At 34.2% G+C, this 134,868-nt stretch overlaps 1 protein-coding gene across 1 annotated transcript; it reads left to right on the top strand.

The window, feature by feature from the left end:
* Positions 1-17,181: 17,181 nt before the first annotated feature.
* Positions 17,182-91,425, top strand: LOC133325235 (breast cancer anti-estrogen resistance protein 1). Its single transcript, XM_061534016.1, has 5 exons — positions 17,182-17,256; positions 62,967-63,110; positions 67,618-67,986; positions 89,425-90,134; positions 90,285-91,425. The coding sequence occupies exons 1-5, from the start codon at positions 17,182-17,184 to the stop codon at positions 91,423-91,425; spliced, it is 2,439 nt and encodes an 812-aa protein (XP_061390000.1).
* The last annotated feature ends 43,443 nt before the right edge of the window (positions 91,426-134,868 follow it).

Below are 134,868 nucleotides of genomic sequence, written 5' to 3'. Positions count from 1 at the left end.
AAAGTGTTAAATAAAATGTAAAACATGTTATCGATGCGGGGCGGCATGCCCATTAGGTAAATAATAACAAACAAAGTAAAACAACAACAGCCAAACTGAAACATGTAACATTTTCACACATAAATTTGTGTTATTCGAAGATACCACCTTAGTTAGTGCGACATGTCAGTCCATAGGGGTACCACCACATCGACCAACCCACGGCAATAAAAAAAACAGATATTTAAGTTTTCAGGAATTAAATATTGTCTTTGTTTTTCTGAATAATACAAATAATATGATTTTTCAGTCGGTTTTTTTTTGTTTATATGAGGGATGTTAATAGGGGAAACAATGTATCGAAATTCATATAAAAATATTGTTTTGCTTTTTATTAATTCTGATGCTTTCGTTTGTGTATTGGATAAAAAGTTTTTTCTCAAGCGAGCATAAAAATTGGTACAATGGAAAACACAATTTTTTTTAAGTTCAGCCTCCACTTTTTTTTTAAAGTCCATCAGCAAGGAAAGTAGTAAAGTCGGACTGGGCCGACAAAAATATATATGGGAGATATATCTTAACCTGACCGATTTTTTCGAAACTTGACACACATCATTCAAGACTCAATTCTGTACCCTATGCAAAATTTCTTGCAAATCGAATGATATATAGGGACACCATTTACATAAAATCGGACGAAAAAATATATGAGAGCTATATCTAAATCTGGACCGATTTTTACAAAATTTGTCAGACATCATTCTGTGCTCAATTCAGTACGTTATGCCAAACTTCCTGCAAATCGAAAGATATATAGGGACTTCGGTGCAGTGCCAAATTTCGTGTAAATCGAAAGATATATAGTGACTTCGGTGGATTATTTTCATAAACTCGGTCGAAATTATATACGGGAGCTATATCTTAATCCGAACCGATTTTCACGAAACTTAGCACACATCATTCCAGCACGAATTCAGTCCAAATTACTTGCAAATCGAAAGATATATGTGGTGCACCATTTACATGAAATCGCACGAAACTATATATGGTAGCTATGTCTATATGTCGGTCGAAACTATATATGGGTGCTATATCTAAATCTGAACCGATTTTCACGAAAATTGGCAGACATCATTCTAGACCCTATTCATTACCCTGTGCCAAATTTCGTGCAAATCGAAGGATATATGGTGTCTTTGGTGCACTATTTACCTAAATCGGACGAAAATATGGGAGCTTTATCTAAATCTGAACCGATTTTTCCCAATTTCAATAGGGTTCGTCCTTGGGCCAAATAAATGAGCTCTGCCATATTTCATACAATTCGAATCAAAAATGCGGAAAATTAAAAATCTACTCCTACGATTTGATTTTTAAAAAAATACCTTTAAAAATCCACGCCTTTGTTAAGAACTCGAAAAAATATTTTTAAAGTAGTGATCGGAGCGCTATAGTCGGACGGGGCCGACCATACGATACCCTACACAACTACCACGGAATTCTAACGTTCTGCGGATTTTTATTCCGAGCCCGGGCAATATTTCGTAATAGTTGCACCCTCTTGCCCGATTAATTACTTGTCCAGATTCCCTTCACCGTGGGCTGTGTTGTGATGTTCGGCTTTCAATTGTGGCCTATAGATCGAATCAAAAAAAAAAAAAAAAAAAAACACAAACACAAACACAACAAAATTAAGTTTTCTGTCCACTTCATCCCAAAATTAGTATCTGATCATCAACGAAAATTATAGGCGTTGTCCTTGACCATAACTGGAACCTCATGCAAAATTTAAAAGCGATCAGCGCTATATTTCCGCCCTCCAGTGTGGTAATAGGTTACTAAATAATGTCTGAATATGCAAACACCTGTACAGCTTTAAATGTAATCCCCACATCCCAGAACATACGACAATATAATTGGTATCAATTTAAAGGTCTAGCACTCTTCTTGGATGTACTATCAACATCTCGGGTATATGTCCTTCAGGATTAAATATATACGCAATAGAATACAAATTTTGTAATTTTTCACACAAATGTCAGGGTCCATTTGACCCGCTAAATATTGACCAATCTTTATCAAAACAGGCATGCTTATTCTTTAGCCCAACCCCGTTCTCCATGTAAAATTTCGCCTCTGGAGCGGCCAGTAAAACCGACAAAAATTAAGTATGTGGTCCATTACATCCCCTAAATATTAACCGATCTTTACCAAAAACAACAGGGATCTTCATTGGCCAGAACCCATTGTACATGCAAAATTTCGTGAAGATTGGTCCATAACTGTGGCCTGTATCGTGTTTACAATTTGTAATGGACAGACGAACGGACGGGCACACATGTCTAGATCGACTCAGCTAGTCGAGATATGACGATCGGTATACTTAAAGGTGGATTTAGGACCAATATTTCGCGGCGTTACGAACTATTGGGGCTGCACAAAACTATAATACCCTGACAACATAGTTGTGTAGGGTACAATAATGTCCGGACAATATAGTTGTGTAGGGTATAAAAATCCAAGCCTATTTTTGAACTTGAAAAAATATTTTTAATGGAGCTGGGAAAATGTGTCTAAAAATTCCTCGACTATTTTTGGAGCTAGAAAACATGTTTTTAAAAAATCCTATACACTATGCGATCATGGAAAACTATTTTGTTAATAATCCACAGGTACCCTCACAGATGACCAGATGCATTTTCGTTTCATGAAAATCCCAACTCTTATGTTACCTTTTGTTTTTCCATTGCGGAACAATTAAATTTTCCTCACTGTTTGGTCGTAATTACAAATCCCAAACAAGTCAATTTTCCAATTTGTTCAAAAAACTAATGGCGGTTTTGATATGCTTTCAATAACATTTGATTAGGAATGAAAAAATTCAAGTCATTCAGGAAGCTCTCACCTCGGATTCCTCACGATGTGTGCAAATTGGTGAACTGGTGATGGCAGGCGCCAACACATGACGCCGCCGCTGCCTTTAAACAAATAATCACTGAGATTGAACAACAGTTTTGCAACATTGTAGCGCTCCCCACGCCTCTCCTCAAAAAAAAAGGAGAGACCGGTCCCATATTTCTATTTAGAGTTCAAAGTTGGTTGTTGGGGATGAATTGTTGTTTTTTTTTTGTTATCCCCCATTCCATTATTGATTTATTCTTTGGCAAGAAACTGATGCTGGTCACGTGACTTTGCAAATTTTTCTAAAAAAAAACATAACAACTGCTACTGTTTACCAGTTTTATGGTTGGTGTGGGTGTTGTTCGATTTTTGTTCTCCTTGTGAAATCAAGGGGAACACTACTTTGGGCTACTGCATTCCATGTGTTCCATTCCATGTTATCCACCATGATTTTTAGGACGGTGGTGTGGTGCAAACACTGATGAGTTTTTTTTTTCAAATGAGGGTGCAATTCCATACTGGCAGCAGGGGTTTTCCTTTGTTAACGAAACCCAAGGGGGTCAACTTGTTAGGAAATGACAACTGTATTTGAACATGGACCAAAAAGAAGAAAAAATTAATGGTAATTGGAATTTGTGTGTGAGTGCTCGCTCACTCAGTGCGTGCGTTAAGCGTGAGCTTCCACAGCAACAAATCAAGCGCGTAAGAAAACTAATTTACATAAAAATACAATTATTTGCATTTAGACCAAATCAAATGCAACAACGAAGACGACAATTAAAGAACTAGGGGGCAGAACGTCAAATAAATTTGTAATGAAATCCCATTTGCCTTCGCTTTATTGAAAAAAAGGCGGGCGGAGGACGGTGGTCTTTATGACATCGTTTTAATTTAACGGAACTTTACGAGATAATAAAAACAGATCGGAAACATGAGCTCGTGGGATTAATGTAAAGTCTTGCGGAAACATGATTAGAATTAGAAATAATTTTTTGTTCAGTGACTATCAACAAGCGGGGTTTCATTAAAATTATTTTTTGAACATCTTTAAGAATATTATTTGTGTGTATTTTTGTACCCTACACAACTATGTTGTCAGGGTATTACAGCTTTGTGCAGCCCGAAGACTTTGTAACACCACGAAATATTGGTCCTAGACCCACCTTTAAGTATACCGATCATCATATCTCGACTAGCTGAGTCGATCTAGACATGAGTGTCCGTCCGTCCGTCTGTCCATTATAATTTGTAAACGCGATAAAGGCCGCAGTTATGGACCAATCTTCACGAAATTTTGCATGTAGGATGGGTTCTGGCCAATGAAGACCCTTATTGTTTTTGGAAAAGATCGGTTAATATTGAGGGGATGAAATGGACCAAATACTTAATTTTTGTCTGATTTTCTGGTCGCTCTAGAGGCCGCAATTATGGCCCAAACACCCCGAATTTCTACATGGAGAAGGGAATTGGGCCGAAGAATAAGCATGCCTGTTTTGATAAAGATGTGGGAGTTACATTTAAATATTTACATGTGCTTACGTACACAGATATTATTTAGTAACATATTACCAAACTAGAGGCGGAAATACAGCGCGGGTCGCTTTGAAATTTTCCATGAGGATCCAGGTATGGTCAAGGATAACGCCTATAGTTTTCGGTGATGATCAGATAATAATATTGGGATGAAAACTTAATTTTTTGTGTTTTTTCTACTCAATATATAGGCCACAATTGAAATTCGAACATCATAACACAACCCACGGTGAAAGGAATCTGGACAAGTAATTAGAAGGGATTTACTGAATATTAGTAAAATTTGTTGACCTCTAGTCGGTCAAGAGGGTGCAAATATAGCGAAATATGTCCATGCTCAGAATATATAACCACAGAAAGTTAGATTTTCGTGGAAGTTGTGTAGGGTATCATATGGTCGAACCCGTCCGACTATACTGCTCCGCTCACTGGTTTAAAAATGTTTTATCAAGCAAAAAGTGTGTGCCTATTTTTATACCCTTCAGCACACTGCGGCACAGGGTATTATTTCTTTGTGTATATGTTTGTAACAGGGAAAAAGGAAACGAGATAGACCCATGGTTCCTTTTGAGAATATGCATAGGATAACTTTCTGAGTCTGAGTCCGTCTGTCCGTCCGTGTGTTGATGTTAAAATGTAAGCAAAGTACAGGTCGCATTTATCATCCGATTTGGATGAAATTAGGCGCAGCTCATTTATTTGGCCCAAGGACGAACCCTATTCAAATTTGGAAAATTCGCCCGATTTAAAGTAAATGGTGCACAGCATAATGAATTAGGTCTAGAATGATGTGTGTTAAGTTTTGTCAAAATCGGTTCAGATTTAGATATAGCTTCCATATATATTTTCGGCCGATTTAATGTAAATGGTGCACTAAAGTCCCTATATATCTTTCGATTTGCACGAAATTTGGCATAGCGTAATGAATTAGGTCTAGAATGATGTGTGTTAAGTTTCCTTAAAATCGGTTTAGATTTAGATATAGCTCCCATATATATTTTCGGCCGATTAAATGTAAATGGTGCACTAAAGTCCCTATATATCTTTCGATTTGCACGAAATTTGCCATATCGTAATGAATTAGTCCTGAAATGATATGCGCTAAGCTTCGTGAAAATCGATAAATCAGATTTAGATATAGCTCCCATATATAGTTTCCTCCGATTGTATGTAAATGGTCCCTATATATCTTTCGATTTTCACGAAATTTGGCATGGGGTACTGAATTAGGTCCAGAATGATGTGTGCTAAGTTTCGTGAGAATCGGTTTATATTTAGATATAGCTCCGATATATAGCTTCGTCTGATTTTATGTAAATAGGGCACCAAAGTTCCATATATATTTCGATATGCACGTAATTTGGCATATGGTACTGAATTATGTCCAGAATGACGTGTGTTAAGTTTCAAGAAAATCGGTTCAGATTTAGATATAGCTCCCATATATATTTTCGTCCGATTTAATGTAAATGGTGCACCAAAGTCCCTATATATCCTTCGATTTGCACGAAATTTGGCACAGCGTAATGAATTAGGTCTAGAATGATGTGTGTTAGGTTTCCTGAAAATCGCTTTAGATTTAGATATAGCATCCATATATATTTTCGTCCGATTTAAGGTAAATGGCGCACCAAAGTTCTTATATATCTTTCGTTCAATTTCATGTCAATGTTCTTTCGAAAAGTCTGTTAGGTGACTTTGTAGAGTATACCCAAAGTTGTGAAGGGTTATATGATACCCTGCGGCCCAGTCCGACTTTACTACTTTCCTTATTGGGTTTAAAATATATTTTTTTTCGCAAAATATTCATAGGCTTGGATTAAAAAAAAATAATGGACTATTTATATTTTTTTCGACGACAATTCATAGGCATGGATTTTTTAAAATTATTTTTCAACGACTATTTAGAGGACAATATAAAAAAATCTTAAAAAAAAAATTCAAGGTCTTTTCGTAGTCCTAGATTTTTTGAAAATATGTTTCTATTAAAAATATTAAAAAATCCATTCAAAAAATAGTTATCAAGGTCTTTTCATAGTCGTGGATTTTTTTAAATATTTTTATTTTTATTTTTTATCTTATTCAAAAACTATTCATAGGTTTGGATTTTTTTAATTATTTTTTATGGACTATAAATAAAAATTTTCTATTACTATTACTAACATTTATTCGATTTTTCCCCATACGAATTGTTTACTAATAAAAACATATTTTTTTGTTCCAGGTATGTTTTGTTAAATACTCTACAACATCAGATAAGTACATATTTTATAAATAATCATTATCTCTAAAATTTATAAAATGTTTGCTTCAAATTATGATGACAATACCAATGAAACAAAATTGGCCTATAAATTTTATATTCAGCTACTGACATAATTTTTTTTTTCAACTTCGATAATAAACACACACCTACATTTTTTTGAATTTTGCAAAGGTAAACCAAAATTCGAAATGCCTATAACGTTTTAAAATAAATTATTTAAACAAAAACACAGGTGTGAATTTTGATAATTTAAAAATTTTTGAAAGGGCGTTATGTCTACTCGGTTTTGGCATAGAGCGCCATAATCAAGTCCATCTAAAATTGGTTATAAAAATATGCCATAAATATATCTATAATGGAATTACGAATTTGATTTCATTCACAAAAACTAAAAATCCATTAATCCATGATTTTTAAAAATTCAAAAAAATCACACCTACATTTTTTGTGTGTGTGTGAAACGGAAATGCTCAACCAAATTTTTGTTAAAGATAAAAAGAAAAAAGTAATCAAACAAGAATCGATTTAAATAAGTGAGATTTTCTTATGACAGTTTCGTAGGTAAGGGAACCTCGGCTTTTTGTTCTACGAATAGAAAAAAACATGTCGAAGGGTTTTCATAGAATTAAGTGATCATCATCATCGTCGTCATCTTAACAAGGCAACCACCACCTTCTTCTCGACCGAGATGTGATGATGATTGAATGATTGGCTGATGGCTGGTTGGTTGATTGGGATATTGGTTACCGGGAAAGGTAAGGGTGTGTAGGTTGTTCGAACATCAGCAGCAAAACACATATTTTCCATGATATTCAACCAATATTGACTTAACATGTCAATGTCAAAAGTCAAACTTGCATAACCAAAAATAGTAGGAACAAAAATGAATGAGGAAGATAAATGAAGAAAATTGTTCAATGAAAAAACCAGTAAGGAATGTAGTAAAGCCGGACGGGGCCGACTATATGATACCCTTCACCACTTTAGGTATATTCAACAGATGACTCTGAACAGACGTCTTTAAAGACCAGTAAAATGAAATTGGATCCGTATGCATGTTATTTTGCAACCTATACTAAAATTTCAAGACAAAGACAAAATTCAATCAATTTAAAGCAAATATCAATCGGACACCTGTTGATTATTTGGATAAATATATCATAAACCTCAGGAGTTAGGTGCACCATTTACTTAAAATCGGACGAAAATATATATAAAAGCAATATCGAAATCTAAACCGATTTCACCGAAACTTGTCACAGGTTAAATTATACTAATTTCAGTATGTTTTGTGCATACCGGCCACATTTCGAGTTCTTGGTGCATCATTTACTTAAATCGGGAGAAAATATATATGGTAGCTCTATCCAAATTTGAACCGCATGCTAGGTTTTATTAACTTCAGTATGTTGTGCAAAATGTTGTGTCAATCGGACTAACGTTGGGCCTTTGGTGTGCCATTTAATGAAAATCGCACGAAACTTTAAACTCGTATAGAAGCTATATCTAAATCGGAACCGATTTCTACAACATTTTTGCAAACGATAAGTCATATATTTCAGTACGTTGTGCACAATTTTGTAGCAAACGGACTAACTTTGGGTCTTCTGTGCACCCTTTAATTAAAATCGGACGAAACTATATCTAGGAGCTATATCGAAATCTCAACCGATTTCAACGAGACTCGCCACAGATTAATTTATATTAACTACAGTTCATTGTACCAAATTGTGTGGCAATCGGACAAACTTTGGGTCTTTAGTGCACAATTTACATAAAATCGGAAGAAAATATATTTAGGAGCTACATTAAATCCGTAGAAAAAATATACGGGAGTTATGTCTATATCTGAACCAATTTTCACGAAACTTAACACACATCATTCTAGACTTTATTAAGTACGCTATGCTAAATTTCGTGCAAATGGAAAGACATATGTGGGCTTTGGTTCACCATTTACGTCAAATCGGACCAAAATATATATGGGAGCTATATATAAATCTGGACCGATTTTCAGAAATCTTAAAACCCATCATTCTAGTCCCAATCTATTACACTATGCCAAATTTCGTACATTTCGAATGGTTGACTTTGGTGCACCATTTACCTTAAATCGGACGAAAATATATATGGGAGCTATACCCAAGTCTAAACCGATTTTCAAGAAACTTGTCACACATCATTCTAGACGTAATAAAATACGCTATGACAAATTTCGTGCAAATCGAAAGATATATAGGGACTTTGGTATATCTTTTACATTAAATCGGACGAAAATATATGTATAGGAGATATATCCAAATCTGAACCGATTTTCAGGAAATTTGTCACACATCATTCTAGACCTAATTCACTACGCTATGTCAAATTTCGTGCAAATCGAAACATATATATAGGGACTTTGATGCACCATTTACCTTAAATCGGACAAAAATATATATGGGAGCTATATCCAAATCTAAACCGATTTGCAAGAATCTTGTCACACATCATTCTAGACATATTTCATTACGCTATGTCAAATTTCGTACAAATCGAAATAAATATAGGGACTTTGGTACACCATTTACCTTAAATCGGACGAAAATATATATGGGAGCTATATCTAAATCTGAACCGATTTTCCCGAAACTCACCTCTCATCATTCTAGACTCAATTCAGTACGCTATGCCAAATTTCGAGCAAATCGAAAGATATATAGGGACTTTGGTGCACCATTTACATTAAATCGGGCTAAAATATATATGGGCTATATGCAAATCTGAACCGATTTTCAGGAAACTTAACACACACCATTCTAAATTTAAATTATTAGCCTGTACCAAATTTCATGAAAATCGAATGATATATAGGGAGCGTTTACATTAAATCGGACGAAAATATATATGGGAGCTATATCTAAATCGGAACCGATTTTCACGAAACTTAACACACATCACTATAGACTTAATTTAGTACGCTATGCCAAATTTCGTACAAATCGAAAGATATATAGGGACTTTGGTACACCATTTACATTTAATAGGACGGAAATATATATGGGAGCTATATCTAAATCTGAACCGATTTTCATGAACCTTGTCACACATCATTCTAGACCTAATTCATTACGCTATGCCAAATTTCATGCATATCGAATGATATATAGGTACCGTTTACATTGAATTGGACGAAGATATATATGGGAGCTATATCTAAATCTGAACCGATTTTTCCAAATTTCAATAGGGTTCGTCCTTTGGCCAAATAAGTGACCTATGCCAAATTTCATCCAATTCGAGCATAAATGCGACCTGTACTTTGTTTACAATTTAACATGGACAGGCAGACGGACGGACGGTCGGACATGCATAAATCTACGTAGAAAGTGATTCTATGCATATTCTCATATATGTGTCTATATCGTTTCCTTTAGCCTGTTACAAACACATGCACAAAGACATAATACCCTGTACCACAGTTTGGTGAAGGGTATAAAAATGTTTTATCCTATGATCGATAAAATTATACCCTACAGAATAATTAGTATTATGTTTTAAAAATATTCCACCTTGGCTTTGTATAACCATTAAACAGAGGCGTGGCGTATTTTTTCAAACTTTAATCATAGGCGAGAATTTTTAAAACATATATTTTCAACCACTAACTATTCATAGCTTGGATTTTTATACCCTACCCAAAAGTTTGCAACGAAATATTGGTCCTAGACCCACCTTTAAGTATACCGATCGTTATATCTCGACTAGCGGAGTCGACCTAGACATGTGTGTCCGTCCGTCCGTTCGTGTAAGATGGGTTCTGGCCAATGAAGAAGGACTGTACAGAATATTAGTAATACTGGGAAAATATGTCAGTGTAAGGAAGAGGTGCTGTTGACCTCTAATCGGCAACAGGGTGTATATATCACGAAATATTGCCCAGGCTTGGAATACACATCCACAGAATGTTACAGTTCCGTAGGGTTTCGTATGGTGGGCCCATCCGATTATACTGCTCCGCTCACTGGTTTAAAAATATTTTTTCAAACTCTAACCATTCATAGGCGTGGATTTTTTAAAAAAAAATATTTTTTCAACCTATAACCATTCATAGGCGTGGATTTTTTAAAAAAAAATTTTTCAACCTCTAACCATTCATAGGCGTGGATTTAAAAAAAAAAAATTTCAACCACTAACCATTCATAGGCGTGGATTTTTAAAAAAAAATTATTTTTTCAGCCTATAACCATTCATAGGCGTGGATTTTTTAAAAAAATATTTTTTCAGCCTCTAACCATTCATAGGCGTGGATTTTTTAAAAAAATATTTTTTCAGCCTCTAACCATTCATAGGCGTGGATTTTTTAAAAAAATATTTTTTCAGCCTCCAACTGAAGTTCTTGGCCTTAAATACCTGCTATAGGGTATATTTACAAAGAAGAATTAGCTGTATGAAAAAAATCAACCAAAAATTATTTAGAAAAAAATATAACAAGCCTTTTTGGGAAGAATGGACTGGGAAATGCATGAATGGATGAACGAATTGGTAGTGAAGGGTTTAACGAAGAAAGCCAACAATCAAATAAAGGAGTGGCTGGCTTGTTAAAGAGTATTAGCAGTAATGTAACAAAAACACACACACACAACAATAACAACAAAACTTCTTTATTCATGCATTGACTCCATTCAACTTCTTATTTTCGGTTAAAAAAAACTTCCTTTTATTTAATTTCTTTGGACTGTTTTGAGAGGTTATTTTGAGGTTTCCTCCCAGCCCGTCAGACAGCCAGCGACTGAGTCAAAGGCGTTTTGAAATGTGCCATATCAAATGTCAAAATCAATTTTTGGAGGGATTTTGTTTCTGGTTGACTTATTTAACTTTTATGATTTCTGTTGTTCGCTTGTTAAGCCAACAAAATGTTAACCTGGATTTTCGAAGAGTCTTCCCAGGGAACCTGTTGACAGGGCAAATTGCTACCGGTTGAATGTATTTTAATTTTTGTTCGTTTTTTTTTTTTTTTTTTTTGGTGCAGAATTAACTGTCCCCAGTTGGAATTCAATTTTTTTTGGTTTCAGGAATTTGTTTTGCTTCCAAATATGATTCACTTGAATGAATCTGCCATGACACACTCACACACACAGTGACAATTTCCACCTGTTAAGTCCAATTCTGAGGTGATATCGTCAAATGTAAATATGAAATCACTTCAACCAAACACCTATCCAAAGACAGTTGGTGAGGCATTCGGATGATGATAAACTATGTAAATATGTACAAAGAAATATGAATTGGAGCCTATAATTGTAAATATGTCGTCGTCTGAAATGCTAAATATGGGGCAAATTATAACGAAAGGAAGGAAAACGACGCAGTTAGAATATTTCCATGGAATGGCATTGTTGTGCCACAGATTAAATGATAATTAGGAAGAAATGTGGGGTGGATAGAACACAGGATTACAAAATGTAGTCGAACGAAAATAAAGGTGTGTATAGCTTCCAGGAATATTTTTTGAAAAAAATGACACACATCATAAAAACGAAAAATACTTCAAAGGCAGGGAAATTTTGTATTGAAAGAGTATTTTTGAGCTTGCATGTGCAGAACTATAAGCATTTTAAGCTATTTTTAATATTTTGTAAAGGGTCATATACAAGTGTGGATATTCATCACTAATTGTGGATTTTTTATACCCTACAAAACTATGTTGTCAGGGTATTATAGCTTTGTGCAGCCCCAAGTGTTTGTAACGCCGCGAAATATCGTCATATCTCGACTAGCTGAGTTGATCTGTGTCCGTCCGTCTGTCCATTACAATGTAAACACGATACAGGCCACAGTTATGGACCAATCTTCACGAAATTTTGCATGTATGATGGGTCAATGAAGCTGGATGGGTCAATGAAGCCCCCTATTCTTTTTGGTGATGATCAGATAATAATTTTGGGATGAAATGTACCAAATACTTAATTTTGTCGGTTTTTCTGTTGTCATTATTTAGAGGGTCAAATTGTACAATACAAAATTTATATTCTATAGAGTATAGATTAACCCCTGAAGGACATAGACCAGAGAAGTTGATAGTATATCCTAAAGGAGCGGTTGACCTTTAAATTGATACCAATCATATTGTCGTATGTACTCGTATGTGGGAGTTACACTTAAATAATTACAGGGGCTTACGTATTTATATATTATTTAGCACAACACTAGAGGGCGGAAAAATAGCGCAGTTAGCTTTGAAATTTTCCTTGAGGATCCAGGTATGGTCAAGGACAACTCCTATAATTTTCGGTAATGATCAGATTATAATATTGGGATGGACCGAAAACTTATTTTTTGTGTTTTTTTTTCGAGTCAATCTATAGGCCACAATTGAAAGCCGAACATCACAACGCAACACCCGGTGAAGGGAATCTGGACAAGTAATTAGAAGAGCTGAACTGAGGGTGCAAGTATCGCGAAATATTGCCTAAGAATGAAGTACCACAGAAAATTCGATTTTCGTGGAAGTTGTGTAAGGTATCATATGGTCGGCCCCGTTCGACTATACTGCTCCACTCACTGGTTTAAAAATATTTCTCAAGTCGAACCCAAGGCGAACGATTATTCATAGACGTGAATTTTAAAAATATTTTTGGAAAGACTATTCTCTAGACTTTGGGTTTTAAACCCTTCACCATACTGTGGTACGGGGTATTATGTCTTTGTGCATATGTTTGTAACAGACAAAAGGAAACGAGATAGACACATGGTTCCTTTTGAGAATATACATAGAATCACTTTTTGAGTCGATTTGTGAATCTCCGTCTGTCCGTCCGTCCATGTTAAATTGTAAACAAAATACAGGTCGCATTTATAATCCGAATTGGATGAAATTTAGCAGATCTCATTCATTTGGCCCAAGGACGAACCCTATTGAAATTGGGAAAAATCGGTTCAGATTTAGATATAGCTCTCATATATAGTTTCGAAATTTGGCTCAACGTACTGAATTAAGCCTAGAATGATGTGTGTAAAATTTCATGAAAATCGGTTCAGATTTAGATATAACTCCCATATATATTTTCGTCCGATTTAATATAAGTGGTGCACAAAGTCTCTATATATCTTTCGATTTGCACGAAATTTGGCATAGCGTACTGAATTGAAACTAGAATAATGTGTGTAAAATTTCTTGAAAACCGGTTCAGATTTAGATATGGCCCCCATATATATTTTCGACCGATTTAATGTAAATAATTCACCAGAGCCCCTATATATATTTCGATTTGCGCGAAATTTGACACAGCGTACTGAAATGAGACTAGAATGATGTGTGTAAATTTTCTTGAAAATCGGTCCTGATTTAGATATAGCTCCCATATATATTTTCGTCCGATTTTATGTAAGTGGTGTACCAAAGTCTCTAAATATCTTTCGATTTGGACGAAATTTGGCATATCGTATTGAATTATGTCTAGAATGATGTGTGTAAATTTTCTTGAAAATCGATTCATATTGAGATATATCTCCCATATATATGTTCGACCGATTTAATGTAAATAGTGTACCAAAGACCCTATATACCTTTCGACTTGTACGAAATTTGGCATAGCGTACTGAATTAGATCTAGAATGATGTGTGCTAAGTTTCGTGAAAATCTGTGCAGATTTAGATGTAGCTCCCATATATATTTTGGTCCGATTTTAAGTAAATAGTGCCCCAAAGGTCCTATATTTGCTTCGATTTGCACGAAAATTGGGAAAGCGTTTTGAATAAAGTCTATCACGATGTGTGTTAAATTTCGTGTTAAATTTTGTGAAAATCGGTTCGTCCGATTTTATGTAAATGGTGCACCAAAGTCCCTATATATCTTTCGATTTGCATGAAACTTGGCATAGCGTACTGAATTGAGTCTAGAGCGATGTGTGCTAAATTTCGTAGAAATAGGTTCAGATTTTGATATTGCACGAAAGTCCCTTAATATACTTTGATTTGTACGAAATTTGACATAGCGTACTGAATTAAGCCAAGAATGATGTGTGGTAGGTTTCGTGAAAATCGGTTCAGATTTCGATATACCTCCCACATAAACCCATATATATTCGTCCAAGTTTACATAAATGCTGGACCAAACTCCTAATACTTGTCCGTTTAACACGAAATTTCGCACAACGTCTCAAATTGCGACTTGAATGACGTTATTGTGTTTTGTTAAAATTGGTGTAGATGCAACCATAGCTTCTATATGTGTGTTTCGAACGGGTGTTTGATTGAAATTAAATTTTTAACAGTGCGGCGTACCGAATAGCGTGTATCAATTTTGCTATAAATCGTTTTCTATAAATTTGTCCCATGCCCGAATGAAATAAAATTTATCATAGTTTGCAGAAAGACATGAGTATTTTCCTTCGAGGGAACATTGACATACAATTGTAAGGATACATATATACAATATACCCATAGTGTTAAAGGGTATCTTATAGTCGACCAAGTTCGACTTTACTACTTTCCTTACTGGTTTGATTTAATTTTGTTTTAATTTTTTTTTCATTTTCCAACATCATGTTTATACAAAAAATAAAATATAGTTTTTTTGATATCTTATTTAAAAAAAATAATTTAAAAAATCCCCTAAGAAAATTGTCTGCTGGCATTTCGAATGCCAACGATATGGTATTTCCAATAGTAAAATTTTCCACAGCCTTTAGGAAAAAATATATAGATTTATATTTGTGTCACATTCAGTGTCCCTTTATTGCTGATGCCTTAACAAGAAAAATTTTCCCATCCCCAAAGAAAAGGATTAATTTGACAAAAGTGCACCGAAATCCCTTTTTCACGTCATTTTTAAGTCGTAACAAAAATAATAAAAAAAATCCCTAAATACGGAAATTTCTTGTCAAGGATGGAGAATTAAAAAAAAAATAGTCGTACAAGAAAAAAACAACTGCCTCATCATAATTTACCTGTTGAGATTTTTATCTTGAACATTGTCGTGTTTTGCTGGCCATTAGATAAGATTCACAATTTCCGGAAATTCCATATGAGAATTTTTTTTTTTCAAGTAACATATGTTGTGAGGGGCCCCTCAGCAAGAAGGTTGGCTATTCCATTCGTTTTTGTTTTTGTCGGGCATCATGTTGCAGCAACATGTCAGGTAGATAAAATTATCTCAACATGCGAAGTGAGTATCTCAACAACATGAGGTTGCTAAACAACCACCACACACAAAATGTATCTGCTGGTGGCGGGAATTTAGTACCACGAGATACTTGCTGGCTTACGGTTTGTTGTGCGGACGACGTTTGTTACGAAAATTACAATAAAAAACACACACAAAAATGAAAATTACGAGTTAACGAAGTGTAAAAAGAAAATAGAAAATTACGTTAAGAAGCTACTAACCGTTACGAATAAAGTTGTGAATTGAAAAAAATATTTTTTTTAAAAAAAGTTGTATTTTGGAAAAATTACCTAAATTTTGAACAAAACCTCCCTATCATCAATAATCATTTAAAGGCCTTATCTCAAGAATTATAAAAAAGAGTGTTGGAAAATAGCACAAAAAAATTAGTGCAAAAAAAAGTTAAAATAAATACAATAACAACAAATAGCCAAGTTAAGAGATACAAACGCGTTCTGTCCGTCGTTTGGCCATATTCACGTACTAACTACCGATCTCTACCTAGTTTTTTGGCCATATTTTGAAGTGAAGTTAAGTCTGCGGTTTAAGCCCGGTTCTGTTGTTTACGTCCCTGCCTGTGTGTGTGTGCGATTGTTTTTTTTTTTTTGCTGTTTACCGAAAATTTTGTTTTGTTAAATTTTTGGCAATTTTTTGAGAAACCTTTCTTACCTTGTTTCGGATTGGGTTGTTGACTACAACCACAACAACAACTACAATAGCAACAATACCAACGTCGCAGTTGATGATGATTGCGGTGATATTTGCCTGATGATCGTTCAATCTTTGCCTGCTGTGCTGTATTTCAATATTCTGCCAGTTTGTCTTTTTTTGTTTTCGAAACTTGATTTTTGTGTTAAATGCGAATTTGTTTTTTCGGAAACCCAAAAAAGAAAAGACAATAAAAGTGCAAAGAAAAAAGTCCATAGCAAACATGATTGAAATAAAAATAACGTGATAGTGCCTTTTATTTATTTCAATGGAATACATTTTGAAAAATTGAAACAAGATTTTGAAAAAAAACGAAGAAACAAATTTTGAAACCAGTGAAATCAACATTGTAAGTTCCATTCGAGTTCCTTTATTTATATTGTCCTGGATTAAATATATTTAAAGAGAGCTCGAATCAAAACAAAAATTGCATCCAGAAATTTAAGAAGTTTGATTTTCTTCCAATCAACCGTGAAAATGTTAAACATGTTAACCAAAAAAATAAAATAAAAAAACACAAGAAATTTGAAACCCCATTTGCAAACAAGTGTTTTCTAAAATTTATATTCTAAGAAAACAAAATTTGAAACATTTTTGAAGTGCTATTTTGTACCCCATCATCGAACACACACAATCAAACGCAAAATGTTGGATAAATCAAGCGGTTACTGTTCATTGGATTACGATGTACCGGTCACAAGACCCACCAAAATTAATAAGGTTTGTGGATGTTTTTTTTTAATTTTTTTGGTATGACTAATATTCGAATTCGTAGAAATTAATTTGAAAACAAAAATAGCCGTAATAGAAATATTTAAAGGTAACAAAAATATTTCAAGGTATTTTGGAAACGGAAATATCTGAAATGAATATAAAAAAAAAAAAAAAAAAAAAAAAAAAAAAATGGGATTAATGGGAATATTATTCTTAAATTACTCTAAACTTAAAAAAAAAACCAAAATATTTACTATTATGGAGTCGATACCCTAAAAACTACCACGAACTCTAACTTTCTGAGGATGTTTATTCCGAGTCTGAGTAATATTTACCCCCTCTTGTCCGATTAGAGGCCAAAAACACCTCTTCCTTACTTTTTTTCGAATATTCAGTCTAGTCCTTATAATTACTTGTCCAGATTACCTTCACGGTGGGTTGTGTTGTGATTTTCGGATTATACTCTACTCGAAAACATACAAAAATTATGTTTTCGGTCCATTTCATCGCAAAATTTTAATCTGATCATCACTGAAAATTGTAGGCGTTGTTCTTGACCATAACTGGAACTTCATGAAATATTCCAAAGTCGTCAGCGCGATATTTCACCCTCTAATGTGGTAATGGGTTACTAAATAATATCTGAATACGTAAGCACCTGTAAATATTTGACTGTAACTCCCACATCTGAGTAGATACATCACTATATTTGGTATCAATTTAAAGGCCAACCACTCCTCTTGGATATGCTATCAACTCCTGGGGTCTACATCCTCCAGGAGTAAATATATATGCCATAGAATAAAAATTTTGTCATTTTTCACACAAAAGTCAGGGTCCATTTGACCCGCTAAATATTGACCGATCTTTATCAAAACATGCATGCTTATTCTCTGGCCCGATCCCCTTCTTCATGCAAAAATTCGCGGTGTTTGGGCCATAATTGCGGCCTCTGGAGCGACCAGAAAAACCGAAAAAAATAATGTTTTTGGTCCATTTCATCCCCTAAATATTAACCGATCTTTTCCAAAAACAATAGGGGTCTTCATTGGCCAGAACCCTTCCTACATGCAGAATTTCGTGAAGATTGGTCCATAACTGTGGCCTGTATCGTGTTTACAAATTATAATGGACAGACGGACGGACGGACGGACGGACACACATGTTGATCGACTCAGCTAGTCGAGATATGACGATCGGTATACTTAAAGGTGGGTCTAGGACCAATATTTCGCGGCGTTACAAACATTTGGGGCTGCACAAAGCTATAATACCCTGACAACATAGTTGTGTAGGGTATAAATATTGTTCTGGAGTCGATCTTAAAAAAAATAGGGCATTGATATTTCCTATGAACCTAATTTTAACTTTGTTTCTTTGGCATATTAAAACCAGTGAGCTGAGCAGTATAGTCGGACGGGGCCGACCATGTGATACCCTACACAACTTCTACGGAAATCTAACTTTGTGTGGTTCAATATTCTGGGGCAATATTTGCATTCTCTTGACCTTCACCGTGGGTTGTGTTATGATGATCGTCTTATAATTGATCGACTCGAAATAAACACAATAAATTAAGTTTTCGGTCCAATTCATCCCAAAATTATTTTCTGATCTTCACCGAAAATTATAGGCGTTGTCCTTGACCATAGCTGAATCCTCATGGAAAATTTCAAAGCGATCTTCCGCCCTCTGGTGTGGTAATGGGTTACTAACTTATATCTGAATACGTAAGGTATTTAAGTGTAACTCTCGCATCCGAGTACATACGACCATATAATTGGTATCAATTTAAAGGTCAACCACTAATCTTGGATATGCTATCAACATCTCGGGTCTTTGTTCTTCAGGGGTAAATATATACGCCATAGAATATTTTTTTTTAATTTCTCACACAAAAGTCAGGGTCCATTTGACCCGCTAAATATTGACCGATCTTTATCAAAGCAGACATGCTTATTCTCTGGCCCGATCCCCTTCTATATGTAACAATTCGCGGTGTTTGGGCCTCTGGAACGACCAGAAAACCCGCCAAAAATAAACTTTTTGGTCCATTTCATCCCCTAAATATTAACCGATATTTTCCAAAGGCAATAGGGGTCTTCATTGGCAAGAACCAATCCTACATGCAAAATTTCGTGATGATTGGTACATAACTGTGGCCTGTATCGTGTTTACAATTTATAATGGACAGACGGACGGACACACATGTCTAGATCGACTCAGCTAGTCGAGATATGACGATCGGTATACTTAAAGGTGGGTCTAGGGCCAATATTTTGGGGCTGCACAAAGCTATAGTACCCTTACAACATAGATGTGTAGGGTATAAAAAATGCAAACCATTGTTAAAATCTACCCTGCCGAATATTCTATACTCTCCGCCAAGTGAAGTGCCAACTCGAAATGTGAAAATTACAGCCACTTCGAGGGGGTGAAAATTATATTAATTTTGTATATTTTGGAAATGTCGAAAGTGGTCGAGGAACATTTTAGGGATACCGAACATTGGGGGGTAATTTTAAAGGGTGGCTATACGTAAAGATGGATCTATATTGTAAATTTTTGGTAGGAAGATTTCCCACCTAATGAGATTCCAAAATACCATCGGTCAATTTGTTTGAGAAACATTTCTGAAATCCTAAAAATACCGAATATTCCGGGTATCGTAAAATTGCCGGGCTACACGGAAACTTGGGTCAATATTAATAATTTTTAAAGTTTTTTTTTTAAGTTTTATGCTTTTTTGGGGGCGAAGGATCATTCATGTAAATGTTTTTATTAATTTCCCTTTCGAGATGATCGAAGTTGCAGGTTCATTGCTCATCTCGAAAGATAAATTAATAAAAACATTAATAATTTTTGTTAGAGAGATTTTTAGCCCCAAGAGAGCCGAAAATATGACACAACATCCATTGTGGTTGAAAAATATATATAGACGTCCTGAAATATCGAAATTCGGGATCTCAAAAAGTTAACCAAAATTTAACATTTTTGGTAGAGTGACTTAGGTTTAGATTATGGCCATATATATATTTTCGTCCGATTTTATGTAATTGCTACAAAAAAGGTCCAATGCATGTCCTATTAACACAAAATTTTGCCCTACAACGATATATATTAAATATTATTTAAATCGGTTCGGATTTAGTTATAGCTCTCATATATATTTTGCATCTGATTTTACTTAAAAGGTAAAAAATATCCGAAATTTGTCCGATTTAGGTTTAGATAAAGCTCCCACATGTATATATTTCCGATTGATTTCATGTAAATGGTGCACCGAAGACCCTAAGTTTGTTCGATTCACTTTTTTTAGCACTTAGACCCTTATCTATTGGCAAAAACCAAACTCGTTACTATTCCAAACAAAAGTGTTCTAATGGTTATTTTTTTCTTTGCCCTGTCTTATCGGAAATGGCTTTGCCATTTATAACCCTCAAAATCAACAATTGATGTGAGTCACAGTGGTAGTGGTGTCTGTGTCAGGCTATGAGTATTTGTTTGTTATATACATATTTATGTATATATAATAATACAATATTAGCAAAAAGGCATTATCAGCAAATCTTATCTATATGCGGGTTATGAAAAAAATTACAAAAAAATAAAACAGAGCAAAATGGAATATTAAAAAAAGGGCCATAAAAATGTGCTTTTAAATATAAAAAAATATTTCATTAAATAAAACTTTAATATATTTTTTATTTTTCATTATAAAAAAACAGAAATTAAAAAATCATTGCCATTTTTTTATTTCGTTTGGAAAGTGTCATTGGCTTTTAAACTTTCCTCTTCAGCGGTCAAAAATCAGTTCATCTTGAATTACCATTCATTGAGATCAATTACTTTAAAAATCCCTTTCAATTTCATGAGAGTACCTACCTACCGAACGACCGACCGACCTGTGTATGTGTGTTCATCATCCATTCTGGCGGAGGTTTGCTGACAAGATTAATCAACATCTTAGAAATTTGAATAAAGATCAGGCCACCACATCATCAGTATTATAATCATCGATGTGCCAGCCCCTGGCTAGGCAGCCAGCCAACCAACCAGCCAGGCGTTTAGTCAGCCTGACCATAAAGTTTAATGTAACGACTAATGGTGTGTAATTGAGGAATTGTTCGCCAATTCAAATAACATAGCTCTATACTCGAACAGCAAACCAAACAACAACGCCAATAACAATAATGGCCAGTGTATGGATAGGCCAAACTGATCTGCATATGGCAATGCATGATGCTCTCAAACTGTCAGCATGCCTGAGCATCATCGCATCAGCGTCTCTGGGCCAAACACACACACACGCACAATTGAAGTAGTACCAGACCAGCCAGACCTTTATTGGCGGAAAATAGAAAGACAAGAATCACTTCATTTTATGGTATCAGAAAAAAGCAAAAAAAAAAAACACTTAAACGGTCGAATGGCCAACCATTCGTTCATTCACTTGCTGACTCGCTCATAGCCATCATCATTGTGGTCATCATTTTCATCACACTGCATCTGCATTAAGTTTTGCAAAGAAGATCCGACATTTGCTGGCGATATTATTTTACCTATCTCAGTCCAAATGGTGGTCCGGACTTAACATCTCAGCATTGTTGACCATTTCGTTTTCCATTTCAGGTGAATAGATGCAAGGAAAATCTAGCCAATATAAGGAAATCATATGTGTGTGAGTGTTGTGTGTGTGTGCAACGTCACTCAAACGTAGAGTTAGCCTGTCATCACTCATTTATCCGACATATAGTTCTATTGCAATGTGAAGACAGGAGAACATGAGAAGAAAACAAAATCATATAATCTTTTCGAACCGTTTATTAGACATATGTAAAATTTTCAAATCTGAATACACAGTGGTCGGCATTTGTATGTTGTATGCTGAACACTACACAACGCTACAGCGTATTATATCTATGGGCAGTTATATGTAGCACTTAGAAGGAAACAAGATATACCGATAGTACACAAGGGTGCAGGTTTTTGCCTTTGATTATATCTTTCGATGGGCAGTCGTATGTAACAGATATACCGATAGTTTGGTTGGAGGATATACCAAAAATCACTTTCTGAGAAGTTCATGCAGGTCCACCCGTCAGTCTGTCAGAATATTTATTTGATCTATTGACATTGGTGGAAATCGGTTCAGAATTAGATATAGCTCCAATATATATTTTGACCGATTTCATGTAAATGCTGCACCAAACACCCCATGATTGTTCGATGAAGACAAAATGTTGCCTAGCGAACCTAATTCGATCTAGATCGAAGTGTACTTCTTTTTGGGGAAATCGCTTGAGATTTAGATATAGCTCCTAAATATACATTTTCGTCCGATTTCATGTAAATCGTTAACCAAACGCCTTAGGTTTGTTCGATTTATACGAAATTTCGCATAATGTATCAAATTGCCTCATGATAGAAGAGTGTATAATTTAGTTTACATCGATTCAGATTTAGATATAGCTTTCATATGTAATTTCGTCCGATTTCATATAAATGAGGCTGTCAGATCATTTATTTGGCCTAAGGATGAACCCTATTGAAATTGGTGGAAATCGGTTCAGATTTAGATATAGCTCTCCTATATATTTTTGACCGATTTCATGTAAATGCTGCAACAAACACCCCATGATTGTTCGATGAAGACGAAATTTTGCATAATGAACCTAATTCGGCCTAGAGCGACGTATTTTTAACTGTTTGGAAATCGGTTCAAATTTAGAGATATCTCCCACATATATGTAATTTCGCCCGATTTCATGTTAATGCTGCACCAAAGACCTTAGGTTTGTCCAATTGACACGGAATTTTGCTTTGTGTTCTGAATAGGTTTTGGATTGATATGTTTTACTTTTTTTATTGAAGCCGGTACATATATAATTTCGTCTAAGTTTATGCAAATAGGTGATAGAAAATTAAAATCCCTTTTTTAGGCGATAGAAGCCATTAAATGCCTTTTCAGGCGATAAAAAATTAAAATGCCTTTTTTAGGCGATAGAAACCTTTAAAGGTCTTAAAATGCCTTTTTTATTCGATAGAAGCCTTTAAAGGCCTTCAAGTGTCTTTTTTAGGCGATAGAATCCCTTAAAGGCCTTTAAATGCGTTTTTTAGGCAATAGAAGCCTTTAAAGGTCTTAAAATGCCTTTTTAGGCGAGAGAATCCCTTAAAGGCCTTTAAAAGCGTTTTTAGGCGATAGAAGCCTTTAAAGGCCTTAAAATTCCTTATTTAGGTTATAGAAGCTTTTAAAGGTCTTAAAATGCCTTTTTAGGCGATAGAATCCTTTAAAGGCCTTAAAATGTCTTTTTTAGGCGATAGAAGCCTTTAAAGGCCTTAAAATGCCTTTTTTAGGCGATAGAAGCCTTTAAAGGTCTTAAAATGCCTTTTTTGGCGAGAGAATCCCTTAAAGGCCTTTAAATGCGTTTTTTAGGCGATAGAATCCCTTAAAGGCCTTTAAATGCGTTTTTAGGCGATAGAATCCTTTAATGGCCTTAAAATGCCTTTTTAGGCTATAGAAGCCTTTAAAAGTATTAAAATGCATGTTTTAGGCGATAGAATCCTTTAAAGCCCTTTAAATTCGTTTTTAGGCGATAAAAGCCTTTAAAGGCCTTAAAATGCCTTTTTAGATCACAGAAAATTAAAATGCCTTTTTTAGGCGAAAGAAAAACCAAAAAAAGAAAATGTCAGATTGGAACGAAATTGTGTATAGCGTACCAAAATGAGCATAGAATGAGCTATAATATATACTTATTTTTAAATGGATTCAGATTTTGATATAGTTCCCATTATCATGTGAATGGTGCACCAAACAATCAGCGTTTGTTCCATGGACACAAAATTTTGCTAGTCGAAGTCCAATAAAGATGCCACTTATCACTTTGGTTTTTTTCCTTACCGGTTTTCGTCCTATTCTAAAATTATGTATCTAACGAAGTATATTTTGCTCTCTAAAAAAATCGATGAATATTTCTTTCTACGATATTTATCACCATATCAATACAACCTCATTTTTTTCTCTATGACTATTTTTCAAATATTTTAAAATACCATTAAAGGTTAACCTTTTTGTTTATGATTAGTAATCTCAAAAAGGATCATTCGGCATGTCTTTTTTCTGCTTTGTATCAACAAGAAAATATCCTAAAAAACTAAAACTAAATTCTTTCTTAGAATATCGGCAAACTCTTTAAGATAATGGTACATGGCACATCCCTATCGTAAAGTACAGCTCTTACAAAATTTAGAGATCTGAGTGATGATGACACGCATTATTTGTAGACAAATGGCAAGAAGCAGCAGCAACAACACAACAACAGCGAGAATGTAATATGACAATGATCTTTTAAAACCCAGATCCAATTACACGACTGTGTTTATTCGTCAAACACAATGTTGCCTCCTTTCCTTCTTCTTAGTGGTCTTCTACTGAAAAGTATCCATTTTGAGAAGAGTTAAATTGTAAGTGTGTCTGTGTGTGTGTGTTTGCAGACATTTAGACAGACAAATAGTTAGTTTGATTATTTGTCTTCTATTCTCTTTGGCATGGTGGATATGGCAAGACTGATACATCTGCTCCAATGTCATCGGCCAATCATAGTTTATGGTTGCTGTGTCTATGGGGCATGTAAGTGAGTAGATGTGTGTGTGTGCGTAATTGTATGATGATATAACTATAACATTTAGTTAGCCATCCATCATTCAACATCTTTTATACAACTCTTAAGATTTCAGGATATAAGGATTCATAATTGAATTTTAGTTGGTGTTCGAAGAAAACATATTTAAAAAATATGGACATTTTGTAAAAAAATATTTAAAAACCAGTGAGCGGAGCAGTATAGTCGGACGGAACCGACCATATGATACTCTACACAACTTCCACGAAAATCTAATTTTCTGTGGTTCTATATTCTGAGCTTGGGCAACATTTCGCGATATTTACACTCTCTTGACCGACTAGAGGTCCGCAAATATTACTAATATTTAGTACAGCCCTTCTAATTACTTTTCCAGATTCCCTTCACCGTGGGTTGTGTTGTGATGTTCGGTTTATAATTGTGGTCTATAGATCAACTTGAAAAAACCTTAAAAAAATTATGTTTTCGGTCCACTTCATCTCAAAATTATTATCTGACCATCACCGAAAATTATAGGCGTTGTCCTTGACCATAACTGGCACCTCATTGCAAATTTCAAAGCGATCAGGGCTATTTTTCGCCTTCTAGTGTGGTAATAATTCATATTAAATAATATCTGAAGACGTAAGCACCTGTAAATATTTAAGTGTAACCCCCACATCCGAGTACATACGGCAATATAATTGGTATCAATTTAAAGGTCGACCACTCCTCTTGGATATACTATCAACTACTCCGCTCTATGTCCTTCAGGAGAATACAAATTTTGTCATTTTCCACATAAAAGATTGGGTCCATTTGACCCGTTAAATATTGACCAATCTTTATCAAAAGAGGCATGCTTATTCTTTGGCCCAATCCCCTTCTCCATGCAAAAATTCGCGGTGTTTGGGCCATAATTACGGCCTCTTGAGTGACCAGAAAAAGCTACACAAATAAATTTTTGGCCCATTTCATCTCCTAAATATTAACCGATCTTTTCCAAAAATAATTGGCCACAACCCATCCTACATGCAAAATTACGTAAGGATTGGTCCATAACTGTGGTCTGTATCGTGTTTACAAATTATAAAGGACAGACGGACGGTCGGACACACATGTCTAGATCGACTCAGCCAGTCGAGATATGACAATCGGTATACTTAAAGGTGGGTCTAGGACCAATATTTCGCGTCGTTACAAACTCTTGGGGTTGCACAAAGCTATAATACCCTGACAACATAGTTGTGTAGGGTATAAAAACCAGTGAGCGGAGCTGTATAGTCGGACGGGCCCGCTAAATATTGACCGATTTTTTTCAAAACAGGCATGCTTATTCTTTGGCACGATCCCCTTCTCCATGTAAAAATTCGCGATGTTTGGACTATAATTGCGGCCTCTGGAGCGAGCAGAAAAACGCATAAAAATTAAGTATTTGGTTCATTTCATCCCCTCAATATTAACCGATCTTTACCAAAAACAATAGGGGTCTTTATTGAGCAGAACCCATCGTACATGCAAAATTACGTGAAGATTGGTCCATAACTGTGGCCTGTATCGTGTTTACAAATTATTATGGACAGACGGACGGACCGACACACATGTCAAGATCGACTCAGCTAGTCGAGATATGACGATCGGTATACTTGAAGGTGGGTCTAGGACCAATTTTTCGCGGAGTTACAAACGTTTGGGGCTGCACAAAGCTATAATACTCTGACAACATAGTTGTGTAGGGTATAAATATGCAATTGGAATAAAAAATATATATTTAAATATATTTTTAAATAGCCCACTCCTGTGTACGGCCCTTTAAGGAAAATAGAAAATACTCTTTGAAAAAACCAAATTTTTTTTTAATTTCTCCATAAATTTCAAAAAATATTTCTTACAATAAATATTGTCTCACTTCTTCAATATTATTACTTGTTGTTGTGGTTGTTTGCATTGGCATGCAAAATATGGACAAAAATATAGAGACAAATTGACAGAAGATTTATCAATCATTTAATATCGAATAAATTGTCCATTAAAACAGCAGAGCTGCATGAGATGGGGAAAAAATCCAGTTGAAACATGAAAATGTCAAGGCAATTTGAGAAGCAGGGAAATGCAGATTTTGCAAAAAAAAAGAAAATCAAAACCAGACAATTAATATCAATTACAGACTTCCTTCTCAACAATGTTGGGTAAATGGTTGGATCGGATGGTTGGTTGGCTGGTTGGATGTCTGAGTTGTTTGCTTGGCTTAGGAAGCTTTGGCTGGTAGATGGATGGATACATGCCATACTCTTAACAGCACATCAAAGGAAACACTTATGGTCATAAAATGGCATCACTTCTTGGATTACCGTCTGCTGAGATATCAGCTTGGCCCCCTTTTTGTCTTTCTTTCTGTCTTTGTCTACCTCATTTCACCGAGGAAGCAACAGCAGCAGCTACCACAAAAACCTCAAAAGCCAAAGACTAAAATGTCTTCAAATTTCAACAAACTACACAAAACAGAAGGCAATTAAAAGAGAAATACAATTTATGTAAAAAACTACCTCTCCCCACAAAACAAAAAACAACTACAGATTAAATTCCTAGGCAGTAGGTAAACTATTTTTTTGCTTCTCTTTTTTTTCTTTTTTCGTTCATTTGATAAGAAATGCATTACTAATTCGGAATGGTTTTTTTTTCTTGAAGCAATTCCATATCTTATCGCCAGTGTGGCACTTCAAATTTTGACGGCGGCCCTAATGTGTGTGTGTCTTTCGTTCTGCATGAGTGTGAGTGTGTGCTGGTTAGTATCTCACTCCTCTTGTGCTGTCAGGAATTTCGGATTAGAATCAGTGTGAGTGTGTGAGAGAGTGTGTGAGTACGTTCTGGAATGACAACAGATCCATAAACTAACAACTGTTCGCCAGAACTTCGAAATTGTCCAGACTGATTGGGCAATAAATCCATGTAATTTGATATTAATTCCACACATTTATTTGTTCGCTTTAATTTCGGAGATGATAAAAAGCAAGTTGCGCTCTCTGAATGCTGGTTGAGACAACAACAGCAACAACTACAACCATTAAAACAACATAGTTGGAATTTATGATTAATTTACTGGGAATTTTTTTTTTTGGGGAGCAATTGGTAATCTACTAAGAAGAACTACATGATATGCAAGCCTTTGTTTGTGGCAATGGAGTTACCCCCATGATTTGATTTGGAATGAAATGAAAAAAAAATTGAATGACATACATTTCCAAAAAACAAAAAAAAAAAATCAATGGAATTAAAAAAAAATATTTGTTCATGATCTAACTATTTTTTAAATTTTCAAAAAAAAAAATCAGGATCTGACCAATTTTTAAAAAATAATTATTTAAAGTAACCAAAATAGGCGTGGATTTTTTAAAAATATCTTTCAGCGTCCAACCAAAGGCGTGGATTTTTTATACCCTTCACCACACTGTGGTACAGGGTATTGTCTTTGTCCATATGTTTGTAACAGGCAAAAATAATCGAGATAGACCCATGGTTCCGTTTGAGAATATGCATAGTATCACTTTCTGATTCGTCGATTTATGCATGTCCGTCCGTCTGTCCGTCCGTCCATGTTAAATTGTAAACAAAGTGCAAGTCGCATTTATGATCCGATTTGGAAGAAATTTGGTACAGCTCATTTGTTTGGCCCAGGGACGAACCCTATTGAAATTGGTTCAGATCCCATATATATTTTCGTACGATTGATGGTAAATGCTGTACCAAAATCCATACATATCTTTCGATTTGCATAAAATTTGGCATAGCGTACTGAATTAGATCCAGAATGATATGTGCTAAGTTTCAAGAAAATCGGGTCAGATTTAGATATAGCTCCCACATATATTTTCGTCCGATTTAAGGTAAATGGGGCACCAAAGTCCATATACATCATTCGATTTGCCCGAAATTTGACATAGTGTACTAACTTGAGGCTAGAATAGGTCTAGAATAGGTCTAGAATGATGTGTGTCAAGTTTCGATAAAATCGGGCCAGATTTATGTATAGATCCCGTATATATTTTTGTCCGATTTAATGAAAATGGGGCACCAAAGCCCCTACATATCCTTCAATTTGCACGAAATTTTGCACAGCGTACTGAATTAAGTCTAGAATGATGTGTGCTAAGTTTCGAGAAAATCGGGTCAGATTTAGATATAGCTCCCATATATATTTTCGACCGATTGATGGTAAATGGGGTACCAAAATCCCTACGCATCTTTCGATTTGCACGAAATTTTGCAAGCGTATTGAATTAAGAGTAGAATGATGTGTCTTAAGTTTCGTGAAAATCGGTTCAGATTTAGATATAGCTCCCACATATATTTTCGTCCGATTTAATGTAAATGGTACACCAAAGTCCCTAAATATCTTTCGATTTGCACGAAAATTGGCATAGCGTACTGAATTGAGTCTAGAATGATGTGTGCAAAGTTTCGTGAAAATCGGTTCAGATTTAGATATAGCTCCCATATATATTTTCGTCCGATTTAAGGTAAATGGTGTACCAAAGTCCTTATTTATCTTTCGATTTGCACGAAATTTGGTACAGCGTACTTATTTAAGCCTAGAATGATGTGTGCTAGGTTTCGTGAAAATCGGTTCAGATTTAGATATAGCTCTCATATATATTTTCGTCCGATGAAAGGTAAATGGTGCACCAAAGTCCCTATTTATCTTTCGATTTGCACGAAATTTTGCACAGCGTATTCAGTTAAGAGTAGAATGGTGTGTGTTAAGTTTCGAGAAAATCGGTTCAGATTTAGATATAGCTCTCATATATATTTTCGTCCGATTAAAGGTAAATGGTGCACCAAAGTCCCTATTTATCTTTCGATTTGCACGAAATTTTGCACAGCGTATTCAGTTAAGAGTAGAATGGTGTGTGTTAAGTTTCGAGAAAATCGGTTCAGATTTAGATATAGCTTCCATATATATTTTCGTTCGATTTAATGTAAATGGTGCACCAAAGACCCTATATATTTTTCGAGTTGCACGAAATTTCGCATATCGTACTGAATTGAGTCTAGAATGATGTGTGCTAAGTTTTGTGAAGTTTCGTTCAGATTTAGATATAGCTCGCATATATATTTCCGTCGGATTTTAAATAAATGGTGCACCAAACTCCTAATATTTGTCCGATTAACGCGACATTTTGCACATCGTATCAAATTGAGATATGAATGAAGTTATTGGATTTTGTTGAAATTGGTGTAGATGCAGCCATAGCTTTCATATGTATTTCGAACGGGTGTCCGAATAGCGTATATCAATTTTGCTATAAATCGTTTTCCATAAATTTATCCCTTGGTACGCAGACGACTCTAAATCTGCCCGAAATGTTCCTTCAAGGGAACATTGATATACAATTGTATGGATACATATATACAATATACCAAAGTGGTGAAGGGTATCATATAGTCGACCCAGTTCGACTTTACTACTTTCCTTACTGGTTTTTTTTCTATTACATTTTAAATATGAAATTTAAAATTTAAACTCATCCCCATAAGAAATGTGATTTCATGCACTTTGCGGATATCATGACCACAATTAATTTTTAATTAAATCATATTCAATTATGACAATCCTCACATATGATGCATAAAATATTAAATAAAAATTGAGGATGGAGTGGGTTCAATGTTGGCGGATATGTTGGGGGGCGGTCATCGGATGGTAGTGCCATTTATCAGCAATAAATATTAATTAAACTACATTAAAAAGTATTTAGGTTTTCCGATTGAAATTGAATTAAATTTATGGATGATTGGCAGCAAAATGGCAGCAAAGATTTATTAGCTTCCAGCTATTTTGAGTTAATTATCAACTATTAAAGAATTATTTTAAAATTAATTAATAACAATAAATTGAACTGCTGTTAGGTCATAATATGCAGCTTATGGTCGGGAAATGAAATATTAAAAAAAATAATTTATTCTATTATTAAATTATATTCAGGAGAAGTATTATCAAAAAATTAAAATATTTTTTTTTTATATTCAGTAAAATTTTAAAAATTATTTTGTATATAGAAAAATTTAAATAATTTTTTTTAATATGTATATTTTTTATATTCAACAAAATTTCATAGATAAAAACTCATTTGAAGTATAACAAAAAATGATTCAAAATTGAATTTAATTTATGTTATTGTTTTCATTTTTCATTGCTTTGAAAACTAAACGCTTTAACACACAAATTCGTTACCCTCTTTGTTTTCCAAAATCCCATTGATATTCAATCGCATAACAAAAGCCAGTCATTTTAATTTCTCAGAATTGTTTTGTTTTTAATATTCAAATGCCATATTTTGTATAGTGAGTGTAGCTGACACACAAAATCATTTCAACAAATTAAAGCGTTCAATACCATTCAATTTAATTTTTTGTTGGCGGTTTTTTTTTTTTTGGCGCCTGCCACTGCCCACCCTTGTAAACTTGACGTGGTAACAAGGCTAGGTATTTCAAATAAACCGCAAACGTCCATTTAGAAAATATTTTTTTTTTTCATTTAATTACTCTAAATGGTTTTTTGTAATTTTTCTCAGAACCACTTGTCTATTAAGTTATTATTTTGCGACAGACGCCAATTTGATTCACAATGATTCGAGTGTGGTCATTTCATAGGGTACTTAGTTTTTTTTTTCAAAATACCATACAAATGTTTTATCATTTTAATAAATTTTTTCTGCGTTTATATGGCTTCATATAATTATTAAAAAAATTTCTATGCTGCAACAAAGTGTGGATTGTCACAGTAAGGAAAGTAATAAAGTCGGACGGGGCCGACTATATGATACCCTTCACCACTTTGGGTATTTTCAACAGATGGCATCCTAACAGACGTCGCATATTTGAAGTACCATTAACATGAAATTAAACATGTCATTCCGCTACCTATACAAAAAATAGAGTTGCTTCTTACAATGGGACAAAATTATGTAAATACATTTAAAGCAAAATATCGAAATCTAAAACGATTTCATCGAAACGTGTCACATGTTCGGCCACATTTTTAGTTCTTAATTTACTTATAAATCTAAATCTCGTGCAAATGGAAGTATATATGGACTTTGGTGCACCATTTATACAAAAACTGACAATATTATATATGGGAACTATATCTAAATCTGAGCCGAATTTTACGAAATTTAAAATACATCGTTCTAGACTTAATTCAGAACGCAATGTCAAATTTCGTGCAACTCAAAGGATATATAGGGACTTTGGTACACCATTTACCTTAAATCGGACGAAAATATATATGGGAGCTATATCTAAATCTGAACCGATATTCATGAAATTTAACACACATCGTTCTAGACTTAATTCAGTACGCAGTGCTAAATTTCGTGCAAATCGAAGGATATATAGCGACTTTGGTGCACAATGTACGTAAAATCGGACGAAAATATATATGGGAGCTATATTTAAATCTGAACCGATTTTCACGAAATTTAAAACATATCATTCTAGACCTTATTCATTACGCTGTGCCAAATTTCGTGCAAATCGAAAGATATATAGGGACTTTGGTACACCATTTACCTTAAATCGGACGAAGATATATATGGGAGCTACATCTAACTCTGAACCGATTTTCACGAAACTTTGCACACATCATTCTAGATTTAATTCAGTACTCTATGCCAAAATATGTGCAAATCGAAAAATATATAGGGACTTTGGTACACCATTTACCTTCAATCGGACGAAGATTTATATGGGAGCTATATCTAAATCTGAACCGATTTTCATGACACCTAACAAACATCATTCTAAACCTTATTCATTACGCTGTGCCAAATTTCGTGCAAATCGAAAAATATATAGGGACTTTGGTGCACCATTTACCTTAAATCGGACGAAAATATATATGGGAGCTATATCTAAATCTGAACCGATTTTTCCCAATTTCAATAGGGTTCGTGCTTGGGCCAAACAAATGAGCTGCGCCAAATTTCATCCAATTCGGATCATAAATGCGACCTGTACTTTGTTTAAAATTTAACATAACAGACGGACAGACGGACGGACATGCATAAATCGACTCAGAAAGTGATTCTATGCATATTCTCAAAAGGCACCATGGGTCTATCTCGATTATTTTGCCTGTTACAAACATATGCACAAAGACATAATACCCTGTACCACAGTGTTGTGAAGGGTATAAAAAAATAATGCAGCACCAAAGTGTGTGGTAGATCTTTCAAAAAATCAAGCAAAACCCAATGAGCGGAGCAGTATAGTCGGTCGCGGCCGACCATATGATACCCTACGCAACTTCCACGAAAATCTAACTCTCTGTGGTTCTATATTCTGAGCTTGGGCAATATTTCGCGATATTTATACAGTACAGATACCCTTCACCTTGGGTTGTGTTGTTATGTTCGGCTTTCAATTGAGGCCTATAGATCGACTCGAAAAAACACAAAAAAATAAGTTTTCGGTCCAATTCAACCCAAAATTTTTATCTGATTATTACCGAAAATTTTAGGCGTTGTCCTTGAACATAACTGGATCTGCATGGAAAATTGTAAAGCGATCAGCGGTATTTTTCCGCCCTCTAGTGTGGTAATGGGTTACTAAATAATATCTCAGAACGTAAGCACCCGTAAATATTTACGTGTAAGTCCCACATCCAAGTACATACGACAATATAATTGGTATCAATTTAAAGGCCAACCACTCCTCTTGGATATACTGTCAACTTCTAGGGTATATGCCCATCAGGAGAAAATATATACGTTATAGAATAAAATTTTTGTCATTTTTCACACAAAAGTCAGCGTCCATTTGGACCGCTAAATATTGACCGATCTTTATCAAAACAGGCATGCTTATTATTCGGCCCAATCCCCTTCTCCTTCTAAATATTATCCGATCTTTACCATTGGCCAAAACCCATCCTACATGCAAAATATCGTGAAGATTGGTCCATAACTGCGGCCTGTATCGCGTTTACAAATTATAATGGACAGACGGACGGACGGATACACATGTCTAGATCGACTCAGCTAGTCGAGATATGATGATCGGTATACTTAATGGTGGGTTTAGGACCACTACGCTATATAATACAATTTTTGTCATTTTTCACATAAAAGTCAGCGTCCATTTGGACCGCTAAATATTGACCGATCTTTATCAAAACAGGCATGCTTATTCTTCGGCCCAATCCCCTTCTCCTTCTCTCTTGGGATGATTGAGCCTCTGGAGCGACCAGAAAAATCAACAAAAAATAAGTATTTGGTCCATTTCATCACCTAAATTTTAACCGATCTTTATCAAAGCAATAAGGGTTTTCATTGGCCAAACCCCATACATGCAAAATTTCGTGAAGATTGTTCCATAACTGTGGCCTGTATCGTGTTTACAAATTATAATGGACAGACGGACGAATACACATATCTAAATCGACTTAGCTATCCGAGATATGGCGATCGGTATACTTAAAGGTGGGTCTAGGTCCAATATTTCGCGGCGTTACAAACTCTGGGGGGCTGCACAATGCTATAATACCCTGACAACATAGTTGTGTACAGTATAAAAAATATTTTTTTTTAACAAAGCGATAATTTTTTTGAAAATTTTATTATAATTTCCTTAAAGCCTTGATTTTCCCTTTTAAAAATAATTTTTATTTTCCCCAAAGCCTTGATTATTTTACACATTGTTTTTTTATTCCCATTAAAATACCCTGACCCCTAATTTATAAATTTTGAAAACTTTTGACAAAAAAATGTCTAATAGTGGTCATGTTTTCTTAATTATCAAAATCCCGCCCAAATCGAAATTTATTTGATTGGCAAGTCTGCCTCAATTTATCAATTCTCTCAAGGGAGAAACTGCCAATATAAAATTTCCTCCCCAAAAATGTTTACATAAAATTTGTGAAGAAAAAAAATGTGATTAATAATCATCCAAATGGATATGGACATTAAACTAAATGATTTAAAAATTTCATTAAAAACTCATTTCCACAAAAAAAAAAAACCAGTAACAAAAATTAAACGGGTTTCCGTATGAAGGCCAATTTTTTTTTTTTTTTTTTTTTTGATAATAATTTTTACCATTACATGATGACGAAAGATGATGGTTGGTTGGTCAGTTGCATTGAAGTAATTCCCTTTTTTTATTTCTTGGAATATTATAAATAATTTCCGTTTAATTTAAGCAGACGAATTTAAATTGACGTCACAAATCGGTTTTATGCTTTCTGTGTGTTAACACCAGCCAACAAGGGCAGTTCATACCTTTGGCCCCAGACGGTCATACGTTCATACACACTCATAAATTCCATAATCTTCAAAAAAAAGCACATCATAAATGAGATACGAAGATGCAAACCATGTGAAGCTGATGACTAATGCCTGGGGGCTCCTCTCTGGGGCTGATTGAATGGCTGGCAGCAATAAAAAAACACAATAACAGCAACAACCAAAAATATTTGTAAGGCCATCAAAAATAATGTAAAGCTTTTACACAGCCAACAACAACAACAACAAAAGAAAAAAAAAAACGTCACACATGATTTTCTTATTTCTACTCTGACGTTGTTGGTCTCCAACATGTGCTTGACAGAGACACGACTGGTCGGTTTAAAGCTGCTGGGATTTTGTTCGAAGTAAAATTAATTCACACAAGAAGAAGAGAGTTCCCCCACACACACGTACACACATACATTCATATGTAAAACAATAAAAATTAAAAAAAATGTTAGAAAGAAAAAGAATATTTATGATCGTAATGATCACAATGTTAAATGTGTGTTACAACAATTCCCTCTCCCCTCTTTGTCTACAAATTAAGTGTTGGCCTGATTTGATCAAAAGATATGCATTCTTTGATGAGAAGAAAATGAAATGAGGAGAAAATGACATGATCATTTTTGATATAATTTTTTTTTATCCATTCCCTTGAAAAGCCATTAAAATGATCAAATGGGGGGAAGGGGTCACGTTTGGATGTCTTCAACCCACATTTATCGCTTTTAATGACCCACAACTCAGATCTACAAGAAAATAATAAAAATGAAGGGAACATGAATTAAAAAAAAATATTTTTTGATGCTACACACAAGCGAGAATTTAAAAAAAAATATATTTTTTATGAAATGGGGTTTTTTTAATATTTTTAAATAAAAAAGTATGTTTTTTAGAAAATATTTTACTTTTACCCTTTACTTTTTTACATACAAGTGCATTTTTATTTACTGATGGATTACAACATACACTCTCACATCATATCCAAAGCATTTGATCTAAGGGCCAGATATTGATTTTTTTGTTGCTGTTTTTTTTTATATCAAACTGCATCCCTTTACGAAAACCTGGCTGTCTGTCTCTCTGCCCGCCTGCATACCTGAAATAAACTCACGTACACGACATAAAAAATAAGCTTATGAAAAACGAATATTGCCCAAGTGGAAAAAAATGCTATAAAAATGTTTTTTTTTTTCATTGGAAAATGAAGTGTTAAAAGCAAAACACGATACAGCTAAAAACGAAGAAAATTTAATTATAGGAAGAAAACAAAAAAACACAAAACTGCACACGACTACCAAGCAGCATGTTAGATAACCTTGAAAATGGCTATGTATGGATTTCCTTAACAAAGAAGTCTGTCTGCACGTTTTCCATTTTCATGTAAGCAAATAGACGAATAAAACAATGTTATGAGAAACGATTTTATAGACAAGGAAAATTGCATTAGGTAATATTGAGTTTTTTTTGAAAGTGTTAGGAAAAAAATCAAAATCATGGAGTATATGGTGTAAAAATTTTAGAAAATATAAATGTAATTAAAAACCAATTTAAGTGCACAATTTACATTAAATCGGACGAAAATATATATGGTAGATATATCTAAATCTTAACCGATTTTTACGAAACTTAGCACTCATCATTCTGGACCTAATTCAGTACCCTATGCCAAATTTCGTGCAAATCGAAAGATATATAGGGACTTCGGAGCCTCATTTACATAAAGTCGGACGAAAATATATATGGGACCTCTATTTAAATCTGAACCGATTTTCACGAAATTCAACACACATCGTTCCAGATCGATAGATATATAGGGACTTTGGGACAATATACATTAAATCGGACGAAAATATATATATGGGAGCTACATCTAAATCTGAACCGATTTTTACGAAATTCAACACACACCGTTCTAAACTTGATTCAGTACGCTGTGCCAAATTTCGCGCAAATCGAAAGATATAAAAGAACTTTAGTGCATCATTTACCTAAAATCGAACGAGCCATATCTAAATCTGAACCGATTTTCACGAAACTCACCACTCATCATTGTATATTCAATACAGTACGCTATTCCAAATTTCGTGCAAATCGAGGATATATAGGGACTTTGGTGCATCATTTACCAAAAACTCGGACGAAAATATATATGGGAGCTATATCTAAATCTGAACCGATTTTCACGAAATTTAACACACATAGTTCTAGACTTAATTCAGTACACTGTGCCCATTTACCTTAAATCGGAAGAAAATATATATCGGAGCTATATCTAAATCAGAAACGATATTCACGAAATTTAACACACATTGTTCTAGACTTAATTCAGTACGCTGTACCAAATTTCGTGCAAATCGAAAGATATATGGGACTTCGGAGGCCCATTTACCTTAAATCGGACGAGAAAATATATGGGAGCAATATCTAAATCTGAAGCGATTTTTACGAAACTCAGCACACATAATTCTAGATTTAATTCAGTACACTATGCAAAATTTCGTACAAATTGAAAGATATATAGGGACTTCCGTGGACCATTTACCTAAAATCTGACGAAAATATATATGGGAGCTATATCTTAATCTGAACCGATTTTCACGAAACTTAACACACATCATTCCAGAGTTAATTCAGTACGTTATGCCAAATTTCGGGCATATCGAAAGATATTTAGGGACTTTGGCGCACCATTTACCTTAAATCGGACGAAAATATATATGGGAACTATATTCAAATCTGAACCGATTTTCACGAAACTTAACAGACATCATTTTAGACTTAATTCAATTCACTATGTGAAATTTTGTGCAAATCGAAAGATATATAGGGACTTTGGCGCATCATTTACCTTAAATCGGACGAAAAAATATATGGGAGCTATATCTAAATCTGAACCGATTTGGCACAAGTCATTCTAGACTCTATTCAGTACGCTATGCAAAATTTCGCGCAAATAGAAAGATATAAAGGGACTTCCGTGCACCATTTACATAAAATCGGACGTAAATATATATGGGAGCTAAATCAGAACCGACGTTTACGAAATTTAACACACATCGTTCTAGACCTTATTCAGTAAGATATGCCAAATTGCGTGCAAATTGAGGGATATATAGGGACTTCCGTGCACCATTTACATAAAATCGGACGAAAATATATATCAAAGCTATATCTAAATCTGAATCGATTTTCACGAAACTTGGCACAAATCATTCCAGACTCAAATCAGTACACTACGCAAAATTTCGTGCAAATCGAAGTATATATAGGGACTTTGGTGCAACATTTACCTAAAATCGGGCAAAAACATATATGGGAGCTATATCTAAATCTGAACAGATTTTCACAAAATTTAGCACACGTCGTTCTAGACTTAATTCAGTAGGATGCGCCAAATTTCGTGAAAATCGAATGATATATAGGGACTTCCGTGCACCATTTACATAAAATCGGACGAAAATATATATGGGAGCTATATTCAAATCTGAACCGATTTTCACGAAATTTAAAGGACCTGTGACAAATTTCATCCATTTCGAATCAAAAATGCGGCCTGTACTTTGTTTACAGTTTAACATGGACAGACGGACGGACCGACAGACATGCATAAATCGACTCAGAAAGTGATTCTATGCATATTCTCAAAAGGAACCATGTGTCTATCCCAGTTCCTTTTGCCTGTTACAAACATATGCACAAATACATAATACCCCGTACCACAGTGTGGTGAAGGTTATAAAATTTTTGGTCTAAGTATAAAATATAAAATTTAAAAAAAAAATCCAGCCATATAAAATAATTTTTAAAAATTTACGCCTAATTTTTTTTATGCTCCTGGCAGGCGTGGATATTTATAAACACTTTTTTGAAATATTTTCTGTTGGGATAGATTTTTGATTTTTTTTTTTAATTCTGAGATCGGATTTAAAAAAAAACAATTAATTGCAGAATTGTTTTTTTTTTTAATCCGACCTCTGAACTTAAAAAAAAATAAATCTATCCCAACAGAAAATATTTCAAAAAAGTGTGCCAGGAAAAAATTAAAAAATCCACACAGTGTTTCATCTTCAATTATTAAAAAAAACATTTTTAAAAATTATAATATTACGCCTAATTTTTTTAAGCTTGTGGCAGGCGTGGATTTTTATAAACACATTTTTTAAATATTTTCTGTTGGGATAGTTTTTTGATTTTGTTTTTTTAATTCAGAGATCGGATTTAAAGAAAACAATTAATTGCACAATTGTTTTTTTTTAATCAGACCTCTGAACTTTAAAAAAAAAATTTCAAAAATCTATTCCAACAAAAAATATTTCAAAAAAGTGTTTATAAATATCCACGCCTGCCAGGAACTAAAAAAAAATTAAAAAATCCACACAGTGTTTGATCTTCAAAATATATTTGTTAAAAAATTAATTTTTTTATTTAAATATTTAAAAAAAAAACATTTTTAAAAATTATAATACTATATTTTTTAATCTATGGAAAAACAATATTTAAAAAAAATCCTGTCTTGTATTCAACAATTCAGAAAAAAGTATCTACTGTTTATACAAATCTGCACTCAACAGGAGTCTGAATAAAACTATTGGCAAAACATCTGTTTAGGGTTCTTCAATGTGTTTTATTTTCTCCGTTTTCCATAATATCCCCCATCAAAATGTTGATGACGTATGTTGTCGACGATGTTGTAAACAACGAATTTTGTTTTACGACATTATCATTGAAGATCATAATTTTAACGATTTTGTCGTTATCTGAATGACGCGTTTGATGTGTGAGTGTGAGTCTGTGTGTGTGCATTTTGCAATCGTTCCCCAAAATATAAACAAAAACCAATCAAAATGTAATCAAGGCGCTAGAAAATGAACAGCAATAACAATAATAATAATAACGACGACAACAACAACAACACAATAAAAAATGAAGAAAATTTATAAAGTCTGCCAGATTTAGAGTAGCCTTAAGTAAATTTCGAAAAGAAATAGATGAAGTACTTCAAAATGTTCGTTTCATAGTTTTAATGGTTAATAAACTTAACACATTTCAAATGTGCGGTGCACTTCGGCGGACTCCGTCCAATCAGATTAATGAACAACTTAGCTGGCCAGCCAACCTGCCTGCCTGCCAGCAATCAATAACATTTGCTGCTACATTTTCATGAACTTGTTAAAGAGCGAACCGAAGAGAAATCCCCTCGGCCAACCGGCCAACAGGTAGTTGTACTCGGGCCAGTAATTTCTGTTCAGTTCATTTCGCTCTGTGTTATCAATTTAAGTGCTGGCAAGTACTAAATATTATATCTGTGCTTGCACACGTACCTACTACACTATCTGTGATATACATATGTACATACCAATGTATCAATGTAGGTATGTAAAAACGTATCTAATGGAGCCAGTTTACGAGTTACGAGCTAAGATTATTACACTCGTCGGCAGCGGCGACTGACAGGGGCCAAGTACAACCAACACAACCGAGAGGCTACCTAAATGGCAATACTGAAATCTTTATAGTCCGTGGACATTCATTCGTTCGGTTAGTAGACGAGCCGATTAGACCGAACGACAGACAGACAGATAGTCATGAAATAAAATAAATGTTTACACAGTTTAACAATTTTAATGGACATTACAGTTGAAATGGATGAACAACAACAACAACAGCAACAAAAACAAAACGAAAAATAATAACATCAGGTCCAAATGTGGCAATATTTCAAATAACTAGGCTCTTAGTAAAACACATATAAATTATCTCTGGCAGGGTAGGGTACGGTAGCGAAGAAGGGGGTGAGGAAGGAAGTGAACATTTTCACACTTCAGTTGGACCCACAATTGTTGTTAACAGGTATTGTGTGTTTTTGTTGTTGTTTTTAGATTTACAACTATTAAAATGATGTAAGTGCTGAAAATGTCATATTCTGAGAAAAATTATCTAACTCCGAGAATAGCCAGAACAATTGCTAGATGGAGGAGGAGGATAGTGTAAAATGTAGAAAATATTTGTTTAATATTACACCTAATATTGTTATTCAATTAAAAAAATGAAAAACTCTAAAAATTATTGGTTCAAGTTTTTTTTTATAAATTCCTCTTTAAAGTATTACCCCAGCGAAAATTTATAAAAAAAAAATATTTTTTTCAAATTTTTAGAATAATTTCAGTACTTAATGTTTATACCCTTCACCACACTGTGGTACAGGGTATTATGTTTTGGTACATATGGTTGTATCATGCAATAGGAAACGAGATAGACACATGGTTCCTTTTGAGAATATGCATAGAATCACTTTATGAGTCGATGTATGTATGTCCGTCCGTCCGGCCGCCTGTTGGTGTTAAATTGTAAACAAAGTACAGGTCGCATTTATGATCCGGTTTAGATGAAATTTGGCACAGTTCACTCATTTGGCCCAACGACGAACCCTATTGAAATTGGGAAAAATCGGTTCAGATTTAGATATAGCTTCCATAGATATTTTTGTACCTTTATGTCTATCGTTTTACACGAAATTTGGCATAGCATACTTATTTGAGGCTAGAATTATGTGTGTTTAGTTTCATGAAAATCGGTTCAGATTTAGGTATAGCTCCCATATATATTTTCGTCCGATTTAACGTTAATGTTGTACCAAAGTCCCTATATATCGTTCGATTTGCACGAAATGTGGCACAGCGTAAAGTACTAGGTCTAGAATGATGTGTGTTAAATTTCCTGAAAATCGGTTCAGATTTAGATATAGCTCCCATATATATATTCGTCCGATTTAATGTAAATGGTGCACCAAAGTCAATCTATATCTTTCGATATGCACGATATTTGGCATAGCGTACTTAATTAAGTCTAGAATGATGTGTGCTGAGTTTCGCGAAAATCGCTTAAGATTTAGATATAGCTCCCATATATAGTTTCGTCCGATTTTAGGTAAATGGTGAATAAACGTCCCTATATATCTTTCGATTTGCACGAAATTTGGCAAAGCGTACTTAATTAAGTCCAGTATGATGTATGCTGAGTTTCGTGAAAATCGGCTCAGAATTAGATGTAGATCCTACATATATTTTCCTCCGATTTAATGTAAATGGTGCACCAAGTCAATATATGTCTTTCGATTTGCACGAAATTTGGCATAGAGTACTGTATTAGGTCTAGAATGATGTTTGTTAAATGTCCTGAAAATCGGTCCAGATTTTAATATAGCTCCCATATACATTTTCCTCCGATTTAATGTAAATGGTGCACCAAAGTCAATATATGTCTTTCGATTTGCACGAAATTTGGCACAGCGTAATGAATTAGGTCTAGAATGATGTGTGTTATGTTTCGCGAAAATCGGTTATGATTTAGATACAGCTCCCGTATATAGTTTCGTCCGATTTTAGGTAAATGATACACCAAAGTCCCTAAAAATCTTTGCTAAGTTTCATGGAAATCGGTTCTGATTTGGATATAGCTCCCAAATATATATATATTCGTCCGATTTAATGTAAATGGTGCACCAAAGCCCCTATATATCTTTCGATTTGCACGAAATTTTGCATGGGGTACTGAATTAAGTTTAGAATGATGTGTGTTAAGTTTCACGAAAATCGGTTCAGATTTAGATATAGCTCACATATATATTTTCGTCCGATTTAATGTAAATGGTATGCCAAAGCACCTATATATCTTTCGATTTGCACGAAATTTAGAATGGGGAACAAAAAAAGTCTAGGATGATGTGTGTTAAGTTACGTGAAAATCAGTTCAGCTCCAATTTAATGTAAATGGCGCACCAAAGTCAATATGTGCCTTCGATTTGCAAAATATTTTTTTTAGCGTACTGCATTCTAAGGTGTGCGTGGGAAATAGGTTTTTAATAAAATAGTTTTTCTTCTTCGATTTAATTTTTTAAAAAATATTTTTTGAAGTTTGTCCGATGGCCACACAAATTTTTTTAAGTTCTTCTAAGGCGTGGATTTTTTAAAAAAATATTTTTTTAAGTTCTTCTAAGGCGTGGATTTTTTAAAAAATATTTTTTTAAGTTCTTCTAAGGCGTGGATTTTTTAAAAAAAATATTTTTAGAGCATATTTCAAGGCGTGGATTTTTTTTAAAAAATATTTTTTTTAAATAATATTTATACAAGCGTGGATTTTTTTTAAAAATATTTTTTGAAGTTCTTCTAAGGCGTGAATTTTTTAAAAAATATTTTTTGAAGTTCTTCCAAGGCGTGGATTTTTAAAAAAATATTTTTTTAAGTTCTTCTAAGGCGTGGATTTTTAAAAAAAAATATTTTTTTTAAGTTCTTCTAAGGCGTGGATTTTTAAAAAAAAATATATTTTTTAAGTTCTTCTAAGGCGTGGATTTTTTAAAAAATATTTTTTTTAGTTTTCTAAGGCGTGGATTTTTTAAAAAAATATTTTTTGAAGTTCTTCTAAGGCGTGGATTTTTTAAAAAAATATTTTTGTAAGTTCTTCTAAGGCGTGGATTTTTTTAAAAAATATTTTTTTTACATTTAATTTCTTTTATACTCAGAAAAAAATATATATTTTTTTAATTTTCTAGTTATTTATTTTAATATTTTATTTTTGCTCCATTTTTATTAAATTCTCCTTCAAGTATAACCCAGCTAAATAAATAAACCCATATACGTAATTACTCATATGTATAAATGTGTATGGGTCTCCTCTGTTTGCATCTTATGTAAACCACTGAAATGAAAAAATAAAAAAAAAATAAAAATAAAAATGAAACATCAAAGCATAGCGCTAATGAGTTCAAAAAATTAACTTCGTTTATTTGAAGTTTCGTTTTTTGCAAACTTTTCAGAAATCAAAAAAAAAATCTGAAACCAAACACCAAACTGAAAATGGCCTCAAGAAACAAAAGAGTTTCATTAATAGCAGCCAATTCTGGCGAAACCAACAACTAATAATAAAAAAACTTTAAATGTGTTACAAATTTATTTACTTAAGCATTATTTTGTTTGTTTGCGGTATTGACTTAAATGCCAAAAAATAAGACATCATCATGGGAAACAATTGTTAATTGTCAGATTGCGTGGCCAGTTGCCAGTGCCACATGACAAATGTTAATTGAAAAAAAATCTATTTTTTGGCATTGTAGTTACCGTTTTAAATATTGACTTTGAGTTCCCAATAATCTCCATTTTAATAGTAAATCAATGTCATATTCAAGAGTGTGCTATTTGTACTCTTTCTTAAAAATAAGTAACAAAATGAAGAATGAAATATTGTCCATGCTTGAGAATGCTTATTTATACAGAAAATAGATAAATAAATTAGCTTACATAAATTATTTTTTTTATTTTTGTCGGATTTTATATGGACTATAAGGCAATTTGATTGAGAGCGTAACACCAAAGTCGGAACAGCAACAACAAAACTTCGAGCCATGTAGAACAAAATAAAAAAACACTTGGGTGGCGGTGTCTTTTTAAGTTGCAAGACCTTTTTGTTGTTGTTTTTTATTTTTGAGTTCATTGATGAACGTTGGACACACGGCCAGTGGATGTGGTATATATGAATTGATGGCAGGCTAGCCGGCTGGACAGGCAATACAATAGGCGACAATTGATATGTGTGCATTGTTAAACATAGAATTACCAATATTTTTAATATTTACTGGACATGCAACAACAACTAAATACTTGAATGTAACAAAAATGATTGGTTGCAATAATAAATTGAAAGTAGTGGCGTAGAAAAATGGGGAAATTCTCAATGTAAAACAATTCTTCAAGTGTTCATTGGATTTTTAAAAAAAATATTTTTTTGATATTCCAACAAGGCGTGGATTAAAAATTTGTTTTTTTTTTGATATTCCGACAAGGAGTGGATTTTTGTACCTTACACAACTATGTTGTCACGGTATTACAGCTTTGTGCAGCACAAGAGTTTGTAACGCCGCGAAATATTGGTCATAGACCCACCTTTAATATACCGATCGTCATATCTCGACTAGCTGAGTCGATCTAGACATTTGTGTCCTCCCGTCCGCCCGTCTGTCCATAGAATTTGTAAATACGATACAGGCCACAGTTATGGACCAATCTTCATGAAAATGTAGGATGGGTTCGGCCCAACGAAGACGTCTATTGGTTTTGGTAAAGATCGGTTAATATCTAGGAGATGAAATGGGCCAAATACTTAATTTTTGTCGGTTTTTCTGATCGCTTCAGAGGCCGAAATTATGGTCCACACATCTCGAAGGGGATTGGGCCAAAGAATATGCATGCCTGTTTGATGAAGATCGGTTAATATTTAGCGGGTCAAATGGACCCTGATTTTTTTGTGTGAAAAATTACAAAATTTGTATTCTATAGCGTATATATTTACTCCTGAAGGGCATAGAGCCGAGAAGTTGATAGTATATCCAAGAGGAGTTATATTTTCGTATGTTCTCGGATGTGGGAATTACACATAAATATTTAGAGGTGCTTACGTATTCAGATATTATTTAATAAACCATTACCGCACTAGAGGGCGGAAATATAGCTCTGATCGCTTTGATATGTTCCATGATGTTCCAGTTATGGTCAGGGACAACGCCTATAATTTTCGGTGATGATCAGATAATAAGTTTGGGATGAAGTGGACCGACAACTTGTTATTGTGTGTGTTTTTCTTTCGATTCGATATATAGGCTACAATTATAAGCAGAGTAATTAGAAGAGCTGTACTGAAAATTGGTAATATCTGATCGTGAAAAAATCGTTTAATTCTACGATGGCAAGTATCTTCCAAAAAGTGTTTAATTAATCTCCGCTTGTCAGAAATTAAAAAAATATATATATTTTTTAAAAATTCACTCGTGCCACAAACTTCAAAAACTATTTTTATACCCTTAACCACACTGTGGTACAGGGTATTATGTCTTTGTGCATATGTTTGTAACAGGCGAAAGGAAACGAGATAGACCCATAGTTCCTTTTGAGAATATGCATAGAATCATTTTCTGAGTCGATTTATGCATGCCCGCCCGTATGTCCGTCTGTAGATGTTAAATTGTAAACAAAGTACAGGTCGCAATTATGATCCGATTTGGATGAAATTTGATAGAAGTCATTTATTTGGCTCAAGGACGAGCCCTATTGAAATTGAAGAAAATCGGATAAGATTTATTTAGCTCCCGTACATAGTTTCGTCCGATTTTATGTAAAAGGTGCACCAAAGTACCTATATATATTTCGATTTGGACGAAATTTGACTTTGGGTACTAAAATAGGTCCAGAATGACGAGTGTTAAGTTTCGAGAAACTCGGTTCAGATTTAGGTGTAGCTATCATATATAGTTCCGTCCGATTTTACGAAAAATGGTGCACCAATGTCCCTATATATCTTTCGATTTGCACGAAATTTGGCATAGGGTGCTGAATTAGGTCCAGAATGATATTTGCTAAGTTTCGCGAAAATCGGTTAAAATTTAATATAGCTCCCATATATAGTTTTGTCCGATTTTATGAAAAATGGTGCACCAAAGTCCCTATGTATCTTTCGATTAGCCCGAAATTTGGTATAGGATACTGAATTAGGTCCAAAATGCTGTCTGCTAAGTTTCGTGAAAATCGGTTCAAATATAGATATAGCTCCCATATATATTTTCGTCCGATTTTTTGTAAAGGTGCACCAAAGTCCCTATATATCTTTTGATTTCCACGAAATTTGACATGGTGTACTGGATTGAGTCTAGAATGACATGTGTTAAGTTTCGTATTAATTGGGTCAGATTTAGATATAGATCCCATATATAGTTTCGTCCGATTTTATGTTAATGGAGCACTAAAGCCCCTACATTTCTTTCGATTGGCTCGAAATTTGGCACAGCGTACTGAATTGAGTCTAGAATTATATGTGTGTTAAGTTACGTGAAAATCGGTTCAGATTTAGATATAGCTCCAGGATATTGTATATATTAGCGCCTCTTGTATGTGCCCATAGTGGTGAAGGGAATCATATAGTCGGCGCCGTCCGACTTTTGAGCTTTCCTTACTGGTTTTAAATCCACGCTTGCCAAAATGTTCACAAAAACTTGTCTGAGATAAAAAAACTTCAAAAAATTGTATTATTCTTCTTAAGTTGGTCTTTGGCATTACGCCTCTGGCTGGCGTTTTTACCACAACAACAACAACAAAAAACTGCAACACTCCTGAGGCCTAGACAGTCTTCTGACGCGACGTGATGTGACATATTAATTGTTTTGTATGGCAGAAAAAAAATCGAATCAAATAAAAAGAAAAACACACACGAACAACAATAACCACACATTGCAAACTAAAGTTCCACTTAATGTTGTTGTTGTATATCAGTATGTTGTTGTTGTGGGGCAAAAAAAAAACAACAACAACGAAATTACACATTCAATATAATTACGCGTAAATGTTAAGGTAAATAATTACATTTAATTATAAGCCACGTTCGGACTACTGTATCGAACCGAGCGAATGTGTGAGGAGGTTACGGAACCGATACCGATGGCGGCAATACTAAAGCTAGAATAGAATACAAGAACAACAACGACAACAATATGAAGTGAAATAATAGTTTGAAAGGTAAATATGCAAGGAAAAACAAAACAAAAAATGTGGCCATAGTATAGAGTATTGAACTTTGTTGGTTTTGGAATTTGAGATCAAAGTTGGTGGTGGCAAGGTGGTCTAGAGAATAATTGTTAATTTTTCAAAGGGGGGATATTCATATACAATTAAATCGAGTGATGTAGAAAAGGGGATAAAAATAAAAAATTGAAAATAAAAAAAAAATATTTAAAAAATTGGTTATAAATTTCTTTCAAAAACATTTCTTACAATCAATTCGAAGATCTTTACAACCACTTTTTGTGCTATAGACACCTGATCCATCTAACATCACCATATTGGGCACACATATCTAAACATCTATCATCACACCTGTTATTTACGATTTTGCCATTGTTAACAAATATCAAATTGTAAATTTCCACAGGAAAAATTTTTTGTTCAGTTTTTTTTTTGCATCAGCCACTATTGTTTTTCTTCGTTACGCCCAACATTGTGCCCACATAAAGCATTCAGCTGTCACATTTTTTTCTGATTTTTTTATTTATTTATATTTTCAACAATTGTGATGACATTTCTATAGAAAAAAATGTTTATATGTATATGCCTTTGTGACATATACAGTGAGTGTAATAAGTATTTTGCCTCAATACAAATTTGACAAATTTCTAATATATACGCCTAAAGCCAGCATACTAAAGATGTAAAATGAATTATGTTTGATAGGATATATTTGTGAACATATATAGATCTTATTTCTGCAAGAACCCCTGCGAAAGACCTATTGGTCTAGAAGATATCGGCCAAAATCTATACCAACCCAAAAACGATTATCACAAAAAAGTATTTTGCTCTTTATTATTATTTTTGAAAAAATCATTATATAACATACGCTTCGTCTTTTTATAGTTACCATTCCGGGTAACCACATACTAAAAGCGATTTGGCGACGATTCCAATAAACAACGGCATTTTTTTGTGAATATTTTCTCACATTTACGTTCAATACATTCTCCAGCAATATTTCATTTAATATTTGGTAATTTCTCGTCCTAATCTCAAAATGAGAGTATTAAATATAGTCGTCGCGGCTTCAAAACATCCCAAATAAATTTAGAATAATAAAAAGGAGGTTTTGCAAAATATATCGCGAGGACAGGACCTTAAAAACTATTAAAACCAAAATTCGACAAACAAATTATGTAAAAAAAATATCGCGAAACCCCATTTTTCTGACTTTGAAAACTTTATGGTCCATTAATATTGATCTAGGAACCAATATATGCGATGAAAATAGCAATAAGGAGGTCAGATTCAAAGATATGAACGGTTTTGTGGCAATAGAAATACATCTTATTTCGAAAATAAATATATCGACCTGTTTATTCACTGCTGCATTTTATTCACAACTGATGGTGTTAAACGGATGTAAAATATTGAATGCGTCTTCGTCACCAGCTACCACATTTTTCAAAACACTATAGTATTTCACGAAGAATGACGTTTTCTCCCAAATTCATGTACTGTTTTGTAGTTTCTGTTGTTTTAGAACTGTTCATATCTTTGAATCTGACCTCCTTATTGCCATTTTCATCGCATATATTGTTTCCTAGATCAATATTAATGGACCATAAAGTTTTCAAAGTCAGAAAAATGGGATTTCGCGATATTTTTTAAAATAATTTGTTTGTCGGATATTGGTTTTAATAGTTTTTAAGGTCCTGTCCTCGCGATATATTTTGCAAAACCTCCTTTTTATTATTCTAAACTTATTTGGGATGTTTTGAAGCCGCGACGACTATATTTAATACTCTCATTTTGAGATTAGGACGAGAAATTACCAAATATTAAATGAAATATTGCTGGAGAATGTATTGAACGTAAATGTGAGAAAATATTCACGAAAAAAATGCCATTGTTTATTGGAATCGTCGCCAAATCGCTTTTAGTATGTGGTTACCCGCAATGGTAACTATAAAAAGACGGAGCGTATGTTATGTAATGATTTTTTCAAAAATAATAATAAAAAGCAAAATACTTTTTTGTGATAATCGTTTTTGGGTTGGTATAGATTTTGGCCGATATCTTCTAAACCAATAGGTCTTTCGCAGGGGTTCTTGCAGAAATAAGATCTATATATGTCCACAAACATATCCTATCATACATAATTCATTTTACATCTTTAGTATGCTGGCTTTAGGCGTATATATTGGAATTTTGTCAAATTTGTATTGAGGCAAAATACTTATTACACTCACTGTACGTTATTATACAATATAATTAAATTTTTCAACATGATATGGCTGGCATAAATTATTTACAATCCAATTGTAAATGGCAAAATAATTTGCATATGTCAAAAGAGAAAAAATAGTAACTCCTTTTTTGGGCAGCAAAACAAAGGAGGTGTAAATGATGAGCGTTTTATACACACATTCACACACTCACTCGATCACAGTGACCTTCAATATTCTCTCAATAATATTTACAATTTTTTTGAACTTTTGTAAATTAATGAAAAGCTTTAATTTTGACATTAATGTATTAAAAAAAATCGACGATTGGATGTGAGGCTGAAATGCAAAATGAACTAAGTAATAAAATTGAAAACAAAGTGTTTTTTTATAACTCTAAAAATGAGCATGGATTTTTTAGAAAAAAATGTAAAGTAATGACAAGGATTGGAGAGATTCAGAAATATTTTCGACCAGGCGTGGCTTTTTATAACCTTCGCCACTCTGCGGTACAGGGTATTATGTTTTTGTGCATATGTTTGTAACAGACAAAAGGACCCATAGACCCATGGTTCCTTTTGAGAATTTGCATAGAATCACTTTCTAAGCCGATTTATGCATGTCCGTCCGTCTGTCTGTCCATGTTAAAATGTAAACAAAGTACAGGTCACATTTATGATCCGAATTGGATGAAAATTGGCACAGGTCACTTATTTGGCCCAAGGACGAACCCTATTGAAATTGAGAAAAATCAGTTCAGATTTAGATATAGCTCCCATATATATTTTTGTCCGATTTAATGTAAATGGTATACCAAAGTCCCTATATATCTTTCGATTTCCACGAAATTTCGCATAGCGTAGTGAATAAAGCCTAGAATGATGTGTGCTAAGTTTCGTAAAAATCGGTTCAGATTTAGATATAGCTCTCACATATACATTTTCGACCGATTTAATGTAAATGGTGCACCAAAGTCCCTAAATATCTTTCGATTTGCACGAAATTTAGCATATCGCAATAAATTAGGTCTAGAATGATGTGTGTCAAGTTTTCCGAAAATCGGTCCACATTTAGGTATAGCTCCCATATACATTTTCGTCCGATTTAAGGTAACTGGTGCACCAAAGACCCTATATATCCTCCGATTTGCACGAAATTTGGTACAGCTTACGGAATTAAGTCTAGAACTATGTGTGTTAAATTTCCTGAAAATCGGTTCAGATTTAGATATAGCTCCCATATATAATTTCGTCCGATTTAAGATAAATTGTGCACCAAAGTCCCTCTATATCTTTCGATTTGCACGAAATTTGGCATAGTGTACTGAATTAGGTCTAGAATGATGTGTGCTAAGTTTCCAGAAAAACGGTTCAGATTTTGATATAGCTCCCATATATATATTTTCGTCCGATTTAAGGTAAAAGGTGAACCAAAGTCTCTAAATATCTTTCGATTTGCAGGAAAATAGGCACAGCGTACTGAATTAGGTCTAGAATGATGTGTGCTAAGTTTCCTGAAAATCGGTTGAGATTGTTATATAGCTCCCATATATATTTTTGTCCGATTTAAGGTAAATAGTGTATCAAAGTCCCTATATATCTTTCGATTTGTACGAAATTTGGCATAGTGTACTGAATTAATCCTAGAATGATGTGTGTCAAGTTTCGTGAAAATCGGTTCAGATTTAGATATAGCTCCCATATATATTTTCGTCCGATTTAATGTTAATGGTGCACCAAAGTCCCTATATATCATACGATTTGCACGAAATTTGGCATAGCGTAATGAATTAGGTCTAGAATGATGTTTGTCAAGTTTCGTGAAAATCGGTCCAGATTTAGATATAGCTCCCATATATACATTCGTCCGATTTAAGGTAAATGGTATACCAAAGTCCCTATATATCTTTCAGTTTGCACGAAATTTGACATGGCGTACTGAATTGAGTCTAGAATAGTGTGTCTTAAGTTTCGGGAAAATCGGTTCAGATTTAGATATAGCTCCCATATGCACCAAACTCCTAATGTCTGTCCGATTAACACGAAATTTTACACAACGTATCAAATTCAGACTTCAATGACGTTATTGGGTTTTGTTTGTATGTATTTCGAAATTTAAATTTAATTCTTAACAGTTAATTCTGCCCGAATGAAATTAAATGTATCGTAGGTTGCAGAAAGACTTTAGTATGTTCCTTTGAGGGAACATTGACATACAATTGTAAAAATACATATGTGCAATATACCCAAAGTGGTGAAGGGTATCATATAGTCGGTCCAGTCCGACTTTACTACTTTCCTTACTGGTTTCAAAATATTTTTGGATTTTATAAAAGATATTTTCTGAGGTATTAACCGGGCGTGGATTTGAGAAATAATATTTTTGAAAAATTTGTCAGGCTTGGAATTTGTAAAAAAAATTGTGTGAATTTTTTTAAATATTTTTTGCAAGATTTTTCAGGCGTGGATTTTTAAAAAAAAATATTTTTTGAAGTATTTGCCAGACACGGATTTTTAAAAAATATTTCAGAAGTATTTGTCAAGCGTAATTTAAAAATATTTTTTTAAAAATATTTTTGAAGTATTTGCCCGGTCAGGATTTATTAAAATATATTTTTGTCAAGCGTGGATTTTAAAATTTTTTAAGTATTTGTCAGGAGTGTATTTTTTAACTCCTGGACATTTGTAAAAGAAAATTTTTTGAAACTCCAACCATATTTGAACATTTTATAAATATTTTTTCAAGATTCCAATAAATTGCGTTATATAATTCCCATTACTCACTGTTATATAAATACGTAAAACAAATATATATATATATATAACTATTGTTACATTTACACATATCTTTCTCAGGTATTTAGCGGATCGTACGTGATTTGTAAATAAAACTGTGTATCTTAATGCAAATTCTGAGGTTCTGGTGTAATATGACTTCTTCTCTTGTCAGCAGTTCACAATGGAGGGAGGGAGGGAAATACCCCACCACATAGCTCCAATCACCTCGCCAAGAAAAAAATGTGGATCACAGATGAGTCGCACAGCAAAAAAAAAAATTATCACATACTCAGCACGTTTGTAAAATGAGGTGTTTTGTATTCTTGTGCTAAATAAAGAATAGAAAACGACAACAGCAGCTCTGACAATGTAATGATGGTGATCTGAATTTAAATTCAGAACAAAAAACCAACGAACGAAGATAAACAAATGATTAATGTGTTTGGTTTATTTTTCGAATAAAAATAAAAAAATAATTTTCCGTACAGAGTGATGATATATCCTAGGAAAGCCTTACAGGGTAATAGTTTACGGGAATTTTTAGAGAAAAAAATCTGCAATATCACTTCCAAGAGGAAAATAATTAGATAAAGTTCAAAAATGTTCCAGAAATTTATTTTTCTGTTTATAAATCATTTTTAATGTAGTGTTCCTTGTTAGTCGGTAAATTATCCTCCTAAATTCACATTTTCAATTGAAATTTTCACGATTAAAAAATTCGATTTGCCTGACTAACAGACGTTTAGCAAATTTCCTCTTCCCCCCCTCTGCATGTCATCCGTCGTAATTAATGTTTGCTGTTTAATGCTTCATTGGACATTCGATAATCGATGACTGTTTCAACTTCATCTTGCCTATGTTGCACACAACATCATACACATACTGACATACATCTCTTCAACAAATACACACATATTTATTTCTCTTTTAACGTAGTGCTAATTGAAAAAATAAAAACATCTACATACAAAAAAATCGAAGAAAAGACAAACAACAAGGAGAAAAAATTAAAAAAAAATAACAACTACAACAAATAAAAAGAAAAACCTTAGATGCTAATGAATGTCAGCAAAAGTAAAGAAGACGAGGAAGAGAAAAAAAAATCGTTTTCTGTCATATTGAAAGGTAATGGTGGTTCCTCCTTTTTTTCACAATACTTTTTTCTCCAAAGACTTGGAATGACTGACTATACGTATGTTTTTAGATGGATGTACAACCATCCATCCCACTTGACCATCATCGAAAATTGTTGTTGTTGTTACAAAGACACAATATTACATTGTCTGTCGATAAGACAGCCCATGTATCTGTCAGAGATGCAATTGTTGCTTTTACACAGGGGAAAAATAAGTCAACTCAACAAATATTTTGCAAAAAATCAAGCTTCTCCATGTGTGTTTTTTAATCCAAACTATATCAAAAATAAAAATATTAGAAAAAAATAAAACCAGTAAGGAAATTAGTAAAGTCGGACTGGGCCGGCTATCACCACTTTGGTTATATTGTACATAGGTTCCCTTACAATTGCATGTCAATGTTCCCTCGAAGGAACATACGCATATCTTTCTGCAACCTATGATAAATTTAATTTCATTCGGGCAGATTTAGATTCGTCTGCGTACCATGGGACCAATATATGGAAAACGATGTATAGCAAAATTGATACAGAATATTCGGTACGTCGCACTGTTAAAAATTGAATCTCAATCAGACACCCCTTCGAAATACACATTGGAAGCTATGACTACATCTACATACATGGGAGCTATATCAAAATCTGAAACGATTTTCACGAAATTTAATACACCTCGTTCTAGGCTCAATTCAATATGCTATCCCAAATTTTGTGCACATCGAATGGTATATAGTGACTTTGGTGCACCATTTACATAAAATCGGACGAACATATTTATGGGAGCTATATCAAAATCTGAACCAATTTTCACAAGCCTTAACACACATCATTCTAGACTTTATTCACTACACTATACCAAATTTCATGCAAATTGAAAGATATATAGGGACTTTGGTACACAATTTACATGAAATCTGACGAAACTATATATGGGAGCTATATCTAAATCTGAACCAATTTTCACGAAATTTAACACACATCGTTCTAGGCTTAATTCAGTACGCTATGCCAAATTTCGTGCAAATCGAAGGATATATAGGGACTTTGCAAATCGAAGGATATATAAGGACTTTGGTACACAAATTTACATTAAATCGGGCGAAACTGTATACGGGAGCTATATCTAAATCTGAACTGATGTTCTCGAAACTTAGCACACTTCATTCTACACTCAATTCAGTACCCCATGCTAAATTTCGTGCAAATCGAAAGATATATAGGGTCTTTGGTGCACCATTTACCTCAAATCGGACGAAAATATATATGGGAGCTATATCTGAATCTGAACCGATTTTCACGAAATTAAACACACATCATTCTACACTCAATTAAGTACTCTATGCTAAATTTCGTGCACATCGAAAGATATATAGAAACTTTGGTACACCATTTACCTTAAATCGGACGAAACTATATATGGGAGCTATATGTAAATCTGAACCGATTTTCACGAAACTTAGCATACATCATTCTGGGCCTAATTCAGTACCCTATGCCAAATTTCGTGCAAATCGAAAAACTTATAGGAACGTTGGTGCACCATTTACCTTAAATCGGACGAAACTGTATATGGGATCTATATCTAAATCTCAACCGATTTTCACGAAACTTAGTACACATCATTCTGGACCTAATTCAGTACCCTATGCTAAATTTCGTGCAAATCGAAGGATATATAGGGACTTTGGTGCACCATTTACTTTAAATCGGACGAAAATATATATGGGAGCTATATCTATATCTGAACCGATTTCTCCCAATTACAAAAGGGTTCGTCCTTGGGTCGAATAAGTGACCTGTGTCAAATTTCATCCAATTCGGATTATAAATGCGACCTGTACTTTGTTTACAATGTAACATAGACAGACAGACGGACGGATGTGTCAATCTCGTTTCCTTTTGCCTGTTACATACGTATGCACAAAGACATAATACTCTATACCACAGTGTGGTGAAGGGTATAGAAACATTTTTTATAACTTTAATGCGGAGTTTTTATTCCCTACACAACTATGATGTCAGGGTATTATAGCTTTGGGCAGCCCCAAAAGTTTGTAAAGCCTCGAAATATTGGTCCTTGACCCACCTTTAAGTATATCGATCGTCTTATCTCGACTAGCTGAGTCGATCTAGACATGTGTGTCCGTCCATCCGTTCATTATAATTTTTAAACACGATGCAGGCCACAGTTATGGAACAATCTTCACGAAATTTTGCATGTAGGATGGGTTCTGGCCAATGAACACCCCTATTGTTTTTGGAAAAGATCGGTCAATATTTAGGGAATGAAATGGACCAAAAACTTTATCGGGGTTTCTCGTCGCTCCTGAGGCCGCAATTATGGCCCATGGAGAAGGGGATCGGGCCAAAGAATAAGCATGCCTATTTTGATAAAGATCGGTCAATATTTAGCGGGTCAAATGTGCCCTAAGTTTTGTGTGAAAAGTGACAAAATTTATATTCTATAGCGTATATATTTACTTCTGAAGGACATATACCCGTGAAGTTGATAGCATATCCAAGAGGAGTGGTTGACCTTTAAATTGACACCAATTATATTGTCGTAGGTACTCAGATGCGGGAGTTACACTTAAATATTTACAGGTGCTTACGTATTCATATATTATTTTGTAACCTATCTCCACACTGGAGGGCAAAAATATTGCGCAGATCGCTTTGAAATGTTCCATGAGGTTCCAGTTACGGTCAAGGACAACGCCTAAAATGTTAGGTGACGATCAGAAAATAATTTTTCGGTTGAAGTGGACAGAAAACTTAATTTTTTGTACTTTTCGAGTCGAAAGCCGAACACCACAACACAAGCCCACGGTAAAGGAAATCTGGACATGTAATTAGAGGGGCTGTACTGATAATTAGTAACATTTGCTGACCTCTAGCCCCAATTGCCCAATCTTAGAATATAGAACCACAGAAAGTATGATTTTCATGGAAGTTGTGTAGGGTATCGTATGATCGGTCACGTCGGACTATACTGCTGCGCTCACTGGTTTTATATTTTTTCCTATTTGTAATATTTTGTAGTCCAGTGTAATTTTTTTCTTTCGTTTTTTCTTCACATTTTTTAATTTTCAAATGCATTTGCAATTGCCTTTTAAGTGTTTGCCTTTGGTGATGGGGTTTTCTGTCTTCTTCTTCTTTTTCTTTTGGTTTTCCTATTAAGGAAATGATTTGTTTACAATACACTTGACTTAAAAGTCAAATTACAAATTTGTTAAAACTATCTATTGATCGGTTTTTTGTTTTCTTGTCCGTCCATCTTCTCTTCTTCATTAAAGTGGTATTGATTTTCTGTTTATTTTTTCTCTCTACACAATAATAAAAATAAAAAAAACGAGACAAATGATTTTATTGTTGTTTGCATGCAAATGAATTTAAAAAAAAAACTGAATTACAAATAACAAACAATGATAGATTATCTTGAAAAACAAGAAAGTTAAGTCAACAAACAGACAGTCAAAAGAAAAAAAACTTTTATTCAGCAACAAAAAAAAAGAGTTTTTACTACACACAATCTCCCATATAAATAAATGTCTTAGGGTTGAAAAAAAATATTCGATTATTTATGGCCAAGAAATATAAAAACATTTCATAGTCAGCTACTTTTTTCTTAATCTTATCAAACTGCTTTTTTTTCTGTGTATATATTTAATTTCATTAATGATTTCAAATGACCTTTAAATTTATTGTCAAATAATTTCCGTTTGCAGTACAAAAATGATTTTTTTTTTTTTGCAAAAAAAAAAAACTCTGTTGATAAGATAATTTCATTTCAATTTATCTATTTAAATAATTTGTAAATTTTTATGATTAAAGTTAGCCACCGAGTTTACATGCCGGCCGACACCTAAAACCCTATCCTTTGGACTTTAATTCCAAACTCCATTTAAATAAATCGTGGACTATCGCATGAATTCCCTGACAATTGATATTCAAGTTCAAAGTCTAACATGGATTTCCATGAATCACTTTAATGGCTCCAATTATTGGATTTTCGCAAAATCGGATTAAAAATCTTTGCGTAATTCAAGAAGTTCCCAAACCTTATTATCATCGAAGAGAAAAAAATAAATATTAATAAATTACTATCTAATCAAGTGACAATTTTGTTTGCATGTGGATCTTGTTGTCAATTGAATTTGCCAACAATGGTACTGTTTGAAAAAACAAAAAAAATAAATAAACTAATTTGCTCAAATAAAAATTCCATTGAAAAAGTGTTAATTTTTTGGGTGGTGTGAGTCAAAGTGAATTTCCAGGGAATCTGGAGATGAATTCCTCAAATGGCTGGAAGTTTTAGAATATTAGAAAAAAAACATATTTTTATACCCTTCACCACACTGTGGTACAGGGTATTATGTCTTTGTGCATATGTTTGTAACAGGCAAAAGGAAACGAGATAGACCCATGGTTCCTTTTGAGAATATGCATAGAATCAGTTTCTGAGTCGAATTATGCATGTCCTCCCGTCTGTAGATGTTAAATTGTAAACAAAATACAGGTCGCATTTATGATACGATTTGGATGAAATTTGACACAAGTCACTAATTTGGCCCAATGATGAACCCTATTGAAATTGAAGAAAATCGGGTCAGATTTAGATATAGCTCCCATATATATTTTCGTCCGATTTAAGGTAAATGGGACAGCAATGTCGCTATATATCTTTCGATTTGCACGAAATTTGGCATAGGGTACTGAATTAGGTCGAGAATGATGTGTGCTAAGTTTCGTGAAAATCGGTTCAGATTTAGATATAGCTCCCACATATAGTTTCGTCCGATTTTATGTAAATGGTTCCGCAAAGTCCCTATATAACTTTTTATTTGCACGAAATTTGGCACACTGTAATGTATGGAGTCTTGAATGGCGTGTATTAAGTTTCGAGAAAATCGGTTCAGATTTAGATATAGCTCCCACATATAGTGTCGTCCGATTTAAGGTAAATGGGGCACCAATGTCGCTATATATCTTTCGATTTGCACGAAATTTGGCATAGGGCACTGAATTAGGTCCAGAATGATGTGTGCTAAGTTTCGTGAAAATCGGTCCAGATAAAGATATAGCTCTCATATATATTTTCGTCCGATTTTATGTAAATGGTGCCGCGCAGTCCTTATATAACTTCCAATTTGGACGAAATTTTGTATACTGTACTGAATTGAGTCTTGAATGGTGTGTGTCAAGTTTCGAAAAAATCGGTTCAGATTTAGATATAGCTCCCACATATAGTGTCATCCGATTTTATGTAAATGGTTCACCAAAGTCCCTATATATATCTTTCGATTTGCTCGAAATTAGGCATAGAGTACTGAATTAGGACCAGAATGATGTGTGTAAAGTTTCGTGAACATCGGTTCAGATTTAGATATAGCTCCCATATATATTTTCGTCCGGAAGTCCCTATATATCTTTCGATTTGCACGAAATTTTGCATAGGATACTAAATTGAGTCTTGAATGGTGTGTGTCAAGTTTCGAAAAAAACGGGGGCACCAGTCCCTATATGTCTTTCGACCTACACGAAATTGTGCATAGGGTACTGAACTAAGTCCAGAACGATGTGTGCTAAGTTTCATAAAAATCGGTTCAGATTTAAATATAGCTCCCATATATTTTCGTCCTATTTAATGTGGGAATATCAAAAAATATTTCTTTTAAAAAATCCACGCCTTGTGGAAATTTTAAAAAATATGTTTTTAAAAAATCCACGCCTTTTGGGAATTTCAAAAAATATTTTTTTAAAAAATCCACGCCTTTTGGGAATTTCAAAAAATATTTATCCACGCCTTGTTGGAATATCAAAAAATATTTTTTTTTAAATCCACGCCTTTTGGGAATATCAAAAAATATTTATCCACGCCTTGTTGGAATATCAAAAAATATTTCTTTTAAAAAATCCTCGCCTTGTGGGAATATCAAAAAATATTTCTTTTAAAAAATCCTCGCCTTGTGGGAATATCAAAAAATATTTCTTTTAAAAAATTCACGCCTTGTGGGAATATCAAAAAATATTTCTTTTAAAAAATCCACGCCTTGTGGGAATATGAAAAAATATTTCTTTTAAAAAATCCACGCCTTGTGGGAATATCAATAAATATTTCTTTTAAAAAATCCACGCCTTTTGGGAATTGCAAAAAAATACTTTTTTAAAAAATCCACGCCTTGTGGGAATATCAAAAAATATTTCTTTTAAAAATCCATGCCTTGTGGGAATATCAAAAAATATTTCTTTTTAAAAATCCACGCCTTGTGGGAATATCAAAAAATATTTCTTTTTAAAAATCCACGCCTTGTGGGAATATCAAAAAATATTTCTTTTAAAAAATCCACGCCTTGTGGGAATATCAAAAAATATTTTTTTAAAAAATCCCCGCCTTGTGGGAATATCAAAAATATTTCTTTAAAAAATCCACGCCTTGTGGGAATATCAAAAAATATTTCTTTTTAAAAATCCACGCCTTGTGGGAATATCAAAAAATATTTCTTTTAAAAAATCCACACCTTGTGGGAATATCAAAACATATTTTCTTATTAAAAAGTCACGCCTTAATAGAACTTCAGAACATATTTTTTTAAAACAACGCCTTAGCAGAACTTTAAAATGCTTTTTAAAAAAAATGCATGCATTAGCAGAACTTCAAGAATTATTTTTTTAATTTTTTTTTTCAAAATAATGTTGCAATACCCTGGTGTAACCACAACAAATTATAACAATGATTCATGTTCAACCATGTTTTCTGTCTTATAAATACTAAAAACTGGGGTTGTAAAATCGTTCAACAAATTACCAAGCCCTTAGACAAGACAGTTAAGGCAAGGCAAGGCGAGCCAAGTCAGACCAGACCAACCGTCCTAAAACCCGGGTATACTGAGTACATATGAATATGCATATACTCGTACTCGTATGTATGTTCAAGTCCATGTCAACATTTGTAACAATCAAACGACAGTTGGGAGGTTGAGGGTTTCTTTTGTTTGAATTTTATTTTTTTTCCTGAAATTGTTATTTTTGTTGTTTTTTTTTTCAAAAGCAATTTTTAAGTGTGGCTTGTTACACTTTTAAACGCTCTTCACTTGACAAAGTCGAAAAATGTTTTTTTGTTGTTGTTGTTTTTGTTTGCATTTTGAAAACAATTGCCTTCAATTGCCACAGCAATTAAACTTGAAACCCGAAAATGAAGTGTAGAGAAATGAAATAAACAAAGCAACACCATTAAAAATAATTCGAGTCTAATTTCGAAGAAACAACAAAAACAACAACAGTAACTTCGTTTTTTGACAAAGAAAAGTTGCAGCTTTAAAAAAATTTTTAAATAAAAATCCACGTCTTATTGGAAATTAATTTTTTTTAAATTCACGCCTTATGGGAAATTAAAACAAAAAGGAAAGTAGTAAAGTCGGTTGGGGTCGACTATATTATACCCTTCACCACTATGGGTATATTAAACAGATGCATCCTAACAGAAGAGCTATTAACATGACCTTTATCTAAATGTGAACCGACTTAGATCAATCTATAAAAATGTCATTCGTTTGTTGCAATGGGACAAAATTATGTAAATCGATTTAAAGCAAATATCAATGGGGCACCCGTTGAATATTTGGCACCCAATTAACACGAAATCGTTCGGAAGTACATATGGACTACATCTGAACTTCTACAACACGCAATTACGTCATTCTATGATCAGTACGTTATGCCAACTTTCATTTGCTTTGGTATATCATTTACATTAAATCGGATGAAAATATATATGGGAGCTACATCTAAATCTGAACCGATTTTCAAGAAATATTGCACACATTATTCAATTCAGTACGCTATACCAAATTTCGTGCAAATCGATAGCTACATAGGAACTTTGGTATACCATTTACTTTAAATCGGGCGAAAATATATATGGGAGCTATATCTAAATCTGAACCGATTTTCAAGAAATTTAACAAACATCAGTCCAGACTCAATTCAGTACGCTATGCCAAATATCGTGCAAATCGAAGGATATATAGGGACTTTGGTACACCATTTACATTAAATCGGACGAAAATATATATGGGAGATATATCTAAATCTGAACCGATTTTCAAGAAATTTTACACACATTATTCTAGCCTCAATTCAGTACGCTATACCTAATTTCGTGCAAATCGAAATATATTTAGGGACTTTGGTGCACCATTTACATAAAATCGGACGAAAATATATATGAGAGCTATATCTAAATCTGAACCGATTTTTCCCAATTTCAATAGGGTTCGTCCTTGGGCGAAATAGATGAGCTGTGCCAAATTTCATAAAATTCGGATCATAAATGCGACCTGTACTTTGTTCACAATTTTACTTGGACAGACGGACGGACATGCATACATGTACTTAGAAAGTAATTCTAGGCATATTCTCAAAAGAAACCATGTGTCTATATCGTTTCCTTTTGCCTGTTACAAACATATGCACAAAGACATAATACCCTGACCACAGTGTGGTGAAGGGTATAAAAAGGGGGGTTATATGGGGACTACCCCTAAAAGGGGGCGAATGTTAATAATTTTTGGGAGGGAGGCTTGTTACCATATACGACTACAAAAAAAAACAAAATTACAAAGAATTTGGTTGAAAAACGCCTTCAAGATTCCCAAAATACCGAAAATCGGATTAACCCTTATATGAAGGCTATCCGATAAAATGGACCAATATTTATAATTTTTAGACATGGACATGCTTAAATCGTCATTCCAAATTTTACCCTGATCACAATCCCAATATATATATACTTTATATGGAAATTATTATTTCGAAATATTTTTTTTAGCTTGAAAAACAAAAAAATATACCCTCCATATTAAAAATTTTTTTGTGTTAATCCTCTTTATTGGACCCTTTATTTTAGTGTTAATATTTGTTATTAATTTATTTTTCCTTCTACTTTTTTTTCTTCTAAAAATTTGCACTGCGATTCTCAAATTCTTTTGCAAATTCCAAGAATTTTTTTTTCAAAAAAAAATAATCTCTGCCAGCTTTGTTAATGCTTAAGGATTATTATTAATGTTCAACATTATCTAACCTTTGTTGTTGTTTTTTTTTTTTATTTCCTTTCAGAAACTCTATGCCAAAGCTCTGTACGACAATGCGGCTGACTCACCCGATGAATTGGCCTTTCGCAAGGGCGACATATTGGCCGTTTTGGAACAGGACACTGATGGCTTAGTCGGTTGGTGGTTGTGTACATTACGCGGCCGTCAGGTAAGTGTCAGAAGAAAAAAAACGACGAAGTTTCGATTTCACAACGTGTTGCTTTTAGATGCGTATCATTAAAAGACAAAAAAAAATACAAAAGAAAAAATCGCCACAAAATCGTTCAAGCCTTTCAAATCCTTAGTCTACCCGGCAAAAAATTCAGTTGTTATTTAAATTTTATTTTTTTTGTTGGAAATCTAGAGATTGAGGCAGAACAAAAATCAGACAGACACACATGCATACATATCTAAACATGTAATCATACAATGTTGCTTAACGGCCTTTTTTTGCCTGATGGTCGTCCAACTCGGTATTATTTGCATTTTTTTAATCGACCGGTCCTTTTTTCATTTCTCATGGTTTTATTTTTGTATGCCTCTTTGATTCGCTGTGTCAATCAAAATTAACAGTGATTTCCTGCTGCATAAAACGATGCCTTTTTCGAAATGAAGTCGGCCCATAAAAAATGTGTGCTTGAGAAATCATGCTTTAATCATCAGCATCATCATGAAATTAGTTCATTTTTTTCGAAAGGGAATAAATTGTAATTTATTTTGATTAGCCCCCCTCAACACATACAGAAGTTGACAAAGGAGGGGAAAGATTTCAAAGTAAAAGGGAATTTTTAAATATGAGAAATTAAAACGAGCATCAGAAGGATTCGTATAGTTTTTGATGCAAAATAATAATTAAATTTGGAGGATTTTTGAAAAAGGGGGAGATTTTGAAAAAGGAAAATGTATTTGTTCACATTGTGTAATATAATACTAAAAAACTATATGCGATTTTAATAAAAAAATTTTTTTGGAATTTTTTTTTGCATTTTTAATATATTCAAAAGACTTGTAACTATATTAAAATTATATTTTTTTACAAGGATCTTCTTCGTAATTGTAAAGAACAAAGAGGAGAATACTTTGAATTTAAAATCATTAAAAAATATTTGTAATAATAATATTTTTATCGATGCCGACCTTAGGAACAAACAATTTTAAGGTTTTCCTATAGTCGGCATATGGGTGAATAATAATCACCTTTTCGATCATTTTGGCTCAAAATGAGAAAACATTTTAAATAAGTCCTGTAAATAACTATTATTTTATAAAAAAATAGTTTTGAGTGTTTTATATAATAGAAGACACGATTTTAATATCTAATACTTTTAACCTCTGAAATGCCTTATTTAGCCATGCCGAGAATTGGATAGGAGGTTCCCAATGCCGGCACCATGTTTTATAATTGCAATACTTTAATAAATAATATTATTTTATATAACTGTTTCAATAAAACACTGATGGAAACGTCCCATAGTAATAATTTATTATTGCAAATAGCATAAAACTCAATTAAATATATAATTTTTGTTTAACTAAAATGTGACATACCGACTATTGGAACATAACATGCCGACAATTGGAAAAATGTGCCGACTATTGGCACAAGCGCACTATTTTACATAATTATTAATTTAATCTACTTTAGTACAAGTTAATTAAACAAATTTGTATTCCATGGGGGAGTAAACAAAATTTCGAAACAGATGAACCTAAATACAATATCGTGGAAAAGATGCACTTGGAATGGTGAAGCATTTAAAAAGCGAAAATTCTTAAAGTGACGACTATTGGTGCACTTACCCTATATATATATATTTTTTTTTTTTTTTTGAAAATTTTAGAAAAAAAAATTCTTCAAATTTATATAAAAAATGTTTCGTATTTTTGTATTTATACCCTTTACCACACTGTGGTACAGGGTATTATGGCTTTGTGCATATGTTTGTAATAGTTCCTTTTGAGAATATGCATAGAATCACTTTCTATATGCATATTCGACATACAGACATGTCTGTCTGTATGTTGATGTTAAATTGTGAACAAAGTGCAGGTCGCATTTATGATTCGAATTGAATGAAATTTGGCACAGCTCATTTATTGGGACCAAGGACGAACCCTATTCAAATTGTGAAAAATATGTTCAGATTTAGATATACCTCCCATATATGTTTTCGTCCGATTTAGGGAAAATTATGCACCAAAGTACCTAAATATCTTTCGATTTGTACGAAATTTGGCACAGCGTACTGAATTAAGCCTAACATGAAGCGTGTTAAGTTTCGTGAAAATCGGTTCAGATTTAGTTATAGCTCCCATATATATTTCCGTCCCATTTTATGTGTCCAAAGTGCCTATTTGGCCCAAGGACTAAACCTATTGAAATTGGGAAAAATCGGTTCAGATTTAGATATAGCTGTCATATATATTTTCGTCCGATTTAAGGAAAATGGTGCACCGAAGTCCCTAAATATCTTTCGATTTGCACGAAACTTGGCATAGGATATTGAATTGAGTGTAGATTGATGTGTGCAAAGTTTCGTTAAAATCGGTTCAGATTTAGATAAAGCTCTCATATTATTGTTGTCCGATTTTATGTATATGGTGCACCAAAGTCCACATATAGCGTACTGAATTAAGTGCCGAATGATGTATTTTAAGTTTTGGGAAAATCGGTTCCGATTTAGATATAGCTCCCATATATATTTTCGTCCGATTTAAGGTAGATGGTGTACAAAAGTCCCTATAAGTATTCCGATTTGCACAAAATTTGGCACAGCGTACTGAATTAGTTCTGGAATATTGTGTGTTAAGATTCTTGAAAATAGGATCAGATTTAGATATAGCTCCCATATATATTTTCCTCCGATTTAAGGTAAATAGTGCACCCAAGTCCCTATATATCTTTCGATTTGCATGAAATTTGGCATAGCGTACTGAATTGAGTGTAGAATGATGTGTGCTAAGTTTCGTGAAAATCGGTTCCGATTAAGATATATCTCCCATATATATTTTCGTCCGATTTTATGTAAATGGTGTACCAAAGTCCACATATATCTTTCGATTTGCACGAAATTTGGCATATCGTACTGAATTGCGTCTATAATAATGTGTGCTAAATTTCATGGAAATCGGTTCTGTTCTACATATAGCTCCCATATATATTTTCGTCCGATTTTATGTAAATGGTGAACCAAAGTCCCTATATATCTTTCGATTTGCACGAAATTTGGCACAGCGTACTGAATTAGGTCTAGAATGATGTGTGTTAAGTTTCATGAAAATCGGTTCCGATTTAGATATTGCTCCCATATATATTTTCGTCCGATTTTATGTAAATGGCGCACCATCCGTTTATATCCTTCGATTTGCACGAAAGGTAGATAGTACACCCAAGTTCCTATATATTCTTCCATTTGCCCGAAATTTGGCATAGCGTACTGAATTAAGTCTCCAACGATGTATGTCAAATTTCATCAAAATCGCTTCAGATTTAGATATAGCTCCCACATATATATTTTTCTCCGATTTAATGTAAATGGTGCACCAAAGTCCACATATATCTTTTGATTTGCACGAATTTTGGCATAGCGTACTGAATTAAGTCTGGAATGATGTGTGCTAAGTTTTGTGGAAATTGGTTCCGATTTAGATATAGCTCCCATATATATTTTTGTCCGATTTAAGGTAAATGATGAACCAATGTCCCTAAATATATTTCGGTTTGCACGAAATTTGGCACAGCGTAATGAATTAGGTATAGAATGATGTGTTTTAAGTTTTGTGAAAATCGGTTCCGATTTAGATATAGCTTCCGTATACAATTTCGTCTGATTTAGGACAAATGCTGCGCCAAATTCCCTATTTAAATCGTTTTTCATAAATTTGTCCCATGGTACGCAGATGACTCTAAATCTGACCGAATGAAATTAAATTTATCATAGGTTGCAGAAAGACATGATTGACATGCAATTGTAAGGATGCCTATGTTCAATATACCCAACGTGGTGAAGTTTATCATATAGTCGGCCGAGACCGGCTTTACTACTTAATAAAAATATTTACTTGAAAAATACTTGTCTGCTTTTGGAATATATTTTTTATGAACAAAAATATTAAAAAAAAATAAATAACCACAAAGCAACATATGTTTAATTTAAACAAATGACAGCGTGATTATTTTTTATGTCCTTCTCATATGAACGAAGAAGACAGAAAAAACAAAAAACAAGATCATACAATTTACTCAATTAAAATGTCAGACGATGGATAAAAGGGAAATAAACAAGATTTTATTAAAAAAAAATTCAAGTGAGTTGTGGATTATTATTTTGAAGACGGTAGTCTTCAAAAAAAAACAAAAACACACGAAACGAAAGCAACAAAAAATCAAAAACAAAAACCAACCTCTTCAATAATTGAAATTGAAATAAAGCAAAACATGTGGTTTCAAATGCAATTCAAGGTTAAAGAAAGAGCAAACAAACCCAAACATGATACATTAAGAAGACAACTACAACACACATAAATATCCATACACTTTCATAAAAAAATATTATTTTATTTTGACTATAGAATATACCTCTTGAAATAATAAATAAACCACAAACATTACATTTTTATATTTCCCTTTATTTTTTCTTTTTTCATTTCATGTCTCATGTCTCGCCTCCAAACAGGGTCTTTGTCCTGGTAATCGTTTAAGAATTTTAAATTCATACGATTCCGGTTGTTTCTCCCCCTCACCATCCTCTTCACCCTGTCCCTCACTGGCAGCCAGTACAGCCACCCTAAACAGCTCGATCTGCTCAGCGGATATCTATGAGAATACATCGATACTGAGTGGTTCCGGTAGCAGTGGCATCAGTTCGAATTGTAGCAGTGGGCCAAGTGTTGGTGGCGGTGGCCACGGAGGTAATGGTATTAGTGCCAGTCAAACACAACTGAATACAACAACAAACACATCGTCGTCATCATCATCATCATCGGCCACAAATTTGCAGCAACGACATGGCACACGAAGGTCATGGCATGTGTCACCCAACAAGGTAAGTTCATAGCATTTGACTTGTCTGTATGTGTGATAGCAACATGTGTATTGTGGCTAGCTTTTGGTAGCCATGGCTGGCTACTGGCCACCAGTAGCGAATCAGGAAAGATTGGAAAACTAAAAAAAAAACTTATCAATGTCTGGCGTTAAAATAACATCATCGACCAGACTGCAGCCACAGCATCCTGAGATGAAGAAAATTTCTTCATTTTATGCATGCTTACACATGCTGAGTTTTTTTATATGGGATTTTTTGGACTTTGTCATTTTTTCTGTTGTTTTGGGGAAAAACACTCAAAAGAAAATTAGGAAAAAAATTACTAAATAATAAATAAAATGAAATTTTTTCATATGAAAAAAAAAACAATCACGTTTTTTAGCGTAATGAATTAGATCTAGAATAATGTGTGTTAAGTTTCCTGAAAATCGGTTCAGATTTAGATATAGCTCCCATATATATTTTCGTACGATTTAATGTAGATGGTCCACCAAAGTCCCTATATATTTTTCGATTTGCACGAAATTTGGCACATCGTTATGAATTATGTCTACAATGATGTGTGTTAAGTTTCCTGAAAATCGGTTCCGATTTACATATAGCTTTCATATATATTTTCGTCCGATTTAATGTAAATGGTGCACCATAGTCCCTATATAGCTTTCGATTGGCACGAAATTTGGCACAGCGTACTGAATTAAGTCTAGAACGATGTGCGTTAAATTACATGAAAATCGGTTCAGATTTAGATATAGCTCCCATATATATTTTCTTCCGATTTTAGGTAAATAGTGCGCGAAAGTCCTTAAATAGCCTTCGATTTCCACGAAATTTTGCACAGCGTACTGAATTGAGTCTAGAAAGATGTGTGTTAAATTTCGTACAAATCAGTTCAGATTTAGATATAGCTCCCATATATATTTTCGTCCGATTTTAGGTAAATAGTGCGCGAAAGTCCCCATATATCTTTTGATTTGCACGAAATTTTGCACAGCGTACTGAATTAAGTCTAGAACGATGTGCGTTAAATTTCATGAAAATCGGTTCTGATTTAGATATAACTTCTATATATATTTTCGTCCGATTTTAAGTAAATGGTGCACCAAAGTACGTATATATCCTTCGATTTGCACGAAATTTGGCACAGCGTACTGAATTAAGTCTAGAACGATGTGTGTTAAATTTCGTCAAGATCGGTTCAGATTTAGATATAGCTCCCATATATATTTTCGTCCGATATGTTCGTCCAAAGTAACTATATATATCTCGATTTGCACGAAATTTGGCACAGAGTGCTGAATTAAGTCTAGAATGATGTGTGTTAAGTTTCCTGAAAATCGGTTCAGATTTAGATATAGCTCCCATATATATTTTCGTCCGATTTTAGGTAAATAGTGTACCAAAGTCCTTATATATCCTTCGATTTGCACGAAATTTGGCATAGCGTTCGGAATTAAGTCTGGAACGATGTGTGTTAAATTTCGTGAAAATCGGTTCAGATTTAGATATATCTCCAATATATATTTTCGTCGGATTTTATGTAAATGGTGCACCAAAGTCCCTATTAATCCTTCGATTTGCACGAAATTTGGTATAGCGTACTGATTTGGATCTAGAATTATGTGTGCTCTCATACATATATATTCGTCCGATTTTACATAAATGTTGCACCGAACTCCTAATGTTTGTTGATTAGCACGAAATTTTGCACATCGTACAAAATTGAGACTTGAATGATGTTATTGCGTTTTGTCTGATTGAAAATAAATTATTAAAAGTGCGGGGTACCGCATATTGTTTATCAATTTTCCTATAAATCGTTTTCCATAAATTTGTCTCATGGTACACAGACGACTCCAAATCTCAAACAATTTTTTTCGAGTGTATTAAATACTTCCTTGCCATATTTTCATGCAAATTTTGCGTCACGCACAAAAAATATTGATGCTGCATAAAATTCGTTGTTTTCTTTATTTCACTTCTTCCCTTTTTGTTTTATTTTTCCTTAACAAAACATAAAGTGAGAAAGTTTTTTTTCTGTCCTCTATCCTCACAACACATGGCTGGCAGACAAGATTCCTGCTGAACATCATATTTTTTTTGTGTAATTGTCGTGTCATGCATTTTTGCACTGGGCTACCATTTCAACCTACCAACCCAGCAGCAGCAGCCTCCAACCGGTTGGTTGGATGGTATGTTGTTGCCCATTACCAACGCCATACATGTTTTAAAATTGTTGGCGCCTTTTCTTTATTGCATTTTTTTTCAATTCGAAAAAAATTTACAAATTTTGTTTGTCATGTTAATGGAGATGGGATGATGATCATCAGCATCCAGACGATCAGCATCTTGCCATGCATGTTGCTACATGTCTGGTCGGCCAGTGAAAGGAGTCAATTTGTGCCAAACATAATTTAAAGGCAAATACCAGACCAAAGAAGAATCCACCAAGCCTCTTCATTATTGTTTTTTTTAATATTTTTTTTCCAGTCAATCCACATGTTATTCGAAATATTTTGCAGTCGTTTATTCAGTTATTTGCACTTGAAATTTTTCTAGAGTTACTTGTCTTTCAATATATTTTTTTCTTTTGCAAGCATAATCATGATTTGTTTATGTTTATTTTTTTTTTAATGCGTGATAATTGTAATGAGTACTACATTTTTTTGTTATTTTAATTAAAAAAATAGAAATGAAAAAGGAGCGCTTCCACAAAACAGGTTCAATTGGAAAGTTATTATGAAAGAGATTTTAAAATTGTATTTCTAGGAAAAAATCCAAAAAAGTCCTCTAGCAAAATTTTGATACCTTCCCCAAACACTTGTACTGATACCTTTCTTAAATTTTTGAATTTTTTTCTTTTTTTCCTACAACACAAAAACAAAAATCATTTTATAACCTTAGGCCTTTAATTGAACGTTTCAAACCATGTTGAACTTTGGTTTGCCATAATCATCGAACATTTTGCCTTAAACCCACGATTATGGGTAATATCCCACAATACAGCTCCCAACATGTTCACTAGCAAAAGTCGGATAATCCATAAACCACAAGATAACAATGGAAATTACATTACGGAATGGGATAGAACAGGAGGGGGAGAGAGAGAAAATAAACTTATGTTTGACACACATTTCAAAATTTTGAAAAAAAAAATAACAATCACTCAAAAAGTAACAAGTAACACATAATACCACTTGAAAATCTTAACAAATTGTAATTACAATATTTACACTGCCACACAAGTACATACATGCGTACATACTTGTAAGTATGTGAACTGTATAATATTCATCATATCGCAGTCTAACATTCCAACAAAACCTCCAAAGCAGACAGATAACCGCTGTCTGCACTGTAACCTATGAGAGTGGTATGCAAGTTGTTGGCATATCAACGCTATTGACATTGCAGATACACTCAAAGAAAAATGTTAGTTTGTGATTATAAAAATACGAATATGAGAGTTATTCACTCGAAATTCTGAGGTAAAACAAAAATACTGTTTCAGAAGAAATTCGAATTTGTACTGAGTTTTATCAGACTTGTCTGAACAGGATACAAAACTCTGTAACATATTCTAACAAAATAGAAGAAGAGACGATTTGTTTTAAGAGAAGTTTTGGTTTGGGGTTTTTTTTTGTAAAGAAGCTATTATTAGCTTCTGGGAACTGATGAGAATCAGTGGCGACATCCGAAACTATAGTCTTCCCTGCCTTACCACTCGGCGGACAATTGCCATAAATTCCCCACTAATAAATAGTTGTTTTTTATAAAAACAACAAACTATTTTGCAAAAAAAAAACAGAAGAATTTTTTATACCCTTCACCACACTGTGGTACAGGGTATTATGTCTTTGTGCATATGTTTGTAAAAGGCATAAGGAAACGAGATAGACACATGGTTCCTTTTGAGAATATGCATAGAATCACTTTCGATTCTCGATTTATGCATGTCCGTCTGTCTGTCCATGTTAAATTGTAAACAAAGTACAGGTCGCATTTATGATTCGAATTGGATGAAATTTTGCACAGCTCATTTATTTGGCCCATTGACGAACCCTATTGAAATTGGGAAGAATCGGTTAAGATTTAGATAAGGTAAATTATGCACCAATGTCCCTAAATATCTTTCGATTTGCACGAAATTTGGCATAGCGTACTTAATTAAGTCTAGAATGCTAAGTGTCAAGTTTCGTTAAAATCGGTTCCGATTTAGATATAGCTCCCATATAGATTTTCGTCCGATTTAAGGTAAATGGTGCACCAAAGTCCCTATATATTCCTTCGATTTGCACGAAATGTGGCACAGAGTACTGAATTGGGTCTAGAATGATATATATTTAAGTGTGCTAAGTTTGCACCAAAGTAATATATCATCGATTGGCGCGAAATTTGGCATAGCGTACTGAATTAAGCCTAGAATGATGTGTGCTAAGTTTCGTAAAAATCGGTTCAGATTTATATATAGCTCCCATATATATTTTCGTCCGATTTAATGTAAATGTTGCAACAAAGTCCCTAAATATCTTTCGATTTGCACGAAATTTGGCACAGCTTACTGAATTAACTCTAGAATGATGTGTGCTAAGTTGCGTGAAAATCGGTTCAGGTTAAGATATAGCTCCCATATATATTTTCATCCGATTTAAGGTAAATGGTGCACCAAAGTCCCTACATATCTTTCGATTTGCACGAAATTTGGCACAGCTTACTGAATTAAATCTATAATGAGGTGTGCTAAGTTTTGTAAAAATCTGTTCAGATTTAGATATAGCTCCCATATATATTTTCATCCGATTTAACGTAAATGATGAACCAATGTCCCTAAATATCTTTTGATTTGCACGAAATTTGGCACAGCGTACTGAATAGACTCTAGAATAATGTGTGCTAAGTTTCGTAAAAATCGGTTCATATTTAGGTATAGCTCTCATATATATTTACGTCCGAATTAAGGTAAATGATGCACCAAAGTCCCTAAATATCTTTAAATTTGCACGATATTTGGCACAACGTACTTAATTAAGCCTAGAATGATGTGTGCTAAGTTTCCTGAAAATCGCTTCCGTTTTAGATATAGCTCCCATATATTTTTTCGTCCGATTTTACATAAATGTTGCACCAAACTCCTAAAGTCTCTCCAATTAACACGAAATTTTGCATAACGTATCAAATTGATACTTGAATGACGTTATTGCGTTTTGTTGAAATTGGTGCAGATGTAGCCATGGCTTCCATATGTATTTCGAACGGGTGTCTGATTGTATTTAAAATTTTAACAGTACGGCGTACCGAATAGCGTGTATCAATGTTGCTATAAATCGTTTTCCATAAATTTTTCCCATTTTACGCTGTCCACTCTAAATCGTCCTGAATATTGTAAGGACACACAATTGTAAGGATACATATGTAGAATATACCCAAAGTGGTGCAGGGTATCATATAGTCGGCCCAGTCCGACTTTACTACTTTCCTTACTGGTTCCTTAGTAAATTTGCCTGGAAAAATTTGGAAGATGAATAAAATTTTAAATTTAATTTCAGCGAATTTTTTTATTTGTTTGGACTAACTTTTTTCCTTGGGTGTAATTTGTTTTCATTCTAATTTTTATTATCACTTTTTAAGTTTTTTTATTAATCATTTTTCTTATTACAAAATTTTGAATTACATTTTAATTAATATTTTTCTTTGAGTGTATGTTGTGAACATTGCACTTGTCTCTGGAGTATGCCATAATTCTTAGCACGACAGAAAAAAAAATTGAAAAAAAAACACTTCTTAAGAAAAAAAGTTAAAAAACCAGCCCACACATTTTGTGCACTTTGTCCGTCGTCATCGTCATGTCAATCAGTCAATTGGAATTATATAATTCTGTTTGTCTACAAATCAGCTGAACCAAAAAAAATAAATACCCAACTAATAGAAAGGAAATCACAAATCTAAACGAAACTAAATTTGATTATTTTTTTTCGAAAATAAATTTACAACACGCACAAGAAGTCAGTTCAGATTGACTCCTACGCGCCAAAACTTTACTCTCGGCCTCAGCCAAAACAATCTGTGGCAATGGTTCGATAATCAGCCTCTAATACCAATTTAATTCTAGGTTGGGGGGTTGGAGTTGAATGAAAATCCCATTCACAAAAAATCAATGAATTAAAATCCGTTGCCACAATCTGTTAGAGAACGGATTATTTGAATAAGAAGTTGTTAGATTCGAAGTTTAATGGCTATGACATAGGAAGGCAGTGGAGAAGGTGGGGGGATTATTTTCCAAACATATGAATGGAGGTGTGGACTGAAAGCCACACTTATCCTCGTTCTTTGGTTCTTGACTTCCATTTGCGTTCACATGTGTAACTGACTGTGCAGCCACGATCGACATCATGTGGCCGATCAGACCGACCGACCGAACTTGCATACAAATACGATTGGTTAGCTTTTAATGAATGAACCGAATGAATCGGAATGAATGAAACGTGTTTTGATTCATGCCTACTTCTTTATTCCAACATTCTCGACAATTGGCGTTGTTGTTGTTGTCGTTCTTATGGTCCCAGCCAAGCAGAGACACAATTTGATAAAAAAAATGAAAATGAAAAACAAAAGAAAAAAACACAAATCAACGGCTAGGTTGAATTTTTCATACGACACAACTCAACTTCTTAGAATTTAGAGCGGAAATGTAAATTGTGTTAAACATAACACGCCTCTGCCTAAGCACGATACGACAACATACAACAACAACAAACACACATGGAGCAAAAAAAATGTTTAAATAGTATTTTTTATTGAAATCAGTAGAATTGAAAATAAAAACAATTTTCCGAATTTTTATTTTTTTTTTTTAATTTTATTCAAGACAAAATAACCTCCAACTGTTCCCCCTTTCCATTTTTGAGTAGATATTCGAACAACATTTACAGTTGCAAAATGGACGACCCACAGTAGTTGTTGCATTGCTCACCGGTTGCATTTGCAGCTTGACAAGTTGCAACAAGTTTCCTTAGATGTCAGTGGGTTGGTTGAACTGTTTGTTCGCAGTCGCAGCCTAGTTCCTTGAGCCCACATATGGTTTGGTCGAACGAACAAACGTTCGTTCGGTCAATGTAATGTGTCTGCTAAACTGTTGCTCGATATGCCAAAACCGCCCGATTGGGGTGATCTCTGCTTAAAGAGTTCGACAAATGTTGAATGAGGTCGTTTTTTTGGAAGAGGTTGAAACACTGTGGGAGATTTGTGAAATTTGTTAATTTTTATTTAAAAAAATGGGAGGTTGGTGCACCATTTACATTAAATCGGACGAAACTATATATAGGAGCTATATCTAAATCTGGACCGATTTTCACGTAACTTGGCAGACATCACTCTAGTCCCAATTCAGTACGCTATGACAAATATCGTGCAAATAGGAAGGTATATAGGGACTTTAATGCACCTTTTACCTTAAATCGGACGAAACTACATATGGGAGCTATATCTAAATCTGGACCGATTTTCACGAAACTTGGCAGACATCACTCTAAGCTCAATTCAGTACGTTATGCCAAATTTCGTGTACCTTTTACATGAAATCGGACGAAAATATATATGGAAGCTACATTTAAATCTGAACCGATTTTCAGGAAACTTAGCACACATCATACCAGGCCTAATTCATTACGATGTGCCAAATTTCGAGCAAATCGAAAAATATATATGGACTTTGGTGCACCATTTACATGAAATCGGGCGAAACTATATATGGGAGCTATATCTAAATCTGGACCGATTTTCACGAAACTTGGCACACATCACTTTGGTCCCAATTCAGTACGCTATGACAAATTTCGTGCAAATCGAAGCATATATAGGGACTTTGGTGCACCATTTACATTAAATCGGACGAAAATATATATGAGAGCTATATCTATATCTGGACCAATTTCTACGAAACTTGGCAGACATCATTCTAGGCTCAATTCAGTACGTCATGGCAAATTTCGTGCAAATCGAAAGATACATAGGGACTTTGGTGCATTATTTACATGAAATCGGACGAAAATATTAATAGGAGCTATATCTAAATCTGGACCGATTTTCACGAAACTTGGCAGACATCACTCTAGACTCAATTCAGTACGTTATGCCAAATTTCGAGCAAATCGAAAGATATATAGGGACTTTGATGCACCATTTACATGAAATCGGTAGAAACTATATATGGGAGCTATATCTAAATCTGAACCGATTTTCAGGAAACTTAGCACACATCATACTAGACCTAATTCATTACGATGTGCCAAATTTCGCGCAAATCGAAAGATATATGGGGACTTTGGCGCACCATTTACATGGAATCGGGCGAAACTATATATGGGAGCTATATCTAATTCTGGACCGATTTTCACGAAACTTGGCAGACATCACTTTAAGCTCAATTCAGTACGTTATGCCAAATTTCGAGCAAATCGAAAGATATATAGGGACTTTGATGCACCATTTACATGAAATCGGGCGAAACTATATATGGGACCTATATCTAAATATGAACCGATTTTTCCCAATTTCAATAGAGTTCGTCCTTGGGCCAAACGAATGAACTGTGCCAAATTTCCTCCAAATCGGATTATAAATGCGACCTGTACTTTGTTTACAATTTAACACCAACAGACGGACATGCATAAATCGACTCAGAAAGTGATCCTATGCATATTCCCAAAAGGAACTATGGGTCTATCTTGTTTCCTTTTGCCTGTTACAAACATATGCACAAAGACATAATAAAAAAATAATACTTTTTCTTCTTAATTATAGTTCACCAAATCTTGTTTCCCTTTGTAACCCACTGTTCCTCTCCATTCCACCCCAAACCACCCACCATTCTCATAGTTACTTAATTTCGTGTCGTCCTCAACAGTTTTCTTTGTTTTTGTTTTTTTGTCGTTTGGTGCAACAGCTACAAATTTGTTGTAACCGAAATGGCAAATCATGTAAACGAACAGCAATCCTAACTGTTCATCCAAATGCATCCTGATGATAGGCTACCTTCCTTTATTTGGCATTGGAACAACAACAACAATGGTATCACCATCAGTTTCGTCTTCGTTTTCTTGTTATTTCCTTTTATGGTGGTTTGTTTTTTTTTCTCTCCAAAAAAAAGAAAACTTAAAACACCCGGTCGTGGAAAAACAAAAATCGAAAAACGTCAATGTTTTTTTTTTTGTTTATCAGTCGCTGTGATGGTGACTAAAATATGTCATTAAATGTGTTGTGTTGGGTTTGTTGCTTAACTTCGTTGTCTTGAAGCGAAGCTTCGTGTGGGGGTGGGGGGGTAATGTCTCCAAATATGGCACGGATGAGTTCGGCAGACATTGATGCTTGTTGTAGTTGGGTATATTGTTGCTGTTTTATTTTTGTCAAACCCCCAATGCAAGTAACCTCTATAAATATCATCCACTCTTCCATTCGGCTTATTAGACGAACTGGTTGACTGACTGGCTGGCTTACTAGTTTTCCGTAAACATTGACAAGGCAAATTTTCGTTTTTGTTGTTGTTATTTTTTTTTTTTTTTTTTGCCGAAAATTGCAGACATTGCATTTGATATTTTGTTGTTGTTGTTTTTGTTGTGACAAGCATGTTGTAAGATGATACTACATTTTAGAAGAAAAAGTAACGTATTTTAGGTTATGTGACTAGGCGGGCATTGTGTATCATTTTCTCTCCCGCTTCATCGAAGAAGAAGATATATAAATGGATTAATATTTCGCGAGATTTTTTGGCAAATTTTTATATTCGACTCATATTAAATTATGGTGAAGAGAAGTGTATTTAAATTTCATATTAAAATAAATAAATAATCTTTTTATGAGAATTTTGATAATTTATATTCATGAATAATCATGTTAATTAAATGTATGACGATTTTTAATACAAAACAACAGATTAAGAATTAAACATATAAAAAATTCTAAAAATAAAACCAATTTAAGAAATTAGATAATATTTAATAATATCCGAATATCCGAATTTTTTTACAACGACACATCGGTGTTCAAAGTTCTGAAAAAATTTCGGAGCCTTCTTTTGATATCGTTTATCAGAATTTCTTAAATAGGCCGGAACCTTTATGTGGGGCCTATGTTATTGCAAAACTGGACATTTTTATGGAGGTTATTTTAAAAAAATCTTTCTTTTATGAAAATAAGTTTTTATATTCAGGAATCCGTCAAAAATTCTGGACATCTCGAGGAGAAAAATCGATTAAAAACGTGTTATTTCCTCTAATATCCCGGAAAGCCAAATTATAGCCACATCGATGAGAAACCTTCAAAATACTTATAATAGCGTGCTAACCTTATATGGGGAATATTTCAAAACATGGTTGAAAAATGTGTCAACACTTCAAAAAATACAGAAATTCGGAGGTAGCCCTATATGGGAGCTACCCCAAAAATAGACCAATAGTGGTAATTTTGGGTAAGGATTTTTTACTCCATTAGAAACCAACAATTTTAAGTACAGCTGAAAATGTATCCAAAATATCGAAATTCGGAATAATGCCCAAAATACCGTAAATTTTTAGGCGGGACCATTATATGCGGTCTATATGCATAATTTTCCATACATGTATAGCAGCCTTCAAGAACCCTTTATACCAAATTACAGCCACATCGTTGGGAAAATATGGTTAAAACCTTCAAAATACCTATATACCGAAGGTCCGCTATATGTGAGCTATCCTAAAAGTAGACCAATATTTATCAATTTTGGTATGAAGTTTGGACAATCCATAAGAACCTGAAACACAAAATTAGAAGCAATTCGGTAGAAAAAATCTATCAAAAATCCCACAAAATATCGAAAGTCTGAAGGTATCGTTATATGAGGACTATCCTAAAAAATTTACCTATATTGATAATTTTTGTGAGAAGATTTGCTACCACATGATAACCCAAAATGCCAAATTACAGCCTAATTGGTTGCAAAACGTGTCCACACTTCACAAAATGCAGAAATTCGGAGGTACCCCTATGTGGGAACTACCCTTAAAAAAATATACCCATATTGATAATATTAGGTAAGGATTTTTTACTCAATAAGACACCAAAAATGCTTAGTTACAGCTAATACGTTTGAAAAAATGGGTCCAAGATAACGAAATTCGGAAAATTTTCCAAAAATAGAGAATTTTTTGTATTATATGGGGCCTTGGAAAATTTGACCAATATTGATCACTTTTGGTGAGGAGATTTTCTATCAAATTCGATGTCCAAATACGAAATTTCGGATAATTCGCCATAATAAAATCCTAAAACGTGCCAAAAAAAAAAACGTGCCCAAAATTCGAAATTCGGAAGGTACCGCTAAATGAGGTCTATCCGCAAAAAATAGGTCAATATTGATAATTTTTGGTATGGTGATTTTCTAATCATAGAGGACACAATGTACCAACTTAAAGCCAGTTAGGTTGAAATAAGTGACCAAACTCCCTAAAGTACCAAAATTCGGAAGGTACAGGAAGGTACTATATAAGGTCTAACCCCAAAAATAGGGCTATCATAAAAAGTAGATCGATGGTAATTATTTTTCTTGCGAAATTTTTCTAACGGTTGTGAATTCTCAAAATATCAAATTACGGCCAATTAGTTTTAAAAACGAGTCTAACTCCCTAAAATACCGAAATTCGGAAGGTACCGCTATATGAGGTCTAATCAAAAATAGGTCAATATTGATAATTTTTGGTATAGAGATTCTCTAACCATAGAGGACACAAAATACCAACTTACAGCCAGTTAGGTTGAAATAAGTGGCCAAACTCCTTAAAATGCCAAAATTCGGAAAGAACAGCTGTACGAGAGCTACATAAAAAATAGTTCAATAATAATAAGAATTTTTGGTGCGGAGATTTTCTAACCACTGAGAATCCAAAATACCATATTGCAGCCAATTGGATGGAAAAACAGTCCCAATATTTTCAAAATACCGAAATTCGGAAGGTACTTCTATATGAGGGCGATCCTAAAAATTGACCAATATTAACCAATTTTTGTAAGAAGATTTTCTACACAATAACAATCCAAAATACCAAGTTACAGCCAATTCGGTTGAAAAGCGTGCTCAAGCTTAAAAAAAAATAACGAAGTTCGGAAGGTACCGCTATATGCTGGCGAACCTAAAAAAAATATTGATAATTTTTTGTAAGAAGATTATCTGCTCAATAAGAACCCAAAATGCCAAGTTACAGCCAATTCCGTTGAAAAAAAAATTGCTCAAGCTCCCTAAAATATCGAAGATTTGGGAGGTACCATTATATGCGGGACATCGTAAAACATGGACCAATTTGGATTATTATTTTTTCTAAGGAGATTTTCTACCCAAAGCTGATTTTATATACTTAATTATAGATAATTTAATTGAAAAATGTGCCCAAAATACCGAAAAAATGAGGAGTAACCTCAAAAGGAGCCTATCCTGAAACGTGGGCCAATAATTATCACATTTGGTAATGGGTATTTTTTACCAAAAGGGAAACAAAAATATGCATAAATACATAATAAAAAATCAACCCAAACTTCCGAAATTCTAAAGGTACCATTATTTGGGCCTATTATTCGGAAGGTACCCTTCTACCTATGTGGACATACCTACCTATGTGGACCAATATTTATAATTTTTGTTGAAAAGATTTTGGTACCTAATGAGAACCCAAAGTATCAACTTTAAGTTAATTCACTTGGAAAACAAGTTCCTAAAAAAAATGCCGACTATTTAAAGGTGCCGTTGGGGGGCTATACCAAAACATGGGCCAATATATACCGTATTCTATATCGAACATATTAGGGGTTTTAGCAATATATGTGGAAAATTTCAAAGCTCCATCTTTAATATTGTGCGCTCTATCGAGATTTTAACAGCTATATAGAGGGTCGGAAATGCCATAGAATTTTTAATCAAGAATATATCCTTAATAAGATCTCCGCCCAATATTTCCAGGTGTTGCAAACGGAATCACAAATTTGATATACCGATTTTTAATGTCTCAAACCACATCCTTTCTTTTGGCTATAAAAGAGATCTATTAATCATATGTATTCTCTGTGGAAAAAGTATATCTGATGTACGGGTGTTATTCATAATTACGAACTTTAATTTCTTTTGTAATTACTAAATTTGTTTTTAATAAAAATATTGAGAAGGCAACACACATGACTCGCTTACATTTTTTGTTTTATTTTTCGTTACGCTCCACCCTCAATTTTATTATTGTTGTTGCAGTCCTGTACAATAACACTGAAAACAGCTGCTTTCCGATGGGTTGTCGTGTTCCCATTTCGTTACGCGTCCATATTTTCATTAATTTCCATTTAATTATTAAATGACCAGTCACCAATTTGGAAAAATAACAATCTGGAAAAATAACAACAACAACTACTATCAAAGAAAAACAAAACCCATCCCAATATTACGAAAAAAAATAAAATATTATTTCAACCCAGACAAAAATTAGTTAATTTTATGCCACGGATCTATTAGCAGGAATTATAGGAGTTGTTTTTTTTTTTTTGAAAGGCAATACAGGAAGTCATTTCGTCCTTTTCATGTTATCCCTAATAAAGTTATCAACTTTTTTTGTTTGTTTACTATTTATAGTTTTTTTTTTTGTTTCTTTTTCTTTCTTTCTTTTTGACTGTCTGGCTGGTTGACCATTTGTAAGGGAGTGGTATGGATGGTCATGGTTTTCTTGTCTGTCGGTTATTCACAGTCGTCTATATGGTTTTGCAGTTTTTGACTGGCAAATAAAGTTTTCTCTTTCCAATATTTTCTTTTGCCTTTTTTGTGTAAAACAGTTTTGATTTATTAATGTGAAGTAATCTAAATATCTTGACAACTGACCTGTTCTATATATTTTTTTCTTCTTTTTTGTAGATAAGGGTTTTTATTTGCTGATAATAGAAGGGGGATTTTTTAAGGTGCCAATTTTCCTGTTTGTGTTTTTTTTTCTCAATAAGTCACCTTACAAAAATCTTGATAATTTTTATTATTTCGAATATATACGTGTCGTTAGTCATATTCCCAGTACGTTAAGTGAATTGAATTTTGGGAAAAAAATATTTTTTTGAAAAACTAGCACATCTGGTAACGTAAGAACTTCGATTTGGCATAAGAGACATTTGAGTATGAGAGGTTATTTGCAAAGAATCAATAAATAGCTTCTGGGGAGAATATCCCAACAAAAAACTAAGGGAACTGATGAGGATCAGAGACGAGATCCGAAACTGTAGTCTTCCCTGCCTTACTACACTAATAAATAGTTGTTTTTTATAAACAGAACAAACTGGGATTCAGCCTGACTATTTTCCAAAAACCAAATAACCCGACAACACTACTGAAATTTAAAAAAAAATATACCCTTCACCACACTGTGGTACAGGGTATTATGTCTTTGTGCATATGGAAACGAGGTAGACACATGGTTCCTTTTGAGAAAATGCATATAATCACGTTTTAAGTCGATTTATGCATGTCAGTCCGTCTGTCCATGTTAAATTTTAAACAAAGTACAGGTCGCAGTTATTATCCGAATTGGATGAAATTTGGCACAGCTCGGCTAATTGGCCCAAGGACGAACCCTATTGAAATTGGAAAAAATCGGTTCAGATATAGATATAGCTCCCATATATATTTTGGTCCGATTTAAGGGAAATAGAGCACAAAAGTCCCTGTATATCCTTGGATTTGCACGAAATTTGAAGTCTAGAGTGATGTGTGTTAATTTTCGCGAAAGTCGGTTCAGATTTAGATATAGCTCCCATATATATTTTCGTCCGATTTTATGTAAATGGTGCACCAAAGTCCCTATATGTATCATTCGATTTGCACGAAATTTGGCATAGCGTAATGAATTGAGTATGAAACGATGAGTGGTAAGTTTCCTGAAAATCGGTTCAGATTTCTATATAGCTCCCATATATATTTTCGTCCGATGTTATGTAAATGGTGCAACAAAGTCCCTGTATATCCTTGGATTTGCACGGAATTTGAAGTCTAGAGTGATGTGTGTTAATTTTCGCGAAACTCGATTCAGATTTACATATAGCTCCCATATAAAGTCTAGAGTGATGTGTGTTAAGTTTAGTGAAAATCGGAAAATGTGCCTGTTTTAAATTAAATGTTTAATTGTGCGGCGTACTGAATAGCGTGTATCAGTTTTACTATAAATCGCTTTCCATAAATTTTCGACTTCAAATCTGCCCGAATGAAATTAAATGTATCATAGGTTGCAGGAAGACATGAACATGTTTCTTTGAGGGAACAGTGACATGCAATTGTAAGGATACAGTGACATGCAATTGTAAGGATAATCGGTCCAGTCCGACTTTACTACTTTCCTGACTGTTTCTTTTTTCCTATTCCTATTTTTTAATTTTTCTTCTAATTTTATTAGTTTTCCAAAGTTTCAAAATGTTGCTTATCGAAAAAAATCTCAAATCATCTATTGAACATCTTGTCAATAAGATCCCCAAAAACCATCTGCCTTTTGATCCCGTTTTTCGTTCTACCCTCCTGCTGACATAATATTAGCCTTCGATCCTTGGCCAATTTCAAATTTCTTTTGGTAATTAAACGAAACCCAAATTTCACCCCGAAGCACTGAGAACAATTTCAAAACAAAATAAACCCGTGCCGAAATAATTTAATTGTTGTTGCACAACTGCTGCCGCTGCAGTTGTTGTTATATTATTGAGTCATTACCGGATATCGATATAAACAAAAAAAAACAGCAGTTGCTGTTTTCCCAAATTCTTTTGTTTCATTTATGACTCGTCGTCTAACACCTCTTGATGAAATGAATAGTTCGAACAGGGAATTTTATGACGAATCCTGAGCTACCTGAGCCATAATATGAGTTAACAATTAAATTTTGCAGATGTTTGGCAGCATCTTCTTGGGCCTCAGCCACCGTTAAATGCGGGTAGATATGCCACACATGCCACTCAGTCACTCACTCGTCAATTCTCCATGGATATCATGTCCGCTTGTGTGTGTGTCCGTGTGTGCATCTGTGATGGACAATTGTTGTGTTTGTGTTTTTGACATTTGACCCGTGTTATATGTCAAATTGTTAAGCATTGTGTAAATAAAAATTAAAACAAAAGATATTTTTCTTACACACCCGCCTCTCAACTTCCCTCTCCCTTGCATTCCCAAAGGTTATGCAATTCTATAAAAAAATTTTCGACATTTTTATTTCAATGTATTGCCAATGTTTATTTCAGAGCATTGTTTTGAAAATAAAAATCACAATAAGAAATCTTCAAAGATGTTTTAATCTATTGAAGAAAATATTGGAAAAAGGAAAACCTTGACATTACCAGCAGCATTCATGCATGTCATGTCATGCACTCCAAAAAGTCTGATGAAGGTTTCATTTTCTGCAAAATAATGGCTGCTTCTTATGTTCTCTATCATTACTTGAAATCTGCAAGGGAAAAGGTCTGCAAAGGTAGTGAAATGTTATTGAACTTCTCAATAGAACAACAACAAAGAGAAGAAAATAAAGAAGAAGAAGACAAGTAAATAGTATTGGCTTTGGACATTATCCGAATTTCCATTTAAAACCGGTAGCAAATTCCAAAGGGCCTTAAGCAAACAAGTCATTGAGAGATATGAGAAAACAGAGAGAGAGAGAGAGAGAGTAACAAAAAATTTAAAACATGGAATGTTGTTCTTCAATGTTGTTATTAAATACTGATTTTATAACGAGATAGTTTCATTATTAAGTAACTTAATTAATTAAATTTTAGCTGAATTTCAATATAAATATGTTTTTATGGATTAGTATGCAAAAATATTCATATTCTAAAAAAAATCACTTAGCTGAATTACATATTTTAACAATTCAGCTCAGCTGGATTGCAGTATATTCGCACATTATGTAATAATACATTAATTTATACGTGAAAATATTACTATTTGGCAAATTCAGCTCAGCTGAATTGCACGAATATGATTTATTTTTATTGGAAAATAAGTTTATGTTCGAAAATATTCACGGTTTAAATAATTCAGCTGAGCTGAATTACACAAACAGTATTACATCAACAATAAAAATGAAATGTGTGTGAAGATGAATTGAACAAATATGATTTATATAATTTTTTATAGAAATATTTTAAACAAATCACAAATTCAACTCAGTTAAAATGCTACCAAATAATATGATAAAATTTAAAATGAATTAATTCAGCTTATCTAAATTACAATATAAATATGTTTTTATGGATTAGTATGCAAAAATATTAAAATTTTAACAAATTTCCTTAGCTGAATAACATATTTTGACAATTCAGCTCAGCTGAATTGCAGTAGATTCGCATATTATATAATATATTAATTTATACGTGAAAATATTACAATTTTGCAAATTCAGCTCAGTTGCATTGCACAAATATGATTTATTTTTATTGGAAAATAATTTTATATTCGTAACTATTCACGTTTTAATAATTCAGCTTAGCTGAATTACACCAAAAGTATTAAATCGGCAATAAAAATGAAATATATGTGAAGAAGAATTGAAAAAACATGAGTTATTTAATATAACACATACTTTTTTATACGAATGTTTTAAACAAATCCCAAATTCAGCTCAGTTAAAATGCTGCCAAACAATTCAACTGAGCTAAATTAATCAGAATAATATTTATTGAAATAAATAATTAAACTTCAAGTGTAAATTTATCAATTCAGCTATGCTTACTTGCATTTAAACTATGTTTTCCTGCATTTCAGACATATTTCTCGTAAATTATTTTTCAAATTTTAAAATTCAGCCAAGCTGAATTTGCACAGAAGAATAAAAAAACAAAAATAAAATTATGTGCATGTATAAATAAAAATAGTTTTTGCAATTCAGCTCTTTGCTGAGTTATATAAAAATTAAAAAAATAACATTTTCAAATCAATTATAAAAATAAAAATTAAAAATAAAATACACAATATGGCCCCTAACGGACTTTATTTATTTTCTAGTTTTTTCACATCAACTGGTTTAAAAAAATATTTTATAAATAATTTCTTTGTATTTATTTTTTTTTTAAATTTTTCTTATAAATGAATTAATTTTTAATACAAATCTACTTAACTACAGCAGTTAATACTCGTACTGCACTCTCCTCTCACAATTGAATTGATTTTCTCTCCCTCTTTCTCTAAATTCCAATTTCACATCTCCCTTTATGTTTGTCCAATTAGAAAGGCCTCTCTGAAAGGCCCACTGAGAGTAAGGCAATTGCATTGTTTATTTCTGTATAGTTTAACTATATTAATTCTCTCTCTCTATCTCTGCCTTAAGTCAACAGCGACCTCTACAAACAAACTCTATAAAATCGCAAAACAAAACAAAAATCGCAACAAAAACAACCACCATTAACCACCCACCCACATATGTAAATAAAACACTTCGCCTCTCTCGCTCACTTACTCTCTGCCAACGGACATGCTCACTGCCCACACATTAACGGCAAATTGTGATTGAACAGGACTAAAAACATCACAGAGAGTAGACTCGGTGCTACTCTCCACTGAGTGGTGTGTGTGCGTGTTTACTCTGGCAACAACAATGCTGCCACTGAAACAGTAGTATTTTTCATAGTGTAATGACATAGACGGCATAGAAGGATATACGGAGAAAATAATAAAAGAAATTTTTAATTTTCGCTTAGACAATAAAGACTTTATTTTACAATGAATTAACAACAACAAATAAAAAGAAACAAATGTGTTCCATATAAATTGCCAAATATATATTTTTTAAAGAAAACTATCAACAAAATATTATTAATAATTTCGGTATAAAGGAAGATAAAAAAGAAGAACAAGAAAATCAATATAAAAACCGTAGTAGAACATTGCAAATGTTCTACAGACACAGACAACAGGATTCCTTACAAACATTGTTAGCTCGAGGAGTGTGTGTTTGTGTGCGAGAGTGTGTGTTTGGTGTAAAAGGTGTGTAACAAATTTCGGAATTTAATAAAAGAAATAAATGTTCAGTGAATTATTTTATATAATACTTAATGAATATTATCTGTAGTATTAGTAAAAAATTGTTAATTAAAATATATATGTTACTAATAACTTAAAATTGAGAGAGAGAGCCTATATCCCCATTGGCTGCATAACATTGAATTTACTCCGTGTGAACTTGTAGTAAAACGTGTCCCATTTGGCTAATCCCTTGGGTGTTGAAAAACAAGGTGTGGATAGAATATGAAATGTCTCAAAAGAGTCGAGGCAACAAAATTTTCGGTTTCGTTTTGGTTAAGTAAATATTTTATGAAACCGAAAACAAAATATGGAAACAATAAAAATAATATTGAAATATTAACAACAAAATAATTGCAGAATTAAAAAAAATAGGGAAAAATATAAAATAGCTTACCAAAGGTATGCATCCTGAGGAACTTGGCGGATTCTTCAGAGAAGGGTGTGAAAATGAGAAACTATCTAAAAGAAAAAAAAAAACAATACTAATATAAATTTATATAACAAAAATAATTTATTTAACAAAACAAACAGATAAATTGCAAAAAATGTTAGCTGAATTTTAAAATATGCAATTTGAATATTACAAATCCACTGACAATCATGTTTAAGATTAAAATCGCCATATTCAGCTAGTTGAAATGCATAATGCATAATTCTCTCAAAATTAATATGCAATAATTACTAGTGCTAAAAAATCAAATTCAGCAAGCTGAATTGTGCAAATTTTAAAGTTTTATGATTGCGAAACAATTCAAATCTACGTAACAAAGTCAAATTATCATATTCAGCTAGCTGAATATCAAATTTTCTAATAAAAGTGATTTTTATAAACAATAAATATACATTTAAAACAAAATAAATCAATTTAAAATAAAAAAAAAGTTAATAAACAAATTTATTAGCAAAATAATGCTGAATATTTAAGCTTTTTATGGCAAAAGGCAGCTGTTTTTATTTTCGAATATTTGTAATTAACACATAATTTAAAACGGACTCAAATTCAAGTTAATAAATTTTAATAATAAACAAAAAATTTATTAAAAAATATATTTATTTGTGCCAAAAAATCAAATTCAGCTAACTGAATTGAATACATTTTAAAGTTTTATGATTGTGAAACAATTAACAAATATGAAACAAAGGCATATTGTCATATTCAGCTAGCAGAATAACCTATTTTGCAACCAAAATGTTTTCTAAACATAATAGATCTACAACAAACCTATTAAAATTCAACTAAACTCCTATTGCAGTTATAAATCATCATATTAAGCTAGCTGAATTGTGTAAATTGTAATTGTTTAAAAATTGCTAGGTCAACTGAATTACAAAATATTGAATAAGAATATGTCTACATGTGATAATGATCTATATGGAAATTATGGAATCAAATTAAGCTTGCTGAATTGTATAATATTAACATAACCTATTTGCTGAATTGGAAGTTTGTTGTTGAATCTGAAATGATTCAATAAAATATTAGCTATCTGTGAAAATGATTGTAAATTAAAGTAATTAACTAATATTCAGCTAGCTGAATTATACATTCATGCCAAAAAATACGTTTAAAAACTTACTATAAATTATATTTCAATGTTCGAAGTTGAAAAGTTTGTACAGAAAACTTAATTCAGCTTGCTGAATTACAATAATAATTTATTTAGATGAATTTCCAATGAATAAAAACATTACAGAAAAAACAAATGTTGTTATTAAAATCTTTTTTTTTACGAATACATTTTTTTGGTGACAATTCAACAAGCTGAATTACGCTGAAACTAGCTGAATGTTCATTAAAATGATTAAAAAGCACGAAACTATGCTTCCTCTTCTATTCAGATAGCTGAATTACGCAAAAACATTCTTACACACTTTATTCACACTAAAATTAAAAATTTATAAGTAAAAATGTCAATTCAGCTAGATTTAGCTTGATACAAAAATGTAAATTCCGTTAGCAGAATTACATACTTTTACATAAAAATGTAAATTCAGTTAGCTAAATTGCAAAATTTCCCGAAAAATATACACATTCAGCTTGCTGAATTCAATTTTTTCATCAAAAAATATATGAACAGCTAACTGAATTCCGATTTTCACTAATAAAAATTTTATTCATCTAGCTGAATTCAAAAAAGTTTTCGAAAAATTTTAAAACAGTTAGCTGAGTTACATATTTGTAACCAAAAATGTAAATTCAGCTAGCTGAATTGAAATTTTTCAAGATAAAATAAATATCCTGCATGATGAATTTAATTTTGTCATCGAAAAATGTGTGACTAATTTTATCGAAGAAATTATCTTAAGCTGAATAAAAAAATATAAGATTTTTACTAATAAATCCCAAAATTATTTGCCAAAAACATCTGAATCAAAATCTCCCCTTCTTCTTCTCCTTACAGGTCATTACACCACAACGGCATGGTGATGTATATATCTACAATATACCCCAGCAACAATTGCACCAACAACAGCAGCAACAACACCATCACCATTTGTCACAGTCACAATCCCATATCCAGCAGCAGCACCACCACCACCAACAAATCTACCAAAATCTTCCCAATCGCTCATTAAGTCACGAATTCGACACCTACGACATACCCAAACCCGCTGTACCCGTTAATTACGACACACCGCGCAACATTCAGCGTAACATGGCCCACTTGCATGCTGCCGCCATGAAAGCCGCCTGCTCCACTCCAATTCAGGAAGAAAATTATGATGTGCCAAGACCATTGAATTCGTTGCTGCAACATCAGCATACCCTGACACCGAGCAGTTCGAACTCCTCACTGCTGACCAGTGACAGCTTGTCGTTGTCATTTTCATCATCGAATCGTTCATCGTTGGCGAATATGCCCGATTATGATATACCGCGTCGTAATCCGTTGCCGGTGAGAGCAGTGCTGCAACAGCAGCAGCAACAACAACAGCAGAGACCCTCATCGAGAGCCTCGGTGAATGGTAATTGTTCGACCTATGATTTCCCCATCGCGACAAATGGTGTGGATAAAAATGCCACCGTTACCAAAGAGCTACCACTGGAATTGTCCTCGGCATTGGAAACTCTGGCCAAACTGCAATCGGAAACGACAACGGCAATAACCAGGTGAGTTGTTGGAAGTGATTTGTGGTTCCTATAACCTATTGGAGGTTACCGACAAAACTAACCATGAACCGTAAATTTGTCCTTAGCCAAATCCGTGGATTTTTTTAAATAATTTTTCCATTCTTCTTCTTCATCTTCCTTTTCTTGTAGACTTCTGGCCTTTGTCTCACCCGACTGGCGTAGCCGTGAAAAATTTGAACCTGTCCTTATGGAGGTGAAATTGGCCGCAGTACGTCTGCGTACCGCCCTACATGATTTGGCGGAGTTTGGTGAGGGTGCCTTGGGCAATGCCTCCAAATCTGAGGATCGTACGCTGGCACAAAAACTAAAACCCATTATTCGGGCACTGCGGGATGCCAATAAATTGGTGCAAGAATCCTGTGAAGTTCTGGAGGCCAACGGTGGTTGGTCCTTAGATCAATTGGTGCGTAACGATGACAAGGGAACGTGTAAATCTCCCGATAGCTTAGATCGCCTTATAGCCTGTGCTCAAACCCTCACCGAAGATGTTCGGTCCACAACTTCGTTTATTCAAGGCAATGCTTCGTTGCTGTTCAAAAGGCAATTGAATGAGGTGATCGAGGAATCATCGGCCATTAATCAAACGTCAACTTCGGTGCCTCACACACCCACCGCCAATGATCCGACAGATCACAGCCATGCTGACTGGTTGGAGGATTACGATTATGTCTCGTTCGAATCGAAAGAGGCAGCGGCAAGGAAAAATTCCTCACTACGTGAAAATATTCAGGATAATTTGAAAAATAAATTCGACACGGAATTGAAAATAGCTGAGAACACTGTCCTGACCATGGCCAATAATGCCCAGCAGACGACACCTTCCACGCCCAGTAATGGGAAAAAGTTGCAAACGGAAATGACCGACAAGGATAAAATGTTGGTACGCTATTATGCAGTGCAAATCTCCACCCACATGGGTAATCTGCGCCAGGCCATTGACTCCTTCCTCGAGACAGTGGAGAAAAATCAACCACCCAAATTTTTCATTGCCTATGGGAAATTTGTGGTGGTGAGTGCTCACAATTTGGTCACCATTGGTGACATTGTTCATCGCAACGTTTCCAAAATCGATTTGAAAGAGAAAATCCTCCGATGTACCAATAATCTGGCGGAGGCCTTAAAAACCTGTGTACTAAAATCCAAACAGGCAGCTGCTCATTTTCCCAGTGTAACAGCTGTTCAGGAAATGGTCGATTCCGTGGTGGATATCAGCCATTTGGCTTCGGATTTGAAAACCGTGATGTTGCATGCCGTGCAATTGACAACTTAAGGATTGAAGTAAAGCGAAATAGAACAGGTTACACACACACACCCAAAACAAGGCTTCAAAAGTCTTCCATATAGATACATACATATGAAGAAACATAATTTCTTTCCAAAAATTAAAGAAAGCTTTTTGGCAACGAAATGAAAATCATAAACATGGCAACCATGCTTGCTAAAAAGCTTTAAAAGCTATTATATATCCACAGAAGATCATGTCAACCCAAAAAAACCCTAATGATTTTCGCACACAAAAAGAACCTTGGCTTAAGCTTAATGCAACGATTAGTTTAGTTTCGTGAAAGCTTTGTTAAAGTTTTCTTCTTTATTTTGTATTTGTTTTTATTTTACCATACAACCAAAGAAATTTGTTTTTAAGATGAGCAGCAACGCAACAAAAAAGTGACAAAAGAAAAGCTTTTAGAAAATTGAAGAAAAAAAACAATAGAACGGAAGTTGAAATCTGCTTTGGAAATTAAAGAAAAAATTACAAATTTCGAACATGTAAAGAGAACCCAAAAAAAAATTCAATAAAATCGATTGGGGATTTGAAAGCTTTTATTAAAAAAGCTCTTTAAATTGTTTCAAGTTTAGACAGCTTTTGAAAATAGTTTTTTGTTCCCAAATTAGATTTTATTGAAAATTTTTACCGAATATGTAATGAGAACCCAAAAAAAAAAATTGAAAAAATTATGGTTGGGGATCTGACAGCTTTTATTTATAAAAGCTCTACATTTAGTTTCATGTTTAGAAATCTTTTAGGGATGAAACCTTTATTCTCAATGTTTTAGATGTTATTGAAATTCTTACCGACTTTAGGAAGCTTTTTGTAAAAAAGCTTTTATTGGCAAAAAGTATTTTTTTCGTTATTCTAAATTAAAATAAGAAACTTTCTATAATTTGACTGCTATAAACAAGATTATGAAAACTAAAATTTCGATTTGAAAGCTTTGTGCATTAAAAGCTTTATAATCAATTCTACTTTAAAAAACGAATTTTCCTCTCCCAAAATAGTTATCAATTGAAATAAAAAGGTTTAATCATAAAAATAACATTAATTCTGGTTTTGAAAGCTTTTCTTTGTAGTAAAGCTTTAATAAACAATCAAAAAACAAACTTGTAAAAGCTTGACTTGAAAGCTTTGTTTTCGGGAAAGCTCTCTGAACGGAAAAGTACATTCATTATTGTAGCGCATTTCTAAAACATGTTCGATTTCTTAATTGCATTTTAGAGAATTGGGTTTTAGATTATTTTCCGACATGTCGGACCAAAGTCGGAATTATGATAATTTATGATAATTTTGGGAAAAAAAATTATTCGACTCTACAAAAAAGAATGATGTCAATTCAAAGTGATTTCCTTATGACATTTTCATACATGTTGTTTAGATTTTCTTCCGACATGTCTGATACAGTTCTGAAGTAGTGGGGAATGGAGAAAATATATAGTTTCCCTGAAAAAATTAAAAAAAAATTATTTAGATTATCTTCCGACATGTCTGAAAAATTTTTAAAGTAATGGGGAATAGAGAAAATTAAGTCTTATGCCATTTAAAAAATCAATAGGCTGGCCTACCGGAACGCAGTAAAATTTTTGTAAATTTTAAATATTTTCTCTATGACATTTCCGTAGTTTTGGTTTAGATTTTCTTCCGACATATCTGGCTAAACTCTGAAATGGAAAATAGGAAAAAATTTAATTTTTTTCTAAAAAAAATATATCGAATATTTGGCAAGCTGGAACAAAATTTCAATGGAAAAATGTTTCTGAAATATAATCGATTTTTTTTTCAGACATGTCTGACAAAATTCGGAAATAATGTGGAGTCTAAACAAAAATTAATTTTTTCTAAAAAAATATATCGAATATTTGACAAGCAGGAACAAAATTTGTTCAATGAAGAAATGCCTTTGAAATATAATCGATTTTTTTCAGACATGTCTTACAAAATTCGGAAATAATGTGGAGTCTAAAAAAATTAAATCTTGTCTAAAAAAATATATCGAATATTTGGCAAGCTGGAACAAAGTTTGTCCAATGAAAAAATACTTTTGAAATATAGTCGATTTTTTTCAGACATGTCTGACAAAATTCGGAAATAAGATGGAGTCTAAAAAAATGATTAATTTTTTTTAAAAAAATTATCGCATATTTGACAAGCTAGAACAAAGTTTGTCCAATAAAAAAATACTTTTGAAATATAGTCGATTTTTTACAGACATGTCTGACAAAATTCGGAAATAATCTGAAGTCTAAAAAAAATTAAATTTATAAAAAAATATATCGAATATTTGACAAGCTGGAACAAAGTTTGTCCAATGAAAAAATACTTTTGAAATATAGTCGATTTTTTCAGACATGTCTGACAAAATTCGAAAATAAAGTAGAGTCTAAAAAAATTAAAAATTTTCTAAAAAATTTATCGAATATTTGACAAGCTGAAAAAATTTGTCCAATGAAAAAATTCTTTTGAAAAATAGTCGATTTTTTTCAATTCTCAAAACAAAAAACATTTGGTAAAAGTTTGCTTAATAGAAAATTTTTATAAATTTTAAATGATTTTCTTTAGACATGTCTGACAAAAATCTGAAGTAATGGGGATTACAAAATATTTTGTATTTTACCCCGAAAAAATCTGGTCTTTCGAAACAAAATATGAACTTTGCAACTAATTTTTGTATCTAAAGATTTTTTTAGATTTCCTTCAGACATGTCTGATGAAATTCGGAAGAAATGTATACAGATATTTTCCATGGCTGCTATGTGACTTTAGACATTTTTTATTAAAATTTTGAAGGCAACTAAGAAAAAATTTTCAAATTTTCCACAATGATCTCTAAAAATTATGAAAATTGCGGTTTTTTTTCAATATTTTTTGGGTTCTCATTACAAGCAATAAATTTAAAAAAATACACCAACAATTTAAAATAAATATAACTAAAAAAATATACACACATATAGTCTGAAATCAGCGTATCGTTCCTTACAAAAAATACAAAATATTTACATATACATATATGTATTGAAAAAAATATATAAAAAAATATTCAAAAATCATATATCAAAAACAAAAAAACGATTCTCTATTTTCTTTAGCAAAAAAAAAAGAAAATGTTTGTTAGTTTCTCCAATCCAAACCCCACAAAAATTATCTGTTAAAAAAAATGTTTTAATTATTTTTGTAAATCAATTGTTAATTTTTAAGGCAAAACACAACAACAGAAATAAAATGGAATTGAGTTTAGATACATACATACACAGGAAAAAAACTATATATTCTGAAAGAGGTCAGGCTTTACAGGATTCTCATTCTAATATATATATATACATTTCCCGCAATCTATATATAAATATAACCAGTAATTAGTCTTTGTAAATATTATTTGTAATTATTCGTTATTTTATGTAAATAGTTCATTATATATATCAACACATTATTTTTATTTCATAATTTTCCCTCCCTTTTCATTGTAGTCAAAAAAAAATTTCAAAATAATTTTAAGTAATATTGAAATAATAAAAGAGAAACTTAATCAACCAAAACAAAGTACTTAGCAAGAAATATAGCATTACAACACATACATATACATACATCCAAATGAAAAATAATTATTTATAAGTTCTTAACTTTGTATACAACAACAAACAAAAAAATACCTACTAATATTTAAAATAAGCAACTTAGTTTATAAGACAAAAACAAAAACAAAGAAAAGCAGTCTTAAAGATTTTTTTCTTTGCTACATTATTTTCGATTTTGTGTCAGACGAACACAAAAACAACTACAAATATAATTAATAATTATATAATAATAAAAAAATAAGTCATTTTTGTAGTTTTCTATTTATATAACAAAAAAAAATATTGTATATTCATATTGCATGCTATAACTGCATAAATAAATTTCAACCTTTTGGCTAAAAAAAAATTATCCAAAAAAATATATTGAATAATATAATGGCATAAACGATATGTATAACAACAAATAAGTTAAAAAAGAAATATGAAATAAAGCATACCTATGTAGAGGAATATTATTACAAAAAAAAAAAAAAAATAAATAACAAAACCTTATTTTTATTATACCCTTCACCACACTGTGGTACAGGGTATTATGTCTTTGTGCATATGTTTGTAACAGGCAAAAATAATCGAGATAGACCCATGGTTCCTTTTGAGAATATACATAGAATCACTTTCTAAGTCGATTTATGCATGTCCGTCCGTCCGTCCGTCTGTCCGTCTGTCTGTCCATGTTAAATTGTAAACAAAATACAGGTCGCATTTATGATCCGAATTGGATGAAATTTGGCATAGGTCACTTATTCGGCCCAAGGACGAACCCTATTGAAATTGGGAAAAATCGGTTCAGATTTAGATATAGCTATATATCTTTCGATTTGCAAGAAATTTAGTACAGCCTAATCAATTAGGTCTAGAATGATGTCTGCCAAGTTTCGTAAAAATCGGTCCAGATTTAGATATAGCTCCCATATATAGTTTCGTCCGATTTCATGTAAATGGTGCCCCAAAGTCCCTATATATCTTTCGATTTGCACGAAATTTGGCATAACGTACTGAATTGAGCCTAGAATGATGTCTGCCCACTTTCGAGAAACTCGGTCCAGATTTAGATATAGCTCCAATATATGGTTTCGTCCGATTTCATGTAAATGGTGCACCAAAGTCGCTATATATCTTTCGATTTGCACGAAATTTGGTACAGCCTAATCATTTAGGTCTAGAATGATGTCTGCCAAGTTTCTTGAAAATCGGTCCAGATTTAGATATAGCTCCCATATATAGTTTCGTCCGTTTTCATGTAAATGGTGCACCAAAGTCGCTATATATCTTTCGATTTGCACGAAATTGGGCATAACGTACTGAATTGAGTCTAGAATGATGTCTACGAAGTATCGAGAAAATCGGTCCAGATTTAGATATAGCTCCCATATATAGTTTCGTCCGATTTCATGTAAATGGCGCACCAAAATCCCTATATATATTTCGATTTGCACGAAATTCGGCATAACGTACTGAGTTGAGCCTAGAGTGATGTCTGCCAAGTTTTGAGAAAATCGGTCCAGATTTAGATATAGCTCCCATATATAGTTTCGTCCGATTTTATGTAAATGGTGCGCCAAAGTCCCTATATATCCTTCGATTTACGAAATTTGGCATATCGTAATGAATTACGTCTAGAATGATATGTGTTAAGTTCACTGAAAATCGGCCCAGATGTAGATATAGCTCCCATATATAATTTTGTCCGATTTAATGTAAATGTTGCACCAAAGTTCTTCCGAGTGTGTGTAAATTGTGCACTAAAGACCCAAAGTTTGTCTGATTTCCACACAATTGGTACAATGAACTGTAGTTACTATAATACATTTCCTTTACATTGCTTTATATATTTTTGTCCCATTGTAAGAAGCAACCCTATATCTGACCAAATGAAAACTTTAGTGTAGGTTACAGAATGACATGTTTATGGATCCATTTTCATGTTAATGGTCCTTCAAAAATTCGACGTCTGTTATGATTCATCTGTTGAATATACCCAAAGTGGTGAAGGGTATCATATAGTCGGCCCCGTCCGACTTTACTGCTTTCCTTACTGGTTTTTTCCTGTTTAAATTCCATCTGGTTCTGTCTTCAAATTTAGAAATGCAGATACCTCCACTGGCCGTAACCACAGATCTTCTGGAGTAAGATGAGTAGATTTGGCTGGGCAATTGAATAAGTGCTTTGTGGTATGAGGGCCCGTACCACATGCTGGGCAGACATCCTGCATCTGGTTATCAATCCGTGTCCAATACGAATTGAGACGACTGCACCATTATGAACGTAATTGGGCCAAAACTACTCTGGTTTGTCGGGGCAGCTGACGTTTTTCAGCTGCTATGGGTTGGGGGTGAGCTTAGAGGACGGTATTCAATCTGTACCCGTTCAGCGCTGCGGCTACTGCATCAGTATGAATGCTATTCAGACCTGCTCGATAGGCAACTTGATCTAGAGGCTCCCTTTTGTAACGTTGAACCTCTCTCTCTAGATCATGCAGATCCATCCTGACACGCCAAGGTGGGGGAGTCCTATCCACCATGGTTGGGATGATTGTCCCTGAAGCATCGGAGCAGGTACTGCAACGAAAGCATACTGCTGTGTAGGGATAAGTTCATCGACTTTCGACTAATCGACTTTTTGTATTCAAAAGTCTAAAAGTCGAAGTCGACTTTTGATCTTTGAGAAAATCGCAAAGTCGACTTTTCAAGATCGACTTTCGATTTTCTTCTTAAATACTTGGTTTATTACCACAAAGCCGAAATTCCAGAACTTTGCGGTTGCGGCTACTGCATCAGTATGAATGCTATTCAAACCTGCTCGATAGGCAACTTGATCTAGAGGCTCCCTTTTGTAACGTTGAACCTCTCTCTCTAGATCATGCAGATCCTTCCTGACACGCCAGGGTGGGGGAGTCCTATCCACCATATGATGGTTGGAATGATTGTCCCTGAAGCATCGGAGCAGGTACTGCAACGAAAACATACTGCTGTGTAGGGATAAGTACATCGACTTTCGACTAATCGTATTGTATTTGTATTCAAAAGTCTAAAAGTCGAAGTCGACTTCTGATTTTTGAGAAAATCGCAAAGTCGACTTTTCAAGATCGACTTTCGATTTTCTTCTTAAATACTTGGTTTATTACCACAAAGCCGAAATTGCCCAAAGACTATAAATTCCAGAACTTTATTTCATCTGTTGACATCAATTCTTATAAAAAATTAAATTTTTAGTCGATTTTGCTTTAATTGGTAAAAGTCGAAAATCGATTTTGAACAGGTTTGACAAAATCGAAAGATCCAAAAATCGACTTTTTAGTCAAAGGCAAAAATCGAAAAGTCTAAAAATCAACTTTTTGGCCAGAGGCAAAAATAGATAAGTCTTAAAGTCTACTTTTACTCTCGACTACGTATCCCTATTGCTGTGCTGACGTAAGGGAAGGATCTTCGTCTCCGCATGAAGATGGTCCACTGGAGTCATGAGGAGGCACCTAGTCGCAGTCCTCAGGGCGGCGTTCTGACAGGTCCGAATACTTCTCCATTGCGTATCACTAGAGTTCGCAGACCACACTGGAACCGCATAGCTTGCCACAGACCGACCTATCGCTTTGTAAGAGGTCAACAAGGTTTCCTTATCTGCGCCCCAAGTGCTGCCGCAGCAGTGGTTTGCGCGGACGATTTAAATATACTGTCAAATGTGACCCCGAGTGTTTTGGGGGTAGTTGGTGGTCGGAATTGTATGCCCCTCGACCTTCACATTCAACGGCATTCTCATCTCCGCAGTCCATGTGGTAAATATTGTGGTCGGATATTTTCATATTCCTCGCTTTAAAGAAGGCTGCTAATTCGAAAATCGATTTTGAACAGGTTTGACAAAATCGTAAGATCGAAAAGTCGACTTTTTTAGTCAAAGGCAAAAATCGAAAAGTCTAAAAATCGACTTTTTGGCCAGAGGCAAAAATAGAAAAGTCTTAAACTCTACTTTTAATCTCGACTACGTATCCCTATTGCTGTGCTGACGTAAGGGAAGGATCTTCGTCTCCGCATGAAGATGGTGCACTGGAGTCATGAGGAGGCACCTAGTCGAAGTCCTCAGGGCGGCGTTCTGACAGGTCCGAATACTTCTCCATTGCGTATCACTAGAGTTTGCAGACCACACTGGAACCGCATAGCTTGCCACAGACCAACCTATCGCTTTGTAAGAGGTCAACAAGGTTTCCTTATCTGCGCCCCAAGTGCTGCCGCAGCAGTGGTTTGCGCGAACGATTTAAATATACTGTCGAATGTGACCCCGAGTGTGGGTAGTTGGAATTGTATGCCCCTCGACCTTCACATTCAACGGCATTCTCATCTCCGCAGTCCATGTGGTAAATAATGTGGCTGACGACTTCGTGGCGGATATTTTCATATTCCTCGCTTTAAAGAAGGCGGCTAATTCGACGAGATAGTCGTTCAACCTCACAAAAATGTCCTCAACAATGGGACCCGCCCGTATCGTACAATCATCTACATATGTAACGATTTCTATGCCGTCCGGAGGGCCTGGAATGCCGGAAAGGTAGAGGTTAAACAGTTCCGGAGAAATCACTGTACCCTGGGGAACTTCCTGTTTAACTCTACGGGGTTTGGACTTCTTGTTCCGGAACTCCACATACGACTGGTGTCCACACATATAGTTGTTTATCAAACGTTTCAAATTCGGCCGGAGGGAAATGTTCTCAATGTCCTCAAATAGCGTGGCATGATTGACAGTATCAAAGGCTTTTGATAGGTCAAGCGCTACCAACACCGTTCTATCGCACGGTCGGTTATGGTTAAGTCCTCGACTTATATGTGTGGAGATGGCGTGCAACGCTGTTGTTGTACTCTGTTGCTCTCAGAATCCATGTTGATGATCCGCAACTGGATAGCTTTCTCTAATGCTGGGGAGGAGTAATACCTCAAGGGTCTTCGCTACTGGCGACAAAAGTGAAAACGGCCTGTAAGATTCACCTTTGCTATCATCCTTCCCCGGATGATTGTCGGGACCACACTGTCCATTGTCCAGGCTTCGGGGACGACGTGGATGGCTATCGACAAATTGAGGACGTTGATCAAGTACTCGACTCCTGGCTCGTCCATCTGCTTCAGCATTCACATAGATATTCCGTCTGGGCCCAACGCTTTGGATGGCTTCGGGTTACGGATGACATATGCAACATCACCCATCGTAAACTGTGATTGTACCTCCTCGGGTCGAAGAGATATTATACAACGAAGTACTCTTCTCTTCGCCCTGTCGCTCTCGGGATGCTCGACAAACTGTCGGTTAAAATAACTTGCGCATCCTTTCGGATCAGTCACAGTTTCGTCGTTAAATGTGACTGAGGTCCTATCATCCTTTTTGCCAGGGTTCGAGAGCGACTTAACCGTTGCCCACAGTTTACTTTCTCCGGTACCAATTTTGCAACTCTTCAAGTGATCCAACCATTTATTCCTCTTGTGCTCCGCGACTAATCTGCTGACCTCCAACGTAAGTTCCCTAATCCTGGGATCTGCTGGGTTAGATCGACGGAGCTCATTACGCTCATTTGCTATAGAAACTGCTTCTGCCGGGAAATTAGGTCTCATTTAAGGTATTCGACTAGCAGCTGCAGCTATAATGCCTCGGAATTTCCTTCCATGATGTCCACTACCTCATATATTTTTACTCGAATACCGTTGCAATAAAATTGCAGAAACGATGCACTGCCAGTGGTGGGAACAGCAACGTGCGGGGTTAAGTGCTGCATACTTGGTTGCTGTTGAGAAGACTGCAGTGGAGTTCCGTACTCCGACGAAAAAGACGATATTGTAGACGAAGACTCGCTGGGGATTGCGCTGACGCAGTATGAGGCAACGTAATCCCTTTCGCTGTAATCTCGCAACCGGGCCAACCCGAAACAATTCCTGAAGTGCACCCACTCCCTGCACCCATCACATCTCACCGACACTGACCTGTGGTGAACTATGTTCTGGCAAACCGAACAGAACCACGGTCCGGCGTTTTATTCGATCCCGGCACGGACCAAAAGAATTCGGAGCAAGCATTCCGGGATATGTTGCTCCCAAAAAAGAAAAACAATACAAACATATATAACTGGGTTGGCAGCCGCTGTCCGAGTTGAAGGGGGTCAATCCGGTATCGTAGAACCCGCTGCCGTGGCATTGCAAACAAACGTGGTTTATTTTTTAAAAATATTTTTCGGGATACAAAAATAGGCGTGGAGTTTTTAAAAATACTTTTTCAAGCCATCCAAATAGGAGTAGATATTTAAATAGGAGTAGACATAAACATAGGCTTGGGTTATTAAAGATTTTTTATGGATTTAAGCTAAAAGTGTTAATTAAAAACCAGTGAGCGGAGCAGTATAGTCGGACGGGGCCGACCATACGATACCCTACACAACTACCACGGAAACCGAACATTCTGCGGATGTTTATTCCGAGCCTGGGCAACATTTAGAGGTAAGCAGCACCTCTTCCTTACACTGACATATTTTCCGAATATTACGAGTATTTAGTACAGCTATTGTCCAGATTCCTTTCACCGTGGGTTGTGTTGTGATGTTCGGCTTTCATTTGTGGTCTATTGATCGACTCGAAAATAACACAAAAAATTAAGTTTTCGGTCCACTTCATTCAAAAAATTATTATCTGATCATCACTGAAAATTATAGGCGTTGTCCTTGACCATAACTGGAACCTCATGGAAGATTTCAAAGCGATCAGCGCTATAGTTCCGTTCTCTAGAGTGATAATGGGTTACTAAATAATATACGAATACGGAGATACCTGTAAATATTTATGTGTAAGTCCCGCATCCGAGTACATACAACAATATAATTGGTATTAGTTTAAAGGTCAACCACTCCTCTTGGATATAAAGTCAACTTCTCGGGTCTATGTCCTTCAGGCGTAAATATATACGCTATAGAATACACATTTTGTCATTTTTCACACAAAAGTCAGGGTCCATTTGACCCGCTAAATGTTGACCGATCTTTATCAAAACAGGCATGCTTATTCGTTGGCCCGATCCCCTTCTCCATGCAAAATTTCACGATGTTTGGGCCATTATTGCGGCCTCTGGAGTGACCAGAAAAATCGACAAAAATTTAGTATTAGGTCCATTTCATCCCCTAAATATTAACCGATCTTTCCCAACTTCATTGGCCGGAACCCATCCTACATCCAAAAATTCGTGAAGATTGGTCCATAACTGTGGCCTGTATCGTGTTTACAAATTATAATGGACAGACGGACGGACACACATGTCTAGATCGACTCAGCTAGACGAGATATGACGATTGGTATACTTAAAGGTGGGCCTAGGACCAATATTTCGCGGCGTTACAAACTTTTGAGGCTGCACAAAGCTATAATACCCTGACAACATAGTTGTGTAGGGTATAAATACCCTGACAACATAGTGGTGTAGGGTATAAAAATATTTATTTGTTCATGCGTACATCGAGTAAACATTAAAAACTTGTTATGATTGATTATCTCTATTTACAAAAGAAACAAAAAAAATCTATTTTTGTATCCCATTAGAAAAAATCAAATATTTTGTGACTGGTAAACAAAAAAACTCTGAAGGGTATTTGTTAAACAATTAACTAAAAATAAGCTGAGACGGAACACACAAATCCACAAAACGAAAGATACAAACTAAAATGTGGATAATGATTGCTGCCCCAGCAGACATAATTGAAGGATCGCAGTTTAAATTTAACGCCTTGTTCAAGAACAGCTTCTCAAAGAAAAAACCGGGTTAATTTCGTTTGGGGCTAATAGTTTAAGTAAGCGCCTGCTTATTACGCGTACTTATCATTATGAAGCACAAAAAAAAATAGTTTTTCTTGAAATATGATTTTCAAAAGTCATTTTGAGTGTTTTCTCTACCACACTTTTTGCTTTAGTTCGTCGTTTTCCCTTCATTTTCGTTTTTTTCTGCTGGTTAAGTCAACATTTAGTTTTGTGTTTTTTTTTTCTTTTTTTGACTGTTCGGCTTTCCTTGGCTCATTCTGACATGGCTTTGAGGCGTTAAAGTTGATGGTTAATAACCTTTTGGAAGTTGTTAGTGGAGCTGCTGCTGCCGTTGTTGAAATTTGAGTTGTTAGTTTAAATTATTTTCCATAGTTGTTGTTGGTGTTCCGCTTTAGTCTAAAAATAATAAACTGCTGTTTAAGCAAAACTTGAAGAAATTATTGTGGCGTGATTTTTTTGTATATCTCTACGTCGTGGATGTACTAAGATAGTCGTTCGATGTGCAACAAATATTAAAAAAAAACACTCCTATTTTTAACCTTGAAAAAAAATACTTTTAAAAATCCACGCCTATTTTTTTACTTAAAAAATATTTTTTAATAATCCACGCCTATTTTGGTACCATGAAAAAATATTTTGGAAAAATCCACGTCTATATTATTTTAAAACCAGTGAGCGGAGCAGTATAGTCGGACGGGGCCGACCATACGATACCCTACACACGAAAATCAAACTTTCTGCGGATGTTTATTCCGAGCCTGGGCAATATTTCGTGATATTTGCACCCTCTTGCCCGATTAGAGGCAAGCAGCACCTCTTCCTCACACTGACATATTTTCCGAATATTACGAGTATTCAGTACAGCTATTGTCCAGATTCCCTTCACCGTGGGTTGTGTTGTGATGTTCGGCTTATAATTGTGGCCTATATATCGGCTCGAAAAAAAAACACAAAAAATTAAGTTTTCGGTCCACTTCATCCCAAAATTATTATCTGATCATCAGCGAAAATTATAGGTGTTGTCCTTGACCATAACTGGAATCTGATGGAATCACATTCCAAAACGATCAGCGCTATATTTCCGCCCAATTACCACACTATAGGTAATGGGTTACTAAATAATATCTCACTACGTAAGCTCCTGTATATGATTAAGAGTAACTCCCTCATCTGAGTACATACGACAATATAATTGGTATCAATTTAAAGGTCAACCACTCCTCTTGGCTATACTGTCAACTTCTCCGGTCTATGTCCTTGAGGGGCAAATATATACGCCATAGAATACAAATTTTGTAATTTTTCACACAAAAGTCAGGGTACATTTGACCCGCTAAATATTGACCGATCTTTATCAAAAAAAAAAAAAAATCTTTATCCCGATCCTTTTCTCTATGTAAAATTACGCGATGTTTGGGCCATAATTGCGGCATCTGGAGAGACAAGAAAAACGGACAAAAATTATTTAGTCCATTTCAACTCCTAAATATTAACCGATCTTTACCAAAAACAATAGGGGTCTTCATTGGCCTAAACCCATCCTACATGCAAAATTTCGTGAAGATTGGTCCATAACTGTGACGGACGGACACAAATATCTAGATCGAGGCAGCCAGTGGAGATATGACGATCGGTATACTTAAAGGTGGGTCTAGGGCCAATATTTTGCGGCGTTATAAACTCTTGGGGCTGCACAAAGCTATAATACCCTGACAACATAGTTGTGTAGGATATAAAAAGTTATTTTTGAAGCTCTTCATTTTTGGAAAATTTGTAACTGTAGGGGTCTCTTAAAATCCATCCTGGCCTCATATATATTTTTTATACCCTCCACCATAGTATGGAGGGTATATTAATTTTGTCATTCCGTTTGTAACTCACCGAAATATACATTTCCGACCCTATAAAGTATATATATTCATGATCAGGGTAAAATTCTAAGACGATCTAGCCATGTCCGTCTGTTGTAATCACGCTATCTTATGAAGAAATTTAGATAGGATGCTGAAATTTTGCATAGGGTTGTCTGTTGTCTGCAGGCAGGTTCGAAGTTCGAAGATGGGATATATCGGTCCACGTTTAGACATAGCTCCCATATAAGGGTACCCCCAAATGTTCGGTATTTTCGGGTTCTTGAGCGCGTTTTTCAACCGAATTCGCTGAAATTTGTTACATTGGGTTCTTATTGGGTACCAAATGTCGCCACAAAAAATTATAAATATAGGTCCACTTTTTCTGGTAGTCCCCATATAACGGTACCTCCTAATTTTCAGTATTTTGGGGGTTTTGGTCGTATTTTTTCCACCGAATTGGCTGTAATTTAGTACTTTGAGTTCTTAATAGGTTCCAAATCCCTCCACAAAAAATTATGAATATATGGTCATTTTTTCTGGTAGCCCCCCATATAAGGGTACCCCCAATTTTCGGTATTTTGGGGTTCTTGAGCGCGTTTTTCAATCGAATTCGCTGAAATTTGGTACATTGGGTTCTTATTGGGTACCAAATATCTCCACTAAAAATTATAAATATAAGACCATTTTTCTGTTAGCTGCCATATAAGGGTACCCCCAAATTCCGACATTTTGAGGTTCTTGAGCGCGTTTTTCAACCGAAATCACTGAAATTTATTATTTTGTAGCCGTATATGGAAATAAATCTCCCTACCAAAAATTATTAATAGTCAACCGCTTTTAGGCGTAGTCCCCATATAACCCCATTTTTTATATTGAAATAATTACACACTGTTGTAATCATTTCACCTGCGAAGGATATCGAGATAACAAACTATAACGTAAGGTTCGATAATGAACTATATGTGAACTATAGCTCACATATAGGCTTAGCCGTAGCCCCTGTGTGGGAGGTACCAGAAGACATGGACCGATATTCCCCAAATTCAGACTAGAACTAAGTTTGGAAGACATAATAAGATGGGATGAAATCAATTTTTTCTGAAACGGATTTGGTCTAAAGAAACATGGCATCTAGAACCAATATTTCGATGAGGCACATTTTCACCATGTGAAAGTGTATACACACTAATTAGCCATAAGGCTGAGGGTATAATTTTCTATTAAAAATTATTGTTTACATAATCGGTTTGTAGAAATGTCGGTATAGGTCCATTTTCATTTCAAGTTCCTACCAGTATATCTATGGTGGAAGGTATACAAAGTTCGACCCGGCCGAACTTAACGCTTTTTCACTTGTTTTTGCTAGTACCGTAAAATCTGCATGATATTTGAAATTATTTCTCTTGTTTATATCGCAAGTTTGTTGCTTTAATATTTTTTTTTGTTTTCAATTTTTTTGCTTTTGTTGTACATATGATTTGTAATTTCGAAAGTGGTTTTAAGCCAGTCATGTTTGTGTGCGTGTGTGTGTAATATTTTATATTGGGCCATGGTGAAAAGAAATGTGGAGAAAAATATGAAATGTCCAAAAAAAAGTTTCTGCCAAACAGCAATAATAAAAATAATAATAAACCAGTGAGCGGAGCAGTATAGTAGGAAGGGGCCGACAATATGATACCCTACACAACTTCCACGAAACTATAACTTTGGCACCCTCTTGACCGACTAGAGGTCAACTAATTTTACAAATATTCAGTACAGCCCTTCTAATCACTTGTTCAGATTTCCTTCACCGTGGGTTGTGTTGTGTTGTGATGTTCGGCTTTCAATTTTGGCCTATAGATCGACTCGAAAAAAAACCAAAAAATAAGTTTTCGGTCCATTTCATTCCAAAATTATTATCTGATCATCACCGAAAATCATGGAAAATTTCAAAGCGATCAGCGCTATATTTCCGCCCTCTAGTGTGGTAATGGGTTACTAAATAATATATGGATACGTAAGCACCTGTGAATATTTATGTGTACGTCCCGCATACGAGTTCATACTTGAACATACTATCATCTTCTCGGGTCTAGGACCTTCAGGTGCAAATATATACCCCATAGAATACAAATTTTTTTAATTTTTCACACAAAAGTCAGGGTCCAGTTGACCCGCTAAATATTGACCGATGTTTATAAAAACAGCCATACTTATTCTTTGGCCCGATCCCCTTCTCCGTGCAGTGCTTGGACCATAATTGCGGCCTCTGGAGCGACCAGAAAAATCGACAAAAATAATGTTTCATCCCATAAATATTAACCGATATTTTCCAAGAACAATAGGGGTCTTCATTGGCCAGAACCCATCCTACATGCAAAATTTCGTGAAGATTGGTTCATAACTGTGGCCTGTATCGTGTTTACAAATTATAATGGACAGACGGACGGACGGACACACATGTCTAAATCGAGTCGAGATATGACGATCGGTATACTTAAAGGTGGTCTAGGAGCAATATTTCGCGGAGTTACAAACTCTTGGGGCTGCACAAAGCTATAATACCCTGACTACATAGTTGTGTAGGGTATAAAAATAGTTTTTTTTTTATTTTTAACTGTGAAAATAAAAACAAAATAATGAATTAGTCATCATTTTAACCTTGTTTACAGAATTTTTTTTAATGTCAAGTGAAAGAAGATGAACAACATGGAATGATTATAAGAAAGTAGAGAAGGGGGGTCCATCTTTAAAGAGAGGAGCAGTGCTAGATTTTTTCATCGGTCTATAAATGTTGTAATCTTCCATCTGCATGTGAAGTGTTTTTTATTGTGATACAAAATTGGTTTCAAATCCTCTGTTCGTTAACATCATCAAATCCAATCAGAGTTGATGTCCCAAATGGTAGTTTTCCCAACACCCTGGGTTATTATTTGACAAACCAATATTTACATATGCTAACAATTGTCCATTGCCCATGGGTGTTAGGAAAACTTTTTCTAAAAAAAAAAACTTTACTCCATTAAAACAATTTATTTTATTGTGTCATTCTACAGCAAAACCAGACTGGACTTTATGGCCGGCCGGCTGCCTGGTTCGAAGCCACCAACATTGCTGACGGCCATCAACGATTTATTGGAGGCCATAAAAAGCCATGAAATTCATTTGAATAGTTGTGGCGCCTATTGCAACAACAGCAACAACAACAATGACTTCGCCAAGAGCCTCCAGAGAGCATGGCAAAGAAAACAAAAAAAACTAAATATTATGGCGATGATACTTTGGAGGATATTAATCACAACAATTACATGGTTCGTTATCAATAATGATAATAACAACAACAACAATAAGAATAACCATGGAACTATAGAAAAAGGATATATTTTCTAGGCAACTCCAAGGGGGGTTCGATTTGTCTCTTCTCCGTTTTTTTTTTCTATGACAGTGACTTGAAAATAATTTCTTTTATTGTTGTTGATGCCTTTGTTTTTGTTTTTTTTTCCAACACTCAGTGGGATACTAAATACCAGACATACCCCTCATAATTGCTTAGGCAGTGATGCAGAAGTCCTTACAAATTCATACATCCATCCATCTCTCGGTCTTATCAATGGACTTAATCACCAAGAAAATTAAATAGTTGTTTTGTGTGTGTGTGTGTTTTTCCTCAAAAAGATAAATTTCCACTAAATTAAATTGAAATGCAACAGTTTTCAATTATCCTATTAATAAAATTAAGCAGGGATGGGACATAGACATATGAAGGAAACATTAAAATAGGCGTGAATATTTTTTATAAAATAATTTTCTCAAGCCAAACATCGACGTGAATTTTTTAAAAATATTTTTTGAAATCACCAAAATAGGCATGGATATTTATACCCTATACAACTACAGGGTTGCCCACATTCGACGGACCCATGTTTTTTTTTTTAATCAAAGAAAAAATAAAATTTGGCCTCTGGCGTTGATGATGTATTGTGCTCTTTTTGCTGCATTTTCCATTGTTTTTGCCAACATTTCGGCCGGAATATCGGCCATTTCTTCACGAATGTTGTCCTTGAGCTCTTCTACGGTCCTTGGCTTGTTAACGTAAACCTTTGACTTCAAATATCCCCACAAGAATAAGTCAGGCGGCGTCAAATCGGGCGAACGCGGTGGCCAGTCCAAATCACCACTTTTCGACATCAAACGGAAACAAATTCTTCAGAAAATCGATTGTTATGCGGTGGAGCGCCGTCTTGTTGAAACCAGAACTGCCTCATACGCTTTCGACGAATAATTGACATCACAAAATTTGTCATATGTCGCGATAACGATGGTAACAGCATGGCCATTTTCGCACTAACACCGCACCAAACTGTGACTTTTTTCGTCATGAAAAGGCACTTCTTGAATCTCCTGAGGATTTTCAGTGGCGTAAAAACGTCAATTTTGCTTATTTACGGTACCATTCAATGTGAAACGGGCTTCATCGGACATGATCATTTTGTTCCAAAATTGTTCGTCATCTTCGGCCATATCGATGACTCTTTGGGCCCATTCCAATCGACGAGGCTTGTCCGCAGGCAACATTCTTTGTCGTCAATTGAATTTTGTACGGGAACAAATGCAAATCAATGCGAATAATCCGTTGTAAAGTGGACCGAGCCATGTCCAACTGCTGAGAACGGCGTTTTTGGGATGTTCATGGGGACCTCTCAACACTGGCTCGTACGGCAGCGATATTCTCGGCCGATCGCCTTGGTCGACTTTTATATGGGCTCTTCGGATTAGAAAGAGCCTTACCAGTCGAAAAATTTTCATATAAACGATTAATGGTGTTCTTTGAAGGCGCACTTCTCACAATTTTTAATGTTTTAAAAGCACGTTGAGTTTTCACAATTGACATCTTCTGTTGAATGTAAATTTCAACTATTTCAGAGCGCTCGCGTGGCGTGTATTGGTTCATGGTAAAAATCTGCTTGGACTGGCGCTTCAAACCCGGTATATCATTAAGCGATGTGACATCTCTGTCAAAAGTTATGGCGTTGCCAGATGGGTCCTAGACCCATGGTGCTAGACCCACCTTTAATTATACCGATCATCATATCCCGATCTAGGCATTTGTGTCCGTCTGTCCGTCTGTCAATTATAATTTGTAAACACTATATAGGCCACAGTTATGAACCAATCTTCACGAAATTTTTCATGTAGGATGGGTCCTGGCCAATGAAGACCCCTATTGTTTTTGATAAAGATCAGTTAATATTTAGCGGATGAAATGGACCAAATACTTCATTTTTGTCGGTTTTTGTGGTTGTTCTAGGGGCCGCAATTGTGGCCCAAACTTCGCGAATTTTTACATGGAGAAGGGGGGTCGGGCCAAAGAATAAGCACGTCTGTTTTGATAAAGATCGGTCAATATTTATCGGGTCAAATGGATCCTGACTTTTGTGTGAAAAATTACAAAATTTGTATTCCTTGTATGTGTATGTATTCTATGGCGTATATATATATATATATATATAATCCTGAAGGACATAGACCCGAGAAGTTGATAGTATATCCAAGAGGAGTGGTTAGCCTTTAAATTGATATCAATTATATTGTCGTATGTACTCGGAAGTGGGAGTTTCACCTAAATATTTACAGGTATCTCCGTATTCGTATATTATTTAGTAACCCATTATCAATCTAGAGAGCGGAACTATAGCACTGATCGCTTTAAAATTTTCCATGAAGTTCCAATTATGGCCAAGGACAACGGTTATAATTTTCGGTGATGATCAGATAATAATTTTGGAATGAAGTGGACCGAAATCTTAATTTTTTGTATTATTTCCGAGTCAATCTATAGACCACAAATGCAAGTCGAACATCACAACACACGGTGAAGGGAATCTGGACAATAGCTGTACCGAATACTCGTAAAATTCGGAAAATATGTCAGTGTGAGGAAGAGGTGTTGTTTACCTCTAATCGGGCAAGAGGATGCAAATATCACGAAATATTGCCCAGGCAGAACTATTCGGAAAATATGTCAGTGTAAGGAAGAGCTGTTGATCTCTAATCGGGCAAGTCGCGTCAAATATTACGAAATATTGGTCAGGCTCGGAATAAACATCCGCAGGAAGTGAGAGTTCCGTGGTAGTTGTGTAGGGTATCGTATGATTTCATGTAAATGGTGCACCAAAGTCCATAAATATATTTCGATTTTCACGAAATTTGGCACAGCATACTGAATTGAGCCTCGAATGATGTGTCCTAAATTTCGTGAAAATCGGTTCAGATTTAGATATAGCTACCATATATATGTCCGTCCGATTTAATGTTAATGGTGCACCAAAGTCCCTAAATATCTTTCAATATGCACGAAATTTGGCACAGTTTAATGATTTAGATCTAGAATGATATGTGTTAAGTTTCCTGAAAATCGGTTCAGAGTTAGATATAGCTCCCATATATGTTTTCGTCCGATTTAAGGTAAATGGTGTACCAAAGTCCCTATATAGCTTTCGATTTGCACGAAATTTGGCACAGCATACTGGATTGAGCCTAGAATGATGTGTCCTAAATTTCGTGAAAATCGGTTCAGATTTAGATATAGCTACCATATATATGTCCGTCCGATTTAATGTTAATGGTGCACCAAAGTCCCTAAATATCTTGCAATATGCACGAAATTTGGCACAGTTTAATGATTTAGATCTAGAATGATGTGTGTTAAGTTTCCTGAAAATCGGTTCAGAGTTAGATATAGCTCCCATATATGTTTTCGTCCTATTTAAGGTAAATGGTGCACCAAAGTCCCTAAATTTCTTTCGATTTGCACGAAATTTCGCATAGCATGCTGAATTGAGTTTAGAATGATGTGTCCTTAGTTTCGTGAAAATCGGTTCAGATTTAGATATAGCTCCCATATATATTTCCTTCCGATTTAAGGTAAATGGTGCACCAAAGTTCCTAAATATCTACGATGCACGAAATTCGGCACATCGTAATGAATTAGCTATAGAAAGATGTGTTAAGTTTCGTTAAAATCGGTTCGGATTTAGATATAGCTCTTACATATATTTTCGTCCGATTTAAGGTATATGGTGCACCAAAGTCCCTAAATATTTTTCGATTTGCACGAAATTTGGTACAGCATACTGAATTGAGCCTAGAATGATGTGTGCTAAATTTCTTGAAAATCGGTGCAGATTTAGATATAGCTCCGATATATATTTCCGTCCGATTTAAGGTAAATGGTGTACCAAGGTCCCTTAACATCTTTCGGTTTGCACGAAATTTGGCACAATGGTAATGAATTAGGTCTAGAATGATGTGTGTTAAGTTTCCAGAAAATCGGTTCAGATTTAAATATAGTTCCAATTTATATTTTCGTCCGATTTAATGTAAATGGTCCACCAAAGTCCCTATATATCTTTCGATTTGAACGAAATTTGGCACTGTGTAATGAATTACGTCTAGAATGATGTGTGCTTAATTTCGTGAAAATCGGTGCAGATTTACATATAGCTCCGATATATATTTCCGTCCGATTTAAGGTAAATGGTGTACCAAGGTCCCTTAACATCTTTCGGTTTGCACGAAATTTGGCACAATGGTAATGAATTAGGTCTAGAATGATGTGTGTTAAGTTTCCTGAAATCGGTTCAGATTTAGATATAACTTCTATAACTGACCAAATGAAAAATTTAGTATCGGTTGCAGAATGACATGTTTATGGGTCCAATTTCATTTTACTGGTCCTTTAAAAATGCGACGTCTGTTAGGATTCATCTGTTGACCAAAGTGGTGAAGGATATCATATAGCCGGCCCCGTCCGACTTTACTACTTTCCTTACTAGTGTTTTTTTTTACTTTCTGAATTTCCATCCCTGATATTGGTTTCCATTTCACAATTGCTTAAGAAATGCATCTGTCATTTAATTTAGTTTGGTCCAAAATGCATTTCTGCCAGCATAATTGGATATCAGCATCGCTCTTTCACTCTCTAGCTCGCTGTGCAGCAACACGCTAAAGATAGAAAACAAAAAATAGTTTCAATTTTAATTAATTGTATTATACGGGTATTAAATGTTTTCCACAAATTTGTTATGTTTCAATGAGCAGTCATCCAATGATGTGGTGGAAAATTGTTGGATTTTTTTTTTCTTAGGAGTTACTACTTCAATGGAACAGCATCAGCAGCATCTTTGGCAACATGGCCTTATCACTCAATGTCATGATAATTGTGGTAACTCTTATGTCTTCCCCCTAGTTGTTGTTGTTGTTACAATTATTGGCAGGCCATTGCTATCGCCTTGGCTTGTTTTGTCAACGGGGGAAAACAACACCAACACCAATCAAGATAGGCAGCCAGCCAGCCATCCAGCTGAAGTCAACCATTCCAGCATCCTTAAGGAGTTTGTTTTGTTAATTGAATGTCTCTCTGTAGGATTTCATTGTTGCAGCATTCGAAAATTGATAAGGATCTCAACAAGCAGGCACTATCGGCTAAGTGCTGCATGTGGCTGTGGCTATGTAAGTCTGCTGAAGAATCTCTGTTATGTAGCTTGTCCTTTTTATGAGGGTAATTAAATAACTACATGGGAATATTTTCTAAGTTTTGCCTTACGATGATTCCTGGGAAATTCGAGGGTGTATTTAAATCAAATATCGAAATTATTTTAAATAATTTTCCATGAAAGATGTCCCTGATTTTATGGTATATTTTATTTTAGATAATTGAAATAATATGATTTAAAAACAATGTTGAAAAAATTAACACGTATATTCCAATTTGAAAATATATTTCTAAAACATCTAAGCCTTGTCTGGCTACTTGAAAAAATATTTAAAAAATACACACGCCTTTGGTTGTTGCTTGGAAAAATATTAAAAAAAAACAACCACGCCTCTATCAATTGCTTGAAAATTTTGTTTTTAAAAATCGCCGCCTCTATTAGCAGCTTTAAAAAATATATATGTATGAAAAATCCACGCCTCAAAAATACATTTTTGAAACCCACGCTTTTTTAAAAATATATATTTTTTTAAATCCACGCAAGTTTTAGTTGCTTGATTTTTTAACACATTTTCGTTGCTTCGAAAAAATATTTTTAAACCAGTAAGGAAAGTAGTAAAGTCGGACTGGGCCGACTATATGATACCCTTCACCACTTTGGGTATATTCTACATATGTATCCTAACAGACGACGCGTTCATGTTATATACCTAAAATTCGAACAAATCGAAAGATATATAGGGTGCACCAATTATATAAAATCGGACGAAACTATATATGGGAGGTATATCTAAATATGAACCGATTTTCACGAAACTTAGCAAACGTCATTCTAGCCTTAACTCAGTAAGCTATGACAAATTTCGTGCAAATCGATTGATTTTCAGAGACTTTGGTGCACCAATTATCTAAAATCGGATGAAAATGTATATGGGAGCTATATCTAAATCTGAACCGATTATTACGAAACTTTGCACACATCATTCTAGACTTAATTCAGTACGCTATGCCAAATTTCGTGCAAATCGAGTGATATTTAGGGACTTTGGTACACTATTTACCTAAAATCCGTCGAAGATATATTTGGGAGCTATATCTAAATCTGAACCGATTTTTACGAAACTTCGCACACATCATTCTAGACTTAATTCAGTACGCTATGCCAACATTCGTGCAAATGAAAAGATTTACAGGGACTTTGGTGCACCATTTACCTAAAATCGGACGAATATATATATGGTAGCTATATCTAAATCTAAACAGATTTTCCCGAAACTTACCACTCATCATTCTAGACTCAATTCATTACGCTATGCTAAATTTCGTGCAAATCGATGGATATAAATGGACTTTGGTGCACTATTTAGCTAAAATCCGTCGAAAATATATATGGGAGATATATCTAAATCGGAACCGATTTTCACGAAATTTAGCACACATCACCCTAGACTTAATTTAGTACGCTTTGACAAATTTCATGCAAATCGATGAATATAAATGGACTTTGGTGCACTATTTACCTAAAATCGGTCGAAAATATATATGGTAGCTATATCTAAATCGGAACCGATTTTCATGAAATTTAACACGCGCCTTTCTAGATTTAAATCAGTACGCTATGCCAAATTTCGTGCAAATCGAAAGATATACAGGTACTTTGGTGCACCATTTACCATAAATCAGACGAAAATATATATGGGAGCTATATATAAATCTGAACCGATTTTCACGAAACTTGGCACACGCCATTCTAGGCTTAATTCAGTACTCAGTTGCAAATTTCGTGCAAATCGAAAGATATTTAGCGACTTTGGTACACCATTTACCTTAAATCGGATGAAGATATATATGGGAGCTATATCTAAATCTGAACCGATTTTCACGAAACTTACCACTCATCATTCTAGACTCAATTCAATACGCTATGCCAAATTTCGTGCAAATCGAGTGATATTTAGGGACTTTGGTACACTATTTACCTAAAATCCGTCGAAGATATATTTGGGAGCTATATCTAAATCTAAACCTTTACTTTACACACATCATTTTAGACTTAATTCAGTACGAAATGCCAAAAATTCGTGCAAATCGAAAGATATATAGGGACTTTGGTACACCATTTACCTTAAATCGGACGATGATATATATGGGAGCTATATCTAAATCCGAACCGATTTCCACGAAAATTAGCACACATCATTCTAGACTTAATCCAGTACGCTATGTTAAATGTCGTGCAAATCGAAATATAAATAGGGACTTTGGTACACAATTTACCTTAAATCGGACGAAGATATATATGGGAGCTATATCTAAATCTGAACGGATTTTCAGAAAAATTAACACACATCATTCTAGACTCAATTGAATACGCTGTGCAAAATTTCGTGCAAATCGAATGATATATAGGGACTTTGGTGCACCATTTACCTAATATCCACCGAAAATATATATGTGAGCTATATCTAAATCTGAACCGATTTCCACGAAACTTAGCACACATCACTCTAGGCTTAATCTAGTAAGCTGTGCCAAATTTCGTGCAAATCGAGAGATATATAGGAACTTTGGTGCACCATTTACCTTAAATCGGACCAAAATACATATGGGAGCTATATCAAAATGTAAACCGATTTCGTCCTTGGGCCAAAAAAATGAGCTGAGCCAAATTTCATCCAATTCGGATCATAAATGCGACCTGTACTTTGTTTACAATTTAACACGGACCTACGGACGGACGGACATACATAAATCGAGTCAGAGAGTGATTCTATGCATATTCTCAAAAGGAACCATTTGTCTATATCGATTATTTTTGCCTGTTACAAACATATGCACTGTACCACAGTGTGGTGAAGGATATAAAAATACACACCTAGTTTTTCTTAGCTGACGAGTGACAGAACTTTCGTTCCATAAGCCGAGCTTAGCAAAGATTTCCAGGCGCGTCAGTCTTTTGCGCAGTTTTTCCAATTTGAAAGACCATTTTCGGCGATATTGCCTTCGACTTGATTTTTCCCAACGTATTCTTGGCCTTCCCCTTTAGCGTGAATCATCAGCTGGTTCGCTTTTATATGTCTTCTGGGCTGGGGCATCTTCATCCATTCTCACAACATGACCTAGCCAACGCCTACGTAGTCGCTGCAGCTCACTACGTCTTACAATGTCGATGTCCGAGAATAGCTGGTACAACGCATGGTTCATTCGACGGCGATATTTACCGTCAACGCATAAATCTTTCGGAGAAATTTTCTCTCAAACACTCCAAGAGCTGCCTCATCCACTTGCGTAAGTACCCATGCTTCAGATCCGTATAACAGCACGGGTAGTATCAGCGTCTTGTAGAGTGTGAGTTTGGTCTGGCAGGAGGTGGCCTTGTTTCTAAACTGCTTACTTAGACCATAGTATGTTTGCAATCACTATCATTCTCTGAATTACAAAACTGATGTCATTCGTTTTGTTTATGGCGGTAAAGGTGTATAAAATCATTGACTACCTTGTAGTTCCATTCACACCTTTTTACAAATTTTCTCACGCATGTATTAGTTTCTAAAAAATATTAAAAAAATATTTTTTTTTTTAAATCCAATTCTAAAAAATATTAAAAAAAATATTTTTTAATATTTTTTTTTAATCCACACCTACAATTAAAAAATGTTTGCAATGCAAGAACTTTTTAAATTGAAATTCATTCCATCATTTTCAAATTTTCAAGGAAAGTACAGTTTTCCCCGATAGTTGTATTTGCTTTTGTCCCAAAGACACATCTACATACATATGTATATGTATAGCTGTAAATGGCTGCTTCTCAAGATGCATTTTCCCCATTTGCATCCACTCCTTTGAAATCCTCAACACTTGCCGGTGTTGAGCAGCCGCAACAAATTGCCATAGAAGCTGCAGAGATTCCCAAAAGAAGAAGTGGAAGAATGGATACCAAAACAAAAACAAACACACACACACATCACCGAGAGATAGTCAGCCAGAACTCATATCAATCTTGGGTTCGTTTAACTGTCATGCCCGGCTATCAGTCACGTCCATCTTTTTCACACTAAACACTACAAGTGTTCTTTTTCCAGTCACTATTGTTGTGCTGGTGTGTTGTTGTTGTTGTTGCTGTTCCACTGCTCCTTTGTACATCATAGTGGCACTGAGTGGTACGTACGGCTAGACAAGAAAAAAGTATCTCCTCAGTGGCTCAGCTACAAAATGAAATTATCATAGACTGTGGATGGAACTCTTTTGTTGTCATCGTCGTCATCATCATCAGCATCTACATCGTCGGAGTTGAGGATACTCAGTTACTTACTTTGAGTAGTGGAATTTACAAAGTGAAAGATAGGTAGATAATCACAAAAACCTTTTTGAGATAGGCAGACAATAGACAGAATGGATAGATTGATGAACGGACAGACAAACACATACACACACACACAACAAGAGGCACATTAAAATTCAACAAATGCCCTGCAATCGTGGATACTTATGACACTATCTACGTTTTTTTGTCGAATGGAAAATGGGCTACCAGTTTTTTTGATTGAAGATTTTGTAGTTTCAGATCTCCAAAAAACAGTTAAAAATTGTCACGATAACAAATTCAACTTGAAACGCAAATGAATTCTTCTAAAATGTCTTAAACATTTTGTCACAACATAAACCATAATGTTAATTACATCTTGAGAGAATATTCTCTCAGAATGCCGATAAGTTATTTTTCGGGAAATTTAAAAGTAAGAAATGAAAAAAATTGAATACTAACTAGGTCATGTCTTTATTATACCCTCCACCACACTTTGGTACAGAGTAGTATGTCTTTGTGCATGTGTTTGTAACAGGCAAACGGAATCGAGATAGACCCATGGTTCCTTTTGAGAATATGCATAGAATCACTTTCTGAGTCGATTTACACATGTCCATCCGTCCGTCCATGTTAAATTATAAACAAAGCACAAAATTGCGACAATTTTGATTAGAATTGGACAAAATTTGGCATAGCTCATTTATTTGGCCCAAGGACGATCGCTATTGAAATTAGGAAAAATCCGTTCAGATTTATATATAGCTCCCACATATATTTTCGTCCGATTTTACGTAAATGGTGCACCAAAGTTCCTATATATCCTTCGATTTGCACGAAATTTGGCATAGCGTTCTGAATTAAGTCTAGAACGATGTGTGTTAAATTTCGTAAAAATCGGTTCAGATTTAGATATAGCTCTCATATATATTTTCGTCGGATATAAGGTAAATGCTGCACCTAAGTCCCTATATATCTTTCGATTTGCACGAAATTTGGTATAGCGTGCTGAATTAAGTTTAAAACGATGTGTGTTTAATTCCGTGAAAATCGGTTCAGATTTAGATATAGCATATATAGTTTCGTCCGATTTTTTGTGAATGATACACCAAACTCCCAATATTTGTTTGATTGGCACACAATTTTGTACAGAGTACTGGTTTAGGTCCAGACTGATGTCTACGAAGTTTTGTTAAAATCAGTACAGATTTAGATATACCTCCCATATAGTTTCGTCCGATTTTTGGTGAATGATACACCAAACTCCCAATATTTGTCCGATGAAGTTTTGTTAAAATCGGTTCTACGAAGTTTTGTTAAAATCGGTTCAGATTTAAATATACCTCCCATATATAATTTCGTCCGATTTTTTGTGAATGATGCACCAAACTCCCAATATTTGTCCGATTGGGACAAAATTTTGCACAGAATACTGAATCATGTTCAGATTTATGTCTGCGGAATTTTGTTAAAATCGGTTCCGATTTAGATATAGCTCCCATATATAGTTTCGTCCGATTTTGGGTAAATGGTGCACCAAACAACTCAATATTTTTTCGAGTGGAACAAAATTTTGCACAGAATACTGAATCATGTTCAGATTTATGTCTGCGGAATGTTGTTAAAATCGGTTCAGATTTAGATATAGCTCCCATATATAGTTTCGTCCGATTTTATGTTAATGATGCACCAAACTCCCAATATTTGTCCGATTGGGACAAAATTTTGCACCGAGTACTGATTTAGGTCCAGACTAATGTCTACGAAGTTTTGTTAAAATCAGTTCAGATTTAGATATAGCTCCCATATATAGTTTCGTCCGATTTTATGTGAATGATACACCAAAATCCCAATATTTGTCCGATTGGCACAAAATTTTGCGCAGAGTACTGAATTAGGTCCACACTAATGTATGCGAAATTTTGTTGAAATCGGCTCAGATTTAAATATACCTCCCATTTATAGTTTCGTCCGATTTTTGGTGAATGATGCACCAAACTCTCAATATTTGTCCGATTGGGACAAAATTTTGCACAGAGTACTGCATTAGATCCAGACTGATGTCTGCGAAGTTTTGATAAAATCAGTTCATACAGGCGTACATTTTTATACCCTACACAACTATGTTGTCAGGGTATTATAGGTTTGTGCATCCCCAAGAGTTTGTAACGCCGCGAAATATTGGTCCTAGACCCACCTTTAAGTATACCGATCGTCATATCTCTCCGTCTGCCCATTATAATTTGTAAACACGATACAGGCCACAGTTATGGACAAATCTTCACGAAATTTTGCATGTAGGATGGGTTCTGGTGTGTGAAAAATGACAAAATTTTGTATTCTATTGTTTTTGGTAAAGATCCGGTTGATATATATCCAAGAGGAGTGGATGGCCTTTAAATTGATACCAATTACATTGTATTATGTAATCGGATGTGGGAGTTACACTTAAATAATTACAGGTGTTTACGTACTCAGATATTATTTAGTAACACATTATCACACTAGAGGCGGAAATATAGCGCGGATCGCTTTGAAATTTTCCATGAGGATCCAGTTATGGTCAAGGATAACGTCAACAATTTTCGGTGATGATCAGATAATAATAATGGGGGGCAGTGGACCGAAAACTTAATTTTTTGTCGAACATCACAACACAACATACGGTGAAGAGAATCTGGACAAGTAATTAGAAGGGCTGTACTGGATATTAGTAATATTGGCTGACCTTTAGACGGTCAAGAGGTTGCAAATATCGGGAAATTTTGCACAAGCTCAGAATAAAGAACCACACAAAGTGATATTTCCGTGGATCACATGGTCGGCCCCGTCCGACTATACTGCTCCGCTCATTGATTTAAAAAATATTTTTTCAAAGATACCAAACATTTTTAAAAATAATTTTCCTATTAGTCCTAACTGGAGTTCTGAATTTTCTATTTTTTTTAACAATCTTCTTTTTTCATTTTGCAACCAATATTTTTTTTCCAAATCCATCCTTGGTTAACTACTTACACACGCTCCAACGTTTACATGGCTAATTTATTGAAGTTTAATTCTAGTTTTTGATGTTGTTCTCGCTTCTGTAGTTGTTGGCATTAATTATTTCTGCTACTCGTGTTGTTGTTGTTGTTTTCCACTTTTACAACAATTTATAAGTTGTTAAAACTAATTTACATATTTTACCATCAAGTACCGGGTGAGCATGTGTGTGTATCTCTATCTCTCTCGGCAAAGGGTTAATTACCAGCAGTACACCAGTTTTAGTAACCCAAGAGCCTTGCCTATTCCGGTATGGATGGATGACTGGCTACCCAACTGGGAATGGAATTTAAAGACAACGACGACGACAACGACTAGACCCTTTGATTTAAAACACAAAGTGATATGCAAATCCAAGTGGTATTTGGGGTCCCGGAGACACTTGAATTTGCATCGACATTTTTTTTTTTTTTGAAGTTAAACTGGGACAGACGATGCCCAAGAACGAAGCCATTGACATTTCTAAATGAAGACATGAGCATGTCTTTAACTTGTACTTGACTTGATTTGTTGTGGAGATGACTGGGTTAGCGTGTGTGTGTGTGTGTGATGGCATGCCAATTTCCCTTGTTTTATATCGGCTTTGATTTTAATTAGCAGACTCTTGTGTGGTAGTCCAGGGCACTTGTAAGAATTGTGGGAATTTATTTTTGCGTTTAGATTTTTTTGTGGTCAATGGAGTTTGTTTGGCATTGGAATGCATATACAATGTAAACGAGAAGGAGATAGACAAGGATAATTGTTTTTATGGAGACACAAAATACAAATCCGAGCCTATGGTTAAGACATTCAAAATTTTTTTTTAAATCCACACAATCCAGCCATAAAAAATATTTTTTTTAAAAATCCACACGAAGATTTAGAGCTTACAAAATATTTTTTTTTAAAATTCCTCGCCTAAGTTCCAACTTGAAAACGTGTTTTTTGAAGATTCCTTGCCAATGACTCGCATCAAAATATTTTGTTTTCAGTCTGATTCATTGATAATCTTCTGATAAATAAGTATGTAGGCCTATCAAACCACAATTATTTATAACATAGTGATCGCATTTCTGAGATACCATTACAAAGATAGAAACTCGAAAACAGAAACAACAATTTCTACACCTTTTTCAATATTTATACCCTTCACCACACTGTGGTACAGGGTATTATGTCTTTGTTCATATATTTGTAACAGGTAAAAGGAAACGAGATAGACACATGGTTCCTTTTGAGAAGATGCATTGAATCACTTTCTAAGACGATTTATGCATGTCCGTCCGTCCGTCTCTCCATGTTAAATTGTAAACAAATTTAGATATAGCTCCTATACACATTTTCGTCCGATTTAAGGTAAATGGTGTACCAAAGTCCCTATATATCTTTCGATTTGCACGAAATTTGGCACAGCGTAATGAATTAGGTCTAGAATGATGTGTGTTAAATTTCGTGAAAATCGGTTCAGATTTAGATATAGCTGACATATATATTTAAGTCCGATTTAAGGTAAATAGTGCCCCAAAGTCCCTATATAGCATACTGAATAAGGTGTATAAAGATGTGTGTAAAATTTCGTGAAAATCGGTTTAGATATCGATATAGCTTCCATATATGTATTCGTCCGATTTAATGTAAATGGTGCACGGAAATCCCCCATATATCCTCCGATTTACACGAGATTTGGCACAGCTTACGGAATTAAGTCTAGAACTATGTGTGTTAAATTTCGTGAAAATCGTTTCAGATTTAGATGTAACTTCCATATATATTTTCGTCCGATTTAAGGTAAATAGTGAACCTAAGTGCCTATATATCCTTCGATTTGCACGAAATTTGGCATAGCGTACTGAATTAAGTCTAAAACGATGTGTGTTAAGTTTCGTGAAAATCGGTTCAGATTTAGATATAGCTCCCATATATATTTTCGTCCGATTTTATGTTAATGGTCCACGAAAGTCTCTATATATCCTTCGATTTTCACGAAATTTGGCATAGCGTACTGAATTAATGGTGTGTGTTATCAAAGTCCCTATATATCTTATATATTTTCGTTGCGATTTGAACTAAATTTGGCACAGCGTAATGAATTAGGTCAAGAATGATGTGTATTAAATTTGGTGGAAATCGGTTCAGATTTAGATATAGCTCCCATATATATTTTCGTCCGATTTTATGTTAATGGTGCACGAAAGTCTCTATATATCCTTCGATTTTCACGAAATTTGGCATAGCGTACTGAATTAAGTCTAGAATGGTGTGTGTTAAATTTCGTGAAAATCGGTTCAGATTTAGATATAGCTCCCATATATATTTTCGTCCGATTTTATGTTAATGGTGCACGAAAGTTCCTATATATCCTTCGATTTTCACGAAATTTGGCATAGCGTACTGAATTAAGTCTAGAATGGTGTGTGTTAAATTTCGTAAAAATCGGTTCAGATTTAGATATAGCTCCCATATATATTTTCGTCCGATTTTATGTTAATGGTGCACGAAATTCCCTATATATCCTCCGATTTGCACGAAATTTGGCACAGCTAACCGATTTATGTCTAGAACTATGTGTGTTAAATTTCGTAAAAATCGGTTCAGATTTAGATATAGCTCCCATATGAATTTTCGTCCGATTTTATGTTAATGTTGCACCCAAATCCCTATATATCCTTCGATTTTCACGAAATTTGGCATAGCGTACTGTTTTAAGTTTTGGAGAAATTGAATGATGATTTGTTTGTTCTATCTACCGGATATTGTATATATTAGCGCATCTTGTATGTACTCTAGTGGTGAAGGGTATCATATAGTCGGCCCCGACCGACTTTACTACTTTCCTTACTGTCTTTTTTTTTGCGAAATAAAAGTTGTTTTCTGCGGATTTAATTATAGAAAGACATTGCGTAAAACGTGTTTGTGCCTGTTTAATAATTGTAATACCCATCATGGCTAACGCATCAGATAAGGGCAAACTGTAAACCAGTCCAAAGACACACACACACACGGATGGACAGAGTCACTCACTCGCTCGTAGAGCAGAGAAATCTAATTCTGTGAAATTAGTCTACATAGTCTAACCTTAAAAAGCCTACAGTCCAAGTGAGATATACAAGCTTGGCAAACACGCTTAAACCAAAAGTAACATCATCGTCGGCTCGGAGGAAAGCGATAAAAATAATTTCTAAGATTTATACGCACTATTTACCTGTTTATTTGCGCACTTATTTTCATAGATATGGTCGGTATTGCGAGCTGGCCAGATTATGGCAAATTATGTTGTTGGCCGTAAGTGTTGCCTGGTTTTTTTCTGCGACTTTGTAAATGGCCATAAACCATGACTTTATTGGCCTACTGTTGAGACTTGTAATAACTGCCATAATAACAAAGCAACATAAACATAGCATGACGGAGGTCGGTTTTGCAGGTTGCCATTGTGTGGACTTGACCACTTTATAAACAAAACGAAAGGAAAGATCCAAAATCGGGCTTGAAAAATATTTTTAAAAAAATCCACGACTAAGTTTCGAGCTTGAAAAGAAATTTTAAAAAAACCCCGACTATGTTTCGAGCTTAAAAATATTTAAAAAAAAAATCCACGACTACGTTTCGAGCTTGAAAAAAAAATTTTAAAAAAATCCACGACTAAGTTTCGAGCTTGAAAACTATTTTTAAAAAATCCACGACAAAGATAGGCCTATTTTAATGGCTTGAAAAAATAATTTTAAAAAGCCGTTCCAGAATCCAGTCTTGGAATTATTGTCTAGTATGGACAAATCCGTTTCATGCGTCGTATGTCATTTATTCTTCTTCGCCGTTTTCTTCTTCTTTTATTGGGTAACAAAAAATGTTGAAATACTGCGGACAGATGTACAGTGGCTTGGCATATTTTTTTCTGTAACTGGCCAATGACAAATCAACGATAAAAATTATTTCACTAAATGACGAAGACAATCGTCATGAGGATGATCATGACAGGCAGACCCAAAGTCAGACACTTAAAGCAGTTTTTTTCTTAAAGAAGCAACATAAAGTGGTTTATTTTAGCAGTTTTGTTGCTCGTGATGTTGTTGTTTTTTGTATTTTGAAATCATTTTACGAATGTCAATATCGTCCGTCGCATCGTTAAATTGTCGCATGGAAATCATGGAAATGTGTTGCTGCAAATGACTCAATCGGCTGACTGATGATCTTGATAAAAAAATAACTTCAGATTGTGTTGGATAGGAGGATCTCAGCAGAGCAGCCCATATCAGGCCACTGAAGCGGAACCAAGTGCGGTGACATTGATTTTGTGGCCCATTGCAATCATAAAATGCATAATGACGATTTTATTTAAATGATGATGGCGATGATGATGAGGGTTGTTAAGTCTTTTGGCAACAATTCGAGAATGATGATTTCCGTTGGGTATCGATCACGTTTCATTTAAATATTCATTGAAAATTACGTTGACGTCGAAAGAGGATATTGTGTTTCCAACAGAAATCCCAAAAAAAATGAAGATGATTTTGCAATCAAGTGTGTATTGTATGTGTGTTTGTTGTTTTATTTCTCAATGATCGATGCATTAATTCGCTGACATTTATATCCTCTTAAAATCAAAATAAGATCGATTAATAAAGCACTAATGAATTTTGAATTGTATGAAATTGTAATAATATTACAAAACGATGGAAGAAATCAAAACAGATCAAAAGATCCGGGTTTTTTGAAAATATGTTAATTAAAAAAATCAACGACTGTTCAAGTCTTAAGTTTAGTTAAAAACTATTTTTAAAAAATCCACGCCTAAGGAAGGCTTTAAAATATTTTTTCAAAAAATATCTAAAGAAAATCTTCCTTTTATACCCTCCACCATAGTTCTGAGGGTATATTAGTTGTGTTTTTCCGTTTGTAACGCATCGAAATAATCATTTCCGACCATATAAAGTATATATTCTTAATCACCGTAAAATTCTATGACGATTTAAGTATGTCCGTCTGTCTGTTGTAATCACTCTAGCCTCTAAACGAATTAAGATCGCTAAAATTTTGCATACAGTCTTCCTTTGTCTGCACGTAGGTCAAGTTCGAAGAACCCAAAAATACCAATTTTCTTGGGCGCGTTTTCAAACCTAACCTAAATATCGGTCCACTTTTTCTGGTAGCCCCCATATAACGGCAACCCCCATTTTTCGGCATTTTAGGGATCTTGAGCGCGTTTTTTAACCGAATTGGCTGTAATTTAGTACTTTTAGTTCTAATTGAGTATCAAATCTTTGGTATTTTGTAGTCGTATATGGTAACAAATCTCCCTACCAAGAAGTATTAATATTCACCCCCTTTTAGGGGTAGTCCCCATATGGTGGTACAGGGTATTAGGTATTTGTCCATATGTTTGTAACAGGCAAAAAGAAACTAGGTAGACCCATGGTTCCTTTTGAATATATGCATAGAATCACTTTCTGAGTCGATTTATGCATGTCCGTCCGTTCATTGATTTTTGTTAAAAGTGCAGGTCGCATTTGTGATCCGATTTGGATGGACGAACCTTATTGAAATTGTAAAAAATCGGTGCAGATTTAGATAGTTTCGTCCGATTTTATGTAAATGATGCACTAAACTCCCGATTGGGACAAAATTGTAAGCGAAGTTTTGTTGGAATCGGTGCAGATTTAGATATAGCTCCCATATATAGTATCGTCCGAATTTATGTAAATGGAGCACCATATTGCCAGTATTGGTCCGATTGAGACAAAATTTTGCACAGAGTACTGAATTAGGTCCAGATAGATGTCTGCTAAGTTTTTTTAATTGGTTTAGATTTATATATAACTCCAACATATAAACACACAATATTTGTCCGATTGAGAAAAAATTTTGAACGGAGTACTGAATTAGGTCCGGATTGTTCTCTGTGAAGTTTTATTAAAATCGGTTTAGATTTAGATATAGTTCCCATATACATTTTGGTCCGATTTTATGTGAATGATGCCTCAAACTCCCAATATTAGTCCGATTGGGACAAAATTCTGCACAGAGTACTGAATTAGGTCCAGACTGATGTCTGCGAAGTTTTGTTAAAATCGGTTAAGATTTAGATAACTCACATATATAGTTTCGTCCGATTTTTTGTGAATGATGCACCAAACACCCAATATTTGTCCGATTGAGACAAAATTTTGAACAGAGTACTGAATGAGGTCCAGATTGTTGTCTGCGAAGTTTTATTAAAATCGGTTTAGATTTAGTTATCATATATTGTTTCGTCCGATTTGTCCGCTTGGGACAAAATTCTGCACAGAGTACTGAATTAGGTCCAGATTGATGTCTGCGAAGTTTTATTAAAATCGGTTCAGATTTAGATATAGCTCCCATATATAGTTTCGTCCGATTTTTTGTGAATGATACACAAAACACCCAATATTTGTCCGATTGAGACAAAATTTTGCACAGAGTACTGAATTAGGTCCAGATTGATGTCTGCGAAGTTTTATTGAAATCGGTTCGGATTTAGATATAGTTCCTATATATAGTTTCGTCCGATTTTTTTGTAAATGATACACCAAACTCTCAATATTTGTCTGATGGAGCAAAATTTTGCATAGCGAATGCAATTGAGAACAAAATGATGTGTGATAAGGTGTGTTGAAATCGGTTCAGATTTTGAAAAAAGTCTTATATATATTTTCGTTTGATTATATGTAAATCTTGCCTATGTTTGTTCGATTTACACGAACTTTGGTATTAAATTGTATTTATAGTGATAACAATAAACAAACGGTGTATGCTACGGTTGTTCAATTAAGTTCATGTGTTTATATATATATATATATATATATATATATATATCATGCAATTTTTCATTGATTTCAGAATGGAATGTGTATGGGGTTTTCTCCAACGATTCTATGACTGTTCTATCTACAGGATATTGTAGATATTAATATCTCTTGTATGTACCCAAAGTGGTGAAGGGTATCATATAGTCGGCCCGTCCGACTTTTGATCTTTCTTTACTGTTTCAAAAATAACCACAGTATTGGTTGATTGGAAAAAATATTTGAAAAAAAAAACCGAAAGCCTAGGTCGGTTGCTTAAAAACACATTTTTTCAATCCACGCCTAGGTTGGTTCTTTGAAACATTTTGTTTGTAATTTACGCCTATGTTGGTAGGTTGAAAAAAATATTTAAAAAACCAGTGAGCGGAGCAGTATAGTCGAACGGGGCCGATCATATGATACCCTACACAACATCCACGGAAATCTAACTTTGTGTGGTTCTTTATTCTGAGCTTGAGCAAAATCGCTATATTTACAACCTCTTAGCCGTCTAAAGGTCAGCCAATATTACTAATATCCAGTACAGCCCTTCTAATTACTTGCCCAGATTCTCTTCACCGTATGTTGTGTTGAGATGTTCGGCTTTCAATTGTGGCCTATAGATCGATTCGAAAAAAAACACAAAAAAAGTTTATTATCTGATCATCACTGAAAATTTTTCACGTTATCCTTGACCATACCTGGATCCTCATGGAAAATTTCAAAGCGATCCGCGCTATATTTCCGTCTCTAGTGTGATAATGTGTTACTAAATAATATCTGAGTACGTAAACACCTGTAATTATTTAAGTGTAACTCCCACATCCGATTACATAATTCAATTCGCGATGTTTGGACCATAATTGCGGCCTCTAGAGCGACCAGAAAATCATACAAAAATTTAGTTTTTAGTCCATTTCATCCCCTAAATATTAACCGATCTTTACCAAAAACAGTAGGGGTCTTCATTGACCAGAACCCATCCTACATGCAAAATTTCGTGAGAATTGGTCCATAACTGTGGCCTGTATCGTGTTTACAAATTATAATGGACAGACGGACGGATGGACACACATGTCTAGATCGACTCAGCTAGTCGAGATATGACGATCGGTATACTTAAAGGTGGGTCTTGGACCAATACTTCGCGGCGTTACAAACTTTGCACAAAGCTATAATAGTCTGACAACATAGTTGTGTAGGTTATAAAAAGACACCAATCATTATTGCCTAAAAAATATTTTTGTTAAATCCAAACCTATATTTGCGGCTTGTTTTAAAAGCTATTTTTAAAAAATATCATACTATTGTTTCTCTTTTTCTAATTTTGTTTAATTAAAAACCAATCATGTCTACACATCGACCAAGCATTCGATAAACTAATCAGATATTCCGTTATTATTTTTTTATTGAAAAATTTTTATTCAAAAAATATAAAAATTCTTATAGGCAATTACGAAATGTCATTTATAAAATTAAAAACTAAATTATGTTCTTTAATGTTATATGAATATATTTCTATAAAACATTATCTAAATTATTGTTGATCAAAGAAAAATTTCTTCACCCCAAAAAATGTAATTGAATTGTATTTCTACTTAAAAACTCTTTTAAGGGAACCCCACCCATTCTCGATTTTAATTTTTCAATATTTTCAATGGACTGGTAAATGAATACAAATGCTTGTTAAGGTTTGTAACTTTGCACATATATATTTGAAGATTTAAAAGAGAAGAAAAATAATTTACAACAAAATTTTGTTATTGTTTTGTTGTTGTTTTTTGTAATTGAAGAAAAGTCCTTATTTTTGATGGCGGGCAACAACTCCTCACTGGAACATCGGAATCCGAAAATTCCAACGGTGTTAGAAAGAGTACATGTCTGGCTCTCGTATGAAATAGAATTATTGACTTCGGTCTAAAATTATTTTTGGAAAATCGCCGATTTTTGACCAAAAACCAAGTACAAAAAATAAGGAAGATCTTCACCGATTGGCTTTATCCTAGTTCATACGAGAGCTATATATCTCCCAGAGAAACGTTGCAAAATTTGGAACCGATTGGATTATTAGTTTTTGTTATCGTGCCCGCCATTATATATATAAAATGTTTAGAGAAAAACGCGTTTAAAGTTTGAGAAGCCCTTCAGCCGTCACTTCATGCTGAGACAATAAATCGGCTATATCTTGAAGAGTTCTTGAGATTTTCACTTGAAATTTTGTAGAGACATTCTTTAATCAGTGTAGATTCAAATTATATAAACTAAAATTTTGACCCCGAGAATGGGGGGGGTCCCCTTAAGTCATTTAAATATTTAGTTGATTTAGTATTCACTTAGCATTGGATTAAATGTTAAATAAATTGATGTAGCACTTCTTTTCAAAAAAAGTTTAATTGTTTTTTAAAATGTTTCAATTAACATACAAATTGACAATAATGAATAAAATACAAAAAAAAAGAAAAATGGAGAAAGACAAACATTTGTTTTTTTTTTTAAAGAATGAAAATAAATGTTAGGCGACAGCACACGTCGGGAATGGAATTTTACACATTTGAATTGTGTTTTTTTATTCGTGAACGTGATAATGATATGTATGTGTATACACACACACACATGTGTGTACATATGCATATTTTAAAAGCAGCAGAAAACCTTGTATATGTTCAACAAAATTTGTTCAAGGACTAAGAACATCAAGGACTATAAAAAAAATTCAAGATACCAACGAAGGCATGTATATTTTTTTCAAAATAGGCGTGGATTTAAAAAAAAAATACTTTTTGAAGCTACCAACGAAGGCTTGCATTTTTTAAAAATATTTTTTTTCCAAGCTACCCACGAAGGCGTGGATTTTATGAAAATATTTGTTCAAGCTTCTAACACAAAAATAATTGAATAATTATGTATGTCACTGTAACCATATCGATATTTCTAGTTTTATATTCTAAATCATTGTAATTTTTAACATTTGTCAACATGTCATCAAGTTGCCGCCAAGAGACATACATACAAAATAAAAACCTCTAACATAAGCAACACACAAAAATAATCCCCAATCCCAAAAGAATTTAAATAAAATACCTAATAATCATCTCTAAAACCCCATATCCAGCAGTGCGCACACGCTGCCAAGACAATACCTTTAAATAAACAAAACACCTAATCCCTGAAACAACACCAAGAACAACAAAAGAATTGAAAAACAACAACAAGAAGAAGAAAAGATGCCGATCATTATAATTAAAGAGAACTTGTCGTCAGCACACACACACACATCCATGCCATGCATTTAATTTTTCCCAATCCCACAAAAAATACAACGCTCAAGAATTTCCCATTAGTTGACGCCGTACTGGCCGTGCCTAACACCAAAAAAAACAAGAAAAAATATGTTCAAATATATGTTAAACAAATAAATAAATATTTACTTTAGGAAAGCAACAAATTATGGAAATTCTAGCAGTGACACGCACTCTCGAACTGACTGTAGTCCGAATAGAAATAACCGAAAAAGAAAACAAAGATTTAAATTTAAAGACCTGTAAAGAATTGTTGATGATTTCGATCGTTGGCTGGGTAGATTAAACCGCAATTGACATTATGTGGGAAACAAACTGCATGTGGTACAGCAGGTCCAAATGTTGGAACCAAAAGAAAAAATTGGGACAAAATAATAAGTAAAAATATTATTGTGTTGGGAAAACAGTATGTGATTTGGCGCCATAAGTGAAATTCAAAAAATACATTTAAATATGTTGTAATTTTCTTTACTTGAAATAATATTTTTTAAAAAATCTACACTTGGTTGGTAGCTTGAAAAAATGTTTTCAAAAAATCCATACGTATTCCAACAATTTCATATCGGTGATCTTTATCCACACTGACATCAATCCATACACATGCCTTTCTGCAACCTATGTGCTAGACTCCATTCAGTACGCTATGCCAAATTTCGTGCAAATCGAATGATTTGAAGGGACTTTGGTGCACTATTTACCTAAAATCGGACGACAATTTATATGGGAGCTTTATCTAAATATGAACCGATTTTCACGAATCATAGCGCACGTCGCTCTAGACTCAATACAGTTCACTATACACATGCCTTTCTGCAACCTATGTGCTAGACTCCATTCAGTACGCTATGCTAAATTTCGTCCAAATCGAATGATATATAAGGACTTTGGTGCACCATTTACATAAAATCGGACGAAAATATATATGGGAGCTATATCAAAATCTAATCCGATTTTCCAGAAATTTAGCGCTCATCATGCTGGGCCTTATTCAGTACGCTATGCCAAATTTCGTCCAAATTGAAAGTAATATGGGAACTTTGGTCCCCGTTTACTTTAAATCGGACGAAAATATATATGGGAGCTATATAAAAATCTAAACCGATTTTCACGAAACTTAGCACGCATCATTCTTGGCTTAATTCAGTACACTGTGCCAAATTTCGTACAAATCGAAAGATATTTAGGGACTTTGGTGCACCATTTACATTAAATCGGACGAAACTATATACGAGAACTATATCTAAATCTGGAACGATTTTCACGAAACTCGGTAGACATCACTCTAGGCTCAATTCAGTACGTTATGCCAAATGTCGAGCAAATCGAAAGATATATATGGATTTTGGTGCACCAATTACATAAAATCGGACGAAATTATATATGGGAGCTTTATCTAAATCTGGTCCGATTTTCACGAAACTTTGCACACATCATTTTAGACTTAATTCAGTACGCTGTGCAGAATTTCGTGCAATTCGAAAGATGTATAGGGACTTTGGTGCACCATTTACATAGAATCGGACGAAACTATATATGGGAGCTTTATCTAAATCTTGACCGATTTTCACGAAACTTTGCACACATCATTTTAGACTTAATTCTGTACGCGGTGCCAAATTTAAAATATACACTAAAATTTAAATTTCCATTAAATCGGACGAAACTATATATGGCAGCTATATATAAATCTGAACAGATTTTCTCTAAACTTAGCACACACCTTTCTACACCCAATTCAGTACATTATGCAAAATTTCGTAAAATATACAGATATATAATTTAAATTTTACCTTATATCGGAAGAAAATATATATGGGAGCTATATATAAATCTGAACAGATTTTAAAAAAATTTGGCACACACCATTCTACACCCAATTCAGTATGCTGTGCAAAATCTTGTCTCAATCGGACAAATATTGCGAGTTTGGTGCACAATTTACCTTAAATCGGACGAAAATATATATGGGAGCTATATATAAATCTGAACCGATTTTAATAAAATTTGGCACACATCATTCTAGGCTCAATTCAGTATGCTGTGCGAAATTTCGTGCAAATCGAAAGATATTTAGGGACTTTGGTGCACAATTTACCTTATATGGGAGCTATATTTAAATCTGAACCGATTTTCTTCAATTTCAATAGGGTTCGTCCTTGGGCTATATAAATGAGCTGTGTCAATTTTCATCCAAATCGGATAATAAATACGACCTGTACTTTGTTCACAAAAATACATGGACGGACGGACATGCATTAATCGACTTAAAAAGTGATTCTATGCATATTTTCAAAACATATGCACTAAGACATAATACCCTGTACCACAGTGTGGTGAAGGGTATAAAACATGAACTTGACCAGCCTTCAGACAAAAGACAAACCTATGCGAAATTTCAGCAACCAGTTCCTTCTGAAGATGGTGTGATTACAACAGACGGACGGACAGGTATGGCTTGATGGTCTTAGCTTGAAAAAAATATTTTTAAAACAACCACGCTTTGTTGGTAGCTTGAAAAAATATTTTTAAAACATCCACGCCTTGTTGGTAGCTTGAAAAAATAATGTTATAAAATCCACGCCTTCGGTGGTAGCCTGAAAAAATGTTTTAAAAAATATTTTTGAAAAATCTACGCCATTTTCCACGCCAAATCCATGAATAAATTCAGGCCTATAATTGCACCTTAAAAAATAATTTTAAAAAATTGTAATTGTGTTTTTGTAAAAATATAAATAATTATCGCCTAGTTTTGTTTTGTTTACTTCAAAAAAATATTCGTAAAAATCCAAAATTACTTACTTTAATATTATAATATTATATAACACCTTATGTTCACTTCCCAACTGAATTGCGCCCTTAAATTGTAACACGAAATTCCATTTAAAGAAACATTTCTATTTTTTCTTCGCTGTAATTTTTATTCTTTAGAATTTCGTCGATATTGCACGTTCCGACAATTTATGGTCGGCCTCAAATATGCAGTCCAATGCATTCGTATCGAAAAGCAGAACTGTGAAAACAAGTGAAGCACCCAATAAAACCACTCGTCCGCTAATGATTTCATTAGGAAGCAGCATCGCATTAAACGGAAATGTACAACCTATCGGAAAAATTTATGGGCATTCTTTCTTAGAATCTGCAGTATTAAGAAATTGAAAGACCTTCGAGTGGAATCACCATCATCATCATCATTTGGAATTAAGGGCAATAATTTAATGGCTCTTTTTGAAGTTAATAATAGTTTTGCCATCATATTTTAGTAGTAGAAAGAAAAATAGTGTTTTTTCAATTCACCTATAAATTTTAGGGTCAATAAAAAAAACACACACACATTTCACCTAAGGATCGGCTATATTCATGGTTTCAAGTGGTTCTTCGTGTTTAGTTGTGATTTTTTTCTTTTAAGTTTTTTTTTTCTTTTTTCAAATTCCAAACAAAAAATCTTCTTGGGTGTTTTATGTGGCCATTGATAATTTATGAATGTCATAAAGGTGTAACAATGGGATCACCTGGGACTTCAGCAAGCAATAAACCAAACAACAACAACAACAAAGAAAATACCGCACACCATGTAATTCTATTGTCCAATCATGGGGTCATTGTTGACCATTTTCCATAAGAGACACAACTCTTTCTTTAGTTTTTTTCTTTCTCTCTCTCGTTTAAGAAACCCCAAATCCTCAAGTAATTTGAAATTTTTGTTTTAATAAAATTCCCAATAAAAAAATTTTTGTTATTTTTGTAAACAATAATTTTATCTATTGTTTAGCTATCACATTACATATTTTTATGAGTTATTTTACTGACCACCACCAGCATTTCGAAAATTAAAAATGGATTCATGCTAAGCCGGCATTGCATCATAAATTTAAATTGAAAACAAAAAAACTCTGGATAACAAGATAAGATGGGGTTTTCTGGTAATCCAAGACTGGGAAATTTTATTGGAGGAGTGATGGTGTTAAAGATAACACTCGGAATGTGTCTAATAAATATTTATGATATCTCTAATAAAAAATTCTCAAATTTTTATTATAAACAAATATAATTTTGTAATCGTTGGTCATTTGAAACCACCATGAATTAGGCTGGCGCATCATCATCAAACAACATAGGGCGTGAATTTTTATACCCTCCAACACACTGTGGTACAGGGTATTATGTCTTTGTGCATATGTTGTAACAGGCAAAAGGAAACGAGATAGGCACATGGTTCCTTTTGAGAATATGTATAGATGGGCAGTGGGTAAATAGCCAAAGGGTAATTACCCGGTAAATTGGGTAAATATCCGGTGAATTGGGTAAATACCCATTTGTGGGTATTTATTTGGGTATTTACTATATTGAATC

This window comes from Musca vetustissima, unplaced genomic scaffold, assembly GCF_032173495.1.
Source record: "Musca vetustissima isolate MV318-11 ecotype Yass unplaced genomic scaffold, APGP_CSIRO_Mvet_v1 utg18700, whole genome shotgun sequence".
Lineage (NCBI taxonomy): Eukaryota > Metazoa > Arthropoda > Insecta > Diptera > Muscidae > Musca > Musca vetustissima.
Note: the sequence above shows the minus strand (reverse complement) of the source record. Positions and strands in the feature narration are given on the sequence as shown.

Excerpts from the sequence above, each read along its gene's own strand:
- LOC133325235 (XM_061534016.1), top strand. The coding sequence starts at position 17,182 with ATGTTGGATAAATCAAGCGGTTACTGTTCATTGGATTACGATGTACCG. Across the intron at positions 67,987-89,424 it reads GGCATGTGTCACCCAACAAG|GTCATTACACCACAACGGCA; the intron begins GTAAGTTCATAG and ends TTCTCCTTACAG. Across the intron at positions 90,135-90,284 it reads ACGACAACGGCAATAACCAG|ACTTCTGGCCTTTGTCTCAC; the intron begins GTGAGTTGTTGG and ends CTTTTCTTGTAG.